This window comes from Bactrocera neohumeralis, chromosome 4 (genome assembly GCF_024586455.1).
Source record: "Bactrocera neohumeralis isolate Rockhampton chromosome 4, APGP_CSIRO_Bneo_wtdbg2-racon-allhic-juicebox.fasta_v2, whole genome shotgun sequence".
In the NCBI taxonomy this organism is placed as follows: domain Eukaryota; kingdom Metazoa; phylum Arthropoda; class Insecta; order Diptera; family Tephritidae; genus Bactrocera; species Bactrocera neohumeralis.
In genome coordinates, this window is record NC_065921.1 from 50,236,236 (window position 1) to 50,365,223 (window position 128,988).

The 128,988-nt window shown below is 36.2% G+C and overlaps 1 protein-coding gene and 2 pseudogenes across 6 annotated transcripts; 1 reads left to right on the forward strand and 2 right to left on the reverse strand.

Moving 5' to 3' along the window:
* Window positions 1-22,288: 22,288 nt before the first annotated feature.
* LOC126755743 (jerky protein homolog-like) lies at window positions 22,289-29,111 on the reverse strand (annotated as a pseudogene).
* A 4,568-nt stretch (window positions 29,112-33,679) lies between these two features.
* LOC126754515 (sodium-dependent neutral amino acid transporter B(0)AT3) lies at window positions 33,680-100,048 on the reverse strand. 6 transcript variants are annotated; one of them, XM_050466562.1, is made up of 10 exons: window positions 99,959-100,048; window positions 86,646-86,955; window positions 55,447-55,679; window positions 54,805-55,379; window positions 47,434-47,581; window positions 47,019-47,380; window positions 46,608-46,770; window positions 46,344-46,550; window positions 46,023-46,091; window positions 33,680-40,516 (listed from the first exon to the last, which is right to left on the reverse strand). In XM_050466562.1, the coding sequence occupies exons 2-10, from the start codon at window positions 86,914-86,916 to the stop codon at window positions 40,319-40,321; spliced, it is 2,226 nt and encodes a 741-aa protein (XP_050322519.1). In that variant the 5' UTR covers window positions 86,917-86,955; window positions 99,959-100,048; the 3' UTR covers window positions 33,680-40,318. The 6 variants fall into 6 exon arrangements, with proteins under 6 accessions (XP_050322519.1, XP_050322517.1, XP_050322520.1 ...); XM_050466560.1 differs by having other exon boundaries at window positions 99,807-99,993; XM_050466563.1 differs by having other exon boundaries at window positions 99,928-99,985.
* Window positions 100,049-126,028: 25,980 nt separating this feature from the next.
* On the forward strand, window positions 126,029-126,776 carry LOC126755744 (uncharacterized; annotated as a pseudogene).
* The last annotated feature ends 2,212 nt before the right edge of the window (window positions 126,777-128,988 follow it).

A 128,988-nucleotide genomic window follows, 5' to 3' on the forward strand; every position in this document is an offset into this window, starting at 1 on the left:
ATACACTTAAATACCAAAGTTATGAAAAATAACGCACAAAAATCGCATGCTTGGTAGAGTAACTTGAATAACAAAGAGAGGGACAAAAAGTGGCAGCTGAAATCAAAAACTAAGACTTTAAAACATTAACTAATATAAACAAACTTAGCTCATTTGAGGGCGATCTCTGTCTGACAACTTTTTGTATAACTTACAAATATCGATGTATAAAGAAAAATATACCACTCAGTAGGTCACATGTACATAAATCAATAGTTTTAGAACAATATATTATTACGTAAAAACCACTGATTTAGGGTGATTAAACCCGATATATTGCAATTTAATTTATTGTGAGACATAATTGTTTTAGCTATTTTTAGTGAATAGTCCGCGTGTTTCTATTGTCTCGCTTTTCGTAGCGCGTACGAATGCGATAGAGAAAAAAATTATTTACCGTTAGTTTCATTGGTGTTTCAAGAAATAGTTTTGATACCTACAGTGGCAAATTTCAAACTTTTATTTTTATACTCTCGCAACAATGTTGCTAACGAGAGTATTATAGTTTTGTTCACATAACGGTTGTTTGTAAGTCCTAAAACTAAAAGAGTCAGATATAGGGTTATATATACCAAAGTGATCAGGGTGACGAGTAGAGTCGAAATCCGGATGTCTGTCTGTCCGTCCGTCCGTCTGTCCGTCCGTCCGTGCAAGCTGTAACTTGAGTAACAATTGAGATATCATGATGAAACTTGGTACACGTATTCCTAGGCTCCATAAGAAGGTTAAGTTCGAAGATGGGCAAAATCGGCCCTCTGCCACGCCCACAAAATGGCGGAAACCGAAAAGCTATAAAGTGTCATAACTAAGCCATAAATAAAGATATTAAAGTGAAATTTGGCACAAAGGATCGCATTAGGGAGGGGCATATTTGGACGCAATTGTTTTGGAAAAGTGGGCGTGGCCCCGCCCCCTACTAAGTTTTTTGTACATATCTCGGAAACTACTATAGCTATGTCAACCAAAGTCTACAGAGTCGTTTTCTTCAGGCATTTACATATACAGTTCAAAAATGGAAGAAATCGGATAATAACCACGCCCACCTCCCATACAAAGGTTATGTTCAAAATCACTAAAAGTGCGTTAACCGACTAACAAAAAACGTCAGAAACACTAAATTTTACGGAAGAACTGGCAGAAGGAAGCTGCACCCAGCCTTTTTTTAAAAATTGAAAATGGGCGTGGCGCCGCCCACTTATGGACCAAGAACCATATCTCAGGAGCTACTAGACCGATTTCAATGAAATTCAGTATATAATATTTTCTTAACACCCTGATGACATGTACGAAATATGGGTGAAATCGGTTCACAACCACGCCTTCTTCCAATATAAAGCTATTTTGAATTCCATCTGATGCCTTCTCTGTATAATATATACATTAGGAACCAATGATGATAGCGGAATAAAACTTTACAAAAATACGGTATTTGAAAAATATGTAAATGACGTATAATGAAATCTCGATTATCACTTTACCATGCGAGAGTATAAAATGTTCGGTGGCACCCGAACTTAGCCCTTCCTTACTTGTTTTTATTTGTGGCCTATGGCGTTGGTTGCACTTCTTCGAGAACGCATATGGCTAATTAATGCCCGAGAAGCTTGTAGTAGAACTGTAAGAAACTGTATACGTTATTTTCAATTCAAGAGGAAGTTGCAAAACCAAATAATTCTAATTTGCCAGTAGAAAGACTTCGAGCACTACGGCCCTGTTTTTTACATATGGCGTAGATTTTTGTGGTCCGATATAGACAACTTTAAAAATACGCGGTCAACCACTTGTAAAAATAAATATTGCAGTTTTCGTTTACTTTACTTCTAAAGCAGTACATTTAGAAGTCTTTTCAGACTTGTCAACTAATTCATTTATTTTCGTCCTAAAAGGGTTCATTGGTCGCCGAAGAATGCACCCGAAGATGCTCAGCGACAACGCAACCAACTTCGGCAGCGCCGAATGCAAACTGCGCGATCTGATTTCTGGGCTTTTTTAACCCAGGCAACATAACTGAAGGGATTCGCCGCAGAAGATGGATTCAACTTCATCTTTATACCACCTTGGGTGCTGCACTTCGGCGAATTATGGGAGGTTGCGGAGAAGTCTGCCAAATATCTCATCGTTCGAATCGTTCGCACAATCGAATTGTTCGAAGTGGAGCACATCTTCCATTCTCCGCCCCTAGTACCTCTGAACCAGAACCCAACGACGGCGAGGCGTTAACACCAGGATTAATAAGATGCTTCCTGCGAGTACTCCTACCAGCAGATGTGGCAATGGACCCAATTCATTGCTGCGAGAGATGGCAACTTGTTTGCAGTCTCGTTCTTGTCCACGAGATAATATACCGCCGCAGCATTGGGTAATAGGATGAAACGTTGCAACTGTCGAAGGGCAAGACGAAACGAGTGGCAGACGTGGCAACGAAGACGGGCACAATTAATCGCTCTATCCACAAACTAGCCTTACTTCCAATAGACGTTGAAGGATTCTGATCCTGTCAAAGTGGGCAGTATTGCGTCAAGCGACATATTTTTTAAACCTTTAACTAAAAACAAAAAAAATGAATTGTAAAAATATTAGAAATTGAATTTATAAACACTGAATTATAAAACATAACATAATTACCCTAATAATACATATGTATGTACCTTAGTCTATTATTTACTTTAATAACTTACAATAATCTACTATTACTCCAATTTAACGAAAATGTGCTTAGAAATTGAATTTATCCCTACATTAAACTCATATTACAACTATTTTTAAGCCGTTAGTTTAAGTTGAGGCTAACCAATCCGAATGAACGGAATAAACAATCACTTGTAATTTGACTTGGAACCAAATGCACGTGATTTTTATTTGATCGGAATATTCAAATTTTTCGCGACTGGAAATTAAGCTTTTAAATTTTTTCCCGCATTCACAGGTCATTGTACAAGGTGTGTTCCAAAGTAAACAGGACTTAAAAAAAACAGAAAAATTGTTTCTTCGGCAAAATCAATTTATTTAATTCAAAATAGTCTCCTTCTGCTTCAATACAGCTTTTTGCACGGTCCAAAAGCATGTCGAACGAGTGTTTTAGCTCGTTGGCCGGTATGGCCACCAGTATGCCCGTGCAAACCTTTTGAATGGTCTTTACATCTGCATAACGTTTTCTTTTCATGGGCAAATGCATTTTTCCGAAAAGGAAGAAGTCGCACGGTGCCATATCAGGTGAATACGGGGAGTGTAAGCCCAAATGTTCGGTCAAAATGCAATAAATCGATGTTTTGGAGATGTTCAATTCCATTTCCATGAATTTCAATGATGATTTCGCCTGCTTTTTGATGAATTCACTCACAGTTTCAATGGAATTTCCGGTGATCACGGATTTTGATTGGCCCACATGTTGACCGTCATTTATGTCCTCACGACCTCTTTGAAAACGTTGAAACCACTCGTGCACTCTGCTCCGGGATAGGCAATCATCGAAACGGTTCGGTAAAAGTTTTACCAATTTTAAAATAAAATTTAATGTTGGCTCTTTGTTCGAAGCTCATTTTCGCACCGATAACTCAAACATACTGACACTTAAAACGCAGTAACTTCAATTCCAATCTATGAAATGTAATGAAATTCTCACTGGACAATCGATAAAGATAACAGATTCTAACGCACCAGTCGACATATAGATGGGGCCACCAGGGGGCGCTAGATTCAAAAAGTCTTTGGAACACTTCTTGTATTTTCGCATCTTAAAAACGGTTGAGATTTTTCAACGTTTGTATAAGATCGGTTACTGTGTTCTGGTATACCCTATTTCTTAAATCGCAAGCTTTAAATTCTGAACTAAACATATAATATCCTATCACTTTTAAAATTTCACTATTACTATTATTATTATCACTAGCATGGCTATCGCTTCAATTTAAGTAAAGATCAAGGGAGCTTACAACGATCACAATCAAACGACGATCACAATCAAAATTTACATATTTTTCACAAATTTGTATGCATTAAGCTTAAAAGCTTTTTTTCGGCTTATAAGGACTGTCCCGTAAAAAATTGACTTTTTTATTCCTTAAGATTATGACGTTTATGGCATGAGTCTCAATGGGGTTTTGTTTTTTATACTCTCGCAACAATGTTGCTAAGGAGAGTATTATAGTTTTGTTCACATAACGGTTGTTTGTAAGTCCTAAAACTAAAAGAGTCAGATATAGGGTTATATATACCAAAGTGATCAGGGTGACGAGTAGAGTCGAAATCCGGATGTCTGTCCGTCCGTCTGTCCGTGCGTCTGTCCGTCCGTCCGTCCGTGCAAGCTGTAACTTGAGTAAAAATTGAGATATCATGATGAAACTTGGTACACGTATTCCTTGGCTCCATGAGAAGGTTAAGTTCGAAGATGGGCAAAATCGGCCCACTGCCACGCCCACAAAATGGCGGAAACCGAAAAGCTAAAAGTGTCATAACTAAGCCATAAATAAAGATATTAAAGTGAAATTTGGCACAAAGGATCGCATTAGGGAGGGGCATATTTGGACGCAATTTTTTTGGAAAAGTGGGCGTGGCCCCGCCCCCTACTAAGTTTTTTGTACATATCTCGGAAACTACTATAGCTATGTCAGCCAAACTCTACAGGGTCGTTTCCTTCAGGCATTTCCATATACAGTTCAAAAATGGAAGAAATCGGATAATAACCACGCCCACCTCCCATACAAAGGTTATGTTGAAAATCACTAAAAGTGCGTTAACCGACTAAAAAAAACGTCAGAAACACTAAATTTTACGGAAGAAATTGCAGAAGGAAGCTGCACCCAGGCTTTTTTTTTAAATTGCAAATGGGCGTGGCCTCGCCCACTTATGGACCAAAAACCATATCTCAGGAACTACTAGACCCTGATGACATGTACGAAATATGGGTGAAATCGGTTCACAACCACGCCTTCTTCCAATATAACGCTATTTTGAATTCCATCTGATGCCTTCTCTGTATAATATATAGTACATTAGGAATCAATGATGATAGCGGAATAAAACTTTACAAAATTACGGTATTTGAAAAATATGTAATTGACTGATAATGAAATCTCGATTATCACTTTATCATGCGAGAGTATAAAATGTTCGGTGACACCCGAACTTAGCCCTTCCTTACTTGTTTCTCTATAATCTGACGATTAACAAAATGTATAACATTTGGTGTCAACACTTCAAATTATTAAGATGTCTAGCAATCAAGAAAAAGTGCGCGAATTGGTTTTGTCCACTTACCTGGAAAATCCAGAATTAAAATATTCAGTTATAGCTAAAAAAAACTGGAGCATCGGAAAGTACTGTTAGAAGGGTTGTTTCGAATTACAAAAAGGGTGTACCTACTATACGAAAAAAAGGTTCAGGTAGAAAAGCAGGTGCAGAAGGAAATTTGGCAAAAAGAGTGAAGGAAGTTTTTAAGCAGAATCCCAACACTTCAGTACGAGATGTTGCTGTTAAAGCAGGTACCTCTAAAAGTACTGTACAAAGGATAAAGAGTGATAGTAAGCTAAAGACATATAGAGTTCAAAGAGTGCCAGATCGTTCCGATGAAAAGCAATTGGTTGCTCAAAAACGAGCTCGAAATTTGTATGAAGGATACCTAACAAAATTTGCTGTTGCGTGATGGACGACGAAACCTACGTTAAGGCAGATTTCAAACAGTTACCGGGGCATGAATATTATACCTGTATGAAGAAGGGTCAAGTACAGAGAAAATTTAAGGAAAAGAAAATTACCAAATTTCCCAAGCAGTATATGGTTTGGCAAGCGATATGTACTTGCGGTTTGAGAAGCAGTTTTTTTGTAACACAGGGCACAATCAATTCAAAAATTTATATTAGCGAGTGCCTTCCAAAACGTCTTTTGCCATTTATTCGCGAACATGAGGGTACTGTAATGTTCTGGCTTGATTTAGCAACCTCTCACTATTCTACAGCTGCCATGGAGTGGTATGAAAGCAATAATGTCAATATTGTTCCAAGAAAAGCGAATCCACCTAATTGCCCAGAGCTTCGACCTATTGAGAGATATTGGGCTCTAATGAAATCGAATCTCCGGAAGAGCAAAGGTACTGCAAAAAATTTACAAGATTTTAGAAATAAGTGGCGAAGGTCGTACGGTAATATCGATGAAAACACTGTACAAAACATAATGAAGGGCCTTAAGAAAAAAGTAAGAAATTTTTACAGAAAATAAAAATTTGTTAAATGTTATTTATAATTTGTAATCTCTATAGTACACATTAATAAGAAATAAAACAAGACTTTGAAAAAATTCTTTGGTTTTCTTGTTATTAATGAAAAACGAAGGGTCAATTTTTTACAGGACAGTCCTTATATGGATTAAATGTATTTTTTATATTAATTATTATTTTCTCTGCGATATTCGCCGTTGCCAATGCGCAAAGGACCATAAACCTATTGCAGAACTTTTCTCTCGAAAATTCGTAACGTCGAATCATCAGATGTTTTCATCCTCAATGCCTCTACACCATACAGCAGGACGGGAATAATGAGTGACCTATTGAGTTCGGTTTTTGTTCGTCGAGAAAGGACTTTACATCTCAATTGGATACTCCGTGTTCGATTTCGAGGCTGACGTTGTTGTTGCTGTTAATGCTGGTTCCAAGATTGACGAAGTTATCTTCATCTTCTAAGTTATGGCTGTCATCAGTGACGTTCGAGCCTAGTTGCGAGTGCGACGACTATTTGTTTGATGACAGGAGATATTTCGTCTTGCCCTCGTTCACTGCCAGACCCATTTTCTGTGCTTCCTTGTCCAGCCTGGAGAAAGCAGAACTAACGGCGCGGGTGTTGAGACCGATGATATCAATATCATCGGCATACGCCAGAAGCTGTACACTCTTTTAGAAGATGGTACCTTCTCTATTTAGTTCTGCAGCTTGAACTATTTTCTCCAGAAGCAGGTTGAAGAAGTCGCACGATAGGTAGTCGCCTTGTCTGAAACCTCGTTTGGTATCGAACGGCTCGGAGAGGTCCTTCCCGATCCTGACGGAGCTTTTCGTGTTGCTTAACGTCAGTTTACACAGCCGTATTAGTTTTGCGGGGATACCAAATTCAGACATCGCGGCATAAAGGCAGCTCCTTTTCGTGCTGTCGAAAGCAGCTTTGAAATCGACGAAGAGGTGGTGTGTGTCGATTCTCCTTTCACGGGTCTTTTCAAGATTTGGCGCATGGTGAATATCTGGTCAGTTGTTGATTTGCCAGGTCTAAAGCCACACTGATAAGGTCCAATCAGTTTGTTGACGGTGGGCTTTAATCTCTCACACAATACGCTCGATAGAACCTTATATGCGATGTTGATAGGGATGCAAACGATGGATCGATGTTTCTGAAACATCGATGTTTTTGTCAAAAAGCATCGATGTTTGCCATCGATCTTGTGATTCTAAAAACATCGATACATCGATGTTGCCTGGATAGATGTTTTATGTCGATGTTTTTTCAAAATTTTACTCCACATCTTTGCAGCACTTTTTCTCGGTATTAATGCAAAAACATCTGCTTCGAAACGCTTTAGCAAACTGTCATGTGTTTTGTTGTAAAATACGGAGAATTCGTTGGTTGAATGTGCACTTGAAAAATACTGAGAATTCGCTTATGAATTAATGCGAAATAAGTTTTACAAAAAATCGAAAATTTATTTTGTGTGACAGTCTATTTCGTGTTATGTGTGTTAGAAGTTCTTTTTGAGCGTTTAATATAAGTTTTGTTGTGAATTCATCTGTTGTCAATCACAAATTTGTTACAGGTGGTTAGACGTTTAAATATGTACATAATATTTCAGATTTTCAAAATGCTGCCTTGTGGCAAATTAACAAGAAAAAACGTTAATCTTCGGTTTGCACAGCATCTTTGAAAAAATACGGTCTACAAACCACACCAAACAGTGCATTTTTTCGGGATGCATGGGCAACCAAGCATGTTTACAAACCTACGTCACCTACAGAAATAAGCCAGCAACTATTCCAGCTTTGGATTTTTCGGGCTATTCCTCGATTGCCCAAAATTGGACTTTCCGAATGTTGAAAGCATAAATACTCACAGGTGCATTTCTGTTAGTAACTATGTGTTCAGTTTGTATGGAAGCTATATGCCATAGTAATCCGTTCTAAACAAGTTTTTTAGAGATTACATGGTTGCCTTAAAAAATAACATATACCAAATTTCGTGAATATATCTTGTCAAATGTGAAAGTGGTCCATACAAGAAATTGATTCCGATCGTTCAGTTTGTATGGCAGCTATATGTTATAGTTAACCGATCTAAACAATTTCTTCGAAGATTACATTGTTGCCTTAAAAAATAACATATACCAAATTTCGTGAATATATCTTGTCAAATGTGAAAGTTGTCCATACAAGAACTTTATTCCGATCGTACAGTTTGTATGGCAGCTATATGCTATAGTTAACCGATCTGAACAATTTCTTCGGAAATTACATTATTGCCTTAGAAAATAACATATACCAAATTTCGTGAAAATATCTTGTCAAATGTGAAAATGCTCCATACAAGCATTTGATTCCGATCGTTCAGTTTGTATGGCAGCTATATGCTATAGTTAACCGCTCTGAACAATTTCTTCGGAGATTACATTGTTGCCTTAAAAAATAACATATACCAAATTTCGTGAATATATCTTGTCAAATGTGAAAGTTTTCCATACAAGCATTTTATTCCGATTGTTCAGTTTGTATGGCAGCTATATGTTATAGTGGTCCGATATCAGCCTTTCCGACAAATGAGCAGCTTCTTGAGGAGAAAATGACGTTTGCAAAATTTCAAAAAGATATCTTAAAAACTGAGAGACTAGTTCGTATATATACAGACAGACGTACAGACGGACATGGCTAAATCGACTCAGCTCGACATACTGATCATTTATATACTTATATACTTTATTGGGTCTCCGACGATTCCTTCTGGATGTTACAAACTTCGTGACAAACTTAATATACCCTGTATAAAAAGCAACACGTCGAATATTCGCTGACACGTTGAGAATGTACATAAAAAGGTATTACTCGATCAAGTTGATAATGCAGAATGCTCCTCCAAAACTACGCCGCACTCGGAACCAAAACAGCGAAAAATTTCTGAAATAATTAATATATCACCAACCGCTGGGACGACAGCGTCAAGTGAGTTATCCGACAATAGCAATAAGAAGACTGCATGTATTGAATCGTCTCCTAGTACATGTACTCCGTAAGTACTGCAAATGTGAAAGACTTTTTTGAGCAGGTCAAAAGTATTTCTTATCAAGATGGCCCTAAATCAAGGAAAATTACTGAAGCAATTGTGAAATATGTATATTATAATGGACAACAAGCCATTTTCCACCGTTGAAGGAAAGGTTTCTGAAGAAACAATAAAATTACGAGTGGATGAAAAATATGAAGCGCTGTCTTCAATTTTCAAAGAGCATATTCGTAAGGACGACAGTTATTGCCTAACGTATGACATATGGACGGAGACAATGAAAAATCAGTCGTTCCTTGGGGTAACAATTCATTTTTTGGACAATACACGTTTGTTGAGTGGGACGTTAGGAGTAATCGAACTACACGAAAGTCATACAGCAGCTTATTTAGAAGAAACTATGTTTAAACTTTTCAACGAGTGGAACGTTTCCATAAATAAAGTTTCTGCTTGTGTAACTGATAATGATTCAACCATGATGAAATTAAATAGAAGCTTGTTTGGCGAAAAAAAAATAATACCCTGCTTCGCACACACGCTTAATTTGGTTGTAACGCAATAAATAAGTCCACGGAAGTATCACCATTGATAACTAAGGTGCGCGACATTGTTAAGTTTATTAAAAGAAGTGTTAATGCCAGTGATAAATTGCGAAAGAAACAAATAGACAGTGGTGCTTCTACAAGTAATAAAGACAATGATTCTTGACGTAAGAACGCGATGGAATTCATGTTATTATATGTTAGAGAGTTTTGTCCAGTTAGCCCCTATTTTAAGTGAAGTACTGCTCACACGCCCAGAAGCACCCTCTACGGTTAATGCCTACGAGCTGAACAAAATTAAGGAGGTGATTGAATTATTACAGTGTTTTGAAACTGTGACCAGGGAGATTTCGGCTGATACCTACGTTACCATTAGCAAGGTTGTACCTTTAGTAAGCTATTTAACTGAAGCTCTGACAAAAATTTCAGCTCAAGACGCTATTGTAGGGAGCTAAAAAGTGAACTGCAAAAGAACATGAGTAAGAGATTTGGCAAACTTGAATTTAATTCAGTTCTGGCGTTGGCTACTGTATTGGATCCGAGATTCAAATTTCTGCACTTTAAAGATGAACTGGCTAAAAACAAAACCGTTTTGTATTTAAATAATTTCATAAAGGATGCAAATAATGGCGTTAGTACGTCGGAATCTTCGGATGATTGTGCAACGGAAAACCCGTTTGATATTTGAAGCCATCATAAACAGTTGACCCACCAAAATATGAAATGTAAGTTTTCCAATTTATCTGCTATTACAACAACGGAAGTTGAAGTTAAAAAGTATCTTGGATCAGCTGTTGCTTCTATCACTCAGAATCCAACAGAAATGTGGGATGATATGAAAAATGTATTTCCTGAATTGTATAAACAAGCTTCCAAATATTTATCCATTGTGGCCACTTCAGTTCCTAGTGAACGACTGTTTTCTAAAGCTTGAGCAACGATCACACAGCAAAGAAATCGCTTGACGGGAAAAGACTTTCCAAATTGTTATTTTTAAATTCTGTTTTAAATAAATAATTTGTTGTTTGTTCAAAAACTATTTATATCTTTTATTTATTGAGAAAAGGTTTTAATGGGTAGCTAAAATATATATCAATTAAAGGCGTAGCTTTTTATGCTCACTAATAAAATACGTTAAAAAAGTTCAAAAATCCATCGATGCTTCATTTCACGATGTTTGCATTCCTAGATGTTGAGGAGGGTTATTCCACGGTAGTTGGCGCAGATTGTAGGGTCTCCTTTTTTATGGATTGTGCATAGCACACTTAAATTCCAATCGTTGGGCATGCTTTCGTCCGACCATATTTTACAAAGAAGCTGATGCATGCTCCTTATCAGTTCTTCGCCGCCGTGTTTGAATAGATCGGCCGGCAATCCGTCGGCCCCTGCCGCTTTGTTGTTCTTCAGGCGGGCAATTGCTATTCGAACTTCTTCATTGCCGGGTAATGGAACGTCTGCTCCCTCGTCATCGATTGGGGAATCGGGTTCTCCTTCTCCTGGTGTTGTGCGTTCACTGTCATTCAGCAGGCTGGAGAAGTGTTCCCTCCATAATCTAAGTATGTTCTGGGTATCGGTGACTAGATCACCACTGCAGGTTTTACAAGAGTATGCTCCGGTCTTGAAACCTGTAAACCGCCGCATTTTTTCGTAGAATTTTCGAGCATTACCCCTGTCGGCCAGCTTATCAAGCTCTTCGTACTCACGCATTTCGGCCTCTTTCTTCTTCTGTCTGCAAATGCGTCTCGCTTCCCTCTTCAACTCTCGGTATCTATCCCATCACGCACGTGTAGTGGTCGATCGTAACGTTGTGAGGTAGGCAGCCTGTTTTCTCCCCGCTGCGACACGGCACTCCTCGTCGTACCAGCTGTTCTTTTGTACTTTCCGAAAACCAATGGTTTCGGTTGCAGCTGTACGTAAGGAGTTTGAAATGCCGTCCCCGGCGAAGTCAATCAGCCTCAACCCATTTGGGGATGTTTCGTCGTGGAGGCTGAATTTACCGACCGTAGTGCCAAATATACCTTCTTTGCCCACCCTGGCGTTAAAGTCGCCAAGCACGATTTTGACATCGTGGCGGGGGCAGCTCTCATAAGCGCGCTCTAAGCGCTCATAGAAGGCATTTTTGGTCACATCGTCCTTCTCTTCCGTCGGGGCGTGGGCGCAAATCAGCGATATGTTGAAGAACCTCGCTTTGATGCGGATTGTGGCTAGACCACCGGAGTGAATGATAGTACTCGGCGACGGAGTCTCTTTCCCACCACGAATCCAACACCAAACTTGCGCTCCTCTATATGGTTACTGTAGTAAATGTCACAAGGACCTACTCATCTCTGTTCTTGTCCCGTCCATAGCATTTCTTGAACGGCGATGATGTCAGCCTTTATTTTCGCGAAGAAATCAACCAGCTGGACAGCGGCACCTTCCTAATTAAGGGTCCGGACATTCCAGGTGCATGCCTTGATATCATAGTCCTTATCTCGTTTGCCATGGTCGTCATCAAAAGGGGGGTTTCTCTTCCAAGGCTTCTTGTCCTTTTCATTGGGGGTGTTTTTTTACGTGGCGGGTCCCAAACCCAGCGCACAACCCTATGTAGGGGATGTTTCGCCTTCTTACTTTAGCTCTCCTTCGAACGGATGTTCTTAGGCTACTCAGAGGATACTTGGTCAAAGACCGGAAGTTGTGAGCTGCTTGAGCCATGTGTAAAAGAATCGTTTCTGGCCACTACCAAGTGAATGGCGATCAGAGAACTTTCCTCACTTGCGTGAAGAAGCATTCGACAAAATTAAATCCGCCCTCATTTCAAAAGACGTCATACTGCAATATCCCAATTATACTATAATATAGAATTTAATCTTACGCGGATGTTTCAAAAAATGCGCTAGGCGCTGTACTAGAAAGTGGCAAACCCATAACTTTTATTTCTAGAACCTTAAACACATTGGAAGCAAATGATGCAGGGCACTCAATTCTCTTAGAAAAAAATTATAACACATACCGATCATCAAATATTAACAAAATTCACAATTCAAAACTAAAGCGATGGAAATCAATTTTAGAAGAATATAAGAATGAAATACGAGTAAAATATAAATCTGGGAAATTTTACATAGTAAATGATATACTTTCTACACCATTACAAATAAATTAATTATCAGTAGCATTCAGATAAAAGTTCGTCTCATAGTTTAATTCCTCTATAATTATTATAAATAAATATAATATATAAAAATTTGTTTAAGAAAAGGACAAGAACATGCCTACATACTACATACTTCTAATAATTAAACCAAATTACTCAACAGAAAATGTATTACACAAAACACGACTTAACCCTTCAGTAATAAATGGAATATCTACCTCAGAAGAAATAATAGGAACTCCAATTCCAAAATACCCAGGAAAAATAGTACATATAGATACATATTTACATAGCCGATAAAGATTTAATATTAACAGCATTCAAAAAGTTTTCCGTATACTTACGCACAAATAACCACTTAGACAAATAATTTTCAATTTCGGAGTATCTCAGAATATCATAATATATAACGATAAATCTTTAAATGTTAATTCAATATTTTTTATGTTAAAAGACCAACTTTGGATTTATGTACATAAAATAACTCCACCCACCAGCACAGCTAACGGACAAGTTGAACGTTTTCACTCCACTTTATCAGAAGTAATAAGATGTTTAAAATATAAGAAAGATTCTTTCCAGAACTTCTAGACAGAGCAGTTTACGAATATAATTATTCCATACGAACAGAACAAAAACCTATATAAAAAGCAAATAGTTTAAGAAAATCGAAATTCAGCAGTTGTAACCGTATCCAGCAAAATAGTTCACAAAAGCCTTATAAAAAGATAAAAAATCATAGCCAAGTAAAAAATCATATCTGAAAGGGCACTACAAATGTAGACCGATAGGGACAATAAACGACGCCAATGATAACCCAATACTTTTGCCCTGAATTTGATGATATGGACTTGGACAAAACGTGGTTCCAACAAGACGGCACTACAACCCCCCCAACAAATGTCGCAATCGATTTATTGAAATGGTTTTCACGTTTTGGTGTACGTGTTATCTCACGAAATGGCCCAGTCAATTGACCGCCTCGTGCGATTTGACGTTGTTAGATTATTTGCTAAGTCTATGGTCTATTCCAAAAAATCAGCGTCGATTGATGAACTTCGTACGACACTGATGGAAAGGTGGCACAAAAAGTAGCCAGTATGTCAAGAATGCGTTCAACACGGTAAAATGGGCACACATAATCAAAGCCCTTAATAAAATTCGCGTCCCAGAATACCTCATAAACATTATAATGAGTTATTTTAAAAGGAGAAGGCTGATTTATGATACGAATGAAGGAACCAAAAGAGTGGAATACCCCAAAGATCAGTATTAGGCCCGCTATTATGGAACCTCATGTATGACGAGGTGCTAAGAAGACAGCTACCGAAAGATGTGAAACTAATAGCATATGCGGACGATCTCATGGTGGTAGCAGGTGCAAAACAATTAGTCGACCTAAGAAACAAATGCAATTAGTGCGTAAATGATCTACAGCATTGGTTCTCTTCTGCGAGACTGGAACTGACAGAGCAAAAACAGAAGTTTTACTTATAAGCACGAGGAAGGTGGAAGAACGAATAGAGCTCACTATAGGGGAGTACGAGAATACTTCACCGCCGCAGCTGAAGTATCTGGGAGTAATATTGGACTCAAAATTAAAATTTAAGGAACACCTGGAGTATTCTTCCGGTAAAGCAAAAAAAATTTATAATGCCCTTCCGAAAATGATGACCAATAGAGGCAGTGGGCGTTCCAGCCAGCGATTTTTAATAGCGAAAACAATGAGTTCCGTAATACTGTATGCGACATCAGTGTGGATACGGGCAATGGATATAAAAGCGTATGCTAAAACATTAATTGTAGTGCCAAGGCTTTCTGCAATTCGGGTTATAAGTGCTTTCCGGACTATATCAACCGACACTGCTGAAGTATTAGCCAGTATGCCGCCCATTGACATCCAGGGAGATGAACTCGAGCGTTTATATCAGCTATCAGCGCCTAAAACAGTATCGGCAAAGACAGAGGAGAGAAAAAAGAGCACTAAAATCTGGCAGAAACGGTAGAATTCCTCATCTAAAGGGCGCTGGACCCATCGACTTATACCGGACATCCACTCGTGGATAGACAGACGACATGGGGACCTAGATTTATTCGAGTATCTGACCCAAATAATTAATGGATATGGGCTTTAGAATCTACCTTTTAAGATTCCACAATGAACATAAGTCCCAACTGTCTGACGTGTGCAAAGTATATATAAGACTCTGAATATAACTATATTATTTTATTGCCCTCGATTTTCGAATACATGAGAAAAAATAAAAACCATACTCGGTGGTAGTTTTACGGTCGATAATGACACTCATGTGTCAGTCGACTGATAAATGGAAAGCTGTCAGCGAAGCGTCAGCATCCATAATGACAAATCTGAGACTTTCTGACACGATCCGTAGGAGAGTCTTGAGTTGGGAGTAGGTTAGGTTTAGCGGATTAAAGTTCCGCACTCCGGCTTTCGATGCTTACCCCTACTACAAGGTGCGTTCCAAAGTAAGCAGGACTTAAAAAAAAAAACAGAATAAATGGTTTTTTCGGCAAAATTAATTTATTTTATTCAAAATAGTCTCCTTCTGCTTCAGTACAGCTTTTAGCACAGTCCAAAAGCGTGTCGAACGAGTGTTTTAGCTCTTTGGCCGGTGTGGCCGCCAGTATGCCGGTGCAAGCCTTTTGTATGACCCCTAAGTCTGCATAACGCTTTCCTTTCATGAGCAAATGCATTTTTCTGAAAAGGAAGAAGTCGCACGGTCCATATTAGGTGAATACGGGGGGTGGTTTATGGTTAAAATGTAATTTTTGGTCAAATAATCGGTCACAAGCGTCGATCGATGAGACGGATTCTGAGCAATTTTTGGTCGTCAGACAACTTGTGCGGCCGAAATGCTAATAAATCGATAAATCGATGTTTCCCTGAATTTCAATGATGATTTCGGCTGATTTTTGATTTTAATTATATTTCTCACACAATTACCGATATTTTCGATCAAAAGTCAACTTTAGGTACTGGGATTCCAACATTCGGTACTTAGGGGCTTGAAAAGGATTTGAACAATTTTTGATCATAAGGTGGAATATATTAAAGGCATTATTTGTGCAAAGTTTAGTCCTGTTGTATTAATTGATTCTTGATTTGTGTACTGGAAGTAAAAGAATGGAATTTAAAATTTTGCTATATGGGAAGTAGGCGTAGTAAGACATACCAAATTTTGTCGAAATCGGTTAGTCGGGTTCCGAGATTTGGGATTCCACCAAAAAGTAGGCGGTGCCTCGCCCATCGTCCAATTTTTACCCTGGCCCTAAAAAGCCTTGTTGTACAATCCCGGCGACAAATTTTTGCGTCCCTGGCGCATTCAGTTATTTATTTATTGCGCTTTTAGTAATTTTGAACAGTACGGTTATACGAGGAGGGAACGGGGGTTTCATCCGATTTCTCACTGTCAATAGGAGTTCTTAAAATATTCCAGCTTAGAAAATTTGGTGTTTGTAGCTTTAGTGGTTTAGGAGATATGCACATTAATCAGAGGGCGTGGCCACTCTCACTATTTCAAAATTGTTTCCCACAGGTGCCCGTGGCTACTGCAATTCCTTGTGTCAAATATGAATTTTATATCTTAGTTTAGTGCTTAGTTATGGCACTTTACAGGTTTTTGATTAATGGCGATTTGTGGGCGTGACAATAGTACGATTACTAAGAAACCTGAATACCAAGTTTCCTCAAGATAGCTAAATTTTTACTCAAGTTACAGCTTGCACGGACGGACAGACAGACAGTCAACCGGGTTTAAAGTTTTCTCGTCACCCTGATCATTTATATATATTTAACCCTATACGAGTATCTATCTCGATTAGTTTTAAGTGATACGAGTGTATACAACCATTCGGTGAACAAAACTATTATACTTTGTAGCAACTAGTTGCAAGAGTATAATGAATATACTTGTATTAATCAATATAACAAATATAATAGGAAAAAAAATAAATATGTCGGAAGTGACTTACTTTTAAATATGGAATTCAAATTAGAAATTATAAAACGATAACACTAGTTTACAGTATTGAACTTTTTGTCTGTTGCCGCGAATTCTGCGATTGATATTGTTCACTTATTACTTGTTTTTGTCAAAGCTACCCTCAAAAATTTTTGAGCAGCTCGAGTTACTTTGTTTTTGATTTTTGTCATTTAAGCATATACATACATTAATCGAAAACAGGCGTATTTTACTGCGTTAAGATTAGTTTCTCAAGTTTTTGCGTCATGAGTAGTTCAAGAAGACGTTGTTTAAATAGACCAGATCATTTTTGCTACATATGCGAAGAAAATGTGTTTAAAAATAGTAGAAAAGTTCTATCAGAGTTGGTGAAAAATACCTATTTTGAGTATTTTGGGGTGCTCTTGGATAAAAATAAGAATTCTTGGGCTCTCAATTGTGTTTGTAAATCTTGTGTGGAATATTTAAGATTATGGAAAAGTGGTAAAAGAAGTGCCTTTAAATTTGGAACACCGACTATTTGGCGAGAACTACGAAATCATCTCGTAGACTGTTATTTTTGTAGAGTGAACATAAACGGTTTAAACACTAAAAATCGAGTTAAATGGCAGTACCCAAGGACTAGTTGTGTTCAACGTCCAGTGCAGCGTTCACCTAACTCTTCAGAGCCTAAAAATATATCTGAACCATTAGAGCAAGACATTGAAGGACCAAGCTCATCAGAAAATGATGCTGATTTTGAAGGTACATATGTCTAATAAGCCAAAACGCTTTTCCCAAAATGAGTTGAATGATCTTGTAAGAGATTTAAATCTTTCTAAACAAGCTTCAGAATTGTTAGCATCAAGACTAAAAGAAAAAAACTTGCTATCCTTGGATACTAAAATAAGTTTTTATCGTGAAAGAGATGCAGAATTACGGCGTTATTTTTCCGAAGAAAACAGCATTACCTTTTGTTCAAATTTCAAAAACTTGTTGATAAAAATGGGCTTGAAGCGATACGAACCAAACGACTGGCGTTTATTCATTGACAACTCAAAACGTAGCCTTAAATGTGTTCTATTACATAATGGAAATAAATACGCTAGGGTACCTATTACCCACAGTACAAAGTTAAAAGAGGAATATTGTAACATTTCGCTAGTCTTGAACAAATTAAAATACAATGACCATGAGTGGCAAATTTGTGTCGATTTAAAAATGATCAACATTTTTCTCGGTCAACAAAGTGGTTATACCAAGTTTTTATATGTCTTTGGGACAGTAGAGCTAAACAAGAGCATTGGGTGAGAAAAACTGGACCTTGAGAGAGAAAATGGAGCCAAGAAAGCACAATATAGTCCACAATTCATTAGTAGCTCGTAACAAAATTATCCTTCCACCATTACATATAAAACTGGGCATCATGAAACAGTTTGTAAAATCACTAGATAAAGATGGGAACTGCTTTTCTTACATTTGCAAAAAATTTCCTCAGCTCACTATGGAAAAGATTAAAGCCGTCGTTTTCCAAAGTCTACACATCGGAGAAGAGCTTTAAAACGAAGTTTTTTAGAACTTAATGATTAATTATTTTTCTTAATAAAATTTTTCTTAATAAATACATGTCTTTTTCTGTGTAATACCTACATAGCTGAAACTCCGAAACTAGAGCTGATAAAAATATTTAAATTATATATTTGGAAATAGCATATTATATGTAGTCAGCAACAGCTAAAATTTCTTCGGCAACAAATGTACTGTAAACTAGTGTAATTAATTAATACGGTTAATGAGAAATCCAATATAGTATATTCATTTATAATAAAGTTTATGCATACATATATAAAAGATTGTAAGTCATATATGTATGTAAGAACACTTGTATTTCGTATCATTTATTATATAATCAAAGTTTTACAGTAAATATGACATACTTATTTAAGGGGTCAGTAGGGTAATCTTTTATCAAAACTTGTTTTTTTGCATTTTCTGTCCCCTTATACCCTTAGAATTAATGTATTTAGAAACCCTCTTTACCGTTGGAAGGTTTCGAAAAAGCCCCAAAAATAATAATACCGCTCCACGTTCGGAGCGCTCGGAGTGCACACTTGGCGCATGAAATCTAACCACTATTTTACACGCTGTCACTGACGAAATCATTCCTTAAGTATCGTGTTGATAATTTATTGTTTTTACGGTCGAATCAGTGCGTACATATATAGCGCGTATTATTTTCTCGTTTGCAATAGATCGCAAAGGGACGAAAAGACTTGTTCAGAGGCTGGATCATACAAAAAAAAAAGACATTTTCATGGAAATCGACATACAGTGGAGGAAGATGATTCCTACATCAGTTCGACAGTGAGAAAAATGTCATCGGGAAATGGGAATTTAGAGGTCAACATCGACGATTTACTGCGTTACTTCATCATAAACTTCGGGATTTTTCTCCTCTACAAGATCTTTTTTTGTGCAAAGTGTGCAAGAAAAATGTGAAATTTTCGAGAAGAGCTGAAGAAGGGCTTGGTTTTCAGTTAGTGATGCAATGTGAATGTGACGAAGAACAATATATCATGAGTAGTCCTCAGATTGGAAAGACGTACGAAATAAACTGTCGATTGGTTTTTGTAATGCGCTTACTCGGCATCGGCTTCCAGGGCATTAGTAAATTTTACGGGTACATGAATTTTGGACTTTCTTTGACGAAGACTACGTACTACGACATTCTGTCGCATGTTTCTACCGCGGGGCATACAGTAGCTCAGGCTATGCTTCGAAAAGCGGCCAAAGAAGAGCAGGAGAGAAACGAGGCTGTCGGTAACGTGAAAAATCATCTTTCTGTGTCGGGAGACGGATCTTGGGAGAAGCACGGTTTTACATCGCTTGTTGGAGTTGTTTCTTTGATTAGCAAATTTACGGAGAAAAAGTTGGACGTGATTGTGAAGTCCCGTTATTGTAAATCATGCAAATGTATGGCTGCAAAATTGGACGGCATTGAATATGACGTTTGGCACGAAGATCATGAAGCTGAGTGCACTATGAAGCATTCTGGCAGTTCTGGAAAAATGGAGGTAGACGGAGTGTTGGAGATGTTTGAAAGATCCTTAGAAGTGTACAACGTTTATAATAAGAACTACATTGTTGACGGTGACACTAAGACATTCAAGTGTTTGAAAGACTCATTGACGTATGGAGAGGAATTAGAAATTAGAAAATTGAAGTGCGTTCTACATGTGAAAAAAAGGATGTACAAACGAGCAATAGAGGCAAAAAGAAATCTCACGCAGCTCGATGAAAATAAAGAAAAAAAAACGGCCACGAAACGTACTTCGAGAGGCAGGCCAAAAACGACAACGAAACCTGCCCCAAAAATAAAGACTGCCGGCTTTAAGAAAAACGTTATGCTCCACCTGTCGCCATACTGCCAACGAGCAATCAAAGAGAATAAAGATTCCGTAGAAGGAATGAGACGCGCCGCCTTGGCCACTTTTTACCACAAAATTTCCACCGACGCGCATCCACAGCACGAGTTCTGTCCTACAGGAGTAAGCTAATGCTGCAAATACAACGTGGCGGAGGCTTCAGGGACTTATCGAGATGTTGAAGAAGATAAGTATATGAGGACCTCACCACCGACGATCTGTTGAGCTGGTGATTGGGAGTGAACACCCAAAACAGTAATGAATGTTTCAATGCAACGGTCTGGGACATGGCTCCTAAATAAATCTTTAGTGGCAAAAAAATCGTGGATTTGGCGAAGGATTGTGCAATTTGCGAGGGTTCCACAACTTTGCTGAAGATAATGGACACAATGGGTCCGTCGATTGGCGCAGCAGCAGCCGTTACCGCGAGGCACAGCGACGAGTGTCGTATTCGTACCGCGGATAATCGCAACTGTGAGGTCCCAAAGGAGCACCGGTCGAACACCAGGGGGAATAGATCACGCGAGAACTAGCTGTATGACGATACCGAGGGTGTTTTGTACGGATCAGGCATAGCCGATTAGGAGTATGTCAATTTTTCAAAGTTTATGTCCAACTTTGTATGCTTTTTCAGTACCTCAAAACTTAAACGAGTTTTTCTCAAGACACACTTTTTTAAACTGCCGGACGTTAATTACTTTTTTATTTATCAACATTTTTTTATGATTCTAGTAGGGACGATAACTATTCACGTACTTTTTAAGAATAAATTGAGTTTTTGTATTTCAGATGATTCCAACATGAGAAATCGTGTCCGCCAGTGAAAAAACGCATCTCTTTCACCCTGCTATTTCTCCGACAGATGTCATCAAAAAACTTGTTTATACACTCCACGATATACCTCATGATATGTGAAAAAAGTTCTATTGTAGAATTAAAATTTCTATGAAAAAAATCTCAAATAAACACGCTAGATTACCTTACTGACCCTTTAATAAAATATCACAAAGTTAGTATATACTTAAATAAACGGAATATTGTACAACTCCAATGTAATAACAAAAGATATCTCAAATTAGAAAACACATTGTTATTTCAATCTATAAAGATATTAAAAAACAAGTAAGGAAGGGCTAAGTTCGGGTGTCACCGAACATTTTATACTCTCGCATGACAAAGTGATAATCGAGATTTCATTATACGTCATTTACATATTTTTCAAATACCGTATTTTTGTAAAGTTTTATTCCGCTATTATCATTGGTTCCTAATGTACATACTCGTATTATACAGAAAAGGCATCAGATGGAATTCAAAATAGCGTTATATTGGAAGAAGGCGTGGTTGGGAACCGATTTCACCCATATTTCGTACATGTCATCAGGATGTTAAGAAAATATTATATACCGAATTTCATTGAAATCGGTCTAGTAGATCCTGTTATAGTAGACGCTCGGCAATTAGCACCACTTTGTTTTTGGGGTAGTTCTAATTTCCGAAATGTTCTAATTTCTGGACGGTTTTCTTTAACGTGAATAATAAAACTAAGAGTTAAGCCACTTCCAAAAACTATATAAAAACATTTTTTTTTATTTCTTTTCTTATTTTTTTTTTAAACATAACAATTCAGTTCATTACATAACAATTATTAAAAAAAAAAACAACTAAAAATTTCAGAAATTAATTAAAAACTATATAGTGATTTTAATTTTTGTTTGACATATAATCAGTAATATTTGTTAGTTTTTTGGTTTCTTTAAATCCGATATGACAATATCGTTACGGAGGGCCAATAGATTGGTCATGTGCTTACTGGAAGACAATTCACTCTTGTTGCACAATTTATTAAATTGTTAAGCAATAGCTATAACATTTGAGATAACTGATGTGTCATCAACAACATCGTCTTCACTGCTATCAGAAAACTCATCATCGCTACTTAGGTCATCACCAGTTTCTTCAAACTCATCTTCATTCCATTTCTCGATGTCAAATACACATGAAACTGTTTTGGATCAATTTCTGCTAAAAGAGTTTGATTTACTTGGAGAGATTCATTGCAGTCCTCATTTTTGTTAAGCAACTCTGCTAGTGGCACATCATCATCGCTGTCGTATTGGTCAGAGTCCCAATTTAGCAACTTTGACCAAGAATTCCTCATCACTTTTGGAGTTATCTCATCCCAAGCTTGTTTCAGACATATTATTGCCTTTCGGATGGAATGGGATTTCAACAGACTATTCAGTGCACCACCTTTAGCTATTATTTCAGCAAGTAACTTACTTCTGTAAACAAGTTTTGTTAACTTTAGTGGATTTTGATCCATTGGTTGCACAGCTGCTGTCACATTTGGCGGCAAGAAATATGCAACTATGTTGCCATCTTTGCTTTGAAGATGCTCAATCGGTGCATGCGCGGAGCAGTTATCTATAAGCAAAAGAGCCTTCGGAGGCAAGTTATTTTTTTGAGAAAACTGGATGACCTGTAAACAAAAAAATATTTTAAAATTAATGAAATTAAAAGCAAAATTATTTCCTCTTACTTCATTAATAAATATCTTGTGAAACCAATCGTGAAAGATCCGAGACGTCATCCAAGCATTTTTGGAAAAGTTGTAATGAAGTGGATTTTTAAAACCTTTGAAGCTCCTGGGATTTTTAGCTTTTCCAATAACTAAGGGCACTAATTTGTGAGACCCATCAGCATTTGAACCAAGTAAAATTGAAATTCGTTCTTTTTGAATTTTGTATCCAGGCGCACTTTTTTCAAGAGACATATGTTTTATCTGGTAGGCAACGATAAAATAATCCGGTTCCGTCCACATTATATAATTGCGACTCTATTAACCCCATCTCAGTGACTTTTGCACGGAATCTGTGAATAAATGGAGTGATGGAGGCAATATCACTAGAAAGAATCTCGCCACCAATTTTTAAAAAACGAATGCCGTGTCGTTTTTTAAATTTAGTAAAACATCCTTCGCTTGCTCGGAATGCATTTTTATTTTTATCGGGACATTCTTCACCAAAAATTTGTTTAGCTTTTTCCTTTAATATTGTTGCTGTCAATGTACACTTCCTTTCGCGTTGTTTTAAAAACCAACGCCAAAAATATGGCAAAACAAAAACTAAAATATAACTTGGGGATTCCCCTTTCTATTTTACATTTGTTCAGTAATATAAAAAGCAAGAATGGGAATTCCCCTGTGTTAAAAATGAAAAAAAAATTCTCAGAAATTAGGAAAATAAGGCAAAACAAAAACTAAAATATAACTTGGGGATTCCCCTTTCTATTTTACATTTGTTCAGTAAAATAAAAATCAAGAATGGGAATTCCCTTGTGTTAAAAATGAAAAAAAAGCTCTCAGAAATCTCGGTCAATGCAAACAAAAAATGGTTGTGTTTAAAATAAAAAAAAAATGCTCAGAAATTAGAACTTCAAGTTCTAATTTCAGAGCGTCCAATGCATTAAAAACTCTGGTTCTAATTTCTGGATGTTCTAATTTCTGAGAGTTCTAATTTCTGAGCGTCTACTGTATATAGTTTTGGGTCCATAAGTGGGCGAGGCCACGCCCATTTTCAATTTTTAAAAAAAAGCCTGGGTGCAGCTTCCTTCTGCCATTTCTTCCGTAAAATTTAGTGTTTCTGACGTTTTTTGTTAGTCGGTTAACGCACTTTTAGTGATTTTCAACATAACCTTTGTATGGGAGGTGGGCGTGGTTATTATCCGATTTCTTCCATTTTTGAACTGTATATGGAAATGCCTGAAGGAAACGACTCTACAGAGTTTGGTTGACATAGCTATAGTAGTTTCCGAGATATGTACAAAAAACTTAGTAGGGGGCGGGGCCAATCCCACTTTTCCAAAAAAATACGTCCAAATATGCCCCTCCCTAATGCGATCCTTTGTGCCAAATTTCACTTTAATATCTTTATTTATGGCTTAGTTATGACACTTTATAGCTTTTCGGTTTCCGCCATTTTGTGGGCGTGGCAGAGGGCCGATTTTGCCCATCATCAAACTTAACCTTCTTATGGAGCCAAGGAATACGTTTACCAAGTTTCATCATGATATCTCAATTTTTACTCAAGTTACAGCTTGCACGGACGGACGGACAGACAGACATCCGGATTTCGACTCTACTCGTCACCCTGATCACTTTGGTATATATAACCCTATATCTGACTCTTTTAGTTTTAGGACTTACAAACAACCGTTATGTGAACAAAACTATAATACTCTCCTTAGCAACATTGTTGCGAGAGTATAAAAATAAACTATACGTTTGAATCAAAACAAAAAAACTATGTATTTTTTTAGATATGTAAATATATTGTCAATTTTTATACTCTTGCAACCAGTTGTTACAGAGTCTTAAAGTTTTCTTCACCTAACAGATCTACGTATCACCTAAGATAAGCAAAATAGATAAAGGTTTATCCGTATATATATAAATAATCATGATGACGGGAAAAGTTGGAATCCTGTTGATTGTCTGTCTGTTCGTCGGTCCGTCCGTGCAAGCTGTAACTGGAGTACAAATTGAGATATCTCGATGAAACTTGGGATTTAGGTTTCTTAGCAAACGTGTATGCCATGTTATGACGAAAAATTGTATAAATCCAATAAAAACTGTTCAAGCCCCTAGGTACCGTATTTAAGCCACGGTGTCTATAGTTGACTTTTGATCGCAAATGTCGGTCAATGTGTGATATATATAACTGAAATTAAGGGATAATTCTTATTTTATAATGGTCTCTGTATGTCAAAATTGGGTTGAATCGGACCAATACTTCAAGTTGCAAGTGTATAAAATGTTCGGTTGCATCCGAACTTAGCACTTTCTTACTTGTTCAAATTATTATTGGAATAATATTAATGGTTAAGAAAGTGAAATTATTGCTAATGTAAACGAAACCAAATCAAATGAAATTGGTATTCAAAGGTTTTTAAGATTTTTTGTAAGAGCGTCGAACGAGGAGCTTCGAATTTAAGGGTGGAGAAGTCAGCAACACACTAAACTTAATATTTTCTCGAATTTAATGTAAATGGCAATATGACTTTTCACATGTTGGTAAAAGTGTTGACCAAATTTTTGTATTCCTGTGGAACGAAATGTTTACCGATTTCTATAAAAATACTGGCAGCGCTACTTTTAGAAACTAAGCGTATGATTATTAAGATTATTAAGAAAATTAGATTTAATAGTTAGTAAAAAAATATTTTTTTCATAATATTAAAAAGACTACTTATATAAAGTAGCTAAATCGAAAAACTATGAAAAAATGATAATAAGCTAACATAACATAAAAAGCACTATATGAAGTGTGTTTCGAACATACAAGTATACATATGTAGAAGTAATAAAGGAGCGCATATAAACGTCACCTTTATAAAAAAAATATAATTTCATGGCATATATAACATAATATACGAAAAATAAAACTAAAAATATTGTGATTCACCATGGTCAACGCTGCCACTTTTCATTTCTGAAATTTTCAGAAAACTTTTAAATTTCTGATTTTAAGCATCGGCGAGAGGGAGCAGCTTCTTGAAACCTCCAAATGCGGGGGATGGTGGGATTTCCAGTGGCAAATTGTAAAACTGAATGAATTTGCGGGTTGTTACGTTTTATTTAAATTTCGTTCTTTTATTTTCATCTTTGCGAATTGGAGATGAGGAATTTCGTATGGAGTTTTTTTCCATTTTTTTCTATTTTTTGTTAACAAATTAACCGCGGTTTTTTGAGCTAAAATCGCGCTTTTTACTTTCAAGTGCTGCAAAAAATATAAAAGAATCTTTCTGATTACCTCGAGAAATACATGATCTTTAAAACGCACATCAATTTGTTTGTTTCAGATGATCCGGTAATGAGTTATAATATTCCACTTTTTATCAAGGCGCGTCTGGAGATTCACCGTCACAGGCTTATTTATTAATATTTTTCATTGAAAATTTTTTGTAATATACTACTTTAGAAGTTGTACAATAATATGTCGTTAAATTTAATAAAATTATATTACTCATGTTGCCGCAAAAAAAAAAACATAAATATATCCTTTTTTTTGCCTTTAAAACCTTAACCTTATGTTTGTCACAATATAAATTTTCGTCTCTTTGATGCATTTTATATCACATATAAATATCTCAATAGAAGATGCCGTAATAAAATTAATTGAGAATATTTTGAATAACTTCATTTCATCAGTAGGCTAAGTATGGTATGTATTAAAAAATCTATGAAAATTGCATACAGCCTTACTTAAAAAGCTGAATATCTCGAGAAGTATTAATGATAGCGATTTTGAGCATTTTTTATAGCAAATAAAATTTCCAACAAATTCGTCATGTCCATTTTTTCTATAGCTCTTGTCATTTACGAGATATATACAAAAAAATGCGAAATTCTTGGAAAAATCGGGTTTAGAGCCTCGTACTACCTCGCCGGTGTGAGTTACGACTTTGTTTCACTGGGCACTTTTGTAGAGTGCACAATTGTGAGAGATATGCGTCTAAAGTCAAAGCGATGCCATAAAATACCTCTGATCTGTAGGAATTTAAAGATAAAAACTCACGATTGTAGTGTATTTTCAATCGAAAATTTTTCTAGGCCTTGGTCCAGTTCTTGATGTTAATATTAAGGGCTAAAATTGTCAGGGAACTTTTTTTAGGGTATTTCCAAGGAAATTTCGTGACGGGACTGAAAAAAGTTAATAGTTAAAAAAAAACACCCTAATATACATATAAAGTAGATAATTCATTAGCAAAAATTTTCAATGATAAATTTTATCAACACCTGAAAAGATTTCTCCTCTTTGCATAAAATTTTCGGTTACACCCGAACTTAGCCCCCCTTTACTTGTTGCCTCCTAAATATTAGATTCAAGTTAAATACAGCCATTGGCAGTTTTATTTCATTCGTTTTATGCAGATTTTTCATCAAGGCGAGTCAAAAGAGGGAAATTCTTTAATCATCTGCATATGCGTGAACTTTTTTCAATAATCTCTTTCCAATAATCTCTCACTATTTTTCAATAATTTACATTGCCTATCACCAATATGGTTGAACTAATGTTTGCTATTGTAATAATTGTGTCTAAATAATTATTCATATACTTTAAAACGTACGTAAAATTAATTAATTGAAATTATTCCCTTTCCATTTATTTTTTTCTAACTGTGTGTTACATTAGTTTCATGTCATACATTTGCATTTTATTTTAGGATTTCTGTCAAAGTTCGCTAGAAAATTTACCATCGAACGCAGTAATATTTAGATATTATTTAGAGATATAAGATTTTCATGTTTGAAATCAATATTTGTCCGATAACTTACATACAAAAAGAGCTAAATTTAATCCTTCAATCAATTAGGGTTAACAAATTTAAATTTTGCTAAAACATAATAATAATGCATTATAAGGACGTATTTAGTGCATATAAAAAATTGCAAAGCTAAAATGAAGTTAAAAAACACAACTGAGATAGCTAGGCTTAGGAAACTACTATCCAAGCACCCGACTAGAAAAAAAATTTGGGGAGAGTGGACTATGTGCACTGAGGAATCAACAGAAGACTTAGTCAACTCGCATTTTTCAGGGTGTAAGGACGTTACTAACTTCTAATCTGTAAGAAAGGGAGTAGTGTACGTCCTCTCCGATGCCATAAGAAAGGATCAAATACAGTGAACTTCGAACCTTTTAAGTCTCCTGTAATGGATGGTATTATCCCAGCCATGAATCCAAACGTATCAACGGTGCTGGTATTATACTTGATGATAATATGTGAAGTATGATTAAGGCTTCCGTGATGCATACCAAAAGCGGGTAACGGAGTCACTCTACATTCGAAAGTTTATATACAAATAAGTCTCACCTCATTCCTCACTCGAAAAAATTCTAAATGCCTGGTTTAGGGACAAGATTCATTTTCCCTTCACTGGTTAACCTTAAATATAGAGAGAGGCACACAGCAATAAAGAATATGCACTGCGTAGCTTTCTTGACATTAGTGAAGCATTTAATAATGCCCCATTGCCGCAACGATTAATAGTCTGGAAGCAGCCGGTATAGAACCAGCCATCATAGAATGAATAAAAGCTATACTAAGCTGCAGGAGGATTAATGCAGAATGGAATGAAGCCAGATTTCTCAGGTTAGCGGGCACGAACGGGAACTCCTCATGGGGTGTACTGTTACTTGTAACAAATAAGTTTCTGGAAAAATTTGAAGGAAGAACACCCAAACTGATAGCTTATGCCGACGCCATCGCTACACTAACGACGGGCAAGTTCCTTGACACTGTTAATATCTTAAATTTACCTTACGACGAAATCAGTGGCGGCAGGTGAATTTTCCATAAGAACCTTCGGACATAGCCCGATAGGCAGGGAATCGGTGAAACAAAATAGACCGCAAACCTTCCCGCTAAAATAGGGGGATAAAGCTTTATCAAGTCACTTTAAAAGAAGGTGGATGTCGCAGGCGTACGTGGAATTTCCATGTTTCGGGAATCAAAATCGCTGATGAGATTACGCAAGTCGTTAAAAACTATACAATATGAAATTTCCGAAAGGGCTAAGCTAACAGGCGGATCGAGGTAAGGTGGAATAGTACCTTACAATTGCCAAGATCACGTGCAAATGAGCGGAAGGAAAACACGAAGACTCTATTCACATGGTCTCGAAAAGACAGCAGGACAGTTTTTGACATGGTCACAGGTCACAACTTACTTGCTTCAGATGCGAGCCATATAAACATTCTTAACGATAGAAATATACAAATTGCGGGGAGGTAGGCATGAGAGAGACGCTGCAACCCCTACTCCGCTTATGTCCGACCTTATCTAGAACTCGTCTTAGATATCTAGGAACTTCATCTTTTTTATACATAAAAGCAAATGCAGAACTTTTTTATCTTACTCTTATTTTTAGATATAAAAGCAACAAAAATAAAGTATGTGCAACCCGTGCGAAAAAAGCTGTTGACTGATGTAATCTAACGATATACATACATGCGTATGTATACCAGGTGCGTTGCAAAGTAAAAAGTAAACAGGACTTAAAAAAATAGGTGAATACGGGAGTGGTTAATGGTTAAAATGTGACTTTTGGTCAAATAGCCGGGCACAAGATGTCCTTCGAATGTAGGATCCTGAGCAATTTTTGGTCGTCAGTTAATTCGTGCGGAACAAACCGTGCACGCACCTTTCGTAATTTCAATTGTTCGGTCAAAATGCGATAAATCGATGCTTTGAAGATGTTCAATTCCATTTCCATGAATTTCAAAGATGATTTCGGCTGATTTTTGATGAATTCACGCACAGTTTCGATGGAATTTCCGGTGATCACGGATTTTGATTGGCCCACATGTCGATCGTCATTTATGTCCTCACGACCACTTTGAAAACGTTGAAACCACTCGTGCACTCTGCTACGGGATAGGCAATCATCGCCATAAACTTGTTTCATCAATTGAAACGTTTCGGTAAAAGTTTTACCAATTTTAAAACAAAATTGAATGTTGGCTCTTTTTCGAAGCTCATTTTCGCACCGATAACACAAACATACTGACACTTAAAACGCAATAACTTAACTTCAAGCACTTAAATGTCATGAAATTTTTACTGGATAATCGATAAAGATAGCAGGTTTTAACGCACCAGTCGATATATAGATGGCGCCACCAGGAGGCGCTAGATTCAAAAAGTCCTGTTTATTTTGGACCGCACCTAGTGTATTCGACTACTCACTAAAGTTTATTTTATGTGACCAATTTTTCTTTGTTTAAAAATATACATCAGGATTTAATATTACTTGTACACACTATGTGCCTTTGGTTATAACTATGAAACCCATAACTTTGTTTTAAATAAGTCTTTGATATTAAAAAGGAAATATCATTATTTGTAGAAAAACTTGAACATTTTAAATATACATAAATGTGCATACTTACTTATAATAATACGTATAAGTGAAAATTGTTCTATAATTTCGAATCGTTGAACAAAGACATATATTCGCTAAAACTTGTCTTATTGATTTAAAATAGAAACTCGTTTGTTTTTACTTATATCTGCTGTCTCAAATAACTATTTTTATTCAATAATAGTATTCTTAAAACATATATTTAACTTTTAATTATAGTATTATGATATAACTAATAAAAAGCTTTTTTAAAATAGAACTATCCCAACAAAATCTTTTTTGTTATCTATAAAGTTAACAATACATAAATTCCTCATACAGCACAGTGTTTTTGTCATAATGTAACTGTTTTTCGAGAACGTTTATTGAAAAATTAATTGACAACTTCTGCCGCAGTTTTGAAAAATATCTCGCATTTTGGATAATTTTACGAGAGAGCAAGTCATATTAAAACTAAAATTAAACTTTTATTTATATTTGAATAGCAATCCTTTGATAAAAGTAATTTTATACATCTCATAGGAGTAGGTTAAAGACTGATTTTTTTAAAAACACTTGTGAAATAAACTTTACTAGTTTGAATCATATTTAAATAAATAAATTTAAACTACCGCCATAAATGCGAAATCCAATTTAAAATGAATAAAATGTTTGTCGTGACTTCATTCGTCATTGATTTACAAAATCAAACCTTTATGATATAATTTCTATGAACTATGAACTGAAAAGGAAACGAAATTATCATAGTCTCTATTTCAATGATTCTTGACTGCTGTTAAATATCTCTGAACATATCATGTCATAGAATATGCTGAGATAATACAAAACATTCATACATAAACAAATATATAAAAATATATACATTTACATTGCATTTTACGCATACATATATAAATAAATGTATGCATTCATATGACACAATATACATACGAACAGACACACGCACATGCATTGAGTTCCACAATTAAAATCAGGCCATGTTCCATGTTTGACAACATACATAGTAAAACATACATATACAACGAATCAATAATAAAGACGTTATGAGCTAGTAAGGAAGGGCTAAGTTCGGGTACAACCGAACATTTTATACTCTTTCAACTTACAGGAATCAAAGCCAGGGAAATACGTTAAGGTGTATAATCAATCATATAGAGTAAAGTCAGCTGGATGTTCGAAAATCCTGATACTAGTTATATGGGGGATGGGTCAAGCTTTCGCTCAAATTTATCTATTTTATATACAAAGATACACTGCTATAATATGCTGTACAGAGTCACTCGGAAGTTCGAAAGTCTTTATATCAGGTGTATGGGGGTTAAGGAAAGTATTCGCCCGATTCAACCCATTTTGATCATAAGATGGCATACACTAACGGCATTATTCTTGCAAAGTTTCACCGCGTTATATTAATTTCTTCTTGATTTGTGGAATTTGAAATTTTGCTATATGAAGCGAGGTTCTACTATGATTTCGCCCTGTGACATAGTAATATGAAAAGAATATCACGTACAAAATTTTGTCAAAATCGAACGAGATTTCACCAAAATGTGGACGGTGCCACGCCCACTGTTCCATTTTTACCCCGGCTGTCTCATAACAACTCGGTGTTAATATTTAATGTTTCTGGCTTATTCAGTTATTGATTTATCGCGCTTTTAGTAGTTTTTAACAGGACCGTTATATGGGGAGTGTGAGCGGGGTTATCTTCCGATTTCATCCATTTTCACACTGTCGGTAGGAGTTCTTATAATATTTGAGCCGGGTGAGTGTGGTTATTGTAGATTTCTTGGTTTAGGAGAGTTTAATGTACAAACTTATTATAGGGCGGGGCCACGCCCACTTTTTCAAAAATATTTGCCTACATGTGCCCCTGACTATTGCGATGCCTTGTGCCAAATTAGAGCTTCATAGCTTAATTTAGTCCTTAGTTATGGCACTTTATATGTTTTCGGTTAAGAACGATTTGTGGGCGTGGCAGTTGTCCGATTATGCCCATCTACGAACTCGAATTTTTTTATACTAAGAAACCCACCTACCAAGTTTCATCAAGATATCTCAATTTTTACTCAAGTTGCAGCTTGACGGACGGACGGACAGACAGACAGACAATTAACCGGATTTCAACTCTTCGTCACCCTAATCATTTATATATATATACATAACCCGATATCTATCTCGCTTAGTTCTAAGTGACATGTACAACAGTTAGGTGAACAAAGCTAAAGTACTCTGTAGCAACTGTTTGCAAGAGCATAAAAATTTCTCACTCAATGAAAGGTCTTTAATTTCCCGCACCTTCGGTAAGGCATTAAAGAAACCTCATTGAGTTATTAGCAAGTGTATAGCATTTTATTTCGAAGGCTAAGTGTAAGAAAATAACATAACTCAAAATGAAAACCTAATTTTCGTGGCACAGCTTTTATACTCATATAACGTCCTTTAGAAAGAACCATGACTCAATTATATAAGGTTGTATTACTAGAGAGTGTGCTTCTAGTTTTAATCCTCAATGACAAATAAACTTTTATGTGTTTTGATCTCTCAAAAATCACAATTGCGGGAAAGTTTTATACTACTGTGATCTAATTGAAAGGTGAATTTTGTCCATTTCATCTCCTTCAGAGTAATCTCCTCCCGCTGCAATACACTTATGTCAACGAATTTTCCAGTCATCATAGCATAAAAATCCTCCGTCTTGATGACCATCAGTGGCTTCTTCGATTCAGCTTTTATATCCTCAATTCGGTTAAAACAATGTCCTTGGAGTGGTCATGTGAATTTGCTGAATAGCCAGAAGTCAAATGCGGTGGTTGCGGCACGATATCAGTTGAAATTGTGGCGAAATGATCACGAATAACCAATGCAGTCTGAGATGATGCATTATCGCACTTCTTTGTTCAATAAATTCAGACATAGTAAAATCGAAGAATTCACTTTTAGAGCCTCACAAAACGATGCGTATGTCAAATACTAATGAATAATTTTACGTGAAATTTAGAATAGATGCCCCTACAGTACTACCAACTTACAGAAAAAAAAATTTACCGATTCGAAAAACATGCGAAATATAAATTAAAAATTCACATTTCAATTTGATCACCAGTAGTGTTGTTGAATCATTAAAAGAAAGCAAACACATGATTTTGACATTACGAGTGAAAACAATTATGACAAATTTTTGCTTATCTTCTCACGACACAATCTCATAAAGTTTAATTATAATAAAAATTCCAAGAGAAAAAAAATTAAAAACCTTATTTCAATGCTCCTCCAACTTACATTTCTATCTAAATGATCCTCAATCTTACTTAAAAAAACTTAAACTATAGGCCATTGCTTCATAGCTCTGCATAACTCATGATAGTGCAATTGTATGTAATAAAATAAATACTATGCATATGTATTAATTCTCAGTGTTTTATATAAGTGTGTATTGTTTCTACTGAATGCAAAAATAAAAACAGCATAGTTGACAATATTTAACAATACCATTCATGAAGCTTTGTTGATTGTTGACATTTTATAACTTAGTGGGTTAGTATTGGCTAAACAAAAGTTAAACCAAAACGTTTGTATTGCCACATAAAAATATTTACAGCAAATATATGTAAATAGGAGATTAACATTCTTCAATAGGCTTAACACAAGCATTTTATGTTAGCTAATTCTAGTTTTGTATTTGTATCGCTTAAGCGTTGCGTTAATTACTGTATTCGTTTGAAATATTTACATCCTATTTTTTAGCGAATATAATTTAATATATCACACATTTATGTCGTAATTAACTGACATCCTAATAAACTAAGCTTTTATTTCTAATTTTAATGTGGTGATGTGTGCTGAAAAAATTCAATGTTCGTATTTTTTGCTTCATTAACAATGTTATACAAGTAATAATTTTGTATCATTACAGAACATTTCCTTAACTTTACGGTACCTTCCATGGTACCAGTACAATTTCAAGGTACGAGGACCTATTTAAGATGATCAAAAAGTCTATAATAAGTTTTTTGTGAACTCGCTAGTGAGTGCCATTAATAACCCGTACACTCCTAACACACTTTCTCAACTGTGCTCATCCTTTCGAGCAAATCTGACTGAAACAAACTAAAATTCGTAAAACCATCATACACACTCGTATAGCCAGTTTAAAGCCAGGTTTTTCAACAATCCTCGAACATCTCTACAAACCTACACATTTTATTTACTTTCGCATATGTATACACCATATATAGTATATATAATAACACAGTGCGCATTTGTAACACTAAAAATAATAAATTCAATTACTTTAAGACTGGCTTTCGAAATCTAACGCTTTCATGTATTTATTGAGTCCTTGTGTTATGTATCTTGTGTAAATATCTAGCAAATATCTGTTAAAGGTGTTGTCTATGGTTGGAAATGTTTATATCTCTTTTGTCGCGTTCGCATAATAGGGTATTACTTCTTTTTTGTTTTCACAGCAGCGTTTTATGACAATCAGAAACCCGAACCTTCAGCACTTATTCTCTAACCTAGCATAAAACTAATACTAGTTATAAAGTTTCTTCGGGTTGTTAAATACTCTTTTTGCAATATCTTTATGGTGTATAAAATGTGAAATTTTGAAATTGATAAAATAAGTTCTTTAAGTAGGCTTTTTTGAATATTAAAAAACACCAGAGAGCAAAGTAATTATTATTATTATTATGAATTACACTGGTTTACAGTGGTTGTTGCCAGAGATATATGAAAGATCGATTTAGAATATATTTGTGCTCTCAATAACTTCCTAAATTATTCAAAAAATGTATCCAAAACAAAATATAAGAAATGAAAATATCATAAAAACCCAATAACAATAAATATATATATAAATAAGTTCGTAATCTGGGTAATTGAAGCCATCAAAAATTGCTAAGATATCCAGGGCTACAAAAGAAATATATATGTATTTAATGTCATATTCTCATGTAGAAAGACGTAGCACGTACTAATTAAAATCTAATAAAATAATAGTTAATCTTAAGAGGTATACGGTACGGTAGAGGTATCGGAATATAAATTGTTCTTTTTTAAATTTGAAAATTATCTGTATATGTATTATGTATATGTAGTAAAAATTAGTTAATAATAATAGCTGTAAATTAGTTTACAAGATTTGATATTTTAGATACACCACTATTCTGCGACCCCCGAATATTTTCGAAGAATCTCAAAGTTTTTAACAGCCACGAGAATAGCTTCTCATAAATTCCGACAGACGTTCATAAAACGTTAGGAAAATAGACTTTTAGTAAACTTGTAACCATGAATAATAGTATGCAAATATTTGTTAGCCGCATTTTATTTCTTTTCGTATATATAACATATATAATGCTAAGTATGTATATGAATGTGTAATATTTTCTCATTTAGAATTTAAATTCAATGAGAATATCATTAACCATATCTAAAATAGTTCGAGTACTTCTTTGGGTTCTCGGATTAGACAAGGCCTTGGCAGTAGTCTAAAGGTCGTCAAGTTATGCTATTTACCAGACCACCACTAGCAACGTGGCCATAATTCTATTCGGGTGATATCCAGGATGATGTACGTATATATTAAATATTTTGGGCTTGATATCATCGCCTGACCGGACAGCTATACCCTGACATTCAAGGGTAGTATCCCTGAGGTTAATGTCGCCATAGATGCTACGATGTTGTGCATTATGATGGCTAGGCGTACACCATTATCTCGCTCGCAAACCTTACATATAACGTTGAAACCTGAAAAACTCAGAAGATCTGAGCGGCTATTTCATTTGGCTATTTAGAACGCAGCTATCACTCGTTCCTAGCTCATGAATGCAACTATCTCCTCGATCTTACTCTGGAGTCTGTCACAGTTGATTTGTCGTGAATGCCTGTGGATGATCCTGGGAGTGAGAAAGTTGACAGCAAGGGGTCATGTAACTTGTGGTCCACTCTCTGAGTTTCTTAAGGGCTGAGCAGGTTTTAAAATAGTTCCATCCATTGCATATATTACACCTAACCGAGGTATAGTTTTAAGCCTTCTAGCGCAAACACAGCTGCAAAATTCTTCCGGGCTTTGATTAGACTCAATGCCAGTACGGATCAGAAGGATGCGAAGCAACACTGCTGCTAGGAATTACTTTATTGATGGCAATCATAACCAAAAACACGCCGATCGAAACAGGGTTAGTTCCCCGAAATAACAGTGAAATAACATAGAACCGGTTGTCTTGAGAATTTTCCCCTGCCTTTCGTTCGGCTACTAACTACTTTAGTGAATTAAAATTTCTCGTTATTACAATTTAAAGTTTTGTGAATTTAATATAATGGTTACTATATAATATATGGAAAAATTTAGAGAAAATGCCACAAAAACGATTTAATTAAGATTGCGTTGAATAAAATTCCACACCAGTTCGTATACATATTATACGTATTATACTGTTTTGTATGATTCTTGTTTTTTGGGTACTCAAATTATAGTACCTAACAACTATTCATTACGAAAACCAAAAAGTTAAAACTCACTACAATTTTCGGATTAAAATTGGCCCTGCTCCCGTTGTCGTTGTGGCTTCAAAACAAAATAAGAATGCTTTTTGGCATTCCTATCGGCGTTATCGAAAATAAATTCATATTGAAGCGAACATTGTAACGACATGAAATCATTCTATTTCGATATTGTTTAAAGGGATATTTCGAAAAAATTTAATACATTTGCACCTCTATGTCTCGACGTAGATGATTGATATAAAGTAAATAAAATGTGCTAAAATACATTTTTATGTCTCTGAAGGTGTTCAACATTTATGAATGTATGTATGTATATACTTAAGGCAGAAGGGCACTTAAAATTCAAAATAAAAATGAAAATAAATCTGAAACTAAAGCAACAGAAGCCTTATTATACTTATGCCCGGTTTCACAGTCCATACTTAAGTTGTGCCCAAATAAAATCCTAGCTAAGCATTGTTGCAGACTGAGTAGTCGTTTGCGTGTCACAGACAATGCTTAATGTTTATAAAATTTTATTATGATATATGGCAACGTTATGGGCCACATATGTTTTACAAATCTCATCCATAAAAATACGTTTGAAATATTTAAATTATAAGAGACAATACATAAATTTGAGAGGAAAGTTATATCGAAAATGGATGAAAACAACGAAAGAACCCCGAATTTCAACGCTAGCGAATCGGAGCACCTATTGGAACTAGTGGTAAAGTATAAAGCTGTCATCGAATGCAAGCGGACGGACACTTGCTCGAAGGCTAAGAAAGAAGACAAACATCAGCTGGTACTTAACTCCCATTTTCAGTACTTAAGTACTTACTGTAAGTATGAACTGTAAAACACTATTTTCCTGTTTTATCTTAAGCACAACTTAAGTATGGACTGTGAAACCGGGTATTAAATTCACAAAATAGTTGAAATATTTCCTGCAAAACAACAAACAACAACTTTAAATATAGCGTCGATGTTGGGCATTGTCATACTCTTAATTTCAATTTAAAATTTCTATAACTTTTCTTTGACGTTACGATTTACTTAAAAATTACGAAAATTAGGAATGAAACGACGATAACATCGACAATAACTAGGAAACGGGAATAGTGCTGAATATCTGTTTGCAATTCACAATTTCATTGGTCGCTATCTTTGCTCACTGCTTTCAGCCTTGTTATAAAATTCGTCTAACCAGAAATCGTACACTTGTACATATTTAACAATGCACAAGCTTGTATACATGGGTAAATAATTAGTAACATAAAGGTATTTACAAATAACAAATAATACTTTTTTAAAGCGGAATAAAGTTCTCCCCGCCAAAGGAGTAATTGCACATGCGTCAGAAGGCATGTTAGTGCAAGGTTGTACCGCAAGTTCAATCCTTGGCGCACCGAAATCCGCTATTATTTACTTTTTCTAGTAAATAAATCACTATGATATTTTGTATTTATGTACATACATTCCGATCCACTTGAATAATTGCATATTTTATTTTTAAAATACGAGCCTTTCTCTCTTGATTTAAACATCGCAGAAGCTCTGCCTTAACTTGGTTTTAAAGATGGATCTATTTTGAATAAATGTTGTGAAAATGAATAATATACCTCTCAAAATTTTGTTTATATGGGGTATTTTATTGAATAACTCAAAAAATATGCTTTTCAATTTCCATCATAAGCAAGGGTAAATGTTTTATAGGTTTTCAAATTAATAATTTTAGTATTTAGGATAATTAATAAAATTCTAGTCGGAAATCTATCTATCCTAAATCTTGTGGACCATTTACCCCCAAACGTTTTCTATTGTATTCAGGTTTGGAGAATAAGTTCGCCTCTTCAAAAAACTCACATTTTCAGATGTAATCCAAGATTTGACTACACTTGCGGTGTGGATCGAGCATTGTCCTGTTGATATCTCCAAGGTTTGGCTAAAACATTATGCAGTCATTTTCAATGTATGAATCTGTAGCTCAATTTTTCTATAACAACATACCGAACCACAAATCATCACACCCCTTTCGCGGCTAAAAAACGTTGTTCTTTTCTAAGGTCACGAAAATAAAAAATAAATCTGTCGGAACCGTTGATGACCGATTTCGATTCATTCCAACTCATGGAACTTGCTCCAAAACTGTAGCCTTGTATCCTTCCGTTAAGCATTTACATACATAGGTTTTGGTTTTTTGAGTACCAGTTGCTGAAAACTTTTTATTATTCTTCTCACAGTGGAAATACAGGCACTGGAACAACTTTTATTTTTGCTGCAAAGTCACTCGAATTGGAAACTATTTTCAAAATATACCGCCTTTTTATATTTTTCCTATATGTCATCGAACTAGCGACAATATTTGCACTTCTATTAATTTTGGAAGCAATCGTTAGCGCAGAAAGGCTTTGACCCGCAAAAGCTCCAAATTTGGCCTTTTCGACATCAGAAATGGCATCTTCTAGTCCTATATTCACTAAAAAGACCTGAATTTTATTAATTTTTCCTAAACGGACCAGCTTTCTAAATAGCGCATCACAGTGTGAACATATTCAACTAAGACATGTTTATTAAAACTCCAAGCTAAAACGGAGCCGTTTGCCATGTCTAAATGAAGAGACATAGTATGCTGGAATCTTCAAAATGAAATATGTACCTATTCAAGTGAATCAGGGTGTATATATTTAATTAAGTATTTTTTAACACAGACTTCGATAAATACATATAGACATACATATGTGCGCATGCATATTTTCATTGTCATTCTTTTACACGCGTGGCCACGTAAACCTTACTACTGTACTTTCTTAAATTTTTTTTGGACTTTTTCGTTCGTTCGGGATTTTCTTCAATTTTGTTTTTTTTATGTTTTTAGTAATCATAAGTATTATCTAACTATAATTATAGTTTTTAATTTATTACGTTTAATGTGAAAAACACAAAGAGCTTTTCTGTGCTTATACAAAGCGGCCGATTTTATTGTTTTTAAAGTGATACACCTACTAAACTTCGTGTTTCAATTAAAAAAAAATAAAATAAAATATTAATTTCAAATGTAGTGTAAAGGAAAATAAATTAAAATAATAAAAAATTTAATTCTTTCATCGCTGGACAGTCTCTTACATTACGAGCTCATTTTGTAAGGCTCACTATCTTTCAATTGATTTATCTATAGCTGAATGTGTTTTGTTTTTAATTTTTAATATTGTTTCTATATCGCAAAAAGTACCGCTATAAAATGTTAAATATGCACAATACTAGAAAATTTTGAGTGGTAAGTTATGCGTGGCCACGAGTGTAGGGGTATATACATACATATTCATTCATTTAAACATTGATTTTACTTTGAGCGTCAATAATGTATATATTTTTTAATTTTAAATGGTGTTAACTATGTATGTAATGAAAAAACTATCCTTATTTCAATTTAATAATTTAGATTCAGAGTTAATGACAAATTAAAATTATTATAGTTTAAAGTTCAAAGTAAACAATCAAGCATAACATCTTAATTACTAATTACTTCCAAACTTAAGTATATTACAGATCGAAAACTTCCATTTTAAATGAGCGTTTACTTGTTGGCACTTTTAGATGAATTGGTACAGCCAGTTTGGAACGAAGATTGGAGTTTCGCATCGTCACAGGCCGGTCGTCATCATCTTCATCATCCGAAGAGTCGCTTCGTGTTCTAACGGGCCCCCCCAAGGAGGGACCACTATAATCATCTTCGTCATCCTGAAATAAAAATTCATGAATATACCTATAGAAATTTCTGTCTGAGTACATATGTACGGATATACATATGTTTCTCATAATCATCATCTGAAATATTATCTTAAAAACCAGTAAAAATGTAAATATAAGTTACCATAAGTCTGACCCTTCGGTGAATGAATTTTATTGAAAGCGAACTCGATTAGAAGTGGTTGCGAACACACCATGTTGGTAATACATATCCATCAATACATACGTATTATAAAAGAAAGTCGATTTTTCTGTCCCTATTCCCCTTTGTATGCTTAAGTCTTTAAAACTACTAAATCTTTGACTAAATAATGTATTATGTATTGTACCCATTGAAAAGGTCTACAGAAAACTCCGCGATGGTATATGTCTATCTCTTATGGATATCCCATGATAACATTTTTTTGTCGTGCCTATAAATAGAGCGTCGGAGGCCGCGGTTCTACCTATAGCACTTTGAATTTAGCAGCGATCGGACGCGTTTATTATCGGACTCTAGCGAGGAATATTTAAACGGAAACGATTATTAAATGTTATGGGTAAAACACGTTCTGTAATTTTCATTGAGATAACTCAAATATATTCTGTCTATTTTATATTAGTCTATCTTTATATTAGGTATATGGGGGCTCAAGGAAGTATTGATTCAACCCATTTTTGTTGCACAGAAGTCAACTATATATACTGAGGTCCACATATTCGGTATCTAGGGGCTTATACAGTTTTGGTTGGATTTGGAAATTTTTTTGTCATATAGTGGCATACTTTAAAAAAATTATTAGTGCAAAATTTTATCCCGTAATATTAATTAATTCTTGATTTGTGTACTTTATGTGAAATTATCAAATGAAAATTAAAATAGTGTTATATGGGAAGTAGTGGGCGGTGCCACGCCCATCGTCCAATTTTCACACTGGCTTCTATAAAGCTCTCTCACCATCTCGGAGGTAAAATTTGACATTTTTAGTATTTTTAACAGTACGTTATATGGGGAGTGAGTGGGGTTTTCCTTCTATTCCATCCATTTTTACACTGTTGGCAGGAGTTCTTATGTTATTTGCGCTCAGCAAATTTGGTTGTTGTAGCTTTAGTTGCTTAGGAGATGTGTATATTAGACTTATTAGAGGCCACAGGTACCTCTTGTTACTGCGATCTTCTGTTCCAAGAAGATTCTGTCTGATTTTGTGTTTGGTTATGGCACTTTATAGGTTTTCGGTTAATGACGAACTCAAGTTACAGCTGGCACGGAATGACTTTTCTCGTCATCCAGATCATTTATATATGCATATATAGCCATATCTGGCTTAGTTTTCAGTGTACATACAATCGTTAGGTGAACAAAACTCGTGTACTCTGGATCATATAATAATGGTAATAGAATAGAAGGAAGTTAGCACACTGTACTACATTAAATATTTACTGAATTGAATTTAACAGGATAACTTTAATGTTGCCTTTCCCTTTTAATAAAAAATTCGTAGAAAGTAGGATTGAATGAAAATCGAAAACGGATATTCTGTGTGATTGTAAAAAGTGATTTCGGGAGAACAACTTTTTTGGTGTATTTGTAACTTCGTAATCTGTAGAAATGTGTTTGGGACGTAATCATTCAATGGCGTTGTCTTCCTCCACGCGAATCTAGATAAGATCGTGCTTATCTGGTAATAGTTACTTATAATTACCTTTTTACATTTATTTTGGTAATACTTACTAATTACAAATTAAATCAAAAGAAATGAAAAAGAAAGAACAATAATATGAAATTATTTTACCATAGCGCCTGTATTTTCATTCGCATTTGTGTTAAAAACAATCATGCATTAAGCATTTTACAACTGACCTAGTAGCCACTTAAAGTTTTATATAATTTTAATTCATTAAAATCAACTGATCTTTGAATCTACTCGTACCATGCAAAAATAAGTTATTTTTTTTACATAATAAGAAATTATATTTAGAGTATGTGAAAATGTTAAGGGGGTATTCTCATGTAATCACTTCGAAAAATCGTTTTTTTTATATTTTGACAGTAAAACCTATTGAAAACATGCTGTGAAAAATTCAGACCGAAATTCATAGTATTTAATAAGTTACAGCTCATAGTCGCCAACGTGTCGTAAGCGACTGTCTATCAGGCGCCATGACAAGTCTGCAGCTGCTACGTTTCTAAACGCATTTTTCTCGAATCATCATTTTCTGAAACTGTCATGGTCCTAAAAAAAAAGTATTCAACCCATTGCTTTAAAATTTACATATGTTCTTCTACTCATTTATAGTTATCGTCCCCACCAGAATTGTTTATTTTCGAAAATATTTTCATATTTTTTTTTTTAATTTACATATGTTCTTCTACTCATTTATAGTTATCGTCCCTACCAGAATTGTTTATTTTCGAGAATATTTTCATATTTTTTTTAAACGATTTTTAACGAAAAAAACAAGATTTTCGTGACTTTTTTTTTGAAGTTCTACCTTTTTTTGTTTTTAATAAAATTGATTATATTTGGTAGGGACGATAGCCGCAGAACTACTGAATAATAATCCATTCAATTTTTTTATTTCAGACAACATGAACAGCCGCTATCACCATGACCAGTGAACTACTTTTTTTGTTGGGGACTACTTTGATTTAAAAAAAAAAAATATATTAAAAATGTAAAAAACGAAAAAAAAATTTTTTTTGTACATTTCAAAATACAAATAAAAATATGTATATTGAAAAATTAAAATGATTGAATTTTGTTGTCGCATAAAAAATTTTCATAAAAATTGGTAAAATGTATACGTTCACATGAGAGTGCACCCTTAACACAATATGACACACATTTTTGTAAACATGTGGGTTATATACATACATATATACACTCGTGGCCACGCAAACCTTACCTCTATACCTTCTTAACATTTTTTTGGACTTTTTTGTTCATTCGGGATTTTCTCAATTTTGTTTTTTTATTTTATTTATTGTATTATCTAACTCTAATTATAGTTTTTTAATTTAATACGTTTAATGAGTAAAACACAAAATAGCTTTTCTGTGCTTATAGTACAAAAGCGGCCGATTTGATTGTTTTTAAAGTGATACATGTTTAGTAGGTAGTTCAATTAAAAAAATAAAATAAAATAAAAATTATTAGTTTCAAATATAGTGTAAATGAAAATAAATTAAAGAAATAAAAAATTTAATTTTTTCATCGCATGCCAGTCTCTTACAATTTGAACTCATTTTGCAAAGCTGACTATCTTTCAATGGATTTATCTATAGCTGAACGTGTTTTGCTTTAGTTTTTAATATTTTTGATTAATAATATGTCATTTACTTATTTCTAAATAAAAAATTTCTATACCGCAAAAAGTACCGTTATAAAATGTAGTCAAATATTTCACAATTTTGAGAGGTAAGGTTTGCGTGGCCACGAACGTAATTATTATATAGGATAATTTGTAATAACAAAGCATTCAGAACACCGATACAATGTAAAAATGAATATGCGAGTAAATAAATTGCAAATTTACCTTTAATACGCAGTGTCTTCTAATATTTTATTCACACAAAGGTGTTTAGTAACGAGAGTTTCTTCAACATTTTGTAAAGATGCAATCACCAGTGTTAGATTTAGAATATTCCAAGTTTCAGAGCAATTGACAAAATATTCGAAACGGTTATAGAAATTTTGATCCTGTTGTCCTTTCAGCAAAGGTATTTATTATTTTTTTAATATTAATTATAAGTTAAGCCGTAAATCGATTTCATAATAGTAAATATTTGAACTTTAAGCTTATCGTCTCTTCGTCGTTTATTTTACATGTAAGACTTGCTTTATGGTTAAAATACCATGTATTATATGTATTGGACATATACACTTGAACTAACAATGTCAATTAAAAGGCATATATCTACTTTTATTTTAACTAATGAGTGCAAGCATGGACACATACATACATTCCATTTCCGTTTCCACCGATCTTTTATCTAACTTGCTATTTACAGATCCATACATGAAGACCACACAAATTGTTTGTTATGATTAGTACACTAAAATAAACATGACAGTGCGGCTATAAAAGCATTTAAGTGTCGTCGTTTTGCTAGCTGCTGTTATTCGTGCCAATAGATATTTGTATTTTGAAGATTTACATTCAGTTTTTCGGTGCCTTAAAGTTGAGCGATTTTCGATTATGATAAAAGATTACGTTTCGTAGTTAAAAGGCCTCAACAGTGGTGACAGCATTTTTTATTTGTTTTTACGTTGATTGCTTTTTTTGTTTTTGCTTCTTCGATAACTTTAATGAACAATCGTTAGTGGTACGAGTATTAGTTTTGTGGAGGCGCGTTGCTGCACGATGAATTTTTTTATATATGCATTTTATATTAATCATTGCATTTATTATTTATAACTTGGGCGTCTTCCTTTTTCTAAGTTTATTTCATTTTTTCCTATTACAATATTTGATGAATAAACTTAGTTCAGTAAAACGCTCATTTAATACAAATTATTTGGAGGTAACAGTTGCCTTTTTATTTAAGTTAATTCCGTTTAATATTATTACTTTATATTTCAATTATCACTAAGGTAAGTTACTCTTAATGGATTTGCATTTGTTCATGTGCAGTTTAATTCTGTGGAAAATTTTTTAAGAAAGCTTCGTTATGAAAGTATTTGAAAAAGTTTTGTTGTCGTAGCCTGAAGACATAAATTAATAAAACAGCGTTTTTAAACTATTTCAACTGGTCAGAAAACTCAGTTTGACAATATCCTGCATTTATGTAAAAACAGCATAAATGCTATTATTTTCTTGTGATTTCAAAAGTTTCATTAAATATTTCATAATAGTCAAAGCGGAGATCGGATAAAATAAGAAAAAAATCTTTAGATTTGCTGCATTGGCTGAGCTTTCCTAACTTTCGATATATAACGTGTTTAAGACTGATTGGGTGGCTAACTTATAAAAAGAATAAAGAAAACTTCTTTCCTTGTCTTTGATATCCTTGTTTTTATTCAGATGCAGACCGTTCCGCAGTTTATATCAGCCTCCGAACAAATGATGGATTCTAGCGCCTAGATCATGGAAATGAGAACATTCAAAAATTTTCTTGAAATTAGGATGTTTATTCCGTCATTCTATTTTTTAAAACAAAAAGTTATAAAGCGCTTTCTGTTTAAAGAAGTCTCACACAGGTCAACAAAATTTTAAGGATTTTGGGATGAAATTTTTTAAGGCAATATATGTATATCATTAACTTTTCCCATATTTTGCTATAGTCTTCAATCACACTTCTTAACCATTTTATCTTAAATCTTGTTTCTCATCATAAAAAGCCAATAAGCTTATAACAAAATCAATGACTTTTAGTAAATTTTAGATTCAGTCTTTAATAGTAATACTAGTTTATAGCTTTCCATAGATTGAATTTGGGGAGGCTTACTAATTTACCATTCGCTAAATATCGGGTAAAAACGCTGTTTTATTGGTTGGAGTGTACCTATTAACTTACATCAAAGTCTCCAATAGTGAACCTTGTCGCTGCAAGTAAGTTCTGAGGAGGCATATCAGGACTCATAACCTAATTTTAAAAATGTTCAAACATACATTAGTCACTTTTTGAAATAGGTTATCCACAACGAAAACATTACGTGATAAAGGCAATAAATATGGGCGAACTGAAACAGTAATATCCGATTGACAAAAAAAAAAACACACAACAATAAACTATACAAAACTGAAGCAAAATTGTTTCGTATATAAAATAGCTTTAGTTATAAGTAGATGTAAATAAATATATGGTAAATGGATTGAATAGTTGTTTTAAAATCACCTCATCGTCGTCATTATCGATCATTTCCTTTGTCGATGCTGTAGTCTCATTTCTCCTTATTGAGCCCTGATGGATGTCTAGATCCACTTTTAGGCATTGGAAGCTTCGCATCAAAAACACAATGGGCATTGGCAAAACACCAGCAAGAATCATTGCTAATGCGACTCCCATTACCCATGTTGGATAATTGGATTGTTGAACAGCTCCCTAAAAATTATTTGAAATAAATAAAAATAATTAATTCACGTATAATGAGTTCGTTACGAGTTGTGCATTCCAGGCTCCATACGTTGGATTTTTGATGACCATGAACACGACTGAGGAAACTAGAATGGTCACCATAATGACTGGGCCAATATAACGCCAAGTTAATTGCCAGTATATGCCGGGTCGGTAACCAGTCATCTGATAAATATCTTCTGTAAATCTACATGATATATACATATACAATATTTGTAATTGAATAGACTGAAATCAGAAAAGTTTTGTATGTAAATATAATATTCAATCAGAGATTGAGCCGTAAATTTATTACTTTGAATCAAGTTCTTTAAACTAAAATAATTGTTAATACAAACATTCAATATAAGCATCTAACGTTAGTAATAGGAAATTTGCATTTAAAAGAGAGTGTTAAATTTTATTGGCATGTCAAATAAACTATAAAATATTCACCTCTCGTGTCCATAGACGTATACCACTGCAATTGTTTCCATCAATGCGACCACAACCAAGCCAATTGTGCCCGCAAATGAGTCAAACATTTTGAGCCAATATTCACCGGCACCTGTACAGAAGATGAAACCGACAATGAAGCAGAATAGACATACCACCCCTGTCACATGTTGTTTCTTAACCCGTTTAATGATATCAATGTCAAAAAGTGTACAAAGCATTCCCTCCAGTATGCCAATTTGAGATCCTAGGCCTAGAGAAAGTAACATTGTAAAGAACAGAACTGCCCAGAATGGGGCACCAGGTAACTCCACTATAGCCTGAGTAATAACAATAAACGCTAGTCCAGTGCCCTCTGCAGCCTGCAAAATACATTTTTAAAAATTATTTAACTCATACGTAAATGCAAACATACATTGTCCAGTTGTTTTGATAGGCTACACTCTTCAAGTTCCAAGTTGATGGACTCGCTACCGTTAACTTTTGCCATCACTGATTCGTATTCTTCAAATGTTGCATTCTTGTAATGAAGTAAATCATGTTTGATTAAGATGTCCTTATTACTGTTGATAATAAAAAGTGTCATAAAATAATTAACTAATTATAGTTTCATTTTCAAAATTTCAAAGGGAATTATGGCTTAACTATTAGTCCTTTTTATTTCCAACAGTAGTAAAAAATCATAATTTCCACCTTTTATTTTATTTTTCATATTCTATATATGAAGTATTGGAAGAATCGCAATACGTGGGTGAAATCCAACCAGCAACAAATAAAGAAGTAGAAAATATTATTAAAAGTAGATTTAAGGGGTTACATTGGTTTACGGGTTTCAAAAAATCGATTTTTTTTTATTGCTTTATTAAATTCTACAACACCTCTAGAATACTGCCCTAAATTTTGAAGTTGATCCGAGAAATAGTCTCGGAGATACAGCCTTGAGAACATGTGCGCTCGAGGCTAGCTAGGCTAAGTGCGCCGTCTTTAAAGTTTTTCTCGAAACTACTTTTCCCGGCACGGTCTGCATGATAACTCATAAAGTTTTTAAAATTTTTTGATGCGATTTTTTTTATTCGATAATGTAATAGATGAAGTATGATGAATAATGTATAGAGAAAGTCTGTCGAGCCGGATTTTCGATATTTTTATTAAAAATTTTAGAAACATAATTAAATTGTGACATTTATGACGTAAAACGCATACTTGTTTTCTAAATTCCGTAAATTGGAAAATTTTTCGAAATTAAAAAACTCGGCTCGACAGACTATAACTACAACTTCATTTAACAAGAATTTTTTTTTTATTTTTACAAATCCATCAACATTTCAAGGATAAATGATGCAGACCGTGGAGCAACTTTTTTCATTGTACTTTGGGTCACGTGAAATTAAAATAAATTTTTTTATAAACTTTAAGTACCAATAAACATTGTATACAATTTCTTTATATTTATTTCTATTGTTATCCTTTCTGAAAACAGTTTTTCTTTTGGCGCATTTTTGGTGCTGCTGGACGTATGTAACCCCTTAAACCAAAAAAGGCTCCCGGCTTCGGCTTGGGAAAACCAATAGCAAAGCTTACGATGATAATAAACGCTTGCCTTAATTTCAGATATGTCCCATTGTCATGGAAAGTATCTGAAATCATTATGGTACAAAAACCTGGCAAAAGCACACATCAAGCCTCGTCATATCGTTCAATCTCACCTATTTTGTCCAAACTACTTGAAGCTGTAATCATAAGAAGATTTCAGAACATAATTGCAGAAAAGGGACTTATACCAATTCATCAATTTGGATTTAGATCTCAACATTCCACAATTGATCAAGATCATCGAATAACGAGCATAATCGAAGATGCGATGGAAAAAAAGCACAGTTGCACAGCTGTTTTTCTTGAAGTATCCCAGGCGTTCGATAGAGTATGGCACCATGGCTTCATAAATTAAGACTTCACTTTCCACGGTATTTAACCGATCTAGTTGACCCTTACCTGAGCAACCGCTACTTCAGAATCAAGATGGGACAATCATATACAATCATACAGTACAGCCGATAAAAACAGGTGTACCTCAAGGAAGTGTCCTGGGACCACTCTTATACATTTGGTTTACTAACGACATGCCTACGCCACCAAATTGCACTATTGCCACTTTTGCAGATGATACCTGCATCATTACGACCGGCAAAAATGAAGTTGAGTCATTGCACTGAATGCAATCTTCACTAAGTCAAATTGTAGAATGGACACGGTACATTACTTTAAACGAGTTGAAGTCTATCCATATAAACTTCACTAACATAAGTGTTACGAACATCCCCTTACATATTGGAAATGAAGTAATCCCTTACTCCATCTCGGTGATATGTCTTGGTATGACGTTGGACGCAAAGTTGACTTGGAAGGAACACATACAAAAAAATAGTTTAAGAATTTAAACTAAAATACCAGAAAATAAACTGGTTGATCGGCAAGAAATCACCTTTAACAACGTCAAATAAAATCCTAGTCCACAATCAAACTTTGAAACCTGTTTGGACATATAGAATTCAACTATGGGGTTGCGGTGCATCAAAGCGGTGCAAAGATTCCAAGACAAAGTTCTGCGAAAGATGGTAAATGCCCCGTGGTACATCCGCAATTCGGATCTGCATCGTGATCTTCATTTAAATATGATTCGGGAAGTCATTCGCGAAACAGCATCGAAATATGCAAAAGGGTTCCAAAATCATGTTAACACCAAAGACCGGCAACTAGGAGAGACTAGAAAAAGCAGGCGCAGACTGAAAAGAACAACGTTTCATGATTTATTAAGAATCCAAGAAAATAAGAAATATCATTATATTTAGTTAAAAACAGAAATGCTTCATATTACAGCTTTTATTGTTTTACTTCATAAATTGAGAAAAATATTGTTTCTTAGTTTACATTTATCACTAATTGTGATTTCAATGAAATGTAAAACCATCATTTATTACGTTTCAATAAAAAAAATCATATATGTTATCGTTTAATAATCGAGAGATATTTTTGTACTCCTCATCGTCTACTGACACCACAATGGCAAAAAACCTATTCTCATAGAAAGAATAGTTTAGTTTTTATAGCGGTTAAACAGGTGCATCCGTGGTTTACGCCTTTCAATGCGCCAAATGTATTTTATACAATAACGATCTATTTACGCTGTAAAAAATGAAAAATTTTCCTCATGGTTGATCCGTCGTCATGAAATGTTTAACTTTAAAATATATTTATCTTTTGTTATATTAACTTTTTGGGTAATTTTATAAAGAAGTAGTAGAAGCCTACAATTGGTGGCCTCTATTGGTTATAGCGAAATTTAGAACGCAAAAGATTAGAGCGATAGTCGAATTAGCAGTACGAGCACATACTTTCCATTATTTTCACAATCAATTTTATAATATTAGAGTGATGAACGTTTCTTTTATCCTTATACATATATGTTTACTCATCTATGAACTTATGCGAAAAAGGTTTTTAAAAATTAATTGTTAATCTTCGACTTGAAGTTATTATACTTTTTTTGCAGATATCAGTCGAGCTATACTAGCTCTGATTTTTTTCGAACTTTGGCAAAATAGTCGTCATCAAACGTACTCATTAGTTAATACAGAATGATAATACATACTTGTGTAGTTCGCCGTGTTTGTACTAGGAAATAAATAAATTCAATACTAAGGCGGGATTCTCAAATATCTAGCAGTAGTAATAGGACCAACGTCGACAGTCATCGGTAAAATTTAATGTAATGCAACAAGTAATGAAGAACTAACTTTGAACGTAACCGAACATTTTACTCTTGCAACTTGCCCGAACCAAAGCCAGTCAAATCCCTTACGATGCAAAATGTCAAGCAATCAATGATTTTATATATATATAACTCATATTGCCTTGAAGACGACAGCGCTAATTTGCATTAGCAGGAAAGACGACAAACTTCACATACTTTTGGCATTAAACTATAGTATATCCAATGTTATTCAGTTAATTTTAAGTTTGAAGACTTTATGTTAGATATATAGTAGAAAGTATAGACCCAATTTTATATATTATATTTTTTGCCAATACCATGTGCAATTTAAAGGCCAAGGATTCCTTACATACAATCACCAATCAAATAGAGTAATGTCAACCGGGTATTTAAAAACCTTGAAAACAAAATTCGGTAAATATGCGGTCAAGTTTTCGCCCAATTTTGGGCACAAATATGCACTGTCATGAGTAAAACATTGTTCCTAGATTTATATACCGGAAAGTGAAAGAATCGAAAGCAATTTAAAATTGTGCTATATATGGAAGTAGGCGTGGTTATAGTCCGATATCCTCCATTTACACACTGTGTGATTGAAATGTTAAAATAATGTCATGTACCGAATTTTGTTGAAATCGGTCAAGCCGGTCACGAGAAATGTGATTTCACCTTTTGAACTAGGCCCTTATAAACTTGTCTAATACCATCTCGGTGGTAAATTTAATGCCTCTGGAGTTTTAGGTTATTAATAAATCGTGCTTTTAGTAGTTTTAACAGTATGAAAGTGAGCAGGGTTGTAATCCGATTTCATTTATTTTCACACCGTCGGTAGGGATTGTTATAGGATTTATCTTGAGCGAAATATATTATTTTGGCTTGAACAGTTTGAGAGGCATGTTGATTGAACCTATTAGGCAGAGCCATGCCCACTTTTTAAAGATGCTTAGCCTATACTCTACCTATTGCTACTGTGATCCTCTGTGTAAATTTACAGTTCTATATTTAAATTTAGTACTTAGTGATGTCATTTTATTGGTTTTTATTTAATGGCGTGTTTTGGGCAAGTGGTCTGGTTACTCCCATCTAAAAACTCGTTCTTACTTTTGTCAATGAACCTTTGTATGTATCAAGGTTTTTTACAATATCTAAAGTGGAGAATGGAGTCATGTGTAGAAATTCACGCAAGTGAGGAAAGTTCTCTGATCGCCATTCATTTGGGAGTGGCCAGAAACGATTCTTTTACATATGGCTCAAGCAGCTCACGACTTCCGGTCTTACACCAAATATCCTCTGGGTAGCCTAAGAACATCCGTTTGAAGGCAAGCTAAAGTGAGAAGGCGAAACATCTCCTCCGCAGGGTTTTGCGCTGGGCTTGGGACCCGCCAAGTAAAAAACGCACCCAATGAAAAGAAACAACCAGCTTCGAATGAGAGACCCCTCTTTCGATGAACGAAGGCAAGACGAAATATCTTCTGTCATCAACCAAACAGTCGTCGCACTCGCGGCTTGGCTCTCACGTCACTGTTGACAGTCATAACTTAGTAGTCGTAGATATTTTCGTCTATCTTGGAACCAGTATAAACACCTTCAAAAATGTCAGCCTGGAAGTCCAGCGCAGAATAACTTTTACCAACAGGTGCTACTTCGGACTGAGTAGGCAATTGAGAAGTAAAGTCTTCTCTCGTCGAACAAAAACCAAACTCTATAAGTCACTCATTATTCCCGTCCTGTTATATAGTGCAGAGGCATGGACGATGACAACAACTGATGAGTCGACGTTGCGAGTTTTCAAGAGAAAGGTTTATGGTCCTTTGCGCATTGGCAACGGCGAGTATCGCAGTCGATTGAATGGTGGGCCATACGAGATTAACGGCGTCGTTGACATGGTTCAGCGAATTAAAAGACAGCGGCAACGCTGGCTAGGTCATGTTGTCCAAATGAACGAAAACGCTCCAGCTCTGAAAGTATTCGACGCAGTACCCGCCGAGGGAAGCAGAGGAAGAGGAAGACCTCCACTCCGTTGGAAAGACCAAATGGAGAAAGACCTGACTTCGCTTGGAATATCCAATTGGCGCCACATGGCGAAAAGAAGAAACTACTGGTGCGCTGTTGTTAACTCGGCTATAATCGCGTAAGCGGTGTCTACGCCAATAAAGAAGAAGAAAAGAGTTACTCAAGATCTACAGTCACGAACGGACAGTCGGATTTCAACTCGTCTCATCATACTGATCATTTATACATACATAACACTATATCTAATTCGATTAGTTTTAGGTGATACATATAGCCGTTAAGTAAACAAAACTATTATATTCTGTAGCAACATGTTGCAGGAGATTACATAATAGCGTTTTGTAGGCGCGTCAGTGGTCCGATCGATATGTATGTACCAAGTTTCATCAAGATATTTAAATTTTTCCTGAAGTTACGGTTTGCACGGACGGACCGACAGACAGTGCAGCGGATTTCAACTCGTCTTGTCATCCTGATAATTTTTATGATATATACATATGTATGTATATAACGCAATATCTAACTCGATTAGTTCTAAGTGATACAGCCAATCGTTAGGTGAACAATTATTATATTACCATTATACGATAAGAGTATAAGAAGTGCAAAATTTGATTTTTTTGAGGAAAGATCCTTGGTTTCCTTCTATTTTATGTTCCTTTCTCCATGTTCTAATAAATAATTCAAACGAACGCGAGCTTCGGAGAAGTATTACTCAAAAATTATACGACATCCACAGCAAATTTTAGTTGTGACAATCCAGTCCTATGCTTTGCTGATTATAGCAGCTTTGTAGTAGGCACATAAACGCATAAGCAATGTACATATGTATGTACATACATATGAATACGGAAATAACATTTCAATGCCAATATGTAAGATATCAAATCAAAACTCAACGCGTTAAGATTATTGAACCCATATTATAAGTTCACTGAATTGTGTGTAAGCATAGTAACTTGTGCCATATATTTTTGGATTTGACCACTCATCATAATATACATACATATATGTAGAATGCTTTCATAATCAAAGTGCCTTCCAATATGCATATGGGTTGGAAAAATCAAAGGTGTAATTTCAATGTCGCCAACAAGATTCTATTTATGTTCAAGAATATCTTATTTTGTAGGGTTGAATATTTCTTTACTTTTGCAGTTTCAACTAAGTGTTGTTGTATATTTTGGTGCTATTTCACAAGCTAATTACATATTTTTACAAGCGCCTGTATAATTTTAATTGCGTATAACTTTAAAAGAATATTTTTTGACGTAAAGTGAGAATTTTTATATTATAATATCTATTCTTCAAAGTTGTAAGTTTATTTTCCTTGCTCAAAAATGTATTGCAAAGAAACAAAAATCCTATGTTAACTTCTTTACGGGAAGAAGCAAAATCTGAAACTTCAGCGGAAGTTTGCACAAAATAAATAAACTTGGAAAATAATGGACACACAAACACTTATATAGATTTATATATTATATAAATGCTATTACAAAACCATTACAGGTGGAAACATAAATGTGTATATTTGTAATAAAATCAAATAACATATGTTTCCATTTTATTTGAATGTAAATATACTAACTCGAACGAATCTTGTAAGAACTAGTACATAGAATTAAACAAAAAAAAGTTTCCTATCGAAGTTTAAAGTTGAGAAAACATTGCAAAATACTAAAATTGATATTGGAATAGCATACACGCTCGTCTCTATGTACGACCCTAATGTGCACTCTTTGGAAATAAACAATTGGTGAATTTCAATTGCTTCAATTATACACTGCTTTGTCTTTTAATTGAAGAATCAAAGCTCTATTGATATGATTTATTCACAACACACCCTTCCATTCTCCGTATGCCTATTATTTCTATAATGGATGTGCAGCTACAACAAATAATTATGACTAGCTCGAAATGGTTGTGAACTGCGAATACGCTTGTATTAAGAAATTGAATTGCAAAAACCAGATGGAACCAACGTTTTCTGGTGACACTTACAGTTCGATACAACGATCCACATTGACCGTTGCCTTGAATCCGAGAATGGCAAATATTACGACGCTTGCGTATATGGCGGTGATAGCATTGCACACCGATACTAAAAGGACATCACGTACACAATTATTTTTGGGCGGATTGTAACTTCCAAATGCTATAAGCGATCCAAAAGCTAGACCAAAAGAGTAGAAAACTTGTGTCGCTGCATCCAACCATACTGTCGGATCGGCCAGTTTCTCCACTTTCGGTGTATACATGTGTATAAGACCAGCACTGGCACCTCTTAATGTAATTCCTCGTATAAAAAAAATTGTCAACACAATATACGGGAAAAGCGATGTGAAGTACACAACCTTGCCGGAACTTTGAATGCCTTTCATTACAATAAAAAATACAATTGTCCAAGATAGGAACAAACAGAGGACAATCCACCACTTTAAGCCGCCTGGTTCATCCATCGATGGTGCGGCATCTAATGTTGTTCTATACCAAAAGTACGCCGTTTCTGATGAACGGGCACATTCCTCTACTTCAACCGTGCCATTTGTAGGACAGGAAGCCCAGGGTAAAGGATACTATAAAAGGAAGAAATGAATTCACGTGTAATTTAATTTGTGACTTTTATATTAATCATTAACTCACTCGAAAACTGTTGAATAAATAGAAGAATACCCAGGTTATTATAACATTATAATATAAGGCTACAAACAGGGTTACGATACAGGATGATATTCCAATACCACCCAGCCAAGGGTGTATAGTGTTCCAAACACCAAGTGCGCCAAGTCTCATACGTTGTCCAATACCCAGTTCTATTAGAAACAACGGCACACCTTCCAGTATCAACATCACCATAAACGGTATTAGAAAAGCACCTGAAAAACATATATTGAACAAGCTGTTAGTACAAGATGATGGATTGAAGTGAAAGAGACAGTTCGAAATTTGCAAGTTTTTTGCTTAAATTGTAATGTTCTAAAGATATTCCCTCAATTTCATTAAATAATATAAGCATATAAAGTCAGCTTAAAGAACGAAAATCTTTACATTTGATAAAAGAGATTTATAGGGACATCTGGACCGAAATTAACTATTTTTCACATTTAACTAAAATATGTTCAGAAAAACTCACTCAACCTTATATATTTACTGATATACAAGTATGTAGATATGTATTATAGTTGACTAGAGTGAATTTGTTCAAAATTCTCACTACGACAAATTGTGGTAAGTAAAAATGTTCGCTTATAGCATTGATAGACAGCAGCGTTAGTCCTGATTAATTCAGGAGGTAGTGAAGAGAACTTCGTTGCTAACTCCCATTTAATCCTCACAATTTTAGTGCATTAGCGACGTTCTCGTGGGCAACATTGTTATAAATGCCCAATTTTAATCTATTGTGAATGAAAAACAACCAACACTGATTTTTTTTTTAATTTTCAATAATAAAACAAGAATTTGTATGTTATGATGTTATGTTATGTTAACCTGTTGATATGTTTTTGTATAATAATAAAAAATGGTTTTATAAAAATTAGGCGGCTAATAACCGCAATGTTTATCTTCTATCCATTTTCATTGAAAATATTATAAAACGAAGGGTCAATCGGGTCCGACAAGAGATCGCAGCCGATTGGATGTTGCACCAGGACAACGCCCCGGCTCACGCCGCCTTTCTTGTGAACAGCTACCTAACCAAGGCCGAGATCCCAACGTTTCCGCAGCCGCCATACAGCCCAGATGTGGGTCCCTGGACTTTTTTGTTTCCTTGCCTGAAAAGGCCGATGAAATGGGATCCAAGCAGCATGCAACTCGACTCTTAAGGCTATTCCGGAGAATGCCTTCCGTGACGCCTTTAATACTCAGAAATTGCGCTGGCAGCGCTCCTTCTGCATATTTTGAAAGTTTTTGAAGAATTGTAACGATTGGTTTAATACATTTTTTTAAACGACTAAGTTTTATTACTTTCCGGACAAACCATGTATTAGAGATATGTGGTCAAGGTAATTATTTGGCCGATTCAACATATTTTTTTACATACAAGCATACTATTATCAGGAAAGTTTTCTTCCGAATTTCTACTATATATTTTAAGCGTCGGGATCTAACACTGCTCAGCTACAGAATCAAAAATTTCAACAACTAAGATTTAAAACACGTTATAAACAGTTTTTACGGTTTTTTTTATCGAGAGAAAGCAGTATGGTATTTTTAATTTCGAAAAGTGAATGAGATAAATCAAATGTGCAGGAATGAGAATTAATATCATAATATAGTATGTGTCGGAATGGTTCGTTAAATTCAAGATTCAAAAAATATAACACCAAGCATTTCTCTACGACTCGTCAGCACAAGGTGAGTTTCATAGTAACCAGGACTTAAAAAAAACAACAGAACAAATGGTTTTTCGGCAAAATCTATTATTTAAAAATAGTATCCTTCTGCTTCAATACAGTTTTTTGCATGGTCCAAAATCATGTTGAGCGAGTGTTTTAGGTCGTTGGCCGGTATGGCCACCAGTATGCCGTAGCAAGCCTTTTGGTTAGCCTCTACGTCTGCATAACGCTTTCCTTTCATGGGCAGATGCATTTTTCCGAAAAGGAAGAAGTCGCACGGTGCCATATCCTGTGAATACGGGGAGTGGTTAATGGTTAAAATGTGATTTTTGGTCAAATAATCGGTCACAAGATGTCCTTCGAATGTTGGATTCTGAGCAATTTTTGGTCGTCAGTCAATTTGTGCGGAACAAACCCTGCACACACCTTTCGTAAGTCCAATTGTTCGGTCAAAATGCGATAAATCGATGTTTTGGAGATGTTTAATTCCATTTCCGTGAATTTCAATGATGATTTCGACTAATTTTTGATTAATTCACGCACAGTTTCGTTGAAATTTCCGGTGATCATGGATTTTGGTTGGCACACATGTTGATAGTCATTTATGTCCTCACGACCACTTTAAAACGCTGTTATGGTAATCATCGCCATAAACTAGTTTCATCAATTGAAACGTTTCGGTAAAAATTTTACCAATTTTAAAACAAAACTTAATGTTGTTCGAAGCTGATTTTCGCACCGATAACACAAACATACTGACACTTAAAACGCAATAACTTCACTTCCAATAGGTGAAATGTCATGAAATTCTCCCTGGAAAATCGATAAAGATAGCAGATTCTAACGCACTAGTCGACATATAGATGGCGCCACCAGGGGCGAATAATAGTTAGAGGCGAGTTAGTGACGTGACGTGTTTTTTTGGTGCTCCGTTTATGGCATCAAGTACGATAGGAAATAATTCTAAATTAGTTCCTAAGAGCGCGGAAACACACACAGTGTCCACATCAGCTCAAGCTAATAAAAAAAACTGAGCATAATTAAGCTACAAAAGCGGTGAGTGTTAAAACACTTAATAAATATGTATTTATTTGGGAGAAGGTTTGCACAAAAGGGAAATCGCGAAGAGCGCATCTTCTTAGCTCTCCCTTTGATACCTGTTTAGATCCCACAATCCACAACCCACGCAAAGAGAAATTCCTGACGTTTCACGCTGAGGAATTTTCGAGCAACAGCTAGATTAGCGGACTGCTATATGAATAGCTGAGAAATGTCAGCTAAACCTAAAGCAACAGATGCCATCTTTGGTAACAATGAGGATTGTAGCCCGTTTACAAGGAGCAACAAGACCATCCGATCGCCTGATCGACAAAGCGCCCAGACACACCAGACACTTTAGAAGAGGTGACCCCATCAAATACGGCCACTCACGATGTGACTCCATCAAATAACATCACAATGGCAAATAATAAAGCCAGCGCCGACCTGCCAACACAAAGCACCACTAGAAACGAAGATGCAATAAGTGTGAGCGAAGGAGAGTTCGCTCTTGATGGTCTAGGCATACTAATAGAAGAGTTAATCGTGCTGACCCATGGCCAAAAACAAAGGTATGTAAATCAGCATATGCGAAACATAATAGACAAAATTTCGCAATTGTAAAAACAAGTAGTAGCAGAGGTTAGAGAGTCGGCTATCCACCCGACCGCCCAGACAAAAAGAGGTCGCATTACACTCAGCGACGAACCAATAGCGGAGAAGCAAACTCAACAACGAAGCCGACGATCTTGTATCAATTTACCAAAAACCCGAGCAAGAACAAGCCTAATTGATCAGTTCAAACAAACAGAAATAGAAAATGATATTTCTACTGCGCAAATGTTTGAAGCCCCTGTAAAGTCGCCAGCAATAACACAATTAGGCACGCAGCCAACGAAAGGGTCCATTAATAAAGCAACAACAACAACAAAGACAATGGAGGAACAGTGGAATATAGTAGCTAAGGAAGGCAACCAGAAGACGGCAAAATTGCCAAAAATACAACCCCAAGAGATTTTAATATCAAAAAACGGGGACCTTTCCTATGCGGAGATGCTACGGAAAATCAAGTCCGACTCAACACTCGGCGGATTCGGAACTATCGTGACAAAGATACGCAAAACACAAAGTGGTGAAATGTTGCTACAATTGAGCGGAGCAGTGATTCCAACCGACTCTAAGGAAACCATGAAAAAATGTCTTGGGGATCAAGCTCACGTTAAGCTTCTGACCCTCTGCCCTGCAGAGAGAATTAGGAAACCCTGAACTGACGATCTCGTCAATCAAGAGCTGGAGAAAGACTTATTAAACTCCCGGTCGAAGCAGTTAGACAGCTCCTAGTGACTAAAATGCTGAAAGTTGGATGGGTAAGCTACCGCATACGAGAATATAGGCAATCACAGCGATGCTTTAAATGTCTCGATCAATATCAAATATCAATATCATAATTGCAGTCCTTTGCCTGGTGCTCCCCTTCGCCACATTTCCTGCAGTGTCTGGACCTGTCCTCATTTATGCAGGTTTTTGCAGTGTGTCCGGCAAAGGACTGCAATATCATACCAAAATGTTTGCTCTGCTTGAAAGCCGGTACAAAAGAAATTGAGCAGGAAGCGTCAGGTGCCCAATATACAAGAAAGCAGCTCAACAGGTCACATGAGGTTCTTACAACTTAATGGAAACCATTGCCAAGTGGCACACGACTTTTTAAAACAGTCAGCCGAAAAGCGAATTGATGTGGTTCTACTAAGCGAACCATACAAAATCGGACAAGGCGTAACCTGGATAAGTGACACTCGAAAGAAAGCGGCTATATGGAAATGTAATCCCCTTTCTCTTCAGATGGTTTTGTCAATAATATTAATATATACAGCTGCTACTTACCTCCTAGCCTTAGCGACGAAGAATACAGGCGTATTATCGACAACCTAGTGGTCGATGCCAGTTGTAAAACCAAAGTGATAATAGCAGATCTCACTGGAAAATCAGCGACCATGACACTTGTAGCGATCACTACACAATTATATTCGATATAAATACTACACACGCACGACAGAGTTTCTTAATTGGCCAAGGAACAGTAACAACCAGCCTCGGATGAGACACGACAGAGTTTATCGACCCAAAAAAAAGGAACTGGCAACTCAAAACATTCGACCCAGACCTCTTTGAAGAAGCCTTCAGACCAACTACACTTCCCGACAATCTGTTGTCGGCTAACAAAGCTGCTCGCTCGATTATGAGTTGTATTATGGCATATTCGAGACAATCGCAAGACGCTTGTACCAAAGGTTACGTGGTACTTCTGAATACATCACTCTCCAAAAACACTTCAAGGACAAAAGAAAATTGCTAAAACAGGCAATTAAAAAGTAAGCAAGGATGTTTCCTTAAACTGTGCGACGTTGTCGAAAACAACGCTTGGGGACTCGCTTATAAAACGGTAATGGGAAAACTCCCACTGGTAGACAAATGCCAACCTCCCCCTCAATAATTGAGAGAATAGTTTCGGTACTCTTCCCTACCCGACCCGAACACACATTCTTCTATTGCCCGAAATATAATCATGAGAGGCAACACTAAAAAAATTCGTGCGGTGTAGACCCAACTCCTGATAACTTGGTAAACCAAATGGTCGAATCAGTAGAGAAGTGGAAAGCTGCTTGCGAAGTGGCAGCCAGGGTTATGAAATCGCCACGTGCTAGCGAACAGCGGCAGAGAAGAGAGCTTACACTAACATTGACGTGACGGGAAGGGTTGGCGATGAACGATGTACGAGGGGGGTTATCAGACCAACGGAGGTGGCCCAAGTAAATGCAATTTGTAACTGAATGCATTTTGACCACCACGTACGCATGAGTGTCACTCAACCATCCTCCCGACGTAATACTTGACGGTGATACCGGGGGGAACGGTACAGGACGGTAGGAGGTTTCGTTCGGATTAAAGTTCCACACTGACATGGGGACCAGGCTTTCGATGTTTCCTTCTTGTATATAAAAAAAAGCAGGGGCGCTAGATTCAAAAAGTCTTGTTTACTTTGGAACACACCTTGTATAAGATTTCAACGACTAGTGTATGGAGGAAGACTTAACTTAGAATTCAGTGATTGACCAATATTTTCGAAAAAAATTTCACAATAGGAACTAGGGTCCACGTATTTGGTATTTAGGGTTAAATAGTTTTGGTCCGATTTTTACATTAAATGCACTATTCGTGCAAGGTTTTATCCGGATGCATTGATTTGTATACTGGAAATGAAGCGCGCCCTTCGGTCGCGGTGCAATTCTCATTTACTTATCTAATCTAATACTTGAAATGAAAGAATCATGTGGAATTAAAAAGAACATTATATGAGGAATCGGCGTGGTTTATGACTGATTACGGCCATTTTCGCATATATATAAATTTCGATAATATTGCCGAATTTCGTTGAATTTCGATAATATTGTCGAATAGATCCTGGATATTGACTTTCACCTAAATGTGGGCGGTGACACGCTGAACGTCCAATTTTAACACCGGCACCTGTAAAGACCTTTCGAACCATATCGGGTGTAAAATTTTTTATTTCTTTAGATTGGTTCCAGAAAAAACGTGTACAAAGAGACATCGGTCGTATGCAAAAATAGGTTAGTTCCTTAACCTTTAAAATAAGTGAAAAACAAACATATTTTAAGAACAAGAATTAATGTTTATTTATTTAATTGCGTATATAATGTGTATTTGCACAATTATAGTTACTTAAGAAAAAAAGATCTGCTTAAAAATTATGTAAATTAAATGAAAGACAAGTTCAGGAAATAAAAACATTTATGTGAAATAGCCTTATTGTTAACCAGAAGAATTGGTTATTCAACTATTAAGGTAAGAAAAAATTAATATGATATTCATAAATACAGGAACATGTGTAAATTTAATTTCTGTCATCATCAGTGACTCGCATTCGCTTGCTTCGAATGCGTATAAAATCACATACTTACATAAATGTAGAATTTGCGCCATGTCATTTTCAATGCTACTCGTATGAGACCAGTAAACTGGCTTATATACACAAATAGGAAATTCTTCTAAATTCGTGATATGAACATATTTCGCAAAAATTAAACCAAATAAAATTAACTTTTAGTATTTTTAACAAAATTGAATGAATCCGAAATTAACTATTTTCACAGGGTGAGTAGGGATGCCAAAAAGATTTACCCTCAGCAAATTTAGTTTAGGAGATATGGTTAGTATCAATTCAGAGTTTAGTATCTTAATTCGGAGCTTAGTTATAGCACTTTATAATATTCGACTAATGGGGTTTTGTGCCAATCTTCCTTGGTGCCAAGGAATTAATGTACCAAGTTTCATTAAGTTTACTCAAGTAATCGCTTGCACGGACGTAGACAGTCACTCGGATTTCAACTCGTCTCGTCAATTCCCTTTTGTGAACAATGGTCAGAGCAATTGCCAATAGCATAAACTTGGGAGAATGATCAATGTATACCGTGTAAAGACATAATTAGGTTTAGGGGAATATACACGTAACTTGTTTGGTCGAGGGCCGAGGTTCGTTCTTCGAAAGAAAATACTTTTAATGACAGACGTCAATTCACCACCAGACTGACAGTTCTACAAGTAAAAAGAATGATCCCACTATAATACTGTCAAAATACAGTTTAAAGAGAGCGGTTTTTACCTAATTCCGTAGTTGTACGATTTTTAGACAGCAGCACATAAACTAACTCGATCGACACGAGGCAGAAACACAATGTGAGACATGCGTTTTTAAATACATGAACACGAGTCTCACGTATATAACTTGTTTCGATTCTCCTTAGCGACCCTGATTTTAAAATCCATCTGATTCATTCTTTTCGTAGTATAAAAATCAAGAACTACTCAATATGTCCGGAAAAACTTTGTTTGAATATTGCCACTTACTGATTAAAAATTGTCCAAATCGAACTAAAACTATTCAATCCCCAGATGCCGGAAATGTAGACCACACAGCCTATTGCTTAATTATTTTTGAAAATAGCGGTTAATGTGTGATATATATAATTTAAACTCAGGGATAATTCTTTCTTACAATGGTATGTCTCAAATAATTAATATTACTCAGCCCTCATATACTCGTACCTAATAGAACATTTTTCAAACTTCCGGCTGACTTTATACCCCAAATATTGGCCAATACACTCAGTCCTTTTTTTACGCGATCTCTTTTTACGCTATTTCACTTTAACGCGGTTATTTTCGCAGCGCAAATTCCTTTTTTTACGCGAGCGTCTCACTTTAACGCGATTGCTTTTTTTCGTTTTTTGCTTGGTCTTAAACTTGCAGCAGAATTGGAAAATTATTTTGTAGCAAATGATACTGATGCCGAACGTGCACGAATTTTTCAAAAAGAATTGAGTCTCTGCATGTTAAGATATAAAGAACTACATCGGAACTTATTGGGTCCAAAAAGAAGCATTCAAACTCGGAGATGCTAAGTCAATCAGAACATCAATCCATAGTTCTTACTATTGATTCTGATAGAAATTCTAGTTATATCAGTGCCGGCCATCAAAATAAGCGGCTAAGAATAATTTCCACTACGGATAATGACAGTGATTAAACAGCATTCAACGCTTTTTTCAATAAATCTACCTATTTTCTATTTTCGTCTCTTTTATATATGGTTTTTGTTTTGTATTTTTTATTTTGTTATTAATGAATAAATCATAAGTCTGAAATTTGAAACTTATTGTATTGTTTTTGAATATTTTTTTGCGCGTATATTTTGTTATACGCGATATTTTTTATATTCGGAACCAATTCGTCATTTAATATTGGAAAACTAACCATTTTTACGCGATTAGTGGCAGAACCAAAAATCGCGTAAAAAAAGGACTGAGTGTATATGAATTATCTTAATTAAATTTTGAGAACGCATTTTTCTTTTAACGAAGCATCTCTGTGTCTAAATTCGATTAAATCTGGTGAAAACTTGCCCTAGCTCCATATAAGATATATCAATATTTTGAAACATCCGATTGATATTACTCCTTATAAGTATATGTATTGTTGATTGTATGTGATGTACCTTAATATACATAGAACTCGGAAACCATCTTTTTCTATTAATAATACTATGTAGTAAAGCCAAAAATAGGCAACATACCTATCTCCCATAAACCTGTTAAAATATTTTCAAACATCCAATTGACCTTATGCCGCATACATATATGGTCAATACTATCAATTCCGATCTTCTGGTTGACATTTTGCACATCAACTCGATATATTAAATTTAGCCTCTTCGGTTAAGTTTATGTCGGATATATCTCATGTGAGATACATTACTTCGCTGACAGGAAATAAAATATAGTTATTAAACTAAATGACCTATAATATACCTTAGTAAAATACAAAAATATGCCCATTTTGGGTTTGAGCAGGCCGTGAATCAAGTACAGTTTCTTCGTTTTATTAGCATGAACTACGAAAAAAAAGTTAACATTTCATTGATACTTCAGATTTTAGTATTCATAGTATAAACATGTGTAAGTTATAGAAGCTACACATGTTTATACTTTTTCCCCTTCTAAAAGTGTCAAAATAATTTTTTGAGATTTTTGAATTCAAAGTAACGTTACAAGGAAAGTAGGCCGTCATATTGTTTGATCTTATCGTCTTCTAATTATTTTTTAAGGGCTCCATAGAACTGCAAAGATATCAACTTCTTTCGAAGGCTTAACTAAAATATGCGTTCATATAATTTCAGAATCTAAGCCACATACATGGTTTGTCCGGAAAATAATGAATTGACTCGATTTAAAAATATTATTGAATATATATTGCCAGCGCGATTTCCAAGCATTGAAGGCGTCACGGAACTCATCCTCCGGAATAGCCTTGCAAGGAAACCGTCCGGGGGAACCAGGCCTTGGTTAGGTAGCTGCTCGGAAGTACAATCGCGTCGGAAGAAAATCAGTCTTATTACATTCGAGAGAGACCCTGTATGAACATACATATATGTACATAAGTATTTGCATATATGTGTGTATTAGGGCGGGTCGATTTGTGGGGACGCAAAAAAATCGCCCATTGCTCTATGAAAATCATATTCTAGGGATCAAAATAAGAAACTTTGCCGAAGGAACTATACCTCTGAAACGAGTTCTGGTGTCCCCCAATTTGGGTCGAACTTTTGGGTAGGAAATTTTGAAATAGAATTGAAATTCCCATTTCACTCTTATTACCTCTGAAAGTGAGGAGAACTAAAGCAATAACCACTATGGTATTTCAAGAAAAATAATAAGTGAAGTGACCATTCCAAATCAAAAAGTTTACAATGAATCTCCCATCCTCTACACCGCAAGATGAAGCAACTACATCAACAACTATCGAAAACCCAATGAGTCATATACCCAAGCATGATGTTACTGTTTTTGGTGTGTCTACTGATTTGACTGATCTTAATTTACCAACCCATCTGGATATCTTGAGATATTATTTTTACTTAAGCGAACGTGCTAAAACAGAACAAAACAATTAAGGAAGGGCTAAGTTCGGGTGTCACCGAACATTTTATACTCTCGCATGATAAAGTGATAATCGAGATTTCATTATACGTCATTTACATATTTTTCAAATACCGTATTTTTGTAAAGTTTTATTCCGCTATCATCATTGGTTCCTAATGTATATACTCGTATTATACAGAAAAGGCATCAGATGGAATTCAAAACAGCGTTATATTGGAAGAAGGCATGGTTGTGAACCGATTTCACCCATATTTCGTACATGTCATCAGGGTGTTAAGAAAATATTATGTGTATACCGAATTTCATTGAAATCGGTCTAGTAGTTCCTGAGATATGGTTTTTGGTCCATAAGTGGGCGAGGCCACGCCCACCATCTTCCTTCTGCAATTTCTTCCGTAAAATTTAGTGTTTTTGACGTTTTTTGTTAGTCGGTTAACGCACTTTTAGTGATTTTCAATATAACCTTTGTATAAGAGGTGGGCGTGGTTATTATCCGATTTCTTCCATTTTTGAACTGTATATGGAAATGCCTGAAGAAAACGACTCTGTAGAGTTTGGTTGACATAGCTATAGTAGTCTCCGAGATATGTACAAAAAACTTAGTAGGGGGCGGAGCCACGCCCACTTTTCCAAAAAAGTTACGTCCAAATATGCCCCTCCCTAATGCGATCCTTTGTGCCAAATTTCACTTTAATATCTTTATTTATGGCTTAGTTATGACACTTTATACGTTTTCGGTTTTCGCCATTTTGTGGGCGTGGCAGTGGGCCGATTTTGCCCATCTTCGAACTTAACCTTCTTATGGAGCCAAGAAATACGTGTACCAAGTTTCATCATGATATCTCAATTTTTACTCAAGTTACAGCTTGCATGGACGGACGGACAGACGGACGGACGGACAGACAGACATCCGGATTTCGACTCTACTCGTCACCCTGATCACTTTGGTATATATAACCCTATATCTGACTCTTTTAGTTTTAGGACTTACAAACAACCGTTATGTGAACTAAACTATAATACTCTCCTTAGCAACATTGTTGTGAGAGTATAAAAAGTTTTCCCATAAATCATTCACTATTCAAGTACAAGATAAGTTGATTGGAATTTGGGAAAAACTTGGTATAGAAATAATGCAGAAAAAAGGTGTATGTAATAAATTGAATAAATTGCTTGAGAAGTATCAAGAGCAAATTAAGAGAAGAAACAACACCCAACAATTTACAGAGTATGTAAAATCTCTGGAAACAATTTTTTACATTGGAACATGTAAATGCGATTTGAAGGCAGCTCCATGTGCATGCGGCTGGGTTCCCGAACGCCTCAAAGAGTTCATGCACGATCAACATAATCAGAGAAGACTAACAATGAATGCATTAATGATGGAAACTGAAGAGCAAGGAGCAACGTCTATGTCATCAATGCCAACATACCAAGATCCCGATGATTCAACATACGCACCGCTTACGATTGTTTTAACTTTGCCTTGGTATGTGACAGATTTGGTGTGCCTGACAGAGTAGCATCAGCATTGGGAACCGCTCTTTTGCAAGATCTTAAAATTAAAGATAAGCATGGGAAACCTCTCATCATGGATAAATCGAAAGTTCGCAGAGCAAAAGAGAAATGCAGACAAGAAGTGCTTCATAAACGGTTAGATGATACCAATTTGTTAGCGTTTTCATTCGATGGCAGAAAAGATGATACTTTAACGATAGATAAAATTGATGAGAAGTATCATACTAGAATGGTGAAAGAACCTCATCTTGTTATTTTGAGAGAACCCAATTCTGAATTGATTGGTTACGTAAGACTGGAACATGAAACCGCTGAATACAAAACAACCAAATTAAATGGTTTTTTCAACGATAAAAATATATCACTGGATACATTAATTGGAATATGCATTGACGGTGAGCCAACAAACACTGGCCCACACGGTGGAATTATACTACGATTCGAATTGCTGTTAAAAAGACCATTGCATTGGTTTGTTTGCCTTCTACACTTCAACGAACTTCCGTTTCGGCATTTGTTTGAAGCTTTGGATAAATCAACCAGCACTGGACCAAGATCGGAAACCGGAAAACTGAGCCGCCAAATCGAAACTTGTGAAACTCTTCCGGTAAGTTATTGCTATCACTCATTTATTATAATTGTCAACCATTTTTAATTATTTTATTATTATATATTTTTAGGTGGTGGACGGCTTCCAGAAAATTGAGTTGCAAAATATGCCCCCTGCTCCAGAAAAAAAAGAATTTTCCACCGATTCGAAGTACTTATACGATATGGCCCATGCAATTTCTAGCGGCGTGGTTCCGGTGGATCTGGCTAACATCAAACCAGGGAAAATTGTACATTCTCGGTGGCTCACCAAGGCCGCTAGATTATTGCGATTATATGTGACAACGGAAAATTCAGATGTAAATTTAAGAATTCTGATTGAATTTATAATTAAATGTTATGTGCCAATGTACTTCAATATCAAGTATTACAGCTCTGTCGTGTACGGCAGTGCATTATTTTTCAAGTTCATTGGTTGGTCACGATTTCTAGAACCTCGTTTACGCAAAATTGTCAATCAAGTAATTAAAGATAATTCATATTAAGCGCATTCGGAAAATATCTTGTTGTCAATGTTGTTTGATGATAGGAAAGAAAAGCGCGACTGTGTCATCAAGAAAATTCTACGCTATTGAACCGATGTTGACGAGCCAATGGAACTTAGAGTTTATAAAAAACCAGATATAAACTTTAATTGCACAAGTTATACGGAAATGATCAATTTGAATGATATAAATATCGTATTTAAACCACCATTCACGTGAAGCATTCCGTACGATACATTGAAAGAATATTTAAATCAAGATGATCCACCGTTTAATGATTCAAAAATTCCATCACACATACAAGGAACGGAACGACATGTTCAAATGCTAGCTAGCGTTTCCAAGCGGGTTATACCGGAAAATGTAGAGGCTGTTATGGCGACGAAATTAGAGAGCCGTGCGAAATTGCCCAGACTTGAAAGTAAAAAGACTTCAAACAATAATTTTTTTTTAGTTTCTTTTCTATAACTCACTTAAATTAACTTTTTCATTTACATATGTTCTGACTAAATAAATTTCTTAAGAGAAAAAATATATATTATTATAAATAAATAAATAGAAATAAATAAAAAACATAGCCATTTAGCTGATTTTTTCATGTAAAGGCCAAAAATGGTGATTTTTTGAAATGATTGTATGGGGAAGCCACCAGGGGAGTTCCAAGGGGTGTGCCACTGGCATGGGTGGATCGGCCGTCCAAAGTGGACTCGATTGGAGCACTCTAAATGGGTCAAAGTGGGATTTTTCAAAATTTGCCCCTACCCAAAAGTTCGACCCAAATTGGGGGACATCAAAATTCGTTTTAGAGGTATGGTTCCTTCGGCAAAGTTTCTTATTTTGATCCCTAGAATATGATTTTCATAGAGCAATGGGCGATTTTTAAATCGACCCGCCCTAGTGTGAATATTGCTATTTCATTTGATTACATGACGCCGCATAAAGGAATATAGTATATGTTATCAATAAATTTCAAGAAAGGGATTTTCTCCTAATTCCCGCAATAGCATGCATACATAGTTATCAAGAGTATGTAATTCCTTATCTTTTTCTATTATAAGAATTTTTTATTTAAACATTTATTTATTGACAAATTTATGTATATAAAAGTGCTGTCGACTAATAATTAAAATAAGAGTTTAAACATAATTGTCTCATTTTCTTAATTATAACAATGATTATTATGATATAAGCTAAATTATGACACCATCTAAGAAACTAAAACCTATTTGAAGAAAAAATTTAAGAATATACATGTATAAATACTCGTATAAAGCTTTTATCTACTTTTGCCAATATTACACAATATTAACATGTCACATGCTAATAAAATATTCTCCGAGATTCAATAAGGTACAGTTTGGTTAGATTTGGACAATTTTTGGTAATAGGGTGGCATACTTTAAAAGCATTATTCGTACAAAGTGTATTCCTTTATATTTATTGATATTTGATTTTAAAATTGCCTTATATGGGAAGAAAGCGTGATTGTTGTCCGATGTCGCCCATTTACGCACTGTACCACCTGCAAATATTGATGTAGTGCATTTATTTAAATAGAGAAAAGCTGCAGTATAAATACATATTGCACTGCAAAGAGGACAAACAAGCGCCTTGAAGACATCAAACTGGGATTTCGAGATATGAGGACTGGCTCTACCAATATGAACTGCGATACTACGATTTTTTAAATGTTTTGAACGAATTTAATGAATTTAATAGGAAAATTAAATTCATTAATTTTGTTATTTTTAAAATTTGGAATCTTTCAACTTTGGAATGATTGAATATTTCTTCATTAAATCTTTTTTTATGTTCTGAGAGGGGGAAGACCTATCCTCTAATGTCGAATGTAGGTTATTTCAGTCTTTATTGCGGATTTTAACACTAGATTTACCAAGAAATTGTTATATCTCAAAATGGCTGTTGTGGGTATAAACGAGTATAATAATTTACATATATGCGTCGTAGGCTTCACTTTAACGTAATCATAATGATGGAATAGGCTTTTCTACATTCGTTCATGGATATCGATTGTGTGACCAAAGAGATCACATATATAATCAGTACACTGTTACTTCACCTTCGTTTTTAAACTACATAGCTTAACTTTTTGACATTTAAGCCCCATTGAATAAGAGCATGTTCAATGGTGCTCGGTTGAAAATAGTCAAGCCTAAAATGCAAGAGGTTTTTCGTGTCAAGTAGCATAAGTATAGAATTCTATGTTTTCAAGTTTAAGTATATGACATGCAACATCAAAGTCCGACTTTGAAGCACAGTGAAATTTTAAGCCAATAGAAATTCCTTATACTCGTATTAGGGGTATTCGCTTGCTCTTGCAAGATTGCAGATTGTAAAAATACTATACCGAAATATACAAGGGCACGAGAGCACCCATTGCAGAATCTAGTGATATATGAACGGCTGATTCGGTCAATTTATTGTGAATGACTTTTATGCATGGCTATTGTGAATTGGCGCACCTTCTGCATACATTTTTAACAAAGAAACTGTAACAAATCTTTATAATTTAAATAAAAATTATAAAATCTATTTAAAACTTACCTTCCTCAACAATTTAACGACGTAATATGTCTTCATGTAAAATGACAGCTAAAACAAGGTTGTGACATTGCACACAAATATACATGGGTTTTGGTCTGACATATTTTGCAGCCATTGCAAATAATTTTCTGCGTGTGTTTGTTGTTGTGTCGGTGCACCAAGAGAAAATATATGCAATTCTTGCACCGTGCAAGGGTTTTGCAAGAGCAAGAGAATACCCCTATTGAATAATCCGAAGTTTTTGTTGTCTTGCAAAGATATGAAGTTGTTCAATGGAGCTCTTAATCACTGTGATCGGCGATATTTGCATAGATTTTGTTTTTGAACAACGATCTCCGCGTCGTTGTCATTACTATCATCAACATTTTGCTGTGGAGAAAAATAATTTTGATCTGCACTAGAACCTTGACCATTGTCAATAGTTGTTATTTTTCCCTTTGCTGTACTCTAAAGTTTCTCGTAAAATAGTATTATAAGTATTTAGGATCGAGTCCATTATCATATGTGCAAATAATTGTTTGTATATTTTTTAAGGATTTAAACAAATGTATAAGAAATATGTCGTCACCTAAAATTCAAAACAACGTATTAAAAAAATCGAAATTGAATTATACATACTGTTATATTCTAATAATTATAATATTAATACAATTAGGGTGAAACAAAAGATTCGTTCTTAACGAAAAAAACCTTTTTCTTAACATTAGGAAGTGACGCATTACGATTTATGATTTCCCATATAAATAACAAACGAATATTTGCTATTTACTTTGCATGTTTAATTGTACAAATTATTGTGTACTGAAAATTAAAATAATCATATCCTTTTAGAGAATTTAACGATCTACAAAACAGCTTTGAATTGATATTTTGTTAAGTCAAATCGTTTAGAAGTTATTCGAGATTAAAGTCCAACCTTAAACCGTAAAAGGTTATACTTATGTACATATTTAAATTTTTTTTATATTTTTCTACAAAATAAATTTCCCATATTCATAAAATATCTTATTTGCCGTAAATAGACTAGAGAAGAAGTCTTTGAAAATGTTAAAAAAAGAAAGAGCTTCAAAGTAAGATTAAACCCATCTTAAACGATAGTTAAAATTAAAAACATTAAAAGAAAAATAGTTTACAAAACTATGAGTCCCATAGAAAAAAATTTTGTCGTTAATAAAAAGATACATAAATTTTGTATATAGACTTTTCTCACATAACCTCAAATTTATGTGGAAAAGTCAAATAATCAAGTACTTGCGTTTTTGTAATCTTGCAACATGTTACTTCATAGGAAAATAGTTTTGTTCATCTAACGATTTTTGTGTCACCTAAAAGTAATAGTAAATAAAGAGTTATGCATATATATGAAAACTGGATGTCAGTCTGTCCGTTTGTCTGTACAAGCTGTAGCTTCAATAAAACTGAAGACATATTTCTTGGCAAAGAAGTGAGGACGAGTTCGTAATAGGCGTAATCGAACCCTACAAATGCCCACAAAACACCTTAAATCGAAAATATAGGGTTTGTCCGGAAAGTAATTGGACTAAGTCGATTTAAAAAAAATTATTGAACCAATCGTTACAATTTTTTAAAAACTTTCTAAATAGACTCCTTCTGCATGCCAGCGCAATTTCCATGCATTGCAGGCGTCACGGAGGGCTTCTCCGGAATAGCCTTGTGCTTGTTGTATGGTATGGTATGGGGAGCCACATCTGGGCTGTATGACAGCTGCGAAAGCGTTGGGATTCCGGTCTTAGTTCGGTAGCTGTTCAAGCGGGGCGTTGTCGTGGTGCAACATCCAATCGGATGCGATGTCTTGTCGGACCCGAATGACCTTCGTTTGAGTCTCTTGAGGACTTCCACGTAAAATTTGGAGTTGACGGTTTGTCCAGGATGAACAAATTCATGTTGGACGATGCCTTTGATGTCAAATAAACAATGGGCATTGTTTTCACTTTGGATTTGCTCATTGTTCCGGTCTTCATCAGCGACTTCTTCTTGCCCCTTCAAAAAAGCCTGGTGCCACCGAAACACACTACTTCTTGCTAAAGCATCATCTGGGTAAGCGTACTAGATCATATCAAACGTCCCTGTCGCAGATTTACCGAGTTTCACACAGAATTTAATCGCGTCCTCTGCTCTTACGAACGCTGCATTTTCGGCTTGCACCACTCACAGAAACACGTCGAGCGAAAATGTTTGTCCTGACTCTCCAGATGCTCGAAGACAACTGACCAGCCGCTCCTTCGTTAGCTAGGAACGCCCTCTACCGAATCCAGGCGATGCGCGCACACTCCGAAGTACAGTCGCGACGGAAGAAAATCAGTCCTATTACTTTCCGGACAAATCCTGTATATAGTATAAAATGCCATAACTGCTAAATAAATTAAGATATATAAATATAATTTTAAATCACCTAATTCTTTCACTTTCCAGCTCGCAAATCAATCATCAACGAATATATCTGATTAAAAATTTATCGACAAATATGTGTGTTACCTTAGTGAAAACAAAATATCGTGGTTCACTAATACAATGTATATTTGTACCTAAAATGATGAAAACTTGCCCTAACCCCCATCTAACTCATATAACGATTTTCAAACAACCGGCTCACTTTATTCTATGTTTATCGCTGATGGTAAGTGTACCTTAATGAAATGGGCATATTATTAGTAAGTGGCGTCTTAATAAAATGTCCTTTTTTCAAAAATACATAGATAAAAATCTAATATAGCATATGTATAAAATAAATTCCGACTTTCCAACTGACTAAACCGTGAGGTTGGTCTAAATGTGAGATATTTTAACAAAATTAAATGGATAAGTTTACTTGAAAATTATATGGTTTACTACTGAATATTAATGGAATTTGTCTAAGCCTTATATCCCTAATATAAAGAATTTTGACTCTTTAGTTTACCACATCAACTCACTTACATTTCATCTCTGCGGTTGAGTTTATATCATATATTTATCATTTGAGAATGTATTTAAAGTAATTTCTTTAGAAACGATGAAAGTATATGAAAACAACTAATTGAGTACATGATCTTCAATATAGTAAATTAATAAGGTACCATGCATTGTGATTGTTATCTATATGTCTGCCTGGGCAATCGATAACTTGAGTAAACTTTAATAAATTGTGACCAAACTTCGTACACATATTTCACAAAACGCCATTAACCGAAAACCTGAAAATTCCGAAAAAAATGTAAGCAAAAAATTTGAAAAAGTGGTTCCGCTGTCTAATTAGTTTAATATACATATCTCCTAAACCACTAAAGGTACAACAACCATATTTACTTAGCGCAGGTGTTATAAGAACACATACCGAAAGTGTGAAAAAATTTAATTGGAAGATAACCCCGCTCACTCCCCAAATAAAGGAACTGTTCAAAACAAAACTTAAATCAATAACCAAAGATATTAAATTTCACCACCAAGGCGGTGTAAGGATTCAATGGGAGTCGGTGTGAAAATGAGGAAACGCCCACTTTTTGGTGAAATCGGAAATATCACGACCGACCGACCGATTCCGACTCAATTTGAACATAGCATTCTTCTCATATTCCTATGTCACACTGCAAGAATGGACGAAATCGAACTACAATCATGCCTACAAATCAAGAAGTAATTAATATAACGGTATACAATTTTGCATTAGGAATTCCTTTAAAATATGCCACCTTATACCGAATATATTGAATCCAGTATCTATAGTATATCCGAAAATATCGGCCAATGCGTGAGATATATAGTACAACTGAAAATCAGAAAGAATTCATTCCTGACAATAGTATTTCTGTGTATAAGAATGTGTTGAATCGGGTCAATACTTTCCTGAGCCCCCATATAACTAATATAAAAATTTTCGAACTTCCATGTGACTTAATACTGGATATTTCGGCCAATATATGAGTTAGCTCAATTTAGCAAAGTTTTCTTTAATGATATTATTTAAAAACTCGCATAACTACCATATATTTCATAAACAGATGCAAATAAGCAAATGTAACTTAACTTGCATTTTTTAAGTTTTCAAATAAATTTTTTATTACTTTCTGTAAAATTACTACTTTCGATGCATCGATGTTTTTATAAGATGGATCGCATAACATCGATGTCAAGTTTCAATACATCATATCGACTAAAACATCGATGTTTTGTTAATGCATTGCATTGACATGTGACTATGAAAATACTTACTATATAACAGCAGAAACGCAGAACAGTAAATTCTGAGTGGTACTCGTATGCAATCATTTGTTTGCCAGTTATCTTTCACGAAATCAGGAAAACCAGCCCCGAAGACAAATCACTCTTCACCACCATCATGCTAGCTCTTGCACATCAACTGAAACAACTGCATTTTTGAGTATTCAAAACATCGATTTAATGAGTCATCCTCCATGTAGTCCTGACTTGGCACCGAATTACCGTTCGTAAAAAATAAACTGAGAGATCAACGGTTTTCGATATCTGAAGAGGCGTTTGATGCGTTCAAAAGGAATGCTTTGGAGATACCTCAATCAGTGTTCAAACGCATGCAAAAGTGTATAGATCTTAATGTATCGGCGGATACTGCGTCGAATACCTTCAGTACTAGAGTGTTTTTGTCCATTCATTGATGGTAAATTACAGTACTTAACCGTATGTTTAGACTTCGGTCCAATACCTTTAATGCACAAGTTTTACAACAAATATGAGAGGTCCATGCTTTGTTTTGGTCCCCAAGTTTAACACCAAAATACAGTTCGTAAGCTTTTAGTACAAGCGGAGTAAAAGTACGTTTTTTCGATTTACGAGCTAGTCCTTCGCACACATAACAAAAACTATTGGCACAATGTACGCACTGCCTAAGCATTGTACCTAAAAATCTTAAACACAGTATTTTTAAAAACGGAAAAGAATATGAACTCAAAAACGTTTTGCTATCCAAACATAGAACACGTAACCGATTCGGACACCGTTAGTCTACTGATAAACTTTGTAAAACAAAATGAAAATACACTTTTTACTTCAAACAAGCTGACAGAACCGGGGCCCTATTCTGTAACTCGATTCGAAAAAAAATTTACTCGAATTCGGATTTTTTATATTCTGTAACTCGATTTTCGCATTTTCAAGCCAATTTTCGAATAAAATATTCTTTAGCTTTTGAGTTGTAGAAAGCAAAAACGAAAATTGGACGTACTTATTCTGGCACAGGGTGGTACAACTTTCGCATAATTATAAAGTAGATCCGAATTTCGAATAGAATACATTTCCGAATCGAGATACAGAATAGGGCCCCCGGTCTGAACTGGATAAATTCCTGATCGTATGAAAATATGAGATGATGCAATAAGTATAATGAAATTTTGGGTATTGAAAAATCTCAATCCGCAGGTTACAGAATATCTGAGGGTTATAGAAAAATTCTCTCTCTGGGCATCAAACTGCATTAGAAACACCTAAGCATTTTCAGGTCACAAATTATGTGTCTACCAGTGTAATTTATATGTATGTATGTATGTATATGCATTTTATACGTTCATTGAATTTTACTAAGATTTACCGATATAGTACATATGTATATACATATATGGTATACAGGCACCCGGAAGTTTTAAATCCTTATATACATATATGAGTATAATAGCGGGATTCTGTAACCAGTCTCTAGTCTCTATTTGAGACATTTTGAGGCAAAGTCTCAATTTGAGACTAGTTACTATTCACTAAACAGTCTCTAGCGTTAGTCTCAAAATATTGAGACCTCGTAGTTAGCAGGTCACAAAACTAAAAAGAACTCTTGTCTGCCATTTTAAATATACTGAATAGAGATCATCATAGATATTAATCGATTGTCGTTTCTTTATATTTTGTAAGCAACTCAAAAACGAAAAGGTTAAAAATAAACCAATTTTACATAAATTTCGTAAATATTATGAAACAAAGTCAACATATATTTTTATTTTCATTGATAATTATGTTTTTTCACTATGTTATAGAATATTTAATATTTGTTATCGACATATTTATTTTCATTCAAGTGTAAAAACATCTCTGAATAATGAAATGTAATAGAGTTTGTGACTGTCACTTACAGAATAGCAAAATCATCTCAAGTCTCAAAAATTGTCTCTAACTTAAAATCTCAAATTTAGAGACTTGAGACTGTCTCAAGTTACAGAATCGCACGGTAAGAGGGATAGGGGCAGTATTAACCCAGTCTTATATCAGTATATACGGCATATGGTATATAGGGGCTAGGGAAATTTTATCCATTTTAGACGGAAAGGTACAGTATACCAAACAAATTATCTTCGATTTTCAATAATATTTTTCATATTTTGTGTAAATAGCCAGCCATAGGCACTGGGGTCGATATCTTCGGCAACGCCACACCTATTGTCCAATTTTGGTGAGGCATTCAGTTAGCACTTTTAGTAGCCGTTATATAACTAGTGTTGGGGTTATAATCCGATTTCACCCATTTTCAAACTATCGGAGGAGATGTCGAAAGAATTTGATCTGATCAATTTTGGTCGTTTTAGCTTAAGTGGTTTGGTAGATATTTACGTTAAGCTTATTAAGGCGGGACCATTACCACTCCTTCAATATTTTAAAAACCACAAATGCTTCACCCTAATGATTGTTTGCAAGTAACCCTGGAGGTAACAGATTCACAAACACATTAAAACATTTTCAGCTGTCCACCAAAACTTTTACATTTTCTGGAATTTTCAATTGAATGGGAGAATACGTAAGTAAGATAGAGAAAAACTATCGACATTCTAAACATATTGTAATATTAACTTGCTAGAATAGGAAAGACAAATACCCAAATTTTCAAGAAGAAGAAAAAAACGAAAAGCGCAGTTTCCTTTGGATTTTAAAGAGATAAGTTCCTACCTTGATAAGTTTATTTAAGTTTAACGGAAAAGCTGAAGGAGGAGAAAAAGGTAAGCATTGTGATTTGTATGTTGTCTGTATAATTAAAATTTTAATATTACAGAAAATCATTTGGAGCATTTGGAACATTTGCAGAATTTTAATATAATATTGCGAATTACCAACATTTCATGTGAATAAGTTAAAAATTATTAACTTTACTTTAAATAAATGCAGTTAAATAGTGTATATTTAATTCAAGAAGTTGTGTTTTAGATTGTGCATTTAATTCAAGAAGTTGTGTTTTAAATTTGTGTGAAATATATAACAATTTGGACATGAATGTGCTAACAAATTTGTTCCAAAAATGGAAGAACTGAACTTTTAGTTGACATTTGTGTGAAATATATAACGTGTGCATTATATCTACATACATACATATATAAACATGTGTAAATGTAAACAATTTGAAATCCAAATTGAAACGAATTGTTCAGTTACAATTATAATTGGGCCGACTTTAGAATACCGTTAAAACGGGTATGGTCGGATATAGGAGATTCTCCAGATCAATATTGCAATCCTTTAGTTGATGTTAAATAAATATAATTGACCAATAAGTTTAATATTAAATTTAATATAAAGGTATACTTGTAGGTACAGTTTCAGAAAATTAGATAGATTTAAGTAGGTTAGATATTAAATATCAGTATTTTTCCATACCTATAGATGATAAGTTCTTTTAGTTCCACTCATTCATCAACTTTTTTTTATAATTTTTCACAGAATGAATTTCGATAACCTTGTGGAAGAAATGGATTCCGAAGTGGAATGCTCACAACCGTTGAGCCCCCACAGAGGTTGTACTGAATATATGTATGTAAATATTTTGCATTTTTTAATAATATGTTTTTTTACAGATAAAGTGTATAAAAAAATTTTATAATCTTGTTGCGCTTCTTCAGAAGAACCTTCAAAAATTGTACCGTCACCATCGTCTAGCGGCCACGAAGGTATAATGTATTAATAAGGTATAATGTAAAAAAATACGTTTATGTATTTCAGATATAATCCAGAAGCTGGATGCCATTGAGACAAAGGTGGCAAAACTCATAAATGGTGTTGATGATCATCTCACTGCCAAAGGCTCTAGAAAGACAAAGTAAGTAATGCAGTTTTACATTTACAAAATAAAACAGATGCTAATTTTTATATTTTAATTTTCTAGATGCCAGAAAAGGCCGAGATGCAGGCACAAAGTAAGCTATTGCGCGAATGCCGCGTCATAGCGGCAAAGACACACCATTCAATTAACCGCATCACCAGTGACTTGGAGGACGCGCATTATGTGGAGCTCTCTTCGAAATTGCCCATGTCAGCACATGCGCTTCGTGAAAGACAACAAACTTTCACAAAAGGAAAGCACATATTCCATATGTACATATCAGTTATAAGTTGTACATGTTAGTTTTAAGTTGCATACATTAGTTCTAAGTTGCACATATTAGTTTTAAGTTGTAGTTTCTAGTTTTACTTTTTTATACAAATGTGAATTCTGAATTATAATTTTTATATAGAGGTAAACTTAATCTTGTATTATATTTGATTTTAATAACAAGTTGACATTTTCTGCCGAATGTAATAATAAAATACAAATTATTAGTTTAAGTAAATATGAGGGAGGATGGAGTCATGTGTAGAAGTTCACGCAAGTGAGGAAAGTTCTCTGATCGCCATTCACTTGGGAATGGCCAGAAACGATTCTTGTACACATGGCTCAGGCAGCTCACGACTTCCGGTCTTTGACCAAGTATCCTCTGGGTAGCCTAAGAACATCCGTTCGAAGGCGAGCTAAAGTGAGAAGGCGAAACATTCCCTACAAGGGTTGTGCGCTGGGTTTGGGACCCGCTACGTAAAAAAAACACCCCCAGTGAATAAGTATAACCAGCCTCGGATGAGAGACCCCCCTTTTGATGACGACCATGGCAAACGAAATAAGGACTACGAATTGAGGGCATGCACCTGGAATGTCCGGTCCCTTAATTGGGAAGGTGCCGCTGCCCAGCTGGTTGATGTCCTCGTAAAAACAAAGACTGACATCGCCGCCGTCCAAGAAATGCGATGGACGGGACAAGGACAGAGACGAGTAGGTCCTTGTGACATTTACTACAGTGGCCATATAAAGGAGCGCAAGTTTGGTGTAGGATTCGTGGTGGGAGAGAGACTCCGTCGTCGAGTACTATCATTCACTGCGGTGAATGAACGTCTAGCCACAATCCGCATCAAAGCGAGGTTCTTCAACATATCGCTGATGCGCTTGGAGCGCACTTATGAAGGCTGCCCCCGCCACGATGTCAAAATCGTGCTTGGCGACTTTAACGCCAGGTTGGGCAAAGAAGGTGTCTTTGGCACTACGGTCGGTAAATTCGGCCTCCACGACGAAACATCCCCTAATGGGTTGAGGCTGATTGACTTCGCCGGGGCCCGAAATATGGTTATCTGTAGTACTAGATTCCAGCATAAGAAGATTCATCAAGCTACCTGGCTGTCTCCGGATCGAAAAACTACCAACCAGATCGATCATGTTGTGATAGACGGAAGACACGTCTCCAGTGTTTTAGATGTGCGTGCGCTCCGAGGTCCTAACATCGACTCGGACCACTATCTTGTTGCAGCTAAGATTCGCACCCGCCTCTGTGCAGCAAAAAACGCGCGCCACCAAACACAAGGAAGGTTCGACGTCGAGAAGCTGCGATCACAACAGACAGCCGAACGATTTTCTACTCGGCTTGCACTCCTGCTCTCTGAGAGCACTCGTCAACAACTCGGTACAAGGGAACTGTGGGACGGAATTTCAAACTCCTTACGTACAGCTGCAACCGAAACCATTGGTTTTCGGAAAGTGCAAAAGAACAGCTGGTACGACGAGGAGTGCCGTGTCGCAGCGGAGAGAAAACAGGCTGCCTACCTCGCAACGTTACGATCGACCACTACACGTGCGGGATGGGATAGATACCGAGAGTTGAAGAGGGAAGCGAGACGCATTTGTAGACAGAAGAAGAAAGAGGCTGAAATGCGTGAGTACGAAGAGCTTGATAAGCTGGCCGACAGGGGTAATGCTCGAAAATTCTACGAAAAAATGCGGCGGCTTACGGAAGGTTTCAAGACCGGAGCGTATTCCTGTAGAACCCCCAAAGGTGATCTAGTCACTGATGCCCAGAGCATACTTAAATTATGGAGGGAACACTTCTCCAGCCTGCTGAATGGCAGTGAACGCACAACACCAGGAGAAGGAGAACCCGATTCCCCAATCGATGACGATGGAGCAGACGTTCCATTACCCGACCATGAAGAAGTTCGAATAGCAATTGCCCGCCTGAAGAACAACAAAGCGGCAGGGGCCGACGGATTGCCGGCCGAGCTATTCAAACACGGCGGCGAAGAACTGATAAGGTGCATGCATCAGCTTCTTTGTAAAATATGGTCGGACGAAAGCATGCCCAATGATTGGAATTTAAGTGTGCTTTGCCCAATCCATAAAAAAGGAGACCCCACAATCTGCGCCAACTACCGTGGGATTAGCCTCCTCAACATCGCATATAAGGTTCTATCGAGCGTATTGTGTGAAAGATTAAAGCCCACCGTCAACAAACTGATTGGACCTTATCAGTGTGGCTTTAGACCTGGCAAATCAACAACCGACCAGATATTCACCATGCGCCAAATCTTGGAAAAGACCCGTGAAAGGAGAATCGACACACACCACCTCTTCGTCGATTTCAAAGCTGCTTTCGACAGCACGAAAAGGAGCTGCCTTTATGCCGCGATGTCTGAATTTGGTATCCCCGCAAAACTAATACGGCTGTATAAACTGACGTTGAGTAACACCAAAAGCTCCATCAGGATCGGGAAGGACCTCTCCGAGCCGTTCGATACCAAACGAGGTTTCAGACAAGGCGATTCCCTATCGTGCGACTTTTTCAACCTGCTTTTGGAGAAAATAGTTCGAGCCGCAGAACTAAATAGAGAAGGTACCATCTTCTATAAGACTGTACAGCTGTGGCGTATGCCGATGATATTGATATCATCGGCCTCAACACCCGCGCCGTTAGTTCTGCTTTCTCCAGGCTGGACAAGGAAGCACAGAAAATGGGTCTGGCAGTGAACGAGGGCAAGACGAAATATCTCCTGTCATCAAACAAACAGTCGTCGCACTCGCGACTTGGCACTCACGTCACTGTTGACAGTCATAACTTTGAAGTCGTAGATAATTTCGTCTATCTTGGAACCAGCGTAAACACCACCAACAATGTCAGCCTAGAAATCCAACGCAGGATAACTCTTGCCAACAGGTGCTACTTCGGACTGAGTAGGCAATTGAAAAGCAAAGTCCTCTCTCGACAAACAAAAACCAAACTCTATAAGTCACTCATAATTCCCGTCCTGGTGTATGGTGCAGAGTCTTGGACGATGTCAACAACGGATGAGTCGACGTTCTGCGAAAGATTTATGGTCCTTTGCGCGTTAGCCACGGCGAATACCGCATTTGATGGAACGATGAGCTGTACGAGATATACGACGACATCGACATAGTTCAGCGAATTAAAAGGCAGCGGCAACGCTAACTAGGTCATGTTGTCCGGATGGACGAAAACGCTCCAGCTCTGAAAGTATTCGACGCAGTACCCGCCGGGGGAAGCAGAGGAAGAGGAAGACCTCCACTCCGTTGGAAGGACCAAGTGGAGAAGGGCCTGGCTTCGCTTGGAATATCCAATTGGCGCCACGTAGCGAAAAGAAGAAACGACTGGCGCGCTGTTGTTAACTCGGCTATAATCGCTTAAGCGGTTTCTACGCCAATTAAGAAGAAGAAGAAATATGATTTTATAATTAAATAAAGCAAATTAATATAAAAAACACTGGATTTTATTTAAAAGGATTGAATTTGCTAGAAGTAACAAGTGGGTAACAGATATGCTTGTTAGTGCTTGTTCCTGCTAACATGTTTATATGTTAAAGGTAACAAACTGCTAACCAAAATAATGACACTAACAGATATTTGGGTAACAAATACTTTTTGTTATGCATAACGCATAGGTAAGCTATGCGCTAACAAAAGTATTAGTTACCCGTAACAGACTGTAAAAATATTTGCTAACAAATGTTGTCTGTTAGAACAAGGCAGCATGCACGCTTACACGTTTGCTAACAGCTACCCGTCTTGCAGGGAAATATTTGAATCTTATTGGAGAGTTTAGTTATGTCACTTTATAGGTTTTGGATTAACGGAGTTACTTTTACTTTTTTACTTTTGTTAAAGTTTTAAGAAATTTTTTAATGCAAAATGTATATTATTAAAAAAAATTAAACAAATCCATTATCATGCAACGAAAAAATAACAACAACTAAATTTGCACATTTTTGACACTGTCAAGGAACTCTTTACACATTCTTTTTATACTCTCGCAACAAAGTTGCTAAGGAGAGTATTATAGTTTTGTTCACATAACGGTTGTTTGTAAGTCCTAAAACTAAAAGAGTCAGATATAGGGTTATATATACCAAAGTGATCAGGGTGACGAGTAGAGTTGAAATCCGGATGTCTGTCTGTCCGTCCGTCCGTCTGTTCGTCCGTCTGTCCGTCCGCCTGTCCGTCCGTCCGTCTGTCCGTCCGTCCGTGCAAGCTGTAACTTGAGTAAAAATTGAGATATCATGATGACGTATTCCTTGGCTCCATAAGAAGGTTAAGTTCGAAGATGGGAAAAATCGGCCCACTGCCACGCCCACAAAATGGCGAAAACCGAAAACGTATAAAGTGTCATAACTAAGCTATAAATAAAGATATTAAAGTGAAATTTGGCACAAAGGATCGCATTAGGGAGGGGCATATTTGGACGTAACTTTTTTGGAAAAGTGGGCGTGGCTCCGCCCCCTACTAAGTTTTTTGTACATATCTCGGAGACTACTATAGCTATGTCAACCAAACTCTACAGAGTCGTTTCCTTCAGGCATTTCCATATACAGTTCAAAAATGGAAGAAATTGGATAATAACCACGCCCACCTCCCATACATAGGTTATGTTGAAAATCACTAAAAGTGCGTTAACCGACTAACAAAAAACGTCAGAAACACTAAATTTTACGGAAGAAATGGCAAAAGGAAGCTGCACCTAAGCTTTTTTAAAAATTGAAAATGGGCGTGGCGTCGCCCACTTATGGACCAAAAATTATATCGCAGGAAATTCTTCACCGATTTCAATGAAAATCTGTATATAATATTTTCTTAACACCCTGATGACATGTACAAAATATGGGTGAAATCGGTTCACAACCACGCCTTCTTCCAATATAACGCTATTTTGAATTCCATCTGATGCCTTCTCTGTATACATTAGGAACCAATGATGATAGCGGAATAAACCTTTACACAAATACGGTATTTGAAAAATATGTAAATGACGGATAATGAAATCTCGATTATCACTTTATCATGCGAGAGTATAAAATGTTCGGTGACACCCGAACTTAGCCCTTCCTTACTTGTCCTTATTCTCGTTTTAAACAGAAACGGTAATTAACCGTTCTTTTAATTTGATTGTGATGTGTGTTTTGGTGAGAGCATATCTAAATCGTGACTAACTGCAGTTTTAAAATGCTTGGTAAAAGATTAACATTTGAGGTAGTACAATTGATTTTCTACAATCACCAATTGGGGAAATCTGTTGCGGAGTTGGTTGAAATGTTTCCGGTATCCCGAAAAACTATTTATAATGTCATAAATCGCGACGTCAGAATAGAAGCAAAGAGTCTAGGTGGCCGCAGGAGAAAAATTGACAAACGATCAGACCGCTTAATCATGAGAAAAACTTCTTAGAGACTTAGACGAACGATTTTTCTTCTTCGGTTACAATTATATGAAAAAAATGTAGCGAAATTTTAATTTTTTGTAAAAATGTCTGCCAAAAATTAAATTTTCAAGTTCTTTCCTTGTCCAAGTTCTAAGTAAAGGCCTTACCTAAAACGTTTTTTTCACTTTAGTTATCCTACCATCGCGGCCGAATATTTTTTCCAAGGGGTAACCGGAAATTTCGTCTCAATGGCCGAGTTTAAAATAATTTTTTCCAAAAATTTCAGAGTTTCTTTGTTAGTATGTAGTGTGGGTTTGTAGCAATAAAAGATTGTAATAAAATATTTCATGTGAGAAATAAATTGTTGAAAAAAGACTGATTTTCACCCGACGAGACCCATGTAACCCCATAAGCTAAAACTTAGTTGTATCACACAAGACTGTACGCCAAGCTATTCTACAGCATGAGTACACATCAAGAGTTGCTCGAAAAACACCAATGCTTTTTTTAGTCAATATGGAAAAGCGCTTCACATTCGTTTTAGCGATATCAATCAACCGGTAGAGTATTGGGATGACGTCATAATTTGTGACGAAACCAAAATGATGATGTATTATAATGTTGGCAGAGTAAGGCGTTAACTGCGCTTGAGCGCAAAGCATCATCCTAACAGTAAATTTTGGAAAACTATCAGTAATGATTTGGGGTTGCATCTTCAGCCGAGGGGTGAGAGACCTAGCATTCACAATGTGCAACGAAATTACGTTTTTTTTAACAACCTGTAGCCAATATTTAAATTTTATCATGAAAATGATCCAACGATGTTATTAACATATAATATACATATATATATGTATATACCATGCGTAAAGAGCTTAAGGAGCGGATTTGGCTTCTTTACAATTGTGGCAAGGGCATTAATACCCCACAGCAGAGCTCTGACCTTAATCCCATTGAAAATTAGTGGGTCCACCGAAGGAAAACGGTGGCGAAAAGGAGCCCAAAAATCGCACAACACTGAAATCTGCCATTCTCGAAGAGTGGCACAAGATCCCATTGGAAAATGGCCTACCAAAATTGATGCATTCACATTTTTTGTCAATATTTTCACGGTAACTAAGGATTTTGTTTTTGGCTCACTCTAATATATACATACATACTATACGAGTATATCCAAATAGCTTCTGCTATCAAATATAGTGATGTTACAGCCAAAATTAATTTTTTGTTTTAACATGAGTAGACTTATGAAAAGTGCTGCTACGTTATTTTGCATTATATGTGACATTATATACCAAAATTATGTATGTGTATGTATATACATATGTATATATATATATAAAAGGAAGTCGTGATAGTTACACCATTTATAACTCAAGAACGTCTGAATCGATTTGGCTGAAAATTGGTGGAGAGGTAGCTTAGTACCAGGGTAAGGACATAGGATACTTTTTATCTCTTTGTGTTAAAATTCATAAATGCAAAAGTTATATTTGAAATCATAAGCACTTATTCGAAATTCATGTAAGAATCATTTGACAATTTTAGTGATTCAAAAATGGAGAGAAATAAGTAAAATTTTCATATTCATACATGTTTAGTATATTTAGTATATTGGTTATATTGATTGTGCTCCTGAACTCGAGAGTTTTTTTAGGACAAACCCATCAGATTTATTTAATATCAAAACAAAAAATGGCATTGACATTTTCGTCGTCAAGGCATTGCGGTTACTTTGCTAGATTATGGGCAAAGGACGCAAATGTATTCAAAACAAACCAAACGTGATATATGTATAGCAGAATAATTGGAGTGTTGATAAAAAGGTTTATTATAATTTTAATTGCACAGTGCAATGCAATATCAAAACGGTATGTATATGCGTACTTTTTTTGTAAACTAACAAATGCTATTTCTCCTTAACTAATAGCTATGATCTAACTAATAGAAATCATATAGATGGTAGTAGTAGTATTATCTATGTATCAGCCACAGTAAAACGTGGACGGGTCCTCTAATATATAATGTAAATGAATTTAATATACTTACCTCCACCATTCTGTTGGCACAAATACGGAAATCGCCAAATGTTTCCCAGACCAACAGAATACCCGATTATACTGAGGAAAAATTGCATTTTTCCAGACCATGCTGCACGATCGGGCTCGCCACCCGGTACCTCCACTGAGCTTACCGAATTTCGCTGAGAAGCAGTAAGAACAATTGTTACTCCATGAGTACCATCGCCCCGCGCTCGAGTATTTAATGGCGCCATTTCATGTCCATTTCTTGGAGCATCTACAATTTTTGTTGCAGCCATCAACAAAATACCGATAGTCTAGTATTTATTAATGCGATTCTGCGGAATAATAAATCATCATAAATAAATGCACTTATAATGTTTGAGAAAATATATACATATATTTTGCTCACTTGTTTGGATTTTGATTTATATGACAAAAACCTCAAAATTTTATAAACATTATTGATCTTTCCAACAATTTTTTTATGAACAAATTGTATAATGGCAAATCAACACTTACATTTTTAATTGTTGTCTCATATGGGTAAATTAAATTGCTTTAGGTGTTATATTCAGATTAACATTAGTGAAGCACAAATATTTAATCGAATAATATATACATATGTAAGTGTAAATAAAAAATCTCCCATACAAGCGATAACTGGAAATTAAGGTATAGTAAACAAATTTGGTACAAATCTTCCCAATATAATTGTTCCCGATTCCGATTGACTTTTCACTTTACGTTGTATTTTATACAAGTACCGCTATGAGCTAAAAATAGTAAGACTTTTTAATTTTATTTTTTTTAAACAAATTTGCTCAGCGCAAATATTATAAGAACTTCTACCGACAGTGTGAAAATGGATGAAATCGGAAGATGACCTCGTTCACTCCCCATAAAACGGTTCCATTCAAAACTACTAAACGCGCAATAAATCAATAACTAAAACGCCAAACATATTACATTTTACCTCCGAGATGGTATGATAAGACTTTATTGCAGCCGCTCACCTTTTGGTGAAATGACATATCTCGGGACCCGATTCCGACTAAACTTAGTACGTAGCATTCTTCTCTTATTCCTATGTCACAGTGCGAAAACGGGCAAAATTGGATCACGCCTACTTCTTATATAACACAATTTTAAATTCCGTTTGACTTTTTCACCTTGCACTAAACAAATCAAGAAGTAATTTTATAATTACTACGGAATAATCGCACTAATAATTCCTTTAAAGTATGCCACCATATCACCCAAAATCGGTAAATGCGGGAGATATGCAATTGAAATTCAAAGTGAATTCTTTTCTGACAATAGTAATTCTGTGTATCAAAAATGGATTGAATCGGGTCAATACTTCCCTGAGCCCCCATATACCTAATGTATGTATGTGCAAATCTTCGAGCTCCCAGGTACCTTTATACTGATATATCGGCCAATATTTGAATTATCTCATTGAAATCTAACGAACGTCTTTTACTCATTACAGTATATATTTGTACTTAAAATAAATAAAATTGACGAAAACTTTACCTAACACCCGTATAACTATTATCAGTATTTTCGAACTTTCGGACTCTGCTCCATATGATTGGTGATTGTATAGTATTTGAGTTATCTTAATGAAACCGAAGGAACTTTTCTTGTATGCCGCATTAATATAGTTAATATAATATATCGAGTCGATACTACCCCAACTCCCATATACTTAATACTTTTTCGTTTAACTAACAAATCTTATGTCGAATTTGTCGGTCTATATGTATGAATTATATAGAGTACATGTACGAGTACTATATATGTATATAAAATTGCTTAGAATCTGGTCGTCTGTTTGACGTTTTACATCTTGATTCTTGCAAGTTGCACCCGAACTTAGCCTTTCTTACTTGTTGCTATTAACTTTCCGCTTCAGTAAAATTAAGATATGAACTCTTTGGAGGATGTGGCATCACTTTTTTCATGTTTTCCAACATGCGTTCTTTAACCACTGAAGCAGAATGCTTCGTGTCGTTATCACAATATTTAATTTTTATACCCTGAACAGGGTATATTAAGTTTGTCACGCTGTTTGTAACACCCAGAAAGAAGCGTCGGAGACCCTATAAAGTATATATACATAAATGATCAGTATGTTGAGCTGAGTCGATTTAACCATGTCCGGCTGTCTGTCTGTCCGCCCGTCCGTCTGTATATATACGAACTAGTCCCACAGTTTTTAAGATATCCTTTTGAAATTTCGCAAACGTCATTTTCTCTTCAAGAAGCTGCTCATTTGTCGAAACTGCCAATATCGGAGCACTATAAGATATAGCTGCCATTATAACTGAACGATCGGAATCAAGTTCTTGTATGGAAAACTTTCACATTTGACAATGTATCTTCACCAAATTTGGTATAGATTATTTTCTAAGGCAACAATGTAATCTCCGAAGAAATTGTTCAGATCGGATTACTATAGTATATAGCTTCCATACAAACTGAACACATAGTTACTAAAAGAAATGCACCTGTGAAGGGTATATTATTCGGTGCAGCCGAAGTTAACGTTTTTTCTTCTTTTATTACTTTTTACTGCATAGCTGCATACCCAAAATCCGATATCACTGTGGATATACTCTTTAAAATATAGCAGTATAGTGTGGATTTTTTCGTGGTGTATACGCTCCAAGATCGGTAAAAGAAAGAAATTCCGATGAGCCAGCTTCCTCCAAATCAGCGGATAATTTTGAGTGTTACTGGATTCCTCAAATTACTTTACTTTTAGGCTTGGCGTGCAACTTCTTTTCGGCGTTCTGCTACGATCAACTCTTCCCACTCTACCATTGTTTTTCTTACCATTATTTGACTACCAGAGTCTGTAAATCTTGAGAGGGTACTTATTCACCATTTTTTCTTCATAAACCGCACAAAACAAATTCGCTTACAAAATAGTACAGTTTGACCATACGCAAAAAATATTGCATCAGACAAAAATAACTGTACCTATTTGATAATTGCATTTAAATTGTTACCAAGGTAAGTGTAAAATTTTTTTGTCCGCTCAAAAAAAGATATTTTAGTTTTTTGGAATCGTTAACGTCAAAATTGATTTATCGCGCACATTTTTATAAAAAACTAAAAATACTTAAGATTCTAAAATTGTAACTCTGGTTTGTAGCTTAAAAGCTGAAATAGTTTAAGAGAAAAGTCCCTTCTAAGTTAAAACATCTCTCTGCACAAGTTTTTTCAGGTAAATAATTTCAGAGAAGATCTTTTCATGATAATAATATGTCTTGATGAAAGAAACATTTTCCCGCATTTCAAAAAAATATCCCACATATTGATTAATATTTTCGGCAAAAAGTCAGCTAAAAGCACTGGTGTCCACATATTTGACCAGATACTTTGAATGGTTCTTGATTAGTATACTGGAAAGTGAAAGAATTTGAATTTGAATTCTGCAGGAATGTCAAGAAAATGTCATATACCGAATTCGGTTTATTTGGGTCAAGTAAATTCTATGGGTTTTCAGCGAAATGTAGGCGGTACCACCCCATTGCTCCTTTGAAACCATCTTTTAGCGGCGTTATATGGAGTGCGGCCGTGGTTATATTCCGATTTCGCCTATTTTCGTTCTGCGCGAAAAGTGATATAGGTTAAATAGTTTGGGAGATACATATATACAATCAACCTATTACGAGACGGGACAACGCCCACTTTTAAAAATTTAAAACAGACAACAAGGAACACGTGTACGAAGTTTTATTAAGATATCTCACATTTTACCCGAATTATCGATTGCACGGGCAGGCGGAATTCACCTCGTCTCGTAATCCTGATCATTTATATACTACATACATATAACCCTACAACTATGTATGTATATCGATTAGTTTTATGCGGTAGAAACAACCGTTAGGTGAGTAAAACAAACATGTAATAAGAGTACAAAAACGTAACGTATGCAACGAATGTTAATTATACCCTGAACAGGGTACATTAAGTTTGTCACGAAGTTTGTAACACCCAGAAGGAATCGTCGGAGACCCTATAAAGTATATATATAAATGATCAGTATGTCGAGCTGAGTCGATTTAGCCATGTCCGTCTGTCTGTCTGTCCGTCTGTCTGCATATATACGAACTAGTCTCTCAGTTTTTAAGATATCGTTTTGAAACTTTGCAAACGTCATTTTCTCCTCAAGAAGCTACTCATTTTTCGGAACGGCCGATATCGGACCACTATAACATATAGCTGCCATACAAACTGAACGATCGGAATCAAATGCTTGTATGGAAAACTTTCACATTTGACAAGATATATTCACGAAATTTGGTATATGTTATTTTCTAATGCAAAAGAGTAATATTTAAAGAAATTGTTCAGATCGGTTAACTATAGCATATAGCTGCCTTATAAACTGAACAATCGGGATCAAATGCTTGTATGGACCACTTTCACATTTGACAAGATATATTCACGAAATTTGATATATGTTATTTTCTAAGGTAACAATGTAATCTCCGAAGAAATTGTTCAGATCGGTTAACTATAGCATGTAGCTGCCATACAAACTGAACGATCGGAATAAAGTTCTTGTATGGACCACTTTCAAATTTGACAAAATATATTGACGAAATTTGATATACATATGTTATTTTTTAAGGCAACAATGTAATCTCTAAAAAACTTGTTTAGAACGGATTACTATAGCATATAGCTTCCATACAAACTGAACACATAGTTACTAACAGAAATGCACCTGTGAATTTGGTATATGTTATTTTTTAAGGCAACAATGTAATCTCCGAAGAAATTGTTCAGATCGGTTAACTATAGCATATAGCTGCCATACAAACTGAACGATCGGAATCAAATGCTTGTATGGACCACTTTCACATTTGACAAGATATATTCACGAAATTTGATATATGTTATTTTCTAAGGTAACAATGTAATCTCCGAAGAAATTGTTCAGATCGGTTAACTATAGCATATAGCTGCCATACAAACTGAACGATCGGAATAAAGTTCTTGTATGGACAACTTTCACATTTGACAAAATATATTGACGAAATTTGATATACATATGTTATTTTTTAAGGCAACAATGTAATCTCTAAAAAACTTGTTTAGAACGGATTACTATAGCATATAGCTTCCATACAAACTGAACACATAGTTACTAACAGAAATGCACCTGTGAAGGTTATTTAGCTTCGGTGCAACCGAAGTTAACGTTTTTTCTTGTTTTTTTTTATTATCATTCCATATTTGTAAGTTTATTCAAAAAGACGAATAGCAAATAATGAAAACGGTATTTGGAAAAACCTATCAGTACATGCTTATGCGGTATGTTTTACAAACACTAATTGTAGCTTGCATGCACTGCCTGCGATTGTTTGATCAATATTCCATTTATACGAGTATGTGGACGAAATCAAAAGGTTTTGAAAAATTCGGGTGAAACCGAATATTATAAATAAAATTGTATATATAATATTAATAAAATTATTATAATTTATATAAATAATTGTATATGTTAAAAAGGCCAAAAGCGGGGAAATACTTTCAGGTGTTACAAAACTTTATACTAAAAAAAATTTGCGTAAAAATTCAATGTTCGTTGTTCGGCGAAATTGTGAATGTTTTCCATTTATATTTAATATTTACATATGAAATCATCAACCAGATGAAGGTCTGGGCTGATTACTTGGGAAAATTCAGTAATTCAGAGACCTACTTCAGACATTACACATTATTATATCCAAACGTAATATCCAAATATAATACAAACATTAATTTTGCTAAGATATCTTACTTATTATTATTTTCGACGCAGAGGCAAATTATTTTCAGATAAAGATGCTCTCTGAATTTCAATAACATACCTCATAGACTGACTGATATTTTCGGTAAAACATTTTCCAAAATTGCTGACATCATAACTCAACGTGAAATTGACCGATCGACTTCAAATTAAAACTGGGTATAATTGAATGCATTTGCTATATAATGGACTACGATCTTTTTGATTGGTTGAAAATTGTCAATTTGGCATTAAAAAAACGTCAATTTTTTTTCGTAAAAAAACGATTTTTTTTTTTCAAAATTACGCCATTTTCTTAATTTTCGATATTTTTCAAAGATCGTAGTTCATTGTATAGAAAATATATTTAAATTTAATAAACATTTTGAATTTTTTTGTTTTAGCTACTCATTCGACCGGAATCATGCCACCAGTTCTGGCACTTTTTTTCGGCACATCCGCAGACAGCACATAACTCCGTTATTTTTCAATATTTTTCTAAAAAAAAATTTTAATATAGCTAAAAATATACTTTATTACGTCCATAGAACGCACGCATTCAATTTAGTACTTTCTTTTAAAAAAAAATTCACGAAAATCGCCTAGTTTTTCATGCGTCACACTGGTATAGCTCCTTAAATCGTTATTAACCGATTTTCACCATTTCTTTGTCTACAAGGTCTGTCGCAAAAGAAACAGGACTGTTAAAAAAAAACAACGAAAAACAAGTAAGGAAGGGCTAAGTTCGGGTGTCACCGAACATTTTATACTCTCGCATGGTAAAGTGATAATCGAGATTTCATAATACGTCATTTACATATTTTTCAAATACCGTATTTTTGTAAAGTTTTATTCCGCTATCATCATTGGTTCCTAATGTTTATACTCGTATTATACAGAGAAGGCATCAGATGGAATTCAAAATAGCTTTATATTGGAAGAAGGCGTGGTTACGAACCGATTTCACCCATATTTCGTAAATGTCATCAGGGTGTTAAGAAAATATTATATACCGAATTTCATTGAAATCGGTCTAGTAGCTCCTGAGATATGGTTCTTGGTCCATAAGTGGGCGGCGCCACGCCCATTTTCAATTTTTAACAAGTAAGGAAGGGCTAAGTTCGGGTGTCACCGAACATTTTATACTCTCGCATGATAAAGTGATAATCGAGATTTCATTATACGTCATTTATATATTTTTCAAATACCGTATTTTTGTAAAGTTTTATTCCGCTATCATCATTGGTTCCTAATGTATATACATATGTATGTATTATACAGAGAAGGCATCAGATGGAATTCGAAATAGCGTTATATTGGAAGAAGCCGTGGTTGTGAACCGATTTCACCCATATTTCGTACGTGTCATCAGGGTGTTAAGAAAATATTATATACCGAATTTCATTGAAATCGGTCTAGTAGTTCCTGAGATATGGTTTTTGGTCCATAAGTGGGCGAGGCCACACCCATTTTCAATTTTTAAAAAAGGACTGGGTGCAACTTTCTTCTGCCATTTTTTCCGTAAAATTTAGTGTTTCTGACGTTTTTTGTTAGTCGGTTAACGGACTTTTAGTGATTTTCAACATAACCTTTGTATGGGAGGTGGGCGTGGTTATTATCCGATTTCTTCCATTTTTGAACTGTATATAGAAATGCCTGAAGAAAACGACTCTATAGAGTTTGGTTGATATAGCTATAGTAGTTTCCGAGATATATACAAAAAACTTAGTAGGGGGCGGGGCCACGCCCACTTTTCCAAAAAATTACGTCCAAATATGCCCCTTCCTAATGCGATCCTATGTGCCAAATTCCACTTTAATATCTTTATTTATGGCTTAGTTATGACACTTTATAGGTTTTCGGTTTCCGCCATTTTGTGGGCGTGGCGGTGGGCCGATTTTGCCCATCTTCGAACTTAACCTTCTTATAGAGCCAAGAAATACGTGTACCAAGTTTCATCATGATATCTCAATTTTTACTCAAGTTACAGCTTGCACGGACGGACGGACAGACGGACGGACAGACAGACATCCGGATTTCGACTCTACTCGTCACCCTGATCACTTTGGTATATATAACCCTATATCTGACTCTTTTAGTTTTAGGACTTACAAACAACCGTTATGTGAACAAAACTATAATACTCTCGTTAGCAACATTGTTGCGAGAGTATAATTAATATTTTTCAAAAGTTATATTTTTTTATACAGCGTTTAGGTCAATTAGCATTTGAAATGAGTGTTTAAGGTCATTTTTCAGAATGCTTTTGAGAAGATCGGTCGTCGCCTTTTGGATAGTTGAAATGTCCTGAAACCAGTGTCCTTTCATGGGAAACTGAAGTTTTCCCAATAGGTAAAAATCACAGGGTGCCAGATCAGGTGAGTAGGGTGAGTGATTAATGGTTAATATGGAATTTTTTGTCAAAAAATCAGTGACAAGCGTCGACCGATGACACGGCACATTATCCTGCAACAGGCGCCAGGATCCCGCCTCACGGTATTGTGGTCGAGCACGACGAATGCGTGACAAAATACGTTTCATAACACCAAGGTAAAACACAGCATTAATCGTTTGGCCAGGTGGGACGAACTCTCGGTGTACAGTACCTTCGGAATCGTAAAAACAAATCAGTATTGTCTTCATTTTTGACTTCTGAAGACGACCGATTTCTGATCGTCACAGAGGTCCTCACGACCTTCTTGGAGTCGCTTGCATTTTACGACCGATGACCAAAAGCTGCTGTCACTTTTTGATCGATAACATCGATTGTAGTTGTCTAACTGTCTTAAAATTTTTACGAAATGTCAACAAGAGATCAAACTTTTTATTTCATAAACCCACCAATAGGTGGCGCCACCAGAAACAGTTATATTTAAAAAGTTCTGTTTCTCTTGCGACAGACCTTGTATATTTCTTTTACATAAATTTTATCCCGATATCTTTATATAGCTGTATATTAGGGTGTCCGTTATTTCCCAAATTTATTTTTGAGTCTGCAGCGTAAATGCCCTAAAAAATATTATGAAACCCTTATGCGCTCTTAATATTGATAATAACTCGTGCCGCAATGACGATTTATTTCCCATTTAAATAACATGGGGTTTTCGTACTTTTTGCAATTAATTTTTTCTTTGCGAAACCAATTGATACATTGCTGCGGCACCGAGTTATTTTTGCAGGAAAGCGAACGTTCTACAAAGTTTCTTTGAAAATTTTCAGAGCTGCTGGCGTACGCCCATGATATTGATATCATTGTCCTAAACACCAGCGCCGTTAATTCGGCTTTTTCCAGAATGGATAAGACAACGAAGCAAATGGGTTTAGTGGTGAACGAGGGCAAGACGAAATATCTCCTGTCATCAAACAAGCAATCATACCTTTGAAGTCGTAGATAACTTCGTCTATCTAACTTCGAATATCGCATACGATGGAACGATGAGCTGTAAGAGTTATACGACGCCATTGACATAGTTCAACGAATTAAGAGACAGGGGCTACGTTGGCTAGGTCATGTTGTCCGAATGGACGGAAACACTCCAGCTCTGAAAATATTCGACGCAGTACCTGCCGGGGGAAGCAGAGGATGAGGAAGACCTCCACTCCGTTGGAAGGACCAAGTGGAGAAGGACCTGGCTTCGCTTGGAATCTCCAATTGGCACCACGCTGCGAAAAGAAGAAACGATTGGCGCGATGTTGTTAACTCGACTATAATTGCGAAAGCGGTGTCTACGGCAGTAAAGAAGAAGAAGAAGTTACTGAAATGTAGATGATTAATGCCAAATTAAAGTTTTTTATCTTAATTTTTGGCTTAATTATAGCACTTTAAATTTTTTAGCGTGAGATGGGCGTGACAGTTGTCAAAGAACACATGTTCCAATGCTTCTTTAGGATATCTATAGTTTAACCCAAGATTTCGCTTGAACGAACGGGCGGATAGACAGATTAATCACTTGAATTTCAACTGGTCTGGTGATACTGATCATTTATATATACATAGTTATATATATATCTCGATTAGTATTAGATATTACTAACAACCGTTAGGTCAACAAAATTTTTACTCGTATACTTTGTAGCCACATATTGGAAGATTTTAAAATTTAGCACACACAACTTAGAAGATAGAATAGTAAAAACAATTCATAAATAAGGAATGTAGTGAAAGCTCTATTAAATGGACGCCCCATTAAGCGGACATCTCCATTAACTATGCACATTGTTGATCTTTATTAAGTACAATCTATTAAGCGGATAACTCTATTAACTGGACAGAAAGACTGGTAACCAGACATTGAGAAATTAGCCTTAAATTCATTATTATACTCTCGCAACAAAGTTGCTAAGGAGAGTATTATAGTTTTGTTCACATAACGGTTGTTTGTAAGTTCTAAAACTAAAAAAGTCAGATATAGGGTTATATATACCAAGAGATCAGGGTGACGAGTAGAGTTGAAATCCGAATGTCTGTTTATCCGTCCGTCCGTCCGTGCAAGCTGTAACTTGAGTAAAAATTGAGATATCATGATGAAACTTGGTAGACGTATTTCTTGGCTCCATAAGAAGGTTAAGTTCGAAGATGGGCAAAATCGGCCCTCTGCCACGCCCACAAAATGGCGGAAACCGAAAACCTATAAACTGTCATAACTAAGCCACAAATAAAGATATTGAAGTGAAATTTGGCACAAAGGATCGCATTAAGGAGGGGCATATTTGGACGTATTTTTTTTGGAAAAGTGGGCGTGGCCCCGCCCCCTACTAAGTTTTTTGTACATATCTCGGAAACTACTATAGCTATGTCAACCAAACTCTATAGAGTCGTTTCCTTCCGGCATTTCCATATACAGTTCAAAAATGGAAGAAATCGGATAATAACCACGCCCACCTCCCATACAAAGATTATGTTGAAAATCACTAAAAGTCCGTTAACCGACTAACAAAAAACGTCAGAAACACTAAGTTTCACGGAAGAAGTAACAGAAGGAAGCTGCGCCCAGGCTTTTTTTAAAAATTTAAAATGGGCGTGGCGCCGCCCACTTATGGACCAAAAACCATATCTCAGGAACTACTAAACCGATTTCAATGAAATTCGGTATATAATATTTTCTTAAGACCCTGATGATATGTACGAAATACGGGTGAAATCGGTTAACATCCACGCCTTCTTCCAATATAACGCTATTTTGAATTCCATCTGATGCCTTCTCTGTATAATACATACATATGTATATACATTAGGAACCAATGATGATAGCGGAATAAAACTTTACAAAAATACGGTATTTGAAAAATATGTAAATAACGGATAATGAAATCTTGTTTATCACTTTATCATGCGAGAGTATAAAATGTTCGGTGACACCCGAACTTAGCCCTTCCTTACTTGTTTCCTATGAAATTTATTTCTATGAACATATTCAAAATTAAAGTACGATCCCTTGAAATCTTAAACCGATAAAAACGTTTCCACCTTTATTAGTAAATAAAATTTTCACTGTATTGAATAGTTTATTATTATATATGTACATATGAATAATAGAATAAAATGTATACCACAGCAACGCGTGGCCGGATCTCCTAGTTGATCTAAATAATTAGAGATGTGTCACTCCAACCAAAGTCAAGACTGATTTCATTCATATTCACAACATAAAAGAATTAAAGGTAGATGGAAATTTAGAAATCATTATAGTGTTTGGGTCTGAGATGAATGCATTTTACATTACTCAAGTATACAGAGGAATATGTTTCCATGACTTTTATGCTGATAACTCCCTTGCTGTTGGACCTGTTCGTGTTGAAGTCTTCTAGAATAATGAAAATCAGTATATGTAAAATATAGAGATGGGGTAATTCGTTTACCAATCTTTCATATTTTCTGCATTAAACTGTAATATATCCAAATTAAACGCTCACTTAATTTTGCTAAGCCAAAAAAAATTCTCATTTTTAGACAAGTCCAACAACTTTTTTTTAACTTGGTTAAAGTTGAAAATACATATTTTGTACCAATTTCATTAAGCAAAATACTTATTCGTATGAGTATTCGGCAAGTGGTTATACTTATGTTAATAAATTACAGAAAATAATACAAAAAATTTATCTATCGTTCGCAATAAATTAGAATCAATGAAGAGCATACCATATGTGTACTTATGTATACGCCTCCTTATGCACGCGCCACAGCAAGATTGTTTATAATATTTTTCAGTTATATAAAAAGAAAATTGATTTTTCTCTGATTTCAAGATGCCCGTGTCTACCGCGTCACACTTTGCCACAGTCTTTGTATTATAACGTCACAACCTACCCTTCTGCATTTAGGGGATAGCAAGTAAGCTTCCCACCTCATCATGCATTTAACAAGACACCCACACAACCTCACATATTCCGTGTTTGCTTAATCACAGAGCCATTGCCAGCCTCAACTGTATACGTCAACACCAAATGGCATCATTTACCCTAAAAACTGTCATCTACACAGTTGTTGGCGCCGAAAGATGGGAAAGCGTCAATTTGATGTAACATAATTATTAATGTAGATGAGTTTATTTATATTTGGTCTTATCATTTGTTCAAATTTGAAGATTTTCTGATACATATGTACATACCTACTTGTAATTGCATATATGTACATACTACATGTGTGCATATCTAAAAGTGTTTAAAGAGTATGAATGTACATATGTACATAAGTATGTATGTATAGTATATATACATACATAGGTGCAAATTTATTTGCGTTCATATTTCTATAACTTTTTAAATGTATGAAGAATTCAGAAAGGAGCTTTAAATTTTCAGTGAAAAAATAAACAATTAATATACCCAAAGTATTTCCAATTGTACAATTGCTTGTAGATACATATACAGATAAACATGCGTTAGGCATACCATATACATCCATTGCACAATATACACTTATGCAAACAATTTCACATATGAACACCGAAGTATATAATGCATTTTCTTGCTCATATACATATGTACATATACGTTCATACATATGCATTATATGCATTGCAAGCAGTTTTCATAACCAACCGAAATATTTTTTTAGCGTTTTCGCATGTTTCCAGACGTCAATATAAATTGCGGCGTAAATAAATATCATGGGGTTTCAATAGTTTCTTACCATTTCTTCCAATTTTTATACTCATTGACTTGAAAAATACATGATAGTGCTCTCAAATTTATACCAAAAAAAATTTGCACAAATTTCTTTAATTTATTTGCACATAAAAATATTACAGTAATTTTCAAAATTCATTGAAAATTTTTTTCCAGTTGCACATGTCTGTTTAATATTTAAATAATTTTAGTTAAATGGAATATAAAAGTCGCGTTGCAGTTATTCCATAAAACTCGCATACATATGTATGTATGTGTATATACCTATGTTGTAGTTTAAACCCAATATATGTATAGTCGTATATTTATCTTTTCGCAACTATTTTAGATTTCAATGCCTGTCAGGAGATTTTGATTTCATAAATATAGAGCAAAGGAAAATTACTTTCCATTAACCGTTTATTATCAATAATTACCCGCGATTCACGACTGTCTTTTAAAACTTTCCGTTGTAAACTGAATCGGAATAAAGGAAAAAAGCTATCACGCTGGTACTGTCATCAGAGTACGCTTCGTACACAGGTATGAACATATACTACATATGTATATAAATTTAAGAATATTTACACATAAGTTTCAATGTTGATGTGAGTTTGCTTTCGAATGTGAGAAACTTACGCTCCCAAACGACGAAACGAGCTTCATGAAGCAGCTGTAGGGCCACGAGCGCCAGCTGCAGTGACGCGATGGCAAAAGTCCTTGCAAACAGCTTTGTGCCATTCTACTTGTGTATTGAATAATTTCCAAAAGCTTTTCGTGCCCAATACACACCCCTAAATGATACACGTTCAAACAATATTCTAACAATATTTTTGAAGACCATATACATATAATAAGTACTTATACCTACGTATGTATGTATGTATTACCCTTAAAAGCTCAAACTAAACTGTAAAAAAAATCCCTTGTAGAATATACTTACATAAGTATACATAACAATGTGCATGAACATCCTTTATTTTACGCACAGAATATTTAATAGTATTTAATAAAAAGATAATACAATTTATTTAATATGTAATTATGTGCAAGCCGAAAGTACTACTAATTTAGGGTACTTTTGTACGTACATTTAAAGTGTGGATATATTCTCATAACATAAAAGCACGTGTTGTCTGCAAGTTCAACATCTCACTTTTATTGAATGCAAAGAGGGTTGAAGTTCGTTGCTAGAATAAACCTTTCATCCACTTGCATCCCCATAGTCAAATACCAAATCAGTCAGAAATACCAGTTTACAAAATAAATTTTTGATTAAAATCGGACTAGTTAGAAAAGTTTTATGTTAATACATACATACATATGTATTTGTTCGCGAGTTAAATAAACATAAGTATCATGGAGGAATCTATATTAAAATGTTCCTCAGAACTTCAATTGGTTATATTATATATGTATCTGTTGGAACTAGTATGAAGCTATTGTTTCTGACAAAAATATGGCACTGACAAGCCATAGGACATGAAAAAAGATCTAGTAATAACAGTTAATTATACTCGTATAGAAAAAGACAATCAGCTGACTAATTTGACAAATGGTTCATACATATGGGAAAGTAGTATATAACTAATTGATTTCACTACCGGGTTCATTATCGTTTACGTATGTATGTACATATTGTCCACGTATTGAATCAAAATGTTCAATCTAATGTGGTAAGAGAATAAATTGTGTGCATTGCGCACATAATCATTGTTGTTTGCAGAGTGTACAACTTTCTCTTGACTGTAATATATGTACCTACAAATGTATACTCTTTTGAGGTGTTTGGGGAAGAATTATCAATTAATCTTTGTAACACGTTGAAGGAATTTTAACGAATTTAGCGAATGGAAAACACTGGAAACTGTGGGGAAAATATTGATCCTAGGCTTTTGAAATCGATCCAGTGGTTGGATATTCAGTTAAATAGTAAAGTACTTTATTATACATATTCATAGTCAGGTTAAGTTAAGAAGTCGGTCCTGAGAGGGATCTGACTTATGACAGCTTATAACGCAGGTCCGTTGTGGTACCCTATACGTAGTAGTAATACATAATTTGTTAAATTTTGGGAACTTTAAACTTGAATATCCAACCTAGTTAAATTTTTTTACTATTTAAAAATATTTTTACCATTTTAAAATTATAAGGTGATGGTTTTAATATCTGAATTAGCTAATGTATTAAATGGTTTATATTTTAGTATTTTAATTTTACACGATGGACTGGTAAATTAAAAACATAAATACTGTGAAAAATGTTTAGTTTTTACACAAAAATTCTGATTTGACCTTTAAGGGGTTGCATGGATTTCACGGCTTTCAAAATAATTTTTAATACCTTATTTAATGCTATATCATCTGTAGAATGTTTTAAATGCTCAAGATTACCCGAATTATAGTTTTGAAGATACATCCTTCAAAAGAAGCGCGTCGAGGTCAGCTAAGTCGGTTGCCCAAATTTCTCGCGAACTACTCAACCATTCTTATTGAAATTATAATGTACAAGGCCTCGAACGAAGGATTTTTTTATTCCAATTAAAACTATTTTAAAAAAACATCGAAACGTTTTCACCAAAATTTGCATGTTTTTGTAAATACGGCTGCAAAATACAGGTTATTTTTATTTTTACTTCATATGACCCTTCAAGTACTTCTACTGTCAAGGTGGAGGCACCTTTTTCCCAGGGATTGCCCGAAATGACGTGTATTGGCCGAGTTTTGAATATTTTACTTTGAACATTTCACAAAATCTTTTTAAAATATGTATCTTTGGAATAATAAAAGTTTAAATAAAATATTTAACTTTTTATATGAGAAATAATTATCGAAAAAATACAGTCTTTTACTTGAGGAAACCCATGTAATCTCTTAAGACATTTAAAAGTAAAGGGTACACTACACATTATTAAAATTTAATTTCATTCTTTATTCAATTCTTAAATTCATTGAGAATGGCTTGCATACAAATATTCATGTTCGTATCCAACTATCTATTTTCTCTCGTTGCGGATACTGAGAGTTACTGTGTGCACCGAATGCGTACTAAAAGGTGCTTTCCAAAGTAAACAGGACTTAAAAAAAACAGAACAAATGGGTTTTTTCGGCAAAATCAATTTATTTTATTCAAAATAGTATCTTTTTGCTTCAATACAGCTTTTTGCACGATCCAAAAGCATGTCGAACGAGTGTTTTAGCTCGTTGGCCGATATGGCCGCCAGTATGCCAAATGCATTTTTCCAAAAAGGAAGTCAATTTGTGCGGAACAAACCGTGCACACACCTTTCGTAAGCCCAAACACTTAAAACGCAATAACTTCACTTCCAGTCGACGAAATGTCATGTAATTCTCACTGGACAATCGATATAGATAGCAGATTCTAACGCACCAGTCGAAATATACATAGATGGCGCCACCAGGGGCGCTAGATTCAAAAAATCCTGTTTACTTTGGAACACACCTTGTATGTTTGAAGAAAAATTCTGTGATCTGCAGCTTTGTGGTATTTATACTCCACTGAATATGATAAATTGTTTTATTAGTAGGGACTACCATAAGCTTTAATACATTAAAAAAAACTGTAATGAAAACCAAATGTAACAAATGGAGTTTAAATGTAATGGCGGTGATAAAGGTTTATTTTAGTGTGAAAACGTCTTAAAATTTTAAATATATATTTTTGTGTGTTGAATTTACATTTTCTTAATATATTATAATATTTAGATATACTAAATTACTGTTTATTCCAAAAAGATGTTAGTATGCTTTCAAATATTCAAATTGTAGTCCGCTGTTTGTATAGCTGTTCTATATGCATAGCTAATCATGCTTTGCTATTGAAAATATCAAATGTGTGATCGTGGAAAATATTATGCCCTTTTTCAGTTTAGTTTGCCTTCCGCTATATTAAGCTTAGTCCTGCATTTTTATTCTATCTTTCCTAATTAACAGTAGACTTTCTACAAGATGATTTACCGAAACGCTTCAAGTGATGAAGCAACTTTATTGCGATGATTGTCTGGAAAAACCAGCCGAAATCATCATAGAAATTCATGGAAATGGAATTGAGCATCTCCGAAACATCGATTTATCGCATTTTGACCGAACATTTGGGCTTACGAAAGGTGTGTGCACGGTTTGTTCCGCAAAAATTGACTGACGACCAAAATATGCTCAGAATCCAACATTCAAAGGACGATTATTTGACCAAAAATCACATTTTAACCATTAACCACTGCGTTAAGCGTTATGCAGACGTAGAGGCCAACCAAAAGGCTTGCACCGGCATGGCCGCCAGACCGGCCGATAAGCTAAAACACTCCTTCGACATGCTTTTGAAGGAGACTATTTTCAATAAAATAAATTGATTTTGCCGAAAAAACCATTTGTTCTGTTTTTTTTTAAGTCCTGTTTACTTTGGAACGCACCTTGTATATCGAGTAAAGGTTGGTACGCAGCTCTCCAGTAATTGCTCAAGAAAAAAAATACACTATTTCTCAAGTAACTTTGACAGCTGGTTACGCATTGTGAATGATCTACATTAGAAGAACAAGAGAAAATAAACAAAGAAAACAAGCTTTGTGCGTAATATGTATATGTGTATGTGTATGGCAACATAAATATTTTCATTGAGATTTAAGAAATGTTGTTGATGATTGGTAGGATTTATACAACATTTCAAAATGGAATATACTTCATAATAATGATTTCAACTAATTAAGGATGGATTTGACGATTACTTCGAATTTCCTTCAAGAAACAATTGTTGATTTGATGTTTCTTCGCAAAACCAGTACTAGATTTCTTGAGAGCTGCGTACTAGCACAAGTAAATTTATCGCAGGAAAGTTTCTTGACCGTTTCTTAAGCGTTTTTTTGTATGAAGTTTTTACGTTTCTTGAGAGCTGCGTACTAAGCTTAACCATTTAAACCTGTTTGTATAATTTTGTACTTAGGTATATTGTGGAGCATCTACCACTGCATAAATTAATCAAAAATATCCGCTTAGTACACTTGGTTTTTTAAACAATTTTATTAAAGTAAATAAATTTATATGTCACAAATTAATTAGAAATGAATATCGAGGAGTAAGGCGGTAACACTCAAATTCCGGAAACGGGTCGGGGCTGACAATCAAGTGACTCGGAAATAGCAGAATTGAGCATTCTCGGTGTTAAATGAGAAATATAATACTAATTTCAATGTACAGAAATGTACGCCTACAGATTCGTTTATTTTCTATGCGCAACCGAATCGGCATATAATTTATAGATGATCGGTATATATTTGGGATTAAAGCATATACATACTTAGTATATAAATATGTATGTACATATGTATGTTAAAATTTACCTACATATGTACTTATTTCATGATGATTCCATAAAATCGTTAAAAATATACATATAATAGAGTAAATTTTGTATTATTACCCAAATAATTTATATAAGTTGAAGGTAATTAGTTTTAAATTTATACATTTACATTAAAAGTTTTGATATCATCTTAAAAGATCTAGCGGTCGCACATGTGCTTATATATAATTATATGTGCATGTAAAAAAATATGACAGACCATACGCATAATATTTGTAAATTTTTATACTCTCGCAACAAAGTTGCTAAGGAGAGTATTATAGTTTTGTTCACATAACGGTTGTTTGTAAGTCCTAAAACTAAAAGAGTCAGATATTGGGTTATATATACCAAAGTGATCAGGGTGACGACTACAGTCGAAATCCGGATGTCTGTCTGTCCGTCTGTCCGTCCGTCCGTCTCTGTCCGTCCGTCCGTCTGTCCGTCTGTCCGCGCAAGCTGTAACTTGAGTAAAAATTGAGATATCATGATGAAACTTGGTACACGTATTCCTTGGCTCCATAAGAAGATTAAGTTCGAAGATGGGCAAAATCGGCCTACTGCCACGCCCACAAAATGGCGGAAACCGAAAACGTATAAAGTGTCATAACTAAGCTATAAATAAAGATATTAAAGTGAAATTTGGCACAAAGGATCGCATTAGGGAGGGGCATATTTGGACGTAACTTTTTTGGAAAAGTGGGCGTGGCTCCGCCCCCTATTTAGTTTTTTGTACATATCTCGGAAACTACTATAACTATGTCAATCAAACTCTACAGAGTCGTTTCCTTCAGACATTTCCATATACAGTTCAAAAATGAAATGGATAATAACCACGCCCACTTCCCATACAAAGGTTATGTCGAAAATCACTAAAAATCACTAAAATCCGACTAACAAAACACGTCAGAAACACTAAATTTTACGGAAGAAGTAACAGAAGGAAGCTGCACCCAGGCTTTTTTTTAAATTAAAAATGGGCGTGGCCTCGCCCACTTATGGAACAAAAACCATATCTCAGGAACTACTACACCGATTTCAATGAAATTCGGTATATGATATTTTCTTAACACCCTGATGACATGTACGAAATATGGGTGAAATCGGTTCACAACCACGCCTTCTTCCAATATAACGCTATTTTGAATTCCATCCGATGCCTGCTCTGTATAATATATACATACATTAGGAACCAATGATGATAGGGGAATAAAACTTTACACAAATACGGTATTTGAAAAATATGTAAATGAAAATATAATGAAATCTCGATTATCACTTTATCATGCGAGAGTATAAAATGTTCGGTGACACCCGAATTTAGCCCTTCCTTACTTGTTCTACATGGAGCATATGTATGTATGTTAATGTGTACACTCCCTTGCTTCATGCGTTCCGTTGACACGGACAACCAATGGCGAAACTCGCGTTTTGGTAAAGAGTCAATGTGTCGACGAACCGACTTGGCGACAAAACGTCACAACATTGAATTGTTGGTAGAAAATCCGAGCTGTGCCGAAAACACAAACGAACGATCACCGATTGTCACCGCTTCCCTTGCCGCAAATACTTACATAAGTATGTACATATATAATATAATATGTCAAATACAAAAAATAATTAAAAAATAGGCTTTATTTTTACATTAACTACGAATATTTCTCTGAAAAAGTAATCTAATTTAAATACATATATTCAATTGCACATGTATTCATTAATACGCACAAAAAGAATTCATACGAATACACAGTTTGCATATAAACGTATAAAAATATAAGCAAAAGCGCGAACATACTACGTCTGTTAGTTTTGAGCATAATTTTTTTTCCACGCTCAGCTCTGTTCAAGCAAAATATGTATTAAAATTTCTCCTGCCGAGCAGGCAGTGGTGAAACTCCTCCATCTCGACCGAGTTAGCCAAAAATATTTTTACGTTCTTCGCGCCGTGAACCCTCTCTATTATAAACGTTCTCTGCCGATGATTTAAAATTTTGAGGTAGATCTGAATCGTCAGATTCTACTATGGCATCATGAACCGCTTGGAGTCGTGTCCAAAAATTATTGAGATTTATAATTTTGATTTCTAGTACCGATTCAGAGTAGTCTTGAATCGGTGAAGAAGAAAAGCTAGTGCAGTATCTTGTTAAACTGTCACTTTGTGAAATAAATTTAACAACCTGTTTTAAGCGTGTAGCTCCTGCAGGTCTATTTTGATTTTTTTCGTTATTAACCATTTTGTTATATCATATGTTAAAGTTTTAGTGAAAGTAAATTTAATTTGTTAATTTAATTATGAAATACGGACTTTTTTTCATATATGCTTTTTAGGAACTTATGTTGGTATATATGTTGGTACACCCTGTGTATTTACATACAACATACATATATGCGTATGAAGGTAATTTTTTTGTGCAATTGAGAGCTCGTTGAAGAGATCAATGCACTTTTTACTCTCGTTGAAGAGATACTTATGTATATGCACAAATTGTTTCTATGATTTTATGCTTATGTTTTTGTTCTTAAGCAATTGAGCGTTCGTTAAAAGTGGCCATACACGACACACATGTGCGTTCGATCGGTATGTGTGCGATTGCGGTTTACTCGTGTATGGGCTTGTGCGCATACCAATCCATGCTCGTGAAAATGTTTGATTTTTTATGATTGGTTTTTTTTGTTGTTTTTTTTTATGGCGAGATGTAAAAAAATCATCAAAAGACACTGCTGCCCTTACAACAGTAGTGTGGTACTTTAACCCACTAAAAAAAACATCTCAATAACGACACATAGCTTTGGTGAATTGCCGTGCGCAACTACCGATTAAGTATTACATCGCAGAGAAAGCTAAGCCTATTGACTATAACGTCTCAGGGATTTTCGAACTGATTTTGGCAGTTTTCCTCGCTATATCGCAGTCGCTCTAGTCTTCTCTGCTCTTGAATAACCTTAGCGGCCCAGAGCTTAACATGGTTCCACATCTATGTTATCTGGCATTATTCTTTCAGAAATTTCCGTTTCTAAAAATGTCCTATCCTCCTCATATTTTGAGCAATGAAAAAAGATATGTACATATGTTCGGCATTCTCTTTTCCATAACCACAAGATGAGCATATTTCTACCTCATCATGGCCATATTTGTGGAGGTATTCCCTAAAACAGCCATGACCACTTAATAGCTGCGTCAAGTATAAATCAACGTCGCCATACTTTCTGCTAACCCAGGTCTCCACATTTGCAATCAACCTGTGCGTCCATCGTCCTTTGGGCGCTGAGTCCCACATCGATTGCCATTCTTTCAGACTCTGCTGTCTTTCTTCCTCGCGCTCTCTAGCTGTTAGGGGCTTGCCGTTACTTTTGCTTTTACTGTACGCCATTATTTCGGGTGGCAATATGCCTGCAATCACTCCTGCTTCGTGAGACACCGTACGGAAGGCGCTGGCAACTCTAAGCGCACTTAACCGAAACAAAGACCTTACCGTTTTCGCATACGTTTTTTGTTTTAGCGCATTAGCCCACACTGGTGCTGCATACATGACTATTGATTGAGTCACTTTTGCCAATAATAGTCTTCGGCTCTGACTTGGCCCGCCTGTATTAGCCATTATTCGACTTAAAGCCGTGTTACCTCGCGCCGCTTATTCACAAGCCTTCTGTATGTTTGTTTTGTTGTTTATCCTCGTATCAATTATTACGCCTAAGTATTTTAGGAATGACTGTGACGTTATTTTATGCCCGTCAATATCCAAGGTGACGACTTCCACTTTCTTCCAGGTAGATATGAGCACTGCTTCAGTTTTCTGTCCTGCCAATTGAAGCTTCGCTGTTGTTAGCCATCTCTTTATTTTTTGTGCAATATTGCTGCATAAGTCCTCTATTTAGTGCAGTTCTTTTGCCACGATTGTCACCGCTATATCATCCGCATACCCTATTATTTCCACTTCTTTCGGTATTGGAAGTCGAAGAATTCCATCATAGAGGATGTTCCATAGGAGTGGGCCTAGCACCGATCCTTGTAGTACTCCACCAGTAACTGCATACCGCTTTACCCCCTCATCCGTATCATACAACAGTACTCGGTTCGAGAGGTAGCTATTTATGATACGCTGAAGGAACGTTGGCGTTTTAAGAGCCTCTAGTGCTTTCATTATGTGGGCCCAACTAGCGGAGTTGATTGCATTTTTAATGTCCAGCATGACAACGGCACAATATTTTTTGGAACCGTACATCCACCTAGTTCCCTCGATGGCTTTGTCTGCAATTTCGATAACTTTTTTGATTGCGTCAATTATCGTGCGTCTTCTGCGAAACCCATACTGTTTGTTAGATAAGCCCTCTACTTCTTCAAGGTGTTTTTCTAGCCAATCACTTACTATCCGTTCGAGGATTTTACCCATAGTATCGATCATACAGAGGGGCCTGTATGAACTTGGCTCAGCTGGCGGCTTGTTTGGTTTGGGTAGCAGAACTAAACGCTGCATTTTCCATTTATTCGGGAAAACTCCATCCCTCAGGCACTTATTGAAGAAGTCCGTAAAATATTTGGGTTTGACTTTGATGGCAGTTTTTAAAGCCCTATTGGGAATGCCATCCAAACCAGGTGCTTTTGCGTTACCAAAACGTTCCGAAGCTTTTACGACTTCATTGTCATCCACTGGCAGAAAAACTGGAGGATCTAAGCTTTCTATGTCTACTGTTTGCGTTTGTTGTTTTGGAAACAGAGTCTCTACTATCTCCTTAATTAGTATAGGGCAGGTCGGCATTTGTCCTTTGTCACCTCTAATCTTTGTCATTACCGCTTTGTACGCTCCATCCTATGGATTTTCTTTCGCTTCATCGCAGAGTTCTTTAAAGCACGCAGCTTTGCTTTTCTTGATTGCTGCTCTGAGTTCTTTCCGTCTTGCTTTGAACGTTTCGCGTAGTCGCTCAAATTCCAAGGTTCCTCTACTTCTTTATTATCTCCGCCGGATTTTGTTGCAGTCACTTCTTAAGACAGCAATTTCACCATTCCACCAATATACTGGCTTTCGGCTGTGGTTGTATTTTTTCCTTACCATAGCAGCATCGCAAGCTTTGCTAACATGGTCAGTAGAGTAATTCAAAAAAAAAAAAAATTTTGTTTTTCGTTTGGTACCCGGAAAAATAGATTCCTAGACACCTCTAAGAAAGCCTCTCCAAATATGAGTTTTTAATTGTAACGGGAAGGTCCTCCTACATACAGTTTTCTATTTTTTCTTATTATCAGATAGAAAAATTTATATCTCGCTTCCAATTACTTGAAAAAGTTTCTTGTTCCTAAGATTTTGTTGGAAATTGAATGCTCTACAAAAAAGGTCTATTATGATTTTTTCGTAAGCCCAAACGTTTAAAAGATATTAACAGTTAAAGTTTGATTATTTTTGGGAACATTTTTTATTTCTTATGAATTTTATAACTCAATGTGGCTTTTCGCCACACTCCATGCAGCATTTGCTTCTGTCTTCTGGGTTAGTGCACTTGCCTGCTATGTGGTCATATTCGAGGCATCTATAGCATTTTTTAAGGTTCGCAGTTTCCCGTATTCTGCACACGACCCAGCCAATCTTGATTTTTCCTGCGTCCAGTAGACGCCTTGCCTCTTTCTCTGCATACGCTTTTCTAATATTTCTAATAGAACTCTTCTCCACATTGAGTTCTTTTAGCTGTGACCGAATTGCTTGAACTACATCGTCCTTTCTAGTAACATCGTCTAAGTCCCGAATTTATATTAGTTTCTCGTGCGTTAAAACTCTAATTTCGACCTTGTTGCCTAGAATTTTACAAATTTCATCCTTGTATCTATTGCTGTTTCCTCTTTGATCTCGCGCCAACTCCAGCAAGATCTCTCCTTTGGTTGTTTTTTTGATACGCGACACATTTTTGCCCAAATTTTGGAGAGTTTCTTCTTTTTTAACCGCTTGTAATATCTCGCTATAAGACATGTCCCCAGTTTTCGTGATCACCAGCGCATCCGGTTTCGGAGGGGGCCTGCGATTAACTTTCTTCTGTTCTTTGATGACTTTCCTCCCTTTGTTTTTGACTGTCATCCAGCATCCATCCTTTGGCGTTTCTTTTATTTTTTCAACGGAGGGGACCACCTCTATTTTGCCTTCCATTCCGTTTTTCACCATCTCCAATTGATCGGATGTCTTGCTCTTTTATGGTGGCGTTTTCTGATTGGCATTATTTTCTTCCCGCATTCTTTTGGGTGTTGCTTCTGTCACGCTTTTTGCAAGGTTAGGTGCTCGATCTGCTTTTCTAGAGCTTGCATTTTGCTCTTGTGCACGTGTATGCAGCCTCGAAATGGCACTTTTAAGCTCTCGCATGCCATTATTTATGGAACGTTGAGGTGGACGCATCAAAATTATGAGTTTATTGATGCTGTCCCCTAGCTCTGCCATATAGTCCCTACCCGCTTGCACAGTTTTTACTGGAGGCGTTCTACCTATTTGTAGCGAGTGCAGCAACGATCGTGCCCGTGCAGGCCTTTCCATGGAAAGAACTTTTTCAGGCGTTCAAGCTAACTTTGATCCTCGCTTAAAGGGGTCTATTATTGCGCTATCAACCATACTTGTTGCATTATCTGATACGCTGGCCAAGTGGACCACCACCGTTGATACCGACGGCCGGGAGCCTGCTTGCTCACCCCCTACAACCGCCGGCACTGGGCCTTTTACACCCTGCACCGTAACTTTACTAAATTTAGTACTCGCAGACATGTTTTGTTGTTCCGGGATTCTACCCGTACCATTTTATACCTAGTGGGAGGTGATTTGCTCAGCCGCTCCTAACCTGGAGACAGACACTGCCCAGTAAGCCGCTCACTCTGAGTCAGACGCTTCCGGGATTTTGTTGGTTTGACACTTATTTATGTGCGGTGTCGATTCGCCCCATCACAGAGACTTCGTCGGGCAGATGTAGCTTTTTAGGCTACACCCTCCACCTCTGCTGCTTTGGTCGGGGACTGCTTATTGAATATTCGCAGCTAACCTCCATATCTGGAGGCCGTTAAACTATTCGCCACCTGCTGACCCCCACAGTAGCCCAAGCTAGCTGTGTGCACACATGTGTGTCGTGTATGGCTCTGTGTGCACACAAAATCTCATTTCTCTCGTGTTGCCGAACAGTGAAGACCAGTTATTTGCGTGTTTTTTCGAATGACAGGTAGGCAAAAGGTAAAGAGTGCCTTAGGGCACTCATGACAGTTTATGCCAAATATATGATGTGGTATACACGACAGAGTAGTAGATTGGAAAAGAAAGATAAAGCAAAGATGAAAGATAAGCAAACACGAAATATAATCAAAAGAACTAATTTTTATTGTGATAATCGAAAAAACAGTTTTTTGCGTTGGTGCAGCACAAATGAAGATTGCATTTGGAGCAAACACACTGTGTTTGCGACATCTTACAGAGTTTACACCATTTTTTTTCCGCCTTCTTTGCCAAGCCAAAATGGAAAATGGTCTTGACCATCGTAGCGCACTTCATGTACGGGATGTTTTGACTTTTGGCCAACTCCCGAATTGCTTGGCTCTATATTTCCTACCGTTGACCTTACTGTTTTTTGACGACAAAGGGGTCGTCTTTCTTGATATGTTATCAGTGAAGCAGCTAAAGCTTCACGAAATCGCGGTAACTGCAAAACGCGTTCATGTTTTGCTGATTCATGACTTGAGTCAGTTACCTTTTCTGCATAAATCCGTTTATGTAGTAAATACGCGTTCGTGATCGCCATGTCAATGAAATGGTAAAACAATCGAGTTATTGCATCGTTTTACTTCGCTCGTATGTGGTACCGGCCCATCAGAGCGTCCATCAACTCAACACCGCCCATGTGATTATTTGAGGACAATCAATTTCCAAATATTTCTTCGCCTTTCTGTCGTAGCGAGATGCTTTCGATGGCTGTTTGTTTGCATCTGTATTGGATCTTTGAAATGGTTGAACGCCGACGTATGTATGTTGATGCCAATCGTACTAATTTATTGTCTTTCCATAAGACTGTGGTTATGTCAACACCATATGCTCTCCCCATATACTCACATGAATAGCCTCGTAGTTCGTCTCTTATGTCTTTTTCATTTGGAAGCTTACAGTTGGGAATTCGAGGAATTCGTAAGGTGCCTAAACTAAATATGCCTCGAGCTCGCAATAATACCAACAACGGCAACTTCTTCTTCTTTTTAATTGGCGTAGAAACCGCTTAAGCGATTATAGCCGAGTTAACAACAGCGCGCCAGTCGTTTCTTCTTTTCGCTACGTGGCGCCAATTGGATATTCCAAGCGAAGCCAGGTCCATCTCCACTTGGTCCTTCCAACGGAGTGGAGGTCTTCCTCTTCCTCTGCTTCCCCCGGCGGGTAGTGCGTCGAATATTTTCAGAGCTGGAGTGTTTTCGTCCATCCGGACAACATGACCTAGCCAGCGTAGCCGCTCTCTTTTAATTCGCTGAACTATGTCGATGTCGTCGTATATCTCGTTCAGCTCATCGTTCCATCGAATGCGGTATTCGCCGTGGCTAACGCGCAAAGGACCATAAATCTTTCGCAGAACTTTTCTCTCGAAAACTCGCAACGTCGACTCATCCGTTGTTGACATCGTCCAAGACTCTGCACCATACAGCAGGACGGGAATTATGAGTGACTTATAGAGTTTGGTTTTTGTTTGTCGAGAGAGGACTTTGCTTCTCAATTGCCTATTCAGTCCGAAGTAGCACCTGTTGGCAAGAGTTATCCTGCGTTGGATTTCTAAGCTGACATTGTTGGTGGTGTTTACGCTGGTTCCAAGATAGACGAAATTATCTACGACTTCAAAGTTATGACTGTCAACAGTGACGTGAGAGCCAAGTCGCGAATGCGACGACTGTTTGTTTGATGACAGGAGATATTTCGTCTTGCCCTCGTTCACTGCCAGACCCATTTTCTGTGCTTCCTTGTCCAGCCTGGAGAAAGCAGAACTAACGGCGCGGGTGTTGAGGCCGATGATATCAATATCATCGGCATACGCCAACAGCTGTACACTCTTATAGAAGATGGTACCTTCTCTATTTAGTTCTGCGACTCGAACTATTTTCTCCAAAAGCAGGTTGAAAAAGTCGCACGATAGCGAATCGCCTTGTCTGAAACCTCGTTTGGTATCGAACGGCTCGGAGAGGTCCTTCCCGATCCTGATGGAGCTTTTGGTGTTACTCAACGTCAGTTTACACAGCCGTATTAGTTTTGCGGGGATACCAAATTCAGACATCGCGGCATAAAGGCAGCTCCTTTTCGTGCTGTCGAAATCAGCTTTGAAATCGACGAAGAGGTGGTGTGTGTCGATTCTCCTTTCACGGGTCTTTTCCAAGATTTGGCGCATGATGAATATCTGGTCGGTTGTTGATTTGCCAGGTCTAAAGCCACACTGATAAGGTCCAATCAGTTTGTTGACGGTGGGCTTTAATCTTTCACACAATACGCTCGATAGAACCTTATATGCGATGTTGAGGAGGCTAATCCCACGGTAGTTGGCGCAGATTGTGGGGTCTCCTTTTTTATGGATTGGGCATAGCACACTTAAATTCCAATCGTTGGGCATGCTTTCGTCCGACCATATTTTACAAAGAAGCTGATGCATGCACCTTATCAGTTCTTCGCCGCCGTGTTTGAATAGCTCGGCCGGCAATCCGTCGGCCCCTGCCGCTTTGTTGTTCTTCAGGCGGGCAATTGCTATTCGAACTTCTTCATGGTCGGGTAATGAAACGTCTGCTCCATCGTCATCGATTGGGGAATCGGGTTCTCCTTCTCCTGGTGTTGTGCGTTCACTGCCATTCAGCAGGCTGGAGAAGTGTTCCCTCCATAATTTAAGTATGCTCTGGGCATCAGTGACTAGATCACCTTTGGGGGTTCTACAGGAATACGCTCCGGTCTTGAAACCTTCCGTAAGCCGCCGCATTTTTTCGTAGAATTTTCGAGCATTACCCCTGTCGGCCAGCTTATCAAGCTCTTCGTACTCACGCATTTCAGCCTCTTTCTTCTTCTGTCTACAAATGCGTCTCGCTTCCCTCTTCAACTCTCGGTATCTATCCCATCCCGCACGTGTAGTGGTCGATCGTAACGTTGCGAGGTAGGCAGCCTGTTTTCTCTCCGCTGCGACACGGCACTCCTCGTCGTACTAGCTGTTCTTTTGCACTTTCCGAAAACCAATGGTTTCGGTTGCAGCTGTACGTAATGAGTTTGAAATGCCGTCCCGCAGTTCCCTTTTACCGAGTTGTTGACGAGTGCTCTCAGAGAGCAGGAGTGCAAGCCGAGTAGAAAATCGTTTGGCCGTCTATCACAACATGATCGATCTGGTTGGTAGTTTTTCGATCCGGAGACAGCCAGGTAGCTTGATGAATCTTCTTATGCTGGAATCTAGTACTACAGATAACCATATTTCGGGCCCCGGCGAAGTCAATCAGCCTCAACCCATTAGGGGATGTTTCGTCGTGGAGGCCGAATTTACCGACCGTAGTGCCAAAGACACCTTCTTTGCCCACCCTGGCGTTAAAGTCGCCAAGCACGATTTTGACATCGTGGCGGGGGCAGCCTTCATAAGTGCGCTCCAAGCACTCATAAAAGGCATCTTTGGTCACATCATCCTTCTCTTCCGTCGGGGCGTGGGCGCAAATCAGCGATATGTTGAAGAACCTCGCTTTGATGCGGATTGTGGCTAGACGTTCATTCACCGCAGTGAATGATAGTACTCGGCGACGTAGTCTCTCTCCCACCACAAATCCTACACCAAACTTGCGCTCCTTTATATGGCCACTGTAGTAAATGTCACAAGGACCTACTCGTCTCTGTCCTTGTCCCGTCCATCGCATTTCTTGGACGGCGGTGATGTCAGCCTTTGTTTTTACGAGGACTTCAACCAGCTGGGCAGCGGCACCTTCCCAATTAAGGGACCGGACATTCCAGGTGCATGCCCTCAATTCGTAGTCCTTATTTCGTTTGCCATGGTCGTCATCAAAAGGGGGGTCTCTCATCCGAGGCTGGTTATAGCTCTTCACTGGGGGTGTTTTTTTTACGTTGCGGGTCCCAAACCCAGCGCACAACCCTTGTAGGGAATGTTTCGCCTTCTCACTTTAGCTCGCCTTCGAACGGATGTTCTTAGGCTACCCAGAGGATACTTGGTCAAAGACCGGAAGTAGTGAGCTGCTTGAGCCATGTGTAAAAGAATCGTTTCTGGCCACTCCCAAGTGAATGGCGATCAGAGAACTTTCCTCACTTGCGTGAACTTCTACACATGACTCCATCCTCCGGCAACGATGTATAAAAATTATCAAAATACAGAATGTGATTTCTGAAGTTTGGTATAGTTTGCGATAAATGAACAACAACGTTCGACGTGGCTCCAAGATCTGGTTGTCCTGGTATGATCACATTGTCGCCAGCACCATTATAAACCTCGAAGCGATAAGCGAATCCGCTTGTATCGCATAACACTAATAATTTGATGCCCCACTTGTGTGGTTTGTTTGGCATGTATTGGCGTAGATGATGTTTTATTTTGGTGCCACACATTTGTTCATCGACGCACAATCGGGCTGTTTTGGGTACGGAATCGAACCGTGTGTTTAAAAAATCAGACAACGTTCTAATACGGAACAACGCATCATAACCAGGCTCTCCTTTTTTGGCCCTAGTGTTTTCATCACGAAAGGACAAATATTGTTTTATCGCCATAAACCTTGCTTTAGGCTTCGTTTTTGCTATTGGTTGAAACGCATTTGGGCCCCAATAGCTTTCCAAATTGGGACATGAATGCCAATGTATTTGTAAATTTCTTCGCCGGATGTTATGAACTTGGAGTTGATATCGACATTGCGAGCTGTCCGGTTCGATTCTAAAGCAATCTTGTCAACCATTTTCTTAGTGAAGAAATAACGAAATATCTCCATCGGAGTTTCAAGCTCTTTGATTGAAGATGGTAGGCTTGAGTCACCACGGAAAGCCACCTCATTTACATGCAAACACATCGATCGTTTTCACCATATAATTTTGGAAAACTCAGCCGAACCTTTGGTTATTGCTTCAATACGTATAGTAAATTGAATTTTAGATTCACAAATAAAATGAATACAGCATCTAGACAACCGCTGAAACCTCCAGAGGAAGGCACAATAGACGGACCACTACAATCAAATTCAGGCAAAGGGGAACGGGCACGTTTTGGTGGCTTCAAACGTGGTGTTGAAGTTGATGGCCCTTCTTCTCCTGAAGCTTCTTCAACTTCTTCATTAGGCGAAGTTGAGGGAAGATCTTACTTGATTGCACTCAAGTTCAACGAAAACTTGTCCGCTTTATTCAAAAAAGCAGATTCGTCTTCATCGATTTGGTGAACTATCTCCGATATGTACCGTTCATCTTCGGGGCTTATTTCATTAGGTTCGAAATCCGGATCATTCATATCGTCATCGCTTCTAAAATCAGCTTCTTCGTCTGTTTCAACCGATTCCATAAATTCACAAATTTGCTCATCGGTCATTTCGCTCAGTTTGACCTTTTTACGGTTTCGAAATTCCATTTTCAGCTATAAAACAATGGCAGGCACTGCAAAAAAAACATAACAAAAACAATAAAAAGAAAACACAAATTTTCATGTAAACTGTTATATGTAAGTGCCCTAAGGCACTCTTCCATTTTGTTTTCTCACCCGACACTTTATTTCATTTTTCACTTTCACTTGTATGTAAAAGGTAAAAAGAACTACTTACCTTTGCAACAATAAAATTTTGAATAGAATCCGATAACAATATATATATATATATTTTTGTTTTCAAATGTGTGAAATTAATTTTAGCTTTGCACACTAGTAAAACTCATACGAAACGTAACGGTAAATTTAAACGCAGCGCGACAACCTGTCAAAAATAAACTACACTCACAATTGAAGTGTTGCCAACAAGCTTGTTTTTAAGCTTTATGCAATTTTTTATTTATTTATTATTTATTTTGAATTTCGTGATGCATGCCTGAGGGCACTCTTAACCGACAGAGGGTTAAGGGGGAGCCTACTTTTGAAGCTTCAAAAATTCGATTTTTTTGAGGAGTTTTTGGGAGGGAAAGAAATAATTGTTTAAAAGCGAAATTTCTAGGGTTTATAGTTAAATATTTGAACATCATTCATAAATTTTTGGACACGAAATCTTTGATATTCTGCCTTTGGGAAGCAATTTCCCGATGCATCTCGCATGTGCATTTGTCGGACGGCGCGCAGGATGCAGATCGCAATTTCTATCGGAAACAAAAAATTCAAAGAGATTCATATTTTTTATTTAATTTATCTTCTAGTTAAACCAAGAAAATTCCAAAAAAAATTGTAAAATTTTAAAAATTTTTTAAAAATTGAAAAAATTGGTTTTACTTTATGCTGTTTAAAAATATGTTCAAACTTGACTTTTCTTAGTTTTTTTTAATTTAAATAGAAGATAATTTTATGCCAAACTTTCCCCCAATTCCATACAACGTTTAGGTTTTTTTTTCTATCCTGCCCGCCAATTAAGAATAATCGTAAAAATTAAAAACCGAGAAATCGCGCTTCAAAGTTTTCGCTTTTTGTCCAAGCGCTCATATATCTGCTAGACAGAGATATTTCGAATTCCCATCTATAACTTTGGGGACATATTTTTAGATAATTTTTAAAGAGATTGTTTGAAGCTTCTAAGGCAGGCTCCCCCCTTAATAAAGATTTCGTATCAGAATTTATTGATCTTATAAAAAAATGAATTGGCAATTTGGCAAATGAAAAGTGATAAATATAAAAATAAAATTGAGAAAAATAAAAGTTGGAATAACTTATTAACGAAATACAAAGAAAAATAAATAAAAGTGCTACATTAGAAATAAATTCAAGTAAATGGTCCGCTTGCCTGTCGCACATGTTCACTGTGTAAAGAAAGAACGCAAAATGGATTTGTATGTCGTGTATGGCGAAACGATTTCATACAGATCGAACGCACATGTTTGTCGTGTATGGCCCATTTAAAGAAATCAAATCGCAATTTGTTCGTAAGTATGCACGAAATGTTTGTGCTAATACATACATATGTATATGTGTGTTTAATTTCTGTTTTATTTTTGTGCAATCCTGCTTGTTTTGGTTTAACAAAGAACAAGAGGTATTGCGAACCAATATGTGCTTTGAATATACATACATACATATGTACATATGTATCTGGTTATGTATAGGAATGCATAGACAATTGTAAATGCACCAATAATATATTTATGTGGATATAGTGTTCATGAATTTAATTAATAATTTAAAGAAAATTACATGCAGATCCTATGCTATTCTATATGTTTTTTTTTCTGTCGGAAGGGAATCTTCCAAAAGATACAGCCTTAGACAGACAGCATACACGATTCATATTGCCCGCTAAAGATACACCTCTTTCGGGATCACGCCCAATTAGTATTATCTAACTTTGCTGGACTTTCGTAGCAGTACGCCTACGTACTAAACCCTTAACTCCGGCTGCGTTAGCTTGTATTTGGCCCTGCGGGACCGCCGTTGGGTATTACTTCGCAGGACCAAGCTGGGCAAGAATGCCTCTTCAGAAACTCCTTTCGTGGTTATTCAGCTGGTCTAAAGCTTCTTCGCTGTCGTTCTCTTATACTGAGTTCATGGATCGTTATTGCGGCCCGCTCTTTCATTTTCGCCCGCACCAACTTTGATTGCAGTATGTGGCTTATGATGTTGTCAGTCGTCATCCTTTGGTTTATTATTCCTTCGATGGTAGTTCTTTCCACTTCGTATCTCGAACAGAAGAAAAAGATATGATCGCCGTTTTCGTTGGCATTGCTGCAGAATGAACATTTTATGTCATCGTCGTGGCCGAATCTGCAAAGGTATTCCCTGAAACAGCCATGGCCTGTCAAGAATTGCGTCAGATAAAAGTCTGTCTCCCCATTTTGTCTATCAATCCAAGCTGATACGTTCTTAATGATCTTCCTTTTTCTGCCGCGTTCCATTGTCTTTGCCACACTTCGAGGCTAACCTGTCTCTCCTTTTTTCGCTCGTCACCTGTTAGACGCCTATTCATAGCTTTAGATTTTAGGTAGGCTCAACGTAACTCTGAGGCCATTAAGTCCGCAGGCATAATTGCCGAACCAACCAAAAACGTAGACCCGTGGCCCGTGTCAGCTGATACGACCTATCTTATGGGCGCGCAATGTAAGTGAATAGCGAAATACGCTACTCCCTTCTCTGTTTGCATTTGGATTTTTGCCATAGAAACGTGTCAGCTGATTGCTCTCTCACAACGCAGGGTTGCCAATCTCGATATACAGTAGTAACTATAAAAGTTGTTTTCGATATGTTTGAAATTTTTTCAAATTAACTCAAAATTAGAGTCGAATGCTATTATTTATAAATATATAAACTATTTTTAATAGTTTGTTATCAGATTTCATATTTTATATTATGAGAAATGGTAATTTATAAGTTAGATGTGTACAGTGCTCTTCCCCATATAGGGGCGCATACATCAGTGTTGACTGACTTACTTTAGCTAGTAGGGCTCTCCTACTTTGACTAGGGCCACCAGTGTTAGCCATTATTCTCGACAGAATAACAGCTACTGTAACAGTAGCTGCCTTTCTACAGTTTTTTCAACATGCGCTTTGAAATTCAATCTCGTATCAATCATAACGCCAAGGTATCTCAGGAAGTTTTGCGTTGTTATGTTGTATCCATCGATATTTAAGCTGACCGTTTCTAGTTTTTTCCTGCTCGTGATAAGCACCGCTTCCGTCTTTTCTCTAGCCAGCTGCATCTTAGTTTCCGTGAGCCAGTCCTTAAATTTTGCTGTGGTCGCGTTGCAGAAGTGTTGAATTTGGGAGAGTTCTTTTGCAACTATCGACGCAGCAATGTCGTCCGCATAGCCAATTATTTGAGCCTCTTTTGGCAGCGGTAGACGTAACACCCCGCCATATAACCCATTCCAAAGTAACGGACCCAATACGGAGCCCTGCGGTACTCCACCTGTCACCACGTAGCTTTTTGGGCCGGCATCGGTGTCGTACAGTAGCAGTCTATCAGACAGATAGCTATTGATTACCCTTAGTAGTTATCCCGGAGTGTTTCTTGTCTCTAAAGCCCTAATTATATGTGGCCAGGATCCAAAATTAAAAACATTTTTGACGTCAAGTGTGACAACTGCGCAATATTTTTTATTGCCATGCATCCACCTGGTTCCCCCTATGGCCTTGGCGGCAATGTCCGTAAATTTTCCGACTGCGTCCATGGTGGATCGGTGTCTTCGGAAACCAAATTGGTTTTCAGACAAGCCAGGCAGCTCTCTATCTAGGTGACGTTCCAAACGTTTGCAGATCAACTTCTCCAATATTTTGGCCATCGTATCGATCATACAAAGTGGTCTATACACACTTGGCTCGCCCACCGGCTTGTTTGGTTTCTGGAGGAGAACCAGGCGCTGCTTCTTCCATACTCTTGGGAAAACGCCTTCGTTTAGACACTCAGAAATTTCAGCGAAGGCCGTCTTGCTGTGTTTAACTGCAATCTTAAGCGGCTTGTTTGGGATGCCATCAAGTCCTGGCGGTTTCGTATTGCCGAATATTTTCGCCACTTCTACTACCTTCTCCTCGTCGATTGACAAAACTTCGACCACTGATGGTATTCTTCTGCTCGTATGCTGCTCTTGCGATGGGAAAAGCGTTTTCACCACCTTTTCTAGCAATGTAGCACAGGTTGGTGCCTGGTTTTTACTCCCCTTGGCCTTTGCCATTACTATTTGATAGGCATCACTCCACGGATTTTCATCTACCTTCTCCCATAGTTCTTTGAAGCTTAAAGTCTTACTAATTTTAATAGCCTTTTTGAACTCATTTCGCTTTCTTTTAAAATATTCTCGCAGTCTCGTGTGTTTTGGCGTACCTAAGCTTCTTTAGGAGAGGCGTCTCGCTCTATGACACTCGCTTCACTGCGCTAATCTCCTCGTTCCACCAGTATGCGGACCTTCGGGGTGCGTTTTGCCTTTTTCTACACATGGCCGCGTCACAAGCTTTACTTATGTAACTTACCAGCATTTCAGCTTTTCGGTCTAAGTCGGTCGAGGTACCCATTTTTTCATCCAGCATGAGGTCGAAGATGTTCTCATCTAGCGTTTCAACCTTCCATCTTTTTTTCCGTGGCTTGTTTAGACTGCCTTGGTTTCGCGGCTTCTTGCCGATTTCAAGCATAATGACAAGATGATCGCTATGTATGTATAAGTCGCACACTTTCGAACGTGCAAATCGAGCCAGTGAGTTGCTGGCGAACGTAATATCTATAATCGATCCGATCGATCCATTCTTCTCGAAGGTATTTTCACCTCCCGTATTAAGCAGCACAGCATCTAGTAAGGCGAACGTTTTGAGCAGAGCATTACTCCGCCTGTTTATCTTCCTACTACCCCATTCGATTGCCCACGCGTTATAGTCGTCTGCTATCACATTTTGTGTAGTAGTAAGGGTGTCCTGGACTAATTCATAGGGCATCTGTTCATAAATACCTTTTTCATTTCCAGGAGTATCTCGCCTTTTGCCGTCTTTCTCATGCGCGACACTTCCTCTCCAAGTTCTTTGAGGGCATCCTCCTTCTTGACAGCTCTAAGTATGTCGCTGTACGACATGTTTCCAGCGCGTGAGATTATAATTGCGTCCGGTTTCGGACGTGAGACATTAACAGCCTTCTTCTTCGTGTTTGGCGTTTTGCGCTTCACCTGAATCCAATCATTTTCTTTTTCATCCCCTTTCCTTCCTTTTGTAGGAATGTCGCCTTCATTCCTTTTGCTAGCAGTGGGCCTCTTTTGCATTTCTTCTTGAATTGCTTTTTTCTTTGGTGGAGTCTTGCGCGCTAGTTGCTCATCCTCGCGAGGCCTTTTCGGTGTTGAATCCACCCCTGCGTGTCTTATAAGGACATTTCGTTTGGTTGCTTTGATTTTGTTTTTGTACTCGCTTTGGGCGCGTTCGTTGAGCTTCGTCACAGAAATTAACAGATCTGATTGTTGATCGATCGTTGAGGCAGTTAGCCTCTTGATCATATCTCCCAGCTGAGACATAATGTCCCCTTCTGGTAGCGTAAGTTCCTCTCGAGGCGTGCTGTCTTGCAGCGCTGGTGGTGACGATCTCGCTCTTTCAGGCCTTTCCACGGTGAGCCCCTGTTTCGGTGATCGCATGAGTCTTGGTGCGCGTTTAAAGGGATCAGCTTCGACGCAAGGACCACTAAAGGTCGGCGTTCTCCTGGACGGTTCCGATTCTGCGATCCTACTGCCAGGGCTTTGAGTGCCGTTGCTCGACAAGCATTCATGTACACTGCTACTATTGCTTTTGGTATCTTTTATCAAATAATTCTCCATATGCTAATTTCATCCAGCGCATCGTGTGTAGAAGGACGAGCCGAAATAGACAGAAACGGGTGTACCCTCGGAAACCATGCTCCTACCCCAGTTCCCTGAGGCCTGTCCTTCGCTTTACCAGTCCCGAAAAACACAGACGGACCGGCGCTGGCCCGGGGCAACGCAGGCTACTACTCCTGCGCCCAATGCACACTCCCTGACCAGGGACTGAAGTGGCTGTTTACTGATACACCACGCGGCTAACACCTCGGCAGAACAAGCTCACATCACCCTTTACATCCCACCAGCGGAGACATCGCTGTCAAGATATCCAGAGACTCCCAGTGCGCCGGGCCGTTCGGATATCCGCGACCTGCCGACCCCCCGGTAGCTTAGAGTGCGTGCGCCTGTACGCACTGGGGGATGCGTCTCCAGTGCCGACCGGATCAGTAGCCCCGACCACCCAAGCGGTCGATTATAGCGATATCGCGGTGGTACAGCCCTCACCTCCAGCCAAGTGACTGAAACAGGTTACTCTATTGGTCGCCGGACGGAGCAGTCTCCCCGTAACGGTCCTGAGTCAACCGATGTGGCCCTGCACCGAATCGATCCGAGGGCTTAAATTTCGATACTACGACCGCTGGTCGGCACAAGAAACGCCGCCCCCAATACTGTGGCAAACAGTGTTTAAAACTCATTAAAGATTTTATCAAACTTTACCACTGGTGGAGGGAAATGAAAATACCTTCACTGAGCTGAGAACTATTTCATTCTGGTTTTTATTTAGTATTTTCCTTGCTTATATACAAATTTTAAAACTATCTTAAATAACTAAATATTATATATGTGTATGTGGGTATGTTTGTATGTACTGCAGCGTATTGTTTATTGTTTATGGGGTTGTTTTCAAGTGTACAATTTAATACATATGTGAGTGTGTGTGATGTTATCTCCCCTGCCAACCACGGCTACCCACTTGTGTCAAATATTTCAATACAACTACACACTTTTTCTCTATGCACTAACACCAACGCACATTTTCGGGTTATTTTTTGTGTACCTAAATGCGATGAAAAAAAGTTTGTTTCATTTTTTGATTTATTTGAATGAGTGCGAAGGAGAAAACATAATTGTCAATAGTGACAAAAGAAAATCCCAAAAAGGGTAATAAAAAACGATTGAAAGACGCATGTCATTCGTGATCGTACCATCGTCAAGAAGGCTCGTACAACAAGGAGGTAAGTAAGTGGATTTTATGTGATTTTTTTTAAATAATTTGCAAATAATTACTTCATTTGTTTTTATAGCATTGGAAACCAGAACTGAATTGTAAATAGCAGCAGCAGCAATATCATCAGAAGCAGCAAATATCAATTGTTAAGTAAGTATGTGAAAAAAGTGTGTGTTGTATGAAATTAGATTGTGCAGTCCAATATACAAGTATATACACCCAACTCCTTTTTTACACGGTAGATACGTTCCTCAGAAATCCGTGTAAAAAAAGAGGCGTTTTCTATAGAAAAATGGGGGATACGTTCTATGTCATCCGAAAACCGTGTAAGATTAAATAAAGAACAATATTTACTTCGAAAAACCGTGTAAAAAATGTTGAAAACTATAAAAATTTAGATATGCATACAAATGCTCATATGGCATTTTATTGAGCACTAAAACTTAAAATACATAATTCATATAGGTGAAAAATTGGTATATTAAGCAAAAAACAAAAGAAATCTGTTAATCCAGAACTAAGAACAGAAAAATTAGAATAGAAATGAGGAAAACATATTTACATTGCTACATAACACTGTCCAACAGCATTTTGGGAACAGAATAGCGACCCTATAATTCTGAAAGGGTATGTTGAGTAGATCATTTTTGTAGAACAAACTTATGGTCCAGCACGTCTGAGTTTTTTTTACAGTGGGTCAACGTTCTCATTTTTTGGTCGAAGGGAGCATTATACTATATGAAAAAACTCTTGTAAGTTAATGTCTGAGAGAATTCTTATGGTCAGAGTTGTATTGTGGAATTGTATGAGGATTATTTTTGCGGAAGATCTTAACCCTCTAACTGGTTTCTTTATGGGACAATTTGACCCTTTTTTTGAGAAAATTAAAAAATATCCTTTAAAAAAGGACATTTAAGGATTAAAATATTCTACGACAATGTTTGGAGGAAAATTTAAGTGGGGGTCACCAAAGACACCATTGTTGTAAATAAAGCTCTTTACGATTGATAAAAAAATTACACGCCAACATATACAAAGTAGGTGAAAACGTCGTCAAGTTCGGCCGGGCCAAACACTGAGTTCTCGCATCTAGTCAGCTGTGAATTACTAATCGGGTGTGATAAAATTAAGCATAATTGACTTACTAAGCAGTACATATCGGGTAAGATTTTTACTAAAATTAATATAAAAAAGAACAATTAAAGCTTAAATAAGCATGGCGGAGTCTGTTTGCAAATTTTTTAATTTGTGGACATTTTACGCACCTTCAAAGCAGAAGAAAGATATTTCCTACAATTGAAGAATCATATTTTCTTTTCTTTGAATTACGATTTTTATGTAAAGCTTGGATACCAAAAACTGTATGTACTACTTGCGAAAGTGGTCTTTCGACCTGGTACAAAGGCGGTACTAAGGCGCTGCCATTTTCTGCGCCTATTGTATGGATTGAACCCGAAAATCACAAATCAGAAACATGCTATTTTTGCGTAAATTACAAATTTGGTAGAAGCCAAAGGCACTACGCGATAATGACATACGAAGCAACAAATAATGTCATTTTACCGGAAGTGCTTTCTTTGTAAATAGGATTCACGTGCTACCAGCAGCCATTATCATATTAAATATTTCGAAGAACGCAAAGAAAATATTATTGGTAACTTAAATGTAATCCATGAATCTCTTGTCCCAAAAGATAAGGTCATACTTCCACCGCTGCATATTAAGTTGGGCGTGGTGAAAAATTTTATTAAAAGCTTAAATACACAAGGATATGCTTTCAAACGCATTTAAACAATTTTCTCCAGATTATCTGCAGCAAAATTAAAAGAAGGTAAAATACGAGTTTAAGAAATAACTACCTTTTCTAGGAATGCTCGTTGGACCCGATATAAGAAAATTATTACAGGATGAAGAATTTTATGGTCATCTGTCGGATATGCAAAAGACAGCATTTGACTTTATGCAGCTGGTTATATCAGAATTCCTTGGAAACTCAAAAGCACAAAACTATGCAGAAAATATTGAAAGCATGCTAATCGGTTTTAACAATATTGGCGTTAAGATGTCACTAAAGCTGCATTTTCTGCACTCTCATCTCAATTTTTTTAAAGAAAACCTTGGGGCGGTTTCAGATGAACACGGTGAAAGGTTTAATCAGGATATAAAGGTATTGGAAAGATTCAAAGGGAAATCCCAAAGTGTAATGCTTGTTGAATACGTTTGGGGCTTGTACAGAAACCTTGACACATCGGAACATTCACGTCAAGCTAAATACAGGAAAGCATATTAAGTTTAATCTTTAATCCCTTGTCCTACTACTGCTGAAGCAAAAAAATAAATATGTACACCACTATTAAAACAAAATTATAATTTTTTTATCAATCGTAAAGAGCTTTATTTACAACAATGGTGTCTTTCGTGACCCCCACTTAAATTTTCCTCCAAACATTGTCGTAGAATATTTTAATCCTTAAATGTCCTTTTTTAAAGGATATTTTTTGATTTTCTCGAAAAAAAGGCCAAATTGACCCATAAAGAAACCAGTTAGAGGGTTAAGATCTTCCATAAAAATAATCCTCATACAATTCCACAATACAACTCTGACCATAAGAATTCTCTCAGACATTTACTTACAACAATTTTTTCATATTATACTATATTCCCTTCGACCAAAAAATGAAAACTTTGACCCACTGTAAAAAAAAAAATCTCAGACGTCCTGGACCATAAGTTTGTTCTACAAAAATGATCTACTCAACATACACTTTCAGAAATATGTCGCTATTCTGTTCCATTCAAAAAGTCTTCATTTGTTGGACAGTGTAATTATTCGTCGCTACTTGATAACAAGCACAATTGTTTGCGACGAACTGGACTAAAGTCGGTATCATCGCTGGAGATATCCATTTCAGCAATGTAAATATCATGCGAACAAAATGTGTAGGTAAGAGTTATCGAATAAAGGGATTTCCCAGTTACTACTATGTATGTTCATTTCAGCAATGGTGCTAAATGTGGTAAAAACAAACATAATTACAAGACAGTGATTTAAAAACCGTAGTAGATTAAAAATTTTTTACACAAAAAAAATTTTTCTCAACCGTGTAACTTCAAATCCGTGTCAAAAGAAACGGTGTAAAAAAAAATTGGATGTATGTACATACATAAGTATGTATTTTATGCGTTTAAGGCGGCCTGCGCAATCCAATATAATATGTAAAAATAAATGTTTGTTTTATATTTTTAATGATCAAATAATATTTATCTTTTCTTTCAGATGTTATTTAATTTTTATTTAATTAATCTTTGATTTCAGAGTAAATTCTATTTGTATTTAATATATTTTATTTTTTCCAGATAATATTAATTGTTTTATTCACTGCCCACTCGACTTACCACTTTTGCCAAATTGTGTGTATCTTAAAATAAAACCTCCGGTTTCAATTTCGAAAATTTATTTACAATACTCGTATAACTCCGTTTTATATTTAGCTTCACACTGTTATTTTAGTTACAATATAAATCCGCTTTCTAAGGCCGTATATAGAATGCGTTGCAATATAACTCCGCTTTATACCCAGCTTCACACAGTTGGTTTATACTTTAGAGGTAGGTTTGGAACTGGATGTAAATATAAAACTGGAGATCACTAGCGGTGCGTGGCGAAAGAGCGATGTATATTCAACGACGGACGAGTCTGAACTGCGTTGTGTATAAGCTGACCCTTGTTCAGTGGAGTGGTGTGGTTTTTTTTTTTTTTTTTTTTTTTTTTTTTTAAGTAGGAGGAAGCATCGAAAGCCGACGTGCGGGACTTTAACCCGCTAAACCTAACCTACTCCCAACTCCAGACTCTCCCACGGAACCACCAGATAAGGTATTACTTCATGGGAGTGACAAGACATTTTACGTCTCCTCTATAGCACGGACGGACTGGCGCCTATTCTGCTGTACCTGTCTTAATATTGTCGTGATGGAAGCTGCCGCTTCGCGAACAGCTTTCCACTTCTCAGAGGACTGACACATAAGTGCAGTCAAACTTTCCACCATTAAACTACCACCTAGTGCTGTTTCTAACTTTTCCCTTATTTTTTGAAACCGAGGACAATAGAAAAACACGTGTTCAGAGTCTTCTATTGACTCCGTACACATCGAACAGTACGGACTGACGTCATTTTGAAATTTATATAGGTAGCCTCTAAAGCACCCATGCCCACTTAATATTTGGGTGAGGTGGAAATCCAGGTCCCCATGTTGTCTACTTATCCACGTGTGGATGTCAGGTATGAGTCTGTGGGTCCATCGTCCTTTAGTTGAGGTTTGCCACCGTTGCTGCCATAGAGTTATGCTCTTATTTCTCTCTTCTTTTGGGTTTCTGTGATTGGCGCTGATAGTTCATATAGTCTCGCGAACTCGTCTCCCTGGATGTCTATAGGCGGCATACTAGCTAATACTTCAGCTGCTTCGCTGGAAATAGTTCTGAAAGCACTTGTTACTCTTATCGCTGTGAGTCT

Bases quoted from the DNA above. Each gene is read 5' to 3' on its own strand.
- LOC126754515 (XM_050466562.1), bottom strand. From the start codon at position 86,916: ATGGCTGCAACAAAAATTGTAGATGCTCCAAGAAATGGACATGAAATG. The intron at 47,582-54,804 runs GTAAGTGTCACC...TATTATCAACAG, and splicing joins GTGGATCGTTGTATCGAACT to TAATAAGGACATCTTAATCA. The intron at 40,517-46,022 runs GTAAGTTAATAG...TTTTTATTTCAG, and splicing joins TCACTATTGGAGACTTTGAT to GATGACGAAGATGATTATAG.